Here is a 144179-nt window from a genome sequence, read left to right on the forward strand (position 1 = left end):
AACAGACACATTCAATACATCATTTAGTATTAAATTCCATTTACTTACAGCAAAGAGTGCCATATATTTTAGAAGAGAATGATAATGATTCACTTTAGAGAATATCATTATTTTGCTAAGTGAAGCTGGAAGAGTGAAAACACTTCAGCAGAAGCAATCTGCTGAGAATTCAAGTGGTACTAAATAAAAAAAAAACCTACCAATACCATATTTAAAATATTGATAAAACAAGATTCACTACACTAGACTAGGCCTCTGTTTTCCGATGATAACAGAGAGCTAATGATACGTCCTCACTTTTATAAACGTATCTACTTAAATATAAAATCTAACTTCATCTTGTTTCCCAGTGCTCTACTAGAGACTGATTCACTGATTGTTCCAGCATTTCGTAGGGCTGAGGCCTATTTCATCCATTTGCTCTTGTGTCAGCATTAATCCTGAGCTCAAAACAACATTGTCCTTCCTCTAGCATGTCCCTCCTCCCTACATCAGCATAGGAATATTCTCTAAAATTATCTCTAGTATTCTCTAAAATCTTTATGTTGACTCACTCTTTAAAGTATGGAAAACACTAAGGTAAATATACATTGCCTTTTATTAGGAGCAAAAAAAAATGCTTTTACAAAGTCAGTTGTTATGATTCAACTTTGTAAAACCTCTGTAAAACACTATATTTTAGTCTAGGTGCTAAGAAATCAGTAGTTCTCCCCTTCTCCTGAGTAATGAGTTAAATCAGACAGAATCTGTGTAGAGGCATAAAGGGAAAAGAACACATCCATCAGAAAAAAAAAATGCACACACCCACACGCAAAACAATACACACAGGTATGAGACCATTCCCTTACAGCCTTGACTTTCCTTCTCCAGGTGTAAGCTACTGGTGAAATAAATAACCACTACTACTTTCCACCACCCACCGGGAAGTTTCTCAGTGGGAATTTATTGCCCATCTTCTGAAAGCTCAGGTCTTGGGGAGCACATTCAAATTGGTTTATCCTTGGAGGCAGTATAGTTTCCAGAGATTTAATGTCAGGCTGAGGAGAACTGACCTGTTGCTCCAAAGGAAGGTTTGTGCAGGAGCATTTGCTCTTGGTGGCCCCTCTGGATCTTGCCATGTGTTATGATCTTTCTGCTGACTATCTCTTATGGCTGGTTATCGCTACAAAATCCTTTTTTTGTTGTTGTTGTTGTTCTATAAACAACAAAACAAACCAAAACAAAAAAAAAGTCAATAGCATCCAGAAAAATTCTGAAAACTTTTACCAGAGGGGAAAATGTACTTCTGAATGAAGTCTCTTTAATTCCTCATGTTGTCTTGGACAATTCCTTGTCTCAGGCACAGTAAATGCCATTTGCTTGTCTGAATATTTCAAGGCCAGATACAAGCTGATATATGGATTTATAAATGAGTTGCAAATGTGGGCCAGACCAACCTATGCCTTGATTTCCAAGAAATGACAGAATGGCAGTCTGTCCATCTATTATTTTTATGTCAAAAACAGGTGAAATTAAGGTAACCTTACAGCAGGTCAGTCTTTAACTTATGAAGTTAATAAGCCGTCTAGAGGATTCAGCACATAAGTTAGCCCTGAAAAGAGCATTCATGTTCCTCTTTCCCCTTCAGTTAGAATCTTTTAATAACTAACAAGGTGAAATTCATGGAGTTCTGTTGTTAGCACACCATCTGGTCTTCTCTTCTGACCAGGATAGGAAGCCACTTGCACATATTATTAATAAGCTCTATAACTTGTACTATGCCTCATTTGTTTTTTTCTACTACTCCTACATTAAATGCTGATGGCAAATGATCACACATTTTTTTCCTTACACATTAGTCCAGTCTAAAAATATGGAGGCATTCATTCTATCGCACAAATAATATATATATATATTTAAATTTCTCATATTATTGTTTGGACAGAAATGCTTTCTGATTCTAGAAGTCCATTGCTTTCTAGGAATGGGAAGCCATTGCATATCTCCTCATGAAAGATATTTTCTGTTTTAAGGAATAAGAAATCCTCTCTTTCCAAAAAGAGAAATCATCTCTTACCCAAGGAAAGACAGACATTCAAGCATTTGGCTTCCTCCGTCTTGCATATATTTTCTCTGTAGGAGATGTTGGCAGTCCACAGCTGTACAAGAGAAGAAATTTGCAAAATATGCAAATATCAAAATCTTGAGCAGCCCTGAGACTGGCAGATGGAACATCAAACAGCAGATCATACTCACCTACACAGAACCACCACATCAATTTACTAATGTATTCACCATATTTTCACATAATATACTTTTATTATTATCACTCCTATTTGCAGGGTGCCCTGAGAAGCTGATTTTAATTTATTAAGAGTAGGGGTTTTTTTTGGTTTTGTTTTTGATGTTTTTTTTTTTTTCCTCTCTCTTCCTGAAAGTAATAAATATAGGAAAGAGACCAAAGAGAAAGCTAAAACAGCTGGTCTAAGTGATGACACATCATCATAGTTACTGACTGTCAGACGAAAAGAAACCGAAAACAGCTCTTGACTCTGGAAAAATATTTCTCTATTCCTTTTTACCTTTCCTCTCCCTAAAGCCTTGTTCTTTACCCCACGTGAAAGTAATAGGAAGTAAAAATAAAATGACAACAGCAAAAAATATAAACTATCTGTATTGTCCTTTAGTTTAATTCACACTTCAAAATCCTGTAGCCTAAAGTGATGCAGTTTAAATGAAATTAGATTGGCTCCTAAACACTGAATCATTTATGAGCATGTTATATAAATATATTTACATTTTGTGCTACATTTTGAGCATTTGGGCTAAAATTTAGCACTAGAGTTTGCCTTTTTACATTATCTGTTATTGAAATCAAGCCCTTAGGATAGTTATTTTTTGCATAAAAAGAAAAACAGCTCTTCAGCCCTTCAAACTAGTTTCTAGATGTAACTTTTTAAATGGTTTTGCTATTTTGTTGTGAAATACATCGTGAAAATATGTGTCAAAGGGCAACATTTATGTTTTATTTTACCTTTTTTTTCTCTCTCCATGCAAACTTGATTAAATACCTGCAGATAGATATAATCCTCTAAATACAAACAAATATGCTTTCATACTGGGACACTTGAAGGGACATGAACAAAACATGATAGTAGCTATCCTCTTATCACTTATGGCTTTTAAAATGGAGCTTAAATTTCTTGTCTTTGACCAGGTTCAGCAGCGATCCAAAGAACAATCTCCCTTTCAAGTGGTTCCACCTGACCCTGGCTTTAAAGAATATCATGTAATTATGAATAAAGGAGAAAAAGTCCAAATATTATTTCTATTCTGGCCATCTTTCTACTAAGTGGTACCATTTATACCAAAAAGGCATCAGAAATAATAATTCAAATAACAAATCATGGGCAATTCATATTTGTCTTACTGTGCTAAATTCAGATAGAACCATTAACTCCTTTTCCTTGAGCACCACGGGAATTTCATTGACACTGGAAGATGGCATGTTTTTCATTATGTAATTCCATCCAAAACTGATCTGACAGTCACTTGAAATCAGTTCGTAGCTGATATACAGATATTTCAAACACTCTTGTTAGGTGAGAAATCACAGATGACCCACTTAAAATCACTTTCACAGCCTCCAAAAGATCTTCATGAGGAATATTTCCCACTGCAGTCAGAAGATCACGTGTGGAGATTCCCTCAGGTGTTTCCAGTGGCTCCCCTATCTCAAAGACCCTGAAATCTAACCCTGCAATTAACAGAGAATCATAGAATGCTTAAGGTTGGAAGGGACCTGTAGAAGTCAGCTAGTCCAACACCCCTGCACATGCAGGGTCACCTAGAGCACATGGCACAGGACTGTATCCAAGCAGGTTTTGAAGATCTCCAGAGAAGGAGACTCCACAACCTCTCTGGGCAGCCTGTTCCAGTGCTCTGTCAACCTCACTGGTAAGAAATTTTCCCTTAACTTCCTGTGGAACTTTTGATGCTTCAGTTTCTGTCCATTTCCTCTAGTTCTGTTGGCGGCCACCACTGAAAAGAGGCCAGCACCATCCTCTTCACTCCCTCCCTTGAGGTACTTATAGACACTGATCGGATCCCCTCTCAGCCTTCTCTTCTCCAGCTCTTTCAGTCTCTCCTCATAGGGCACATGTTCCAGGTCCCTGATCATCCTTGTGGCCTTGTGCTGGACTCTCTCCAGCAGTTCCACATCCCTCTTGTACTGTGGAGCCCAGAACTGGACATAATACTCCAGATATGGCCTCACCAGGGCTGAACAGAGGGGCAGGATCACCTCCCTCTACCTGCTGGAGAGGCTCTTAATGCACCTCCATTAGGACCCACTCGCCTTCTTGGCCACGAGGGCACACTACTGCCTCATGGTCAACTTGTCATCCACCATGACACCCAGGTCCCTCTCTGCAGAGCTGCTCTCCAGAAGGTCAGTCCCCAGCCTTTACTGGTGTCTGGGGTTATTCCTCCCCAGGTGCAGGACCTTGCACTTGGCCTTGTTGAATTTCATGAGGTTTTTCACCGCCCAGTTGTCCAGTCTGTCCAGGTCCCTCTGGATCCCATCAGGGCCCATGGATTTGTGGATATCTAGTTTATTTAGGTGCTCTCTGAGTAAATCTTCCTCTACCCAGGGCAAGCCTTCCTCTCTCCAGGCTTCTTCTCTTGTCCCTAGGGCCTGGGACTGCCCTTGGTAAACACCAAAGCAAAGAAGGCATTCAGTAACATTGCTTTTTCTCTGTTATTCATAACCAGGGTACCCACCCTGCTCACCAGCCGACCCACATTTTCGCTGATCTTCCTTTTGCTGTTAATATATTTGAAGAAGTTTTTCTTGTTATTTTTAACATCCCTTGCCAGATTGCGTTCCAAACACCTTCACGTGACATGAAGATGGGACTAGGCAACATTTCTCTGACACATTTTTAACAGTCTAAGCAAACGTACATCATACCAGAGAAAATAAAGCAGGGTAAAGAACACACTATTCCCATGTGTAGTAGCAGCAGCCTGAAATGGATAAAAAATAATCACCATTTGTGATGGCAAAGATGCAAGATTTCCAGAAGGAAACCTACACCTACTAAACATGAAGATCCAGGAAAGGCAGCTCTCTAACTACCTTTGCAGATCTGGGTTTCTGTAGTTTTTATGAAGATTTTCCAGGCACGTGAGCCCCAGTTCTGGTAGCGATTTTTAAGAAATTCAGGGAAGAATCACGTTGCAAGCCCAGCAGGGTCTGCAGCCTAAGCAGTGCAGTGAATGCTGATATATTCCTCCTGAGAACAACTGACTCCTTGACTTCCTCACTAATGGACACTTACACTTCTTTAAAGAGACATAACAGTTAACATCTCCTCAGATAGGGGCAATTCATTTCTAATGTATTTCTTCTCTCTGGTCAGCTCAGAACAGAGCCATGGGCACACCTGACACCGTTCCTCAAGCTGGGAGGCAGAGAGGAATAGAGTACAAACACATTCAGTACACAAGCTCCTTTCTATCATCGTTTTGACCTAAATTTAACCAGGAACTGCAGAATAAGACCAACTTTAAGCCTGCAAGAAGTCCTACCAGAGTGAAAATAGGACTAACTTCATGGCTAAAATAGCAACATCTTAGATGCTTCCCTGTGACTTGACTGTGAACATCTTTTCCTGCTGTGTTCTGATTATAATCAAAACTCCTCACCAACAGTCCTAACAGCTATGCATGAGATTCCCTACTTCTCAAAGGCATACTTATTTACCTGCAGCTCCTCTTAGCCTTTAAAAAAACTAAATCACCAGACAATTAATTGATTTATTAATGCTGTCCGGGAAGAAACTTAATTGCTGGAAAGTGGAAAAGATATCAATAACATTAGCTTGGGTCAGACAGTGGTTTGGCATGAGATGCAGCTGGGTACATAAAATAATTCATGCACATATAGGTAAAATAGAAAAGAATCTTACTGTAAAAATAATTACTAAGTTCCTTAAAAACAGGGCATGAAAAAGTCTGGGTTTCCTCACCTCACTTCTCTTCTTGCCATATTCTCCTCTCACTTTTTTTTTTTTTAATTATTATTTCCCTTGGGAAAATAACCTCTTAGAGAAAAACTGTAAAATAATCTTCTTATTTATTATTCTTCCCCTAAAGCTTTCTCCTTTAGAGAATTCATCAAGAGTCCTGACTATAGAACTAAATGATATCTTGCAAATCCCAGGATATTTTCCGAATCCTGCAGCTCTCTCTTTCAATCCAGATTTCAACCTGAAACAGCCCCTTCTCCCCTCAGTCTTTCCTCTAGTCTTCCCTTCATCTTGATATTCAAGTGACACTTTTCTCTCTAATCCCTAACAAAAAAGAAAAACAACATATTCTTCACTGTGCTTGTGATATTTGGCAGCTCATGTTCTATCTTACTTAAAAAAACAAATACAATCCACATGAAGGCAGAGATTGCTTTAATCATCTATGCTGAGTTATTTTAAAAGATTACTCTCACTTGAAAATTCTCCTAAATCATACTAATTTCTTCCCCTTCCTTCCAAACAATTCCCTCCCAAACCTGGGGGGCACCCACCCTCTCACTATGCTTCCTACCTAACAGCTGCTCAAGGATGCACAGAAGCACTATGGCCATTTGCAAACAGAACATCCACAGAAGGACCGGGAAACAGCAGAAGAGGCAGAAGGGCAGCAAAAAAACAAGGCCCTCACCAGGAAGGAAACCTATGCCACCACAGCCCTTTAAATGCCACCCCTGAGGAAAGCAGCTGATGCAAAGCTGACCAAAATAACAGCATATCTCACAGCTAAAACACCATGCAGAAAGTTTGCTGCCAGCTCTGAAAGGAGAGTGCTCCTAACACGTCCCTGCTTCCTCCCAGCTTGTTAATCACCCCTTCACCTGCTGCTCTTCTCAGCTGTGGCACATCATGTGTGCTGAGCGCTTTAAAACAGCTTTTGCAGGCAGTCATTTGAACCAAACAGCTGGTGCTTTCTCTGCAGTCAGACTCAGAAATTCTGGTGGTGCTGCCCTTGATCCAGGGCTGGATGCTCTGTGCCTGACTTTCCAGCGAGGGCCCAGGCCCTTGCTCCTTACAAGTGTCGTCTGCAGGCTTTGCGTGGGTGGCACAGTTCCCCCGCCAAGATCTCCTCCACGAGCAGGCCCCTGCAGTCATCTGCTCTCTGAGCAGTGCTGAGATGCTGCTTAGGAAAGCAACTGGCACCCTCTGGTGGTCTGCTGGTCCCATTGCTTGGGAGCTCTTCTCCCGAATGCTGTCCTACTCAGTGCCAAAAGTAAGGTACCAGTTTTTGTCGTGGTGAAAAAACCACCTCAGAGTCCTAGGGAAAAATGCCAGAGAGCTCTCAGATATGGGACTGTACTCTGACAGACTGAGCTTTGTAGCTTTCAACATTATTTCAAAACATTATTTCTGTTCTCAATAAAAAAAGTCACCACCTAAATTTTTACCTTCGCTTTGCTTTGGGCTTCAGACGCTGAAATTTTACAACAACACCATAGGCAACAAATGTAAAATCAAGCAGGAAGATAACAGAACTGTGAAATTTGCAGTCGTTCTCTTACTGGTACATCTCTTACTGCGGGAAAAGTTATGGTAGAATTTAGATCTATATTTATTTTTCTTTTCAATTTTACAACTGAAAAGCATAATTTCTGTGACGGGGGTAATCTAATTCATATTTCCTTTTGATTTGATTGACATGTAAGAGCAAGGAGGCCTGCTTCACTGGTGCCTACCCGCTCATGCAGAAGGTTATGTAAGCTTCCCCAAAGCGCTTGTTCGTAGAAAGGGCAGCACACAAAAGCAGTGCACATCACAAGCCATGTTTTAAAGGGCAGAAGGGCAAATATTATCAGACCTACGGCCGCATGTGCCCTCATTCTTTTCGTATTGTCAATGGAGCGTTATTACTGACAATATTGAGTATGTCATGGCCATTACTCTGACAGCACAAGAACTGGAGGGGCAGAGATGACTGAGTTTGCAAAATCACATCATTTACAGCCAGGACTTCACATCTATGAAGAACATGTGAGAGCTACATAGCTTATTCAGTGCTGCCCCAAAAGCCATGTCAGCTGCTTGGTAGTAATTGTTGTGATATATTGAAAAGTTTGATAAAAAAACATAATGTCCATGTATACAATATAATTTAGAGGCCAAGTTCAATGATTTGTCTCAATTATATTTTTTCCTATAAGATAAATATTGTTTCCCTTAGCATCTGTAATACACCAGTGTAAGGCACCAGGCCTAGTGTTAGAATTAACACTAGAAGGAAAAAGAGTTAGTATGTAGATAGATAATCTTACTTCCCTTCAGATGCTGGTAATCCCAAACTGTGCAGCCTTGAATGGACCTCTGGTAGGGCATGGCATGGTACAGCACAGCATGAGGTGCATCCTGTCAATGGAGATGTTCCCCACCATCTTGATCTTCAGAGCTCTTAAGGGATTTTCTTAGAAGAAAATAAGCCTGTTCATTGTATCTACTGCCAGACAAAAGGTTGCTTACATGGAAATCTGATGTTTCACTTGAATGTAAGGACGAGGACATGCAGGTGGTGTGGTCACCTGTGCCAAGTGGATTCTTCTCTTCTGTTACAGTTAGCCCTCTAGGTTGATCTTGCAGTCATGAGTTTTATGCAGTGCAGCACAGGTCTGAAGATCAGGCTACATGTGCAGTACAGCACAGCAGAGCATGGTACAGGCCTGTGTCCACTCAGGATACCTGTTACCTGGATCACCAACTCCCTTCATGTGTACCATTGACACCCAGACGTCTAGATGTGAGCCCTTTTATCAAGGGCAACCTCATCAGGAGATAGAGCATCAAGAGAAAGAGCTATGCTATTTTATCCGAGCTAGACTATCCGCTACAGTACTAGGCAGCCTCTCTTCCCCAGCACTCTGCGTGTCATGATCGTCAACGTATCTAACCCACAGCTTTGAATTCACACATTTCTTGGCTAACCCCTTCCATAAATCCAGCCCCCAGAATGGCTTCCTGTGTATAGACCAGCTGTCCACTAGCCATTTTCTTACCTGTATGAATCATACATTGTCTGGGAATTTGTACATACGTCCCATTCCGGTCTCAGGCTCTCCTCTGATATCATGAATATAAGCCATTAGTATGACTTGTACACTAACCACTACTGACATTGCCTTGCTTAACAGGATTGAAACCTGCAGCCTTCCACTACCTCTGCCCCTACAGATATATTGTTGGTCCATCTGTGAACCAGGCACACCGTCTCCACTCGGCAGTGGGATTTTCATACAGTGGGACTTCCAAAGGCCAGGCAGGAAGTGAAGCACCCAATTAAGTTGAGCTACGTTTATTTGTCTTATTTGTCCTTTTTGACTTTTCTTTCAAGACACTGATGGGAGAGACCTAGCTACACTGGGTAGGAATACAGCACTGCCAATTTACAGTGACTGTTTATTGTTCTTTTCCAAATCTGTAGTTGGTACCATTAGATTAAAAAAAAAAAAAGACACATATAATATAGCCTTGCCCACAATTAGGGCAATATTATCTCCCCAGTCAATTGTTCAGCTTCTTCCAAAGCCCAATATGCAGCCAGCAATTGTTTTTTGAAGGGCAGATTGTGGGGAGGATGGGAGATAGTGTGACAGAGTAGGACTCACCTTTGTTCGTCTTTCTGCCACAAACTCCAGTACGCGATAGTGTCTGAAACTAGATCTTCCTGCTCAAAACATTTATGAAGCCAGCTGGGACCTAACGAAACTACATGGCAGACAGCATGTTTAGATTGTTCAAAAGCTGTTTTTCATCTTTACCCCCATACCAAAGAATTCTTCTTTCTTGTTTATAGAGAGGTCTTAAAATCTATGCCAAGTGTGGGATAAACTGGCAGCAGTATCTCAGAAATCCTACAAAGTACTGCATGTCAGCTTTATTTTGGGGGTCAGCTATATGAAGTATCATCTGTTGGGCAGCTCCAGGCATAATCCAGTCAGGTTCTTGCCAGATGATGCCTAAAAGCTTTATTTCGGCTGCTGGCCTTTGTACCATCTGCGGATTAATTTCTCAGCCAAGCTCTCTCATAGTGTCCAGGACACTGCTCTGTCTCCCAAGCACTCTGTTTGGCGGGTCCAGCCAGCAGAGCACCATTAATGTGGGAGAACATCTAACACTTTGGTAACAGATCGCACCTTTTCAGGCGCCAAGTCGCAGTGCCAGGACAAATCATGGGACTGTGCAGGCACCCTTGGGGCAGCACCATAATCAGATGCTGCTGGCCTTCCTGGGAAAAGGCAAGCTGTTCCTTCAGTCCTTTAAAAGTAGGGAAGATGAAGAAGGCATTTGCCAAGATGATAACAGTGTGTCTGGTGTGCACTTCAGCTTCTAACTGCTCTCACTGGGAGGCAATATTGGGAGCAAGCAAATTTGTCAGAAACATCACTTTCTCAGAAACCTTTCTCTTTGGCCCTTGCACTTCAGCAGGCCGATAAGCGCCAAGCTGCAGTGACAGAATAGCACCCCTAGCCTCTAGCTCTTCCCAATGCAGCTCTTACCTAACAGTTACTGGTCCTTTTAAAGCAAGCTGTGTACCCACTACTGTACAGTGTTTTGCAGGACAGCACCCAAACACTTTAAATTTTGAGGATTCAAATGGATGCTGTCTCCTCCAAGGTCCCATGCTAGCCTTTCTCCCAGCTTTTGCCTGTGTGTTCTGCCAAATCTTGCAACTCAAGACTGTATGTAATTGTGCACTAAGACAGTATGCTGGGTCATGTGTTTTCTTTCTGATATCCCTTGTTTTTGAAGATATATTCCACCAGGATGGGACATTCAGATAATTCTTCCTCATTTTCCCAGTTCACCGGGGGTTTGTCGGTGCTAAAATCTGTGTGCCCATCTCCTATGGTGTGTGTGGTCAGCCAGGCACCCATTCTGCCTGTTCTTTTCTCGTAGAGAAAAGAAAAACAAAACAAAACAAACAAACAGACAAAAAAAACCTAAATTAACTAAATTTCTTCAAGGCTTTATGGCTTCCAGTTCTGACACCCAGTCAGGCACATAGTGGGATGAATGTGAAAGTTCCACCAAACCAGCAGCTACCAAGGCAGCACAGAATTACTAGTCCTGGAAAATTTTGATGAGATCACATCACTTCTTCTATAGCAAGCGCATTTGATTGATAAACACATCATCAAGCATCAAACACAAAAAAGGGAAAGAATATTCTCTTGTTAACATGATTACAGAATATTAATATCATCTTTTCTGCTGAGTTCTCTCTCTCTCTTCAGCTAAGCTCACCGACATTTATGTATAAAAATTACATGTTAACTCTCCTGATTGCCAGAAGCATAGAATTTATGGCTGACATAAATTGAAACTTGTCACCTTTTATGTCAGAAGATGGAGGAACCATAAAACAACCTATCAACCTTTGGTTATCAAGGTGATAATATAGCTTTTGTTTACAACAGTTCTGGTCTTCACTCAAATAAGTAAAATTTCAATTATAGAAAAAAAAATCAATGCTCCAAAGATTTCACACATTCAGTACTTGTATAGCAATGAATTGTCCTAGAAATTTTGTTTTCATTGCTGTTTACAAAGCATATGATGTGTAGATTCAACTAATTCTGGGTTGGGGTTCTAAAAATTTTTGCTATGACTTCCAATTTAGATAATGCTGTTTGCTAATGGCACTTGTCTTTGGGGCTCTCTTTCTTTTTTCTTTTCATTTTAATGAAAAAGCATGTTTATATTGCTTGAACTAAGTTTAATGTAGTGATCATCATGTTTATTTTTATTTTCTATTTCACACTTTTTTCATGGATAAATATACATGCTGTTTATGTTGATACTGCTCTGGGCTGTAGCTAGCAGAGCTATTTAATAATGAAGCTCTGTTTCGCCATATTACTTACTACATAATTAATTTAGATATAAGCATACAAAAGTTAAGGATCACCAATTATCACAGTCCACACATACAAGTCATACAAGAGAAAATATGAAATCTTGTTTATATTCATAAATCTTGTCATTCATTGTCACAGATAAAGTAACCTTTAATCCAGTTTACAGCTCTAGAACAAAATGAATGCTAATGCAGATATTTAACATAAGACATATAACTTTTCATGACACTTAGTCAATCTCTTTTGCCTCTGGGTCTCTGATGTTGGAAGTTGTTTTGCATATTTACTTTTTTACGTGTATGTGTTTTTAAGGAACAGAGACTAGAAAGTGATTTCTGAGGTACTATTTGCAATTGCTCTTCTGGAAGGTCTTCAGTAATTCAAGTCATTCAAACTATTTTGCTTTCTCCTCAGAACCTAGCAAAAATGCTCATTTTAGCTCATTGGGAAGACACAATAATTCCGATCTGGACCAATATTTACCCAAGTGTGATATCTAGAGAAAAAGTTCTAGGGTCAATCATCAAGACTATGCCTCAGACCTTTGCTAAGTCTCTCTTTTAGGGATAGAAGTTAGATTCAGATCAAAAGGACACAATAAACTAAAGTTATGTTTGAGGCCAGAAGGAGGCTTTGTTTGTTGTTAGTCTGGCACTTGCCTAGACTTACTAAATCTAGAATTAGGTCTATGATAAGCAGAGATCACCAAAAGAGATTTGTGGAAGCAGGACAAATTAAATAAGGGTATGTTTGCATTCTTTAAAGGCCATTATTATAGTACTAATGCATATGTCTGCAGAAAGGACTTGCTTTGCATTTCTCTTAAACTGTCAAGACTCACAGGTCTAATTAAAGCTAAGTTTAGGATGGGGAGCATTGTTCAGGCTAGCAAAGGCCTATAAATTAAGTTAATGGCTGTTTCTAAAGAGACCATTAGTTAATGCTGGAACAAGCAAGTGTCGGAGAACCTGGTCCAGTGGTGATCTCCGGGTCTAGCAAAGGCAGCTGGCTTTGAATAAACACTTGGAGTTGTTACCTTGCTGGATTTCCTCTGGGTCCACCAAGGATGCTCAGCTGTTCACACTGGCTGAGCCTGGTAAGCCCCAGCCTTTGCTGATGCCTCTAGGAAATCTGGTAGCATAGAAATAAAACAAGCCATATGGGACAATCTGTTTTTTTTTTTTTTTTTTTTTTTTTTTTTTTTTTAATCCTGGAACTGGCACAGGGTACAGAAGACGGCTCAAGACAGCTGATAACGCTGTGGCTGATTGTAGTGTTTGAACTAGAATAAATTTAACACAAGCATCTGCAGGGCTAGCCAGTCTAGTGGTGGTCTCAGATGGCAAGGTGCTACAGGGTTATGATTAAGAATATACTTAAAAGTCAACAGATGCCTAATCACCTTCAGGCCTGAAGGGTCACTGAATCTGAAACCAAGACAATTTTAAGATGTGTGCAGGCAGGATTAACTGTTCAAATTTTTAGTTGAATTGCCTCTTAGCACGAGTCTTGGTATACGATAGTATCTTATCGTATCTTATAATATAATATATAAATATAAAGATATAATAATAATAATATCTTATGGCCCTTGATGCCCATTTGTCTGAATCAGACTTCAAATTGGTGATTACAAACTAGAGACTCAAAAAACTCCTTGTAAGGAGGAGAAACATGTAGGACTCCAGTATCCTCACATGTGGGAAAAGCTCCATCTCAGAAGCGGCACAGAACTTTAGGCAGGGACCGTTTTGTTTATTGATACATATTTTGTAAGAGAGGCGAGAAAAGCACAGCCCTCTGTTTTAGTTGTTCCTGTTCAGATACATATTTTTCACTAGTAAATTTCAAGATACAAGGATTATGACATAGAAAAATGCTATTATGTTCGCTATACTAAGCTTCTCTATATTTATAAATACACTTTTAGTGAAGCTTTTACCTTTTTCAGTACTCAAGAAACTATTTCCAGAAAGCTGTATTTGCTGATACTGAAATTTAAAAGGAGGTAAAAAAGGCACTAACATGACATAGAGTGTTTTTATAAAAATGTAATACAGACATTAGAATAGATGAGGGAAACGATGAAAAAAAATCTAGGATGTATTCAGGGAGAAAGGGCCTAATTTTTAATTTCTATATCTAATTTTTATGTATTTTTGTAGGTCACATTTTAGTGACTTTTACCCCTGACTGAGAGGGAAGAAAGGGGAGATGGGATCCTTTACTTTTCCTCAAACTTCCCTCCACTCTGTTTTTGTGTAGAAAAAAAAATAGAAAAACATATCCAGATAACAATGAACTTTTGTTTAACTAGAAGATTGTCTATAGAAAGATAAAATATGAAAAAATAATTTTGAAGCTTTTCAGATGGAGCAATATTTTAAACACTTTTTAAAATGAGTCTTAAAATCGTTCATTTTTTCAAGCTGGTCTAGTAGGAATGAAGTCAGTAGTATGTTACAGCAAGTAATCTGAAAACAAAGAAACCAGGAGAAAATTCTAGCATAGCTATACAGTTTTGTGGATACCTTTAAATACTTTGTACCTGGAGTTGGCACTTTCACTTCAGGCTGTATCATAACCCTGCAAGCCAGCCTAATTAAATAACAGCCAGATAAGTGACATCAACATAAGTCCCACTTTTTCCTTGCTCCTGGCATGAATAATTTGCAATAATCTTTCTGCTAATTGCTATCCATTTGTTCTAGTTTATGCTGCAGCATGAAGAAGACCTCGCACTTTCCCTTGTTTCTTGGTTCTTTATTAGGAGAAACAGCAGGAGCCAACCATGTGTTTTTCATCCTTTGTGAAACTCAGTATCTTAAACATCTTGAAGACTGTCCTTGAACTTCTTTGTCTTACAAAGTGTAAGCTCAACATGCTTTATAGAAGTGCTTAAGAAAATCTATGGGACTTTTATAAAAGGTGTAGATTATTAATATTTGCCCCATTCCGTTTTATTTGTTTTACCCAGAAACCTCATTAATTCAACATTTCACTGCCATGAATCACTATGATTTAAGTGATTTGGAAGGGAGCTATTCCAAATGCACAGATGGTGGGTAAGAGGGAATGGAGTATCTTTTTTTACCTCCTTTTTCACCACAGCTGAGTATTTTAGTGCCAGATCTAAAGAAAAATAATATATTTATTGATATCCATTTTCTTTTTTGCCAGAAAATAGCATCCCCCAGGAATAAGTCATCTCAGAAAGCAGGAATGTTCCCTTGGGCCCTGTAACGGGTGTGTAGCTCATTCATATTCAACAAATTACCTAAGAGCAAACAAAATATTGCCCAGAAGAAGCCTATAGGAAAGAACAACCAAATAAACATCTTCAAAAAGCTTGAGTGAATGGTTCACAGAGCAAAAAGAGTTTTTCACTTCAGAGATTGCAGACTCAATTTTCATTTCACCCACCACTCAGTGTTTCCTTTCCATTTGGGTACATTGGAATGCAAGGTTCACTGCTTCTGTATCATGGTAAAAGAGATAAATGAGGCAGGACTGAATAAGCCATCAAATACATCAGTTCTGTTTTTGAAATAACTGTTTGAGTATCCTTCCATACATGGTGACTATCTTGCACACTTTGGCTGCATCCAGAAGACAACCAGTATGGTTTCTACTCACAGCACAGGTGGCCATGGGAAGATATAAAGGCAACTGGGATGAATTACAGGAATGAATGTCCCATTACTTCAATTCCCAATTGAAGTAATCTTAAGGATCTTCCTTCTGAGACACAACTCATCTGTGATTTGCTTCTCACCCTTAAGAATCAGTAACATGTCACTAGGCAGTTTCAGCATGGCCAACAGAATTAAAATTTGAAGTGCTGATAAAACAGCTTGGATTATGGGCTTCTATTTTGCATTATAACTAAAATGCTATGCTTGGTTTCGCTGATGGCATAAAGGAAATGTTTTGTTTTGATTTAGAGACTCATTTTATTGTCTATTCATGTCTGCTGCTAAAGTATAGATCAACGTTTAACAAACGGCACTGAGAAGAATTTTGGGTGCTCTCTCTTTCTGGCCTGTTATTTGAACCCGACATACCTGTTGGTTTTGATCTTGGCCTACTGCTGTTAAAGTTGTGTAATGTGTCATGCAGGCATTCGGCATAGATTTAAAGAGCTATTAGGATCAGGAAGAGTCTTATTTTGATTTCCGTATCCACTGCAGTTTAAGAAAAAAATGCAGAGGATAGAAGTGATTTCCTGTCAACTGTATGAATTCCTTAAAAAAAAAAAAAAAAAAAAAAAGCTACTCCCTCATTTTCCTAACTCTTTGGGATTATATCACAGAATTTTGTTCAGATGAAATTGAAATTGAAATGTTCTTGCAGGACTACATTTTGAGTAATCTGTCTCTTTGAAATGATAAAAAAAAAAGGAAAAAAAAAGAAAAGGAAAATACAAAATACCATATCAAGATAAGCCATTACATTAGCCAGAAATGTGCGATCGTGGCAAAGAAGGTCAACTGCATCTTCAGCTGCTTTAGGTAGCGTGTTGCCAGCAGGTTGAGGGAGATGATCCCCCACTCTGAAGAGGCCACATCTGGAATACTGTGTCCATGGCTGGGGTCCCCAGTACTCGAGAGAGTACGGAGGTGACTAAGGAGAACCATCCCATGAGGAAAGGCTGAGCGAGCTGGGACTGTTCAGCCTGGGGAAGAGAAGACTGAGCAGGGGTCTTAGTGTGATTAAATCTGCTGTCAGGGAATAAAAACAACTAAACTCAGTGGTGCCCCATGACGGAAGAAGAGACAATAGGCACAAATTAAAACAGAGAAAACTCCTCTGAACACTTTTTCATTGCGAAGGTGCTTGAACACTAGAAAAGGTTGCCAAGAGGGGCTATGGAGTCTCCATTCCCATTGAACACAGATCTGAATAGCCTGCTTTAGCTGACCCTGCTTGAGCAGGAGAGTTGGACCAGATGATCTTTACAGGGCCTTTCTAACCTGTAGTTATTTCTGTGATTCTCTGAAAATTATACGATAAAATACTCCAGTACTTCTATTCATAATAACATGTCAAAATAAATACCAAAAGAGACTTTTCAATCAGAAAGAAGCAGTATTCTTTTCTGCAGAAAGTTGTTTTCACCCTGTAAATGTTACAGTTCTAGCAACAAATCTTCTGAAGATGTGTACAGACTGAATGTGTGGATGCTTTGACATGAAATATTTCTGAGCCATTCCAACCACTCTTTTATCCAGTTTTGCCATTGATCTGATCACATTGACATTTACGAATTTATACAGATGAGAAGAAAGGAATTTGAAAATTAGAGTTAATTATTTAGAGGGGGGAACTTTGAACTGAAGTAACAGTTGGTTAACAACTATGACTAAATATTGACCATATGTATATACACATATCCTTTTGCATCCCCGTGTCCATAATGGATGAACACACACACACACACACACACACAGAAATCCTTTGAAGTATATTGCATGTTACCTCTAATTTTCCTGAAATTAATCTTTGTTCAGTTCCCTATCTTTGCCATTAGATGTCTCTGTCATCCTTTGTAAAATACCAACAGTACCTAGTTATTCACCGTTTCCAAAATTCTGCTTGGAGGATTCTACTTATTCCTCCTTATTTCTGCTGGGTGGAAGACAAATATACTAACAATTTAAAAGAAGATATTATTAGAGTGCATCTCTCCCTATAACTTTCCTATGTAAACTAAAGTTTATCTAGGAAACTTACTCAGCAACAAATTGCAAAAAGGATTGTATACCAGCACTGAGAAAAGATTTTCTTAAAACTGCTTTTGGAGACCAAATGAAAACAAAAGCATAAATAAAAAGGCATCTGAAAATTTTCCCAGCAGTTTTCTAGCTGTCTTACTTCCCACATACCTCTTCACAGGGAGAACAAAACTGATCCTTCTTTTATTTACAATAAGGCATCAATTATTTCTGGCATCTCCATGTCTTTACTGCTTCTGTAATTAAATTATAGCTTGGCCTTCTAATCAGAATGTAACAACTTTTCATTTTCTCCATTGGAGAGAAATTGCTAAATTCTTCTAGAATGCAAAATATTCAGCTGAATGATCTAGATCCCTCCTTCATATTACCATCCATGTTACTAGAAAAAAAAAAAAAAGAAAAAAAAAGAAAAAAAAAAAGAAAAGCAGTGAGGGCTTTAATTAAACAATTAAACATCTCATCATCTCCTGCCACCTTACATTGAGAGCTACATCAAAGCGGCACATCTGAAAGAGAAACCTTAGAGCATAACCCTGACTCAGGCAGCAAAAGAAGACTGGAGAATCCCATAAAAGTCTGTTATCTGGGCAGGGAATCCTCACCTGTCAGATGTTCTGATGGCAAATGAGTAGCCTAAGTACTAGAAACCACCTAAGCCATCACGACTGGCCCCAAGGTGTCCTGCGGGGTGCCAGGCAACACCACAGTAATCCAGCTGTGGGCCAGGATGTATGTTGTTAAGCCAATAGAAACACTTCAAGATAGTCTTTAAGAAAAGGATTAATTACATTTAGTCTTATGTATTTTTATTTTAGTTCTCATTGTTTGATGAGACCAGTACAGGTCCGGAAACTCACATGACATGAGCAAAAATAACTGTCTAAATTCCTATTGCAAAGTCTTTTTCCTTCTGCATTGCTGAAGTCCAGCTTTATTTTCAATACCATTTGAACTTGCAAGCGAATAAAAAGACCAGTTTCTAACTTATAAATAAAAGAAATGATTTGAAGCAAGAACCATGAAGAAGCAATGCGTTTTACAAAAAGTACTTTTCAGAGCAGAACCACATTTTAATGTCAACTGAGTGCATGTTTCATGTTGAAGGAAAAACAGCTTAGTGTACCATCTGTTACTTTTAATAACAAGCAAACACCATGAGTTGTAGTTAATACTGTTGATATAAAATATAAGAGGGATGTTATAAAACTGTTCACTGACAGATATAAACATGCTTTGAAATATGAATGAGCTTGAGCAATTCAATGTGCAACTTTTAATGGCCAGCTGTTCTCAAAAGATAAGGCAACATCAAAATTTTAACAACTCCTGTGAAAGGCAGATCCAGGCTCACTTCAATGACCCATGAGCTTATGAGAGAGGCATATCCCAAGTAAGGCACACATAGGGTGGCAGATTCATTTCATTAAGACCCTACAATCTGGGGGGAAAGTATTAATGTCTGTCTTGTACAGAATAGTCACACATCTCACAACCTGACAGATGTTAGGAAAATGTCATCATGGGCATATATACCTTTACAAGAGACTCTTATGACAAATTAAGGATTTTTCTCAGAGATATCTAGAAAAATCAAAATAGTATTTCTTCATTATTTGCTTGACATATAATGATACAATGACATTACTTATAACATATGTCTTGGTACTATAAATACCCACATACTAGGACATGGCACATGGATGGTACCCAGCCCATCTATATTAAATCTTTCTGACAAGCGTGGTATTGAACTAAAAAGGAGTGGACCTATATTACTTCTTCATTTTAAAATGTAATATTATAGGTCCTCCAAATTTAATGCATTTAAATACATTTAATCTTTGGATGATCAGGATTATGATTTAGAGGACTTCCTTTGCTTATTGTCATTAATAATTGCCTAGATTCTGTTCTTCTAGCTGCCATTTCATTGCTTTTTTTTTTCCTATGAAATCTTCTTTCACATCCCGAAGAATTTTTAAAAAAGGTATTGTTCTTGATAGAGAACAAATTGCCAAAATCTTTTATTAATAATGCCTATTAATCTTTGGCCTTTTGCATGAGGAACTGTTCCTAGGTTTGTTGGTCTGCTGAAACATTTAGAATAAAAGTTAGAACCTTTTTATCTTCACAGATTTGAAATATAAAACAAAGAAAAGAACTTTTATGAAGCCCGGTTGTTTTTAAAAGCATATTGGAAGTATGCATGGTATGAATCAACACAGGCTATAATTCAGTGTCCTATTGCATCTAACATTTATGATGAATTTTACTCCAGCCTCTGATTCAGTTACTTCTTTGTACTTACACTGAACATAAGCCAATAATAGGTGTAAAATGTATGTTCAGATCAACATAGATTAGAATTGCTATTGAAATTCTTATTAAAAAAAATCATCTCACAGCTATTCAGCCGATTCAAAGTTAATTGTTTAGTCTAACCTGATCACTTAGATTCCTCAGTAATCTTTGTCTTGGTTTGTTCTTTTGTTTTAACTTGGATATAAACTCATAAACTGAATAAATGGCGATAACTCTGGATTCAAGCGTGACATTTGAATTTGTTCATCTGTGGATAGGCTGTGAACAGGTTTATGAGAGTCTAATTGCGTATAAGATGGTCCAACTTAGACAATCTTACACATTCCTTGTATTTGGCCTCCCAAATCTAAATTAAATTTACATACATGAAAAACTATACCTATTACATTTACTGCTTATAACAGCTGACCTTAGTCCTGCTCTGCCTTATTTTCAGAGCATTCTGAGCTCTGTAAATATAGATCAATAGACTAACAACAGGAAAGTAATTTGGTATATCATTATACATCTTGCCCTCAGTAGTGCCGCTGACCATATTCCATTAACTCTTAGCAGCTTTTAATTACTATAGAACAAACATACCATATGAAAAAGAAAACAAGGTCAATCTTCAAAACAAATCCCCCAAAAGAAATCAATTTGACTAGAATTCTACTAATATTATCTGGATTCTATGTTTGTTTACAAGTCGTGTATGTGGATCTCTTTGAAGAATTAGCTTTTGATGCTAAAAAATTACTTACAATATTTCAGATTTAAGATCGTTTCTTTAATCAATAAACCTTTATGATTTAATAGACTTAAAAAAAAACTTTTATATGGATACATTTTCTTGGGATAAGTGAATTAGGACTAAAAATTTTGGTGTGCTCATTATATTAAACAAGATTTTAAAAATTATAGCCAAATAACTCATATATTTGCAGATATCAAATATAAATCATGCACAGGCTTTTCTTGTCCTTTTATTCTAGACCACAAAGCTGTACCAAAGACATATATCTCACTAATGCTGTAACTCTGACAGAGCAACAGAGAAATTATCCAACTATGCTGGCTCAAATATGTAACATATATATATATACATATTAAATTATGCTGGAAAGTGACTATTTAAAGCAAGTGAAATAATCCTTCAGTTTTGAAAGCAGCTTTAGATTTAGTGATCAATGCTATAAAGCAAAAAGTTTTGTTCTTTTAATTATACCAGAGAGTGGTAATTGTCTTTGATGCAAAACAAGTCAAGAAGTAAATAGCGCTTGAATGAATAAATAGCTTAGCCTTTGGTCTACTTGTTGGTTAATTTACACTCTAGCTATAACCCTTTTTGCTTTATATAGGGAAACAATTATTTCTTAATTAGAGAAAAATGTTATATTGTTCCATCAGTTAGAAGAAAATATCAAAACACAGAAAGTATCAACTCATGAAGAGGGAAATGGTAATGAAGAAAAACAGATTCAGGAGTCCTGACATGGTAAAAATGAAATTAGTAGATGCAGTCAATAACATTGCTCAGCTAGCTTGATTTAAAAATAGCAAAATACTTTTGGCAGTTACATTTCTCTCTTCTTTTTTTTTCTTGAATAATGACAGTCATTTTAACAATGAGATGTAGAAGACTGACACACTGTGCAAGTACATTTAACTTCAAAAAAAAATCTATTTTCTAGAGAAAATGCATAGCCATTTAGTAAATTTATCGAGAACACCTTTTTGAATCTGTATACTCAGAAGCTCCTTGTTTACTCTCACAATTTACCCTTGCTTCTTTCTAGAAAAAAAAGGTGGCACCGAAACCAGTTTTGCTGCACCAAAAGTGAGGGGCTAGCTTAAAAGAGGCAGAAGAAAGAGTCAGAGTGAGAAAAGCACTAGAAAATGGAGCTTGCTACTTAAAGAGTATGGGCCAAGAGCCAAAATCTCCTGCTAACCCAGCCCTCATGGTGGTTATTCAGCTCCTTTTACTTCTCTCTTCCTTCTTCAGTAAAGCAAAAGCAGTAGCATTTGGTTTTCCTGTAATGAGCTCTTTCCCAGGTGGCAGAGTCACATCCCAGATAATCCCTTACTTTGCTCACAGATAGTAGTCTTGCATCAAGCACATATTTTTTCCCCTATTGGCTTCAATTCCTATTATTCATGTCTCTTTCTCTCTGGAAAATCATTGACTGTTTTTATCATGCTTTTGTTATTAGGTATCACAGGATTTACTCTGTTTCCTTCTTTATATATGGTATTCTTCCTTGCTGGACATCAACACTATCTTTGTTTTTGGAGCTACTTACTGGTCTTTTCTGTGTACAGTGACCAAAATATGAGCATTGCAAAAAAAAAACCCTGTTTGATTAGCTTAAATTTTGGCCAGTTTGATAATTTTCATAGAAAATGTGCCATTTTGTTCATAGTCATATTCAGGAGCACCAGTGGCACTATACACCTCTTTCAATATAACATCAGTGCCAAGCTATGGAGTCCTTTTTTACCCATATTTTGAACTGAAAGTCCAACTTAGCCAATTAGTTTATGTGGATTTTCAGATCTTTACCCTTTATGTTGTGGCTCACAGGCAAAATATTACCTTAAGGATGTATAAATCTGGGTCTGTTAGAGTCATATTATATCAAGATCCTTTGATATTTCAAAAAATATTTAGTATTATTGGATTTGTTTCACCAGAATCTACAGTAATATGCCACAATTTTCTCATGGGAGATGAATTCACCTGAAGGTTTCTGATATAGGCTTTTACAGATCATAATGAGGAATATATAAGCTTTCCCTTTTGTTTTACCTGTTCTTATCAAAGTTGAGATAATGGTCATTCTTTTCTATCAATTTGTAATTTTTTAAGCCCTAAGGACAAAACTGCTTTACAGACTTCTTGGTAATTCCTTGGAAGTTCTGTTAACATTTAGGGCATTGTTGTTAGACATTTCCTGATAATTCTTTAAACTCTCTAAAGCTGTAATGAACAAATGGTACAAGAAAAAGCAAAACAAAAACAAATAAACTTGTAATTTTCTATTTCTATCTGTGCAATTTAAGCTTAAGAAGTTCAAGAGTTAATGTTGGTGATTTTTTTTTCAGGAAAAGTATTTGTTCCTAGAATTGCTTCATAACTTTTAAAATTTGAAGCATACATTCCCCTTAGGGGATTTGACTTTTGGACTCTTAATAGTTTCAGATAAATTCCATTTGGCATGAAGTGTCCACTAATTTGTTAATATATTAATTATTAAATATCTTGATTAATGAGTGTTGTTTGGTCTAAAAGTATACAAGCTGATTTTCTACTCCAGATTTTCCCATAGTATCTCCACTAGCAAGTCTAATCTGCCAATCTGCCTTTCATTTTACTATATATTTTCTCTCCCTTACTTTTTCAGCAGAGGAACCCAGTGAATTTTGTTATTCACTGAAGGCTACGAGGAAACGGGCTATTGGGCTCCCCAGAATGCTTTCAAAGCAACCAGCCTTGCTGAGGTTGCAGATGAATATCATATTACTAAGTTTGTATTGCTGGACAGAGATGCTTTGACAATGTGGGACCTAGATCTACGATTTACAGTTCTATTCTCTATTTGCCTACCACAATATATTTAATACTTACCACCTAGTCTTCTCCTTTCCCTGCACAAGGGGCATCACAACAGTGGCAGCACCAGGTACTGGATGTGGTCTTTCCAGATTCTGACAGTTTTTATTCAAGTGAAGATCAAATTTAAAATATTTTCTATTGCAGTGACACTACAGATGTATAGTTCCCTTATGAAAATCACCATGTCACTGATTTGAAAATCACTTTTTATTAGAATCGAGTCAATCATATGAACTTGCTGGGTAAAAAAAAAAAAAAAAAACATGTTTTAAGATAGATTCTTATGTCTTTTCCCTTTCCAGATAGCAGGGAAGAATCATGCCTGCTTTTACAATCCTCCAGCAAAACTGCACATGTATTGGCAATTCCCCAGTATAGCAGGCAGATACTAATGGAGTTTGGACCACGACTTTCCACAGTTCCCTTTCAGATGACTGCCTTTAAAAATACTGCTGGAAAAGACACAGTTTGTACCTTAGGAAGCACCTTACATGGGAGACAAGACTTAACAGGGAAAACAGTTTTTATCTTTCCTTCCTTCTTAGCTTGAGACCTCTGAACATAATTTGACTGTGGATCTTGAAACACACTTAAGACTTCTAATTTTTGCCTGTTATATTTAGTCATGTCAAGATTATCAACATAGTATTTGAAATATCACATTTAGAAGATTCATTAGAGACCTGGATATTCAACTTGCCAATATTAGTCATGTTTTCTTTCCCCTCAGAGGGGATGGAAGGAATTAATTCAAGTAATCATCTTCTACACACTTCTTCACACTTGCCTTCCGTTGAAATGAATCACTCTTTAAAGAGGCCTATGCTCTTTCACTATCTGTAAAGGTGTAAAGGAATAGGATGAGGAAGAATGTCAAGGAGATAGGCGATAAGGACTGGCCAGACTGTTCTGGGGCACGCTGACCTAACTGTACTATACTCCATGCTCGCCTTATGGCCACGCCATGTACACCACGCTCACAGACACAGGTGTTCAGCAGTGCCTGGAATACCCCCATAATGCTCTTCCTCTCCCTGAGAAACTGAGGAGCCCCTGTGCAGAAGCAGAGGAAATAAAAGCCTCAGTTTGACCACTGTGTGCCTTGTGCTTGTGTGCCTGCTCCTGATGGACATCTGGGTGACCGCCCTGTCCCTTACAGAAGGGAACCTAGGAAAACAAGATTTAGATAAACTATAAACATGGCCAATGCTTTATTCAAAAAGTCAGAGAGAAAAATCCCATTGCTGTCAGCTGTAACAAGCTTCCTTCCTTCACTGTGTGAAATGACAGCTGTAGGACTCAAGCCCCCAAGTATATGCCAGTAACGTCCATCAGCAAATTGTGTAAATACTTCATTTAAAACTGAAAGTGCTGGAAATTCTAGCAGTTGCTTTACCTGATTCATACCATGATTCATGCCTATTCTTCCATAAAAGCAATGCCATCCTTATCACCTGTGTTCATACTTAGCTAATTCCATGCCCCCAAAAATGATCTGAGCAATACAGAAGAGCTGTCAATGCAGCAAATGATTTGTAGGTTCATAGGTATTGAAGGTAGGTGAAATTCCAAAATTCATATTGCTCTAATCTTAATCTGAATATCTGATAACTAACTGATAACCTACACAGATTGCAGTGAGTTTTAACCCGACCACAGGAGAGCCCTGGAGCCATAAAAGTATATTCCAAATTTTACTTGACTGAACTATAAACTTTTTTAAAAAATGTGCTTTTCTTCTCCTGTTATTTTGTGTGGCTGCTGGGGAAAAACAGGAGAGAGCCTACTGACAGGCTGATCTGACTGGCGGCATCTGCTGCAGGCAGAGCCGCGGTAGCCGTCGGCAGCACTGGAGGTTGCCCGTGGGTCTTCCTTGAGGGCATGGGGCTGAGCTTATCCACACCCAGAAATGCGTTCGAGGAGTATTGCCATAGGAGGAGTGTTGCCAGCAGGTCAAGGGAGGGGATCCTGCCCCTCTACTCAGCTCTGGTGAGGCCGCACCTGGAGCACTGGGTGCAGTTCTGGGCTCCCCAGTACAAGATGGACGTGGAGCTTCTAGAGAGGGTCCAGAGTAGAGCCACGAAGGTGATTAAAGGACTGGAGCAGCTATTGTATGTGGAAAGACTAAGTGAGCTGGGCCTGTTTAGTCTGGAGAAGAGAAGGCTGAGAGGAGATCTCATCAACATGTACAAATACCTGAAGGAAGAATGTAGGGAGGATGGGGCCAAACTCTTCTTGGCGGTAGCCAGTGAAAGGACAAGGGGTAATGGGTACAAGTTGAAACACAGGAAGTTCTATCTCCATGTGAGGAAGCACTTCTTTCCTGTGAGGGTGACAGAGTCCTGGAACAGGCTGCCCAGAGAGGTTGTGGAGTCTCCTTCTCTGGAGATCTTCCAAACCTGCCTGGATGCCACCCTGTGCCACGTGCTCTAGGTGTCCCTGCTGGAGCAAAGGGGTTGGACTAGATGATCTCTAGAGGTCCCTTCCAGCCTCAACCATTCTGTGATTCTGTGTGATTCTGTGATGTTCAGATGACAGTGAACATAAGTACCAGAAAAATAGGCCTGAATTGTTGAGGTCTGTGAACCTTTTAACATTGACTTTGGTAGGACCAAGATTTTACCTTAAAAAAAAAAAAAAATCCTATCCCTTGTGGGCAAAATCCAAAACCATAAAAAATGCAAAAAGAGCAAAATGCTTTTGTTTCAAACAATTAACTGCCCATTTCACTATTCCACTAAAGTCAGCACAGACTCACCTAACTTGACCGTTGACAAAAACTGGTCTTAAATATACGGGTTTCAGTTAGGTTCAAGCTAGGTATAGTATATTTTTGCTGAGATTGCAGCTCTTCTATAGCAGCAATACATAAATGTGCTCTAGCGAACCAGACGCACTGGGCTATTAGTCAAATGAAAATTTAAATGAAAAGTCTTGCAGAAATTAATAGATGTTGTTAGCTGAGGAAAAGAAAGTAGGTAACTGTTTTCCTCATCTTTATGAACTCTAGTGATAAGCTTAAATATTTTTTGAAATCTTGTGATAAATTTGTAAACAAATGAATCTGCTTTACATGGAGGAAAGTTGAGGATTCCCTATGAATACATATGATGGAGACTTGTTCACCTAATCTCTTAATAGCTATGCTATGACTTTCATTAAAGAATAATCATAAGAATATCTCAGGTGATTTGTTCTTAGAACAGGAAATTCTGGAATCTTTGAAACCACACACAAAACAACCAAGTGTTTCTTAAACTTTTAAATGTACATCTTTTTATATTATACATTTTCTCCCAGCAAATTTTGTCACCACAAATTCAAAAGTCGCATCGCAGAATTTGCCTTGGAGCAAAATTCAGCCTTGTTTAAGACGCAATTCTATGAAGTTAATCTGTGGCAAAGAGTATTTATTTTGCCTCTGAAGTTCTGTCAACTTTTCAATGAAATGCAATAATCATTCCTTCTTGGCAGTGCTACAGTGAAAACTTACATAAACAGATGAAGAGCTGTTTATTCTTCCCTCAAGTGGAAGGAAGAATTTTATGCTCTGTACCTGTAGGACTTACTTAAAAGTCATTTACATCATTAGGGAAAACCATGTAAACCCTGGGAAAATTATCCTGCAGAGATGTAAGAGGTTTCCAGATAAATGTTTTACATTAAAGATAGATGTCTACTTTTGGGGAATCAGGTGAGGAGCCTTGTTTTAAAGAATGAAGTTGAGGTAACTAGTCATTGCATTAGACCCACAAATATTTACCTCAATCAGAAATGTTCATTTTCTAGAGAGCTAGCAGACCAGTAGCTACTTTAGCATTTCTACTAAACAGAATTAGAGTGCAGAATTGTGGCCGTGTTGTGATGCTATTAGGTACCTCTGAGAGCCATTTAAATGCAAATAGGATTTGAGCTGTTTGTCAGTGACTAAAAACAGTCTTCCAGGCAACTGCCTTAGTAATTAGAAACCATCTGGTATCATGAAAGAATATGGTACTTTTAATATATCCACAAGCCAAAAGGATGCACTTTATTTCCTGCAACAATAAAAACACCTATGCTTGTGTGCTAGAGCTCTGACAATTAATATGCAAAATCAGCTCCATCTTGCTATTTTTCCTCTGGGTCTCTGCTGGAAAAGAAATAAATAAAAAGCATGGAAGAGAAAGTGCCAAAAACTACAAAAAGATATTTTGAGAACAATAGACGCTCACGGATGAGTACCTGACAAAATGAAAGAGTCTTGCAAAAACCCTTTCTTTCTTTATACTCAAGACTATGAAAGAAAAACAAAAAGATAAGTTTCACTGTTTACCCATCAAATCTCCTAACAAGATTATGTTCTGTATTTTCAGGGTGCAGTATGTAGACATGGATTCAATGTAGAGCAATTTTTCTAGGCTTCTCTCTTTGGCTCTAAGAACTTCAGATTTTAGGATTTTGATACTACAGAGATTGAAATGAAAATACTCTAAATCTGAACTATCCCTCACCTTCTTTTTTTGCCATGCTAATATATCCTGGAGAATAGGTGGACATACCATACTTTATTAAAAAAGCAGAGCCCTTTTTTGTTAGGCAAATTAAATGAGAGACTAAATGATTGCTTAACTACTGATACCAGATAATTAGAGAAAGTTAAACTGATAGTAGCAGTAGTTCTCTTCTTTGTATCTCATCACCTTCCATATAATATTCACTTTACATTTACAATTTTCAGCTCATTTTGGCAGTCTGTAGCAGCTGGTCACAATACCGAAATTTCAACTGTTGTGGGTGAGTGAGTTCCACTGTAGTTACTCAAAGCATGTGGCTCCTATGCACAGTGAAACTGTTGAAACATTAAAATTTGTGCAACTATTCATCCATACAAAGGTACAATGGTAGATCAATAATAGGTGTGATTACTTTTCATGGAAACAAGATCTAACAGGAAAAAAAATTACAGGCTATCAAACTAAATATGCATCTTCTGCAGTCCATGATGCAGCCTCTATCTCCCTGGGAACGGATGTACCAAACTGTGTTTCTGGGACAATATATTACAGAAAGTGAAGCTCTTCCCACATGTGATTCCAACATTTCTCAAAACCACATCTCTCTTTCTCGTTCATATACTCCACAAGAGAGTTGCCATCATCTTTCAAAAATAGAAAACAACAGAAATACTGAAATGGAGTAATCAAAACAGTGAATAGCAAATATATCAAGTGTGTGTGTGACCACCTCCACAGTTCAGTCAGTTAAAGAATAGTATTTTTTCCTTTTATATTTAGATGAATGCTGAAACAGAAATCTCCTTTCAAGTCCTCAACACTCGGGTTTTTCCACCTCCTAGTGCTTTGGGACAAACTAGCTCTTAACAAAGAAATTAATTTACATGATGATAAATTCATTATCTGAGGCATAAAACTACCTGAAGCCATCAACTTGGAATCATAATGTTTCTTCTGTTTGTTGGGTGTAAGGTTCCCAGCTAAGATGTCTTGTCTCTGTTCTGCTGTGCATCCCTTCTATACAGAATCAACTCTGTTACTGTTTAGCACTCAAAAAAGATGGCTGTCTAATGTTAATGTTTCCTCTGACACCTTATTTCAATCAATACATGGCAATATAAAGGAATCAATATTACTTGCCCAACTGTGTTTAATTCAATATTCTTGTCCGTAATAACTATTCAAGTGATTAATTTCTGTATCAGCAGCTATTTATTCTCCTTTAGCATATGATGATTGAATTGCTTTACTCTGTACTTTTGAGTTCTATCCTACATACACCTTAATAAAGAGAGAGCAAAACTATATAGCCATTGAATTCCAAATAATTTTTGGTTAATTTTCTTTGCAGACTTGCTCTTCGTAAGGGCAAGTTCAACCATTCTACCTCCATTCCCAGCTAATGCACATACATTAATTTGATAAGAAAAACTAGCAAAATATATTATTGATTATTTAAACAGTGAAAAATTTGTAGATACCACTAGAAACAACATCACTTAAAAGTTTCTTAAAATTTTTAAGACAACTTTTAAATGGTCTCCATGGAGATTTCATTGCATTTCTAGAGATACCTAGTCAAGTTTCTGCAGAACACATCCACTGAGCTGGGATGATATGTAATTTACAATGCAACCAAAGGCACACTTAAATTAATCCTAACATTCTTTTATATTTCTCTATTATGTCATAAATAGATAAATAAATATGTGATTTGTTTTAGGCAAATACAAAAAAAAAAGGGAAGTTTATTGACATCCCTGTAATTCGGCCACTTCAATTTATCATATTCTTTAAAACGTTAGTGTATTTTGCTTTGCCAAAGTAAAGACATAAATCTTCATCCATAGAACTAATTACAGCCATTGGTTCATAACGTCACTCATTCACATGACTGAGTTTGCAGATCAATCTCACTTATACAAGTGGTTTCCTTGCGTGACTTTTCTTGCCAAAGTTGATGAAAGGCTTATAGTCCATGTCCGTCATAATTTGCTAATTTGGCTTTGCAAAATTAAAATTAAATAATAAGGATGGCATAATTTACATGGCATAAAGGAAAACAATGTCAACATTTTTAGAAATGTGATCCTACTATTTTTTTAACAATATGAAGTTGCATACTACCAACATTCTCTTGCAAGTTAGGAAAACAGAATCATTACAGCAGGCACTATATTAGCAGTTTTGGTTAATGTTCTTTCAGGAACTAGTACTAAGAAAAAGATAAACCAAACTATGTTAAATAAAAATAAAAAATAGAATAAATGTAACATTTATTAGTAAGCTACAATAACAACCATCAAAAACAGTAACCCAAAGTCAAACCGAAGTTTTGGTGCATCATTATCTACAGCCATGCAAATCTTTGAAACTTTCAAACTTTCAAAAGCCTACTGGTACATCATTCCAATGATTAAACACCTACACAAGACTGTGTCTGTACAAATGAAAGCAAGGAAATAGGGAGGACCACATCAAACAAGGAATACAAAAAATATCACAAGGGGCACTTAATAAGAAGTGTATCTTTTTGTTCAGAAAACAAATTAGCAGGCACAGCTATCTATCAAGAAAAAAATGACGATTTTTGATTGAATTTCCAAAGGTACCAGAAAATACTTGTTTCAGGTTTTTGTTCAGAAATCAAAGACACGAGCATACTCATGTCAAAGGACAAAAAAGGGAAGGAGATATCAGGAGTGCATGGGCTTTTGGCCAGCAGTCTACATTCTTGGACTGTTTCTGAACATCTGGCTCCCTCTTCCAGGTTCCTTCCGTCTCTCTTCACCAGTCACTTGTTTTAGAGACATAGAAACTGTGATCCACAGGGTCTAAACTCTCTCAGTTTTGCAGTAAAGACCAGAAATCCAGAGGTTTTCTTGGCCACTTGGCTCTTGAACCTCTTGGTAACAAGGTTTTAAGGTTCTCAGTTCAGGCACCTCAACAGAGGAGAGAGAAAGAAGCAAATCATATGAACAAATATAAACATTTACATGTGAGTGAGTTGCACTTATTCCCTTCATAATCAGTGGGGAGATATATTTACTTAGTGGGCACAGTTCATCAGATTAAATAACAGTATGAACATTAAAAGACTTCTGTTACACAAGTGCCTATACTACCTGTGTCTTGGGTGACTACACCCAAGTAAAAATATGCCCTACAGATATTTGAAGTCAGGTATCATGTAATTAATCAATAATCAGAAGCCAAAAGCCTGAATCCATTGCTCATTATGTGTTCCCAGGTATTTAGGACTTCATACCTTTATATGACTTGAAACAGAATTCTTCTCTTGGAAAGTGACTAATTGAATTCACGAGGTAGGGGGGAGGATTTAAATTTTATATTTTCTTAAATTTGAGAAATTCATTTAAATTTCACAGAATCACAGAATGGTTAAGGTTGGAAGGGACCTCTAGAGATCATCTAGTCCAACCACCCTGCTCAAGTAGGGACACCTAGAGCACATGGCACAGGGTCATATCCAGGTGGGTTTTGAAGATGTCCAGAGAAGGAGACTTCACAAATTTATTGGGGAAAAAACAATAACTTTCCACTCTCTGCCATTTCTTCTAAAATAAAAAGCTTTAGTTTGCAGCAACTTTGCAATGTCTGGATCGCTGTTACAGAAATAGAAGTTTCAAAACTTATTCTTCTTCAACAGGCACATAAAAGTCTATGGTTTTATGTTGGCACTGCTAGTTCTCTTTACAGTACCTGTGAAGGGGAAGTGAAGTCTCTAGTGACACTGGATATTGTTTCTGCATGTCAAGGATTCACAAACTAGAGTTTGACACATTTTAAAGTTAAATTCTCCCCTTTTCCCTCTGGAACTTAAAAATAACTAGAAATTAATCTGCTTCATTCCTCATCATCTATCAATGTATTATATGGAGATAAATTCCTGCTTTCTAGAGCAAGTATTCCAAAGCTGACCAGCAATTCATGGGCTTTCAGGTTCACCATGAGCAGTGAGCTATACATATAGCCGTCTTCACAAGCAAGTTACAACTATTATGTCTCCAGCATCTTCTGAGGTCTCAGGAAAGGAGGCCACTTGCTTACAGCAGGCTTCTGCAGGAAGTCTATTCATTTTAGGAAGTAAAGGCCTGATCCAAACCCCGCTGAAGTCAATGGAAAAAGACTCCCATTGACTACAATGGGCTCTGGATCATGCCCTAAATCCAATCTCTTCATTAATGCAGGATTAATAATAAGATGTCTTCCCAGGAGCCTGGAAGTACTTAAGGTCCTGGCAATTTCAGCAGAACAAAATTCACTTATGGCTGCTGCAGTCCACTGGAATGTGAAAGGTGAAGCCGATGTCTTTTTCAGTGGCAAGAAAACCTTATTTGGGAGCATTTTTTATTCCTAAATATATTTACTCCCTCTATTTCAGTCAGGTTCCTTAGGCATCCTAATAAGAAAACAGAACAAATGAAGCCAACGAAACACACGCTGTCCAAACCACACTTCACAAATACAGCATAGGCCACGATTTAACCACTGATGTTTTGGGAGAGATCAGGGTAGAGCCTGACTATACAGCACAAACTACAGGATTGTAGCACGGGTAACTATATAAAGGTTTTTTATTATTATTATTCTTTTTAAATTAACAGATGGATCAAGATATAAAGTTTGTCAAAGACTATTCTCAGTTTGCACAACAAAACAGAATCAGTTTGTAAATGATGAAAAGTGACAGAAAGATATTACTGTTGAAAATTGTAATAACACTCAAGTATTCTGAACTTGCAGATGTGAATAGTGAAATAATCTTATATTAGTTCAAGTTTTGACAGATAGTAAATGAGTAGAATTACTGCATTGTTATTAAATCTGATATAAAATATATCTATATTATGATCAGTTTTATAAAAAATAAAAATATCAAACAAACAAATTCTGTGCTTTTCCATATAAAACTTCTATTTCTGATAAATCATTGGACAGATGAGCCATTTCATAATATCTCTTGCTTTACCCATTGTTTGCATTTCATTACAGTGTCATTAGCAGTACTTGTTATTCAACCTTAGCTATGCATACTGACGACAAGAACAGTTATAAATTGAACCTTTTTTTTTTGTAATCAATTTCTCATTGTTCCAGTACAAAATAATATCCAAACTCTCATTCCCTTGTTCCTTGAAACTCTTCTTGAAACCCTTGAAAAATATTTTCATTAATATCTCATTTTCCCAGAGTAACAGGATTATTTAGCATAAGTACCACCTTGCTTATGCAAGGACTCTCACAGAGTCACAGATAAACCTCAGGTTAGGATTGCTGGTATGAATCAGCTCAGACTAATATGTGTCTCTCCCAGAGACCTGAATGTATAATAAAACTGAGTTTTCTTTTATCCTTAATTAAAAACAAACAAACAAAAACCTCAGAAGTGTTGATTTTGCTTATCCAATTTTAAAATCTTGAAAGTTTCTGGTACAGGGAAATTTACCTTGCTCTAGAGTATACCTGCAATCACATCTAAAACTCACATAGACATGAATAATTTCAAAGACCAGATCTGAGATAAATATTTGCAATATTTGTATTACCTTTTCATCTTCCTCTGACAGGTTCTGGTCAGAGATACTGCTTTAATTGAGAACTCAATATTTAGCAACACAAAAGCTAACCAAATTTGCAAACCTGTTAAAGAAATTAATACATAATCAATCATGCAGTTTGCACAACATTGGCTGAATCTGATATAGGCCAAAAAAGTTTTGAATATGTTTGTTTAAATAAAAGCCATTGATTTGCTTTGATGTGTTTTTCAGTTTACCCAAGAGTTAACATTTATCAGTTTCCAGATTAAAGATACAGCAATAATTGGCGAGATCAATAGATATCAAACCTCTTGGAGCAGGGTTTAACAGTCGCTTGCCTGAAGCATGCATAGCTTGGCTGCTGAAATTAGCTTGGGTCATTGGATTATCCATGACACCTTGATCTATGGCTCCCATTTCATTTAACTGAACAAACATTCAAAACTTGCCCATAGAACCTAGCAGTGACACTGGCCAAAATTCAAACCCTGGAAATTTGTTCAAGCTATGCAGTAGATAGAAAATTTCCCCCATTCATTTTTAGACAGAAAGAGAAAGCATTAGACAAGGTAAAACATCTTTGCTGGGGAGGATCTCACAGTACAATGATGTTTTGAGAAAAAGTCTTCCTTATCCTTACTGTATCTACCACAAGGAACTTTAAATATGCAGGGGCACACATTCCTCAGAGGGACATGTTAATAGTGTAAAGATATCATATACATTTTTAAGTTATTTTTTAAATTGGCAATTAGACAAGGGCATCTATATATTAAATAAGTTGTTCTCGGCAATTCTGTCTTTCGATACACATCTCAGACAACAGTTTTCAGTTCTTAGTGCTCCCTAGAGAACTAGAGAAATCAATAAACAAGGCCAAAACAAATTCACAAGACAGTTTGTCATTAAAAACCTTACAAGTAGCCAACAGTTTAATTCTTACCATGAGTGAGAGTGGCTTTCACGCATCTAACACCACAGAACACATTATTCAAGGTTTCAGAACAAAAAAACACACTAGATTTAATTACGTTGCACACCCTTAGAAGTCACTTGCTACTTTTGGCAAGTCAGTAAGTTGGATGAGATTTTATTTTCTCCCCCTCCTCCTCTCTATTCCCCTGCAGTTATTACATCAAAGAAAATAATTTTGATTTCCACGAATATCAGATGCTTACCAAAGTCTTCAGCTATCATCTTGCATGTACTGATACACAGTACATACTTGCACGGAAGAGAGACAAGCGCTGGCCTTTTTGGCCTTGCTTCACAAGGCCTAAGTCAGTAACTACAGTGTATAATCATGTAGAACAAAATTATAGCTTTCAGATGTGCAACTGAAAGGACAGTAGAGCGAATCTGGATGAATATCACGAAAAATGATTTCTTTTTTTCCCCTCTTTCCTTCCCTCTCTCCGCCACTCAGATAAATACCACTCTCCTTCATGCCAGAATATCCTAGCATTCAAGTATTTTTCCAGAAGCATTTTTTGACTTGCATCTCCTTAGTTTTATCAGCTTCTCTAGTCCCTGATATTTTGCCTTTTTTTCCTCTACTGTCAGTCATAGCAACCGATGCCACAAACTGTATCAAAAAACATTAGTCTTATTTGGCACTGATGCAAAGTGATAAGCATTGATCTCATGGGTTTGCAAAGAAGATTGTGAATGGACAAAAATGTAATGAAGCTTCAATAGTAAAACTGAATATCAATAATATCAATCTTGTTTTCAAGATGGACATTCCATGACAGAGAAAGGAGGTTTATTTTCTTCGGAGAGAGAGAGAGTCTTTTTGAGAAACAGGATTCTTTTACAGCCCAGTATGCTAAACAAAACATCAGGCTCTACCTTTAACAGGTAAAACCAACATTAATTTTGCTATTGTTACTATTAAAAGAGGAGAGAGAGTGTATGCATACCTCCACTAGAAAAAAATTGTTCTCATAATTGTGTTTTTCTAGTTGTAGAAAACTGTCAGAACTGAAGCATTTTGAAAATAAACAACCCCTCTCCACCTATACACAAAGGAACTCTTAATTGAAACTAATGAAAGATAGAAGAAAAAGCAATAACAAAATTTCAGAGGGAGGCATAATATCCTGAGATATTTAATATTTTAATTGGTTATCTGGAAGAAATGCGAAACTATATGTTATGAGTTTTATCCTAGCCTTATTAAAGTCTGTGGCAAAAAGCCCAGTGAGTTCAGTAGGGCCAAGATTAAATCCTAATTGAATTAAGAAGTGACTTCAGATAGAATAAGTTACCTCTTTTCCCATGCTTGGAGAAAGAAATAACAAAGATTTATTGAAAATTGTCACAGAGGCAGGTAATTGAGTTAGTTCTGACCTGGATCAAAAGAAATATATACTCATGAGGAAAGTAACTTTGGGTGTGAATGCATTGAATCAGCAGTGACCTATTAAAGAGTTTAAAACCTGCCCTAGAGTAAAACACACTGAGTTCTATCTAAATACAATAAATGATGAACCCCTCTCTGAAGAAAGAGGCAGAATTAGCTGCATATTCCCCTGTGAATGCAGCCTCCGCTGCCAAGCAGCTACTCGCAGTAAGTTCACAAATGAAGGAGCCACCCAAAGAAATCTTTCCTCCCCCGGATACTAAAGGCAAAGGAGCTACCAGTTAAAGGCCTTCTTTCCCCTTTCCCAACAGAAGGGTAGCAGCACGTTGGATCTCCTGCCAGCTGTCACCTCCCCGACCTTGTTCAGCTGCAAGACCGAGTTGAGGGGAAAACAGAGGCTATGCTCTACAAGGGCATGCTAGGTAGCAGCCCCTCTCAGCTGTGTTCAGTAAGGGCTTCCTTCCAGGGCTCAGAAGCAGGAGATTCCAACTTCTATAGGAATAGCAGAAAATCATGAAAAAAAAAAAAAAAGATACAATACCAGAGTCCTCCTAGCCCTGGGACACTTCTGGTATTGTTATCAAAAATTGGAAGTTCAAGCAATTTTTTTGTTGAATTATTCTAAATTATTCTAAACTAATCTACTATTTAACTAGCTATTCTTGCATAACTCTTTGCTAAATTGCTCTCAGGGGAGCTATCTCTCTGTTTAAGAACAACTATTCACTAAAATGACTGTGAAAGTGAAGGGAAGTAAGGAAGAGCATGACTCCTGGCCCAGGCAATTTCTGTCATATGGGAGACTAAGGATGAAACCTCCCAGATCAGATGCAGAAAGAGAGACCAACTCTACTTCATGAAAATGAATGCTGCCAGATGCTAATAAAGCAGAGTAATGTAAAAGAGAGAGCTTGAATCTGGACATCTCATGTTCCGTTGGTGTGAACAAGAGAAGTCTTCTTATAGAAGACCTTTACAGTGAGTTGGCCTCTGATATGGAGTAGGATTAAAGAGGAGAGTAAACCTACTTCGAGAAGTGTTTCAGACAAGGCCGTGTCCCACACTACTCTATCCAAAGAGTAAATGCCCACTAGTCCCTTTGGCTTCAGCTGTGTTTATTCTATTGAAAGTCCAACTCATCCAAGATCTTTCTGCAGCAGAATTCAGCTTCAAGACATGCACTCTGACTAGTAGCTTTTAACATTCATTAAGAGAGATTAAAAGCCATAAAAACAATAACAAAACACAAATAAAGCAAGTGCCGAGTGTCTTTAGTCATGATTTGGTAGAACAGATGTTTTTTAAGTATTATGACATTTAACTGCATAATTTTTCCCCAGAATGCTACTAGCATCCTCAGCAAGCAGACTGATAAATCTTTAAACTTTAGGTTCATCATCAAAGAAGCTGAAATACATTTTGTAATGCCAAGCATAAAATGTTCTGGGAACGGATGAAAGCCTTCCTTTGTATTTCTCAGTCCAGCTTCTGTGGGCAATATCTGTCCAAATTCTTGCAGCATTAGCTTGAGAACATTTGCAGTTTTCAGCAATTTGATGACAGCTTATTGCTATCTGGGGACACATAAGCCCTTGTGTTCATGCTGAAGTATCCATGTACCTGGGAGGTACGCATACCAAATGGTAGGAAGCATGCCATATTATAAAATGGATTGCACAGGCATCACATTTTTACAAATTAGTCCACGTTAAAACTCTGCTATGTGCATGATTTAGAGAGATATTCATTACTTTTGTTCAAACTTGATCTTTTGGCAAATATTTAGTCCAGAATTTACCTCCTGCTGAAAACGGCAAAGCAAAAATGTTGAAATACTCACATTGCACATTAATTGGACTTTTGAACTTTATGAAGCTAATATACTAAAATACAACAAAGAAGCTTGTATAGACATCAAGATGGTCTTGATTGAAAGCAGGAATCAATGCAGAATTCTTCCCAAACAATCCATCATCCAAACAGTAGCTGTCGAGATAAGCATGAAAGAAAACATCTTGATTCTGCTTTTGTTCTCCCTTTTACCTTGGCAATGTCTGTTATCAGTTTAGACATCAGCATATGAAAAAAAAAAACAAGACAAATTCAGCTCTTCAGAAGTAATCTACACTGATTTTTCACTTAAGGTTACTTTCTAGGGTTTTGTGGGTTGGCTCTTTGAATGTGGCCTTGAATTACGTCACTACATTTTTCTCCTTCAAACAACTTATTATGATTACAGTACTGGCTAAATGCCAAATCTGTGCATAAGGACATTTTGCTAGGAGGTACAGGAAATCTATAGCACGGTTCCTGTTTCTAGCAGATTTATAAAATGTATATGGCAAAGGAGAGTGTCTGACTAATTTTCTAACTGCTTTCAAGAGTATTTAGGAATTTAGACAGGCCATAATTTGTATAACTACATGAAACAAACTTAATTAAAAAGTTAGTAGCCAAAGCCTGATCCAAGTCTAAAAACAAATTCAAGAAATTCATTAGACGATTTACAAATTCTCAGACAGGAACAGAAGTGACTCTTTTCCATGCTATGCTGTACCTTAAGTGTATGCAATGGCGTACAACATTTTTCTACTTACCACTGTTGGATTTGGGATTTTTTTTTTCTTAGTAGACTTCTCTGTTTGCCATTTCCTCTTGCTTTTATTCTGAAACTGAGGGAAGTTAGAACTGTTTTCAAATAAAGGAAGCAGATCTACATCATAAACCTAGCAGGTAGAAACAATAGGATTTTTTTTTTCTTCCCTAATATGAATGGATTCATTTAGCTGTCGTACTCATAGCTTGGTCTTCACATTGGAAAAATATTTAGTATTCTTGAGATATTATGTTTTTATTTCTCTCTTCTGACCGAGATGGTGCTTATCACTCACAAAAGTCAGCTGCAAATTCAATAAGGGCACCTGAAAGCTGGAAGAGTCTTAAAATATTGATAAACCTCAGGAAAAACTAATTCTAGATCTTCAGGACTTCATGCTCAAGATAAATTTTATGGCGTTCAGCAAGAAGTCTTTAAGATGGGTGTTTATCCATAAAAAATGCTAAACAAAAATCCACATAAGGTAGTAAGATATATTTTAGAATAAATCAGCTATCCTGATATTTCAACTTCAACTCTTGAAATGCAGAACAATTATAGATAATATAGTTAATATAGACACAATTATGGTTACAGCTAACTAGACCCATTTTTCCATTGCTTACTGCCTTCTACTATTATCTTTACAGCAGAATATAGAATTTGCAGTGCTGTTAAAAATGGCAGTAGGACCAGCTGAAACATCAAGATCATCTCCTTTGGATCATCCAACTTTAGTGTCAGCAGCAATGAAGGATGAAGCCCACTCTGACAGACTGGATGATAAGATATTGATTCAGGTAACATCCAAAAAAGCCTCCATAAGAAAAGAGTTCTCCTAGTGACTTTAGCGAATACTACTCCTTTAATAAGTAGCAGTTGAAAATATATATGCACTATAGGAAAATAAAGGGAGATGATAAGTTTGGCAGTATTTCATGGTAGTATTTACTTGATACTGAATCACATGATGTACGTTTTAGCAGTTTCACATATCATGCCCTACATCTCTTGCTTCTTTTATTGTATTTGATAATTTTTCAAAGGTTTTCTTCAGTATGATGTACAAATTATAAAGAAGCATGTGCAAAGTCTGTTCTGAGAGATACAAGAATCATCAGTTTTCTCAAACCATTTAAAAAGTTTCTGAATGTTTCTCTTTTCCTCCTTTTCCTCTTTTCACTCCAAACAGATGTGTGTTTAAAGCACTATGCTATATAAAATTTAAGATCCTGTTGAGATTTCCATTAAAGTTTATGCCTGTTGAGATTCCTGTCTTTTAATCAACACCAGCTGAATAATAAAATCTGAGAGAACTAAAATCATGCAGAGCTTCCAGTGTACACTTCTACTTTTTTAATGCATCTTGAATTTAATCATTTTCCAGCAGCACATTCAGTTAAACTCTAATGATACCTAATGGCACCCAATCGCATATTTTGAATGTCATGTATTATTGATACCACAACCAATAATTTTCCTCTTGAGCTCCCACCAACTGCAAAAGGTATCTTCACCCAACAGACACATTTGCAGTATAATATTTGTATAAAAAAGAGGAGGGGTAAAATTAAGAGTTTTGGCTAACAAAGAGTCTTGGCTAAGTTATTACTAGCTAACTCACACTGTTTCATATTTGCCGAGGTTAGTTTAGGCAGTCTACTAACACAATAAAACTTAACAGGATCCTGAAGCTATCCTCAAATTACAGTACAAGTCTTTGAGCCTGCATCATTGCCACCAAACTTAGATCACTGCTGTAGAAACTCCTCCTGCAGGCAAAGCTGTAATGTACTGTTACTAAATAGGTGCCAGATATGCTCAGAATATCAAGCAAAAACACCCCATGGATGTTTTCTGTGAGAATTTAAGTGGCACACCAAAACAGTCTGTGGAATGTGGGAGTGAAAAAGCTGGAAATCAATTAAAAATTTCTTCCATTGGCAAGAAAAATAAAGAACACAGAAAATGACTCTGAAAAAAAGAGGACAATAAGTCTCTGTTGCCAGCAAAATCAGTTGTATTTGAATTATCTGCCCTAAAATAGAGTATATCAGCTCTTTGTTACCAAGTGTTAGGTTAAATTAAACATTTACTATGTAAATATAAAATTGTTGTCTTCTTTTGCTGAGGTTCATTTTATGATAATGTGAAAAAGATGGGGGTTAGGGCTGGTAACTTATGCTGCTATCCTTATAATTGTTAAACATATTATTGGTGCATTTTTCACTGTAAAAATGCGCTTTTCTACACTATAAAAATACACTTTTTTAAAGGAGAGAGGTTCATGTCTCTCCTTTATTGTTTTATGTCCTTCTCTATCCTAAAGGGGTTAGTTAAGCACAGAGCATTTCAGTGTGCTTTGTTGGTTTGGTGTTGGTTGGTTTTTCAAGAAAAGGCGAAGAGCTGCTCCCTGTATCTTCTGAAAGACCTTTCAAAGTCCTTCAATATTAAGGAGGGACTTAGCACCTTTCTTCAGTGTAAATTTTAGTCTGTGCTTCATTAGGGTAGCTAATACTGCCAAGCAAATACTGCCATTCACTTCCAAGGAAGTGATTATTTACTAGCAATAATTTTCACTGAACTGAGAAAAGTAGTGGAATCTAAATGGATGATGGAAATAAGAGATTGAATCAAGGTCTACCATTTCCTCATAACAACTTCAGATGGAAAGAGTCTGATGCAGGTGGACAGTTGGTTTAACCAGATTCCTGCTTCTGGGATCAGTGAAAAAAAAAACAATTTTTTTTTTTTGTTTACAATAGTTTCAACAAGAACCGCTGTTACCTTTCATATCCCTCTACAATTAAATAAACATCATGTAATCTTTTTCTTTTGAAATCACTATTTTTGTAGTTACTTGTACTTATAGCTCTCACCTGAGCCGAGCAGGATGTACTAAGACTAGTAAATTTACCAGAACTCGTCTAGGTAGACAAGGCCAGTGGGGCAGCCCCACCTTGCACTTTAGCCCTAGGGAAATTCTTGCCTGCCTACATTTATGCTGACAGCTGTTAAATCATGTCTGTAGCTGGCATATGGTCAATACTTATGGCTGTGATATCCTGCCCCTAGGATAAAGCAGGATCACACTCCAGCCTTCCTTGAGGGGGAAAAGGCAGGGATGGAAGGCAGGTTGGTGCTTTTAGGCAGGCCCACTCCCTCGGTAGTGAAATCTGAGCAGTCTCAAGCTTTTTTTTTTTTTTTTTTTTTTTTTTACCATAAGCTGCTGAATGGTCATGATACCCCCTAGTAACAGTTTGTTGTTTAAAGGGGAAGGTAATTCCCATTCTGCCTATGGTGGCGCAGAGAGTTTGGGCATGAGCAAGGTTCCTCTTTCTGGGAAAGAAAAAGAAGGGAAAGCAGCTGCTTCTGCTTCCCTGGGAGGCTGCTGCTCTCACCTTGCCCAGGACAGCTGCGCTGGGCCATGGCAGGTGTTTGACGAACTATCCAGCACCGATGCTTACGAAGAGGGGTCAGGGAAGACAAGAAAGGGATTTACATCATGTGGAAGGAGCTACCGACATAAGTACCGCAGAGGAGGAAACACAAAAGTGCTTGAAGTAAAACTTGGTTTAATGATGATGTAGATATCACAGGGGAAGGAAGGCAGTGAACATGGATTTCTCTTTGCAGTGCCTTGAGGTATGACTGTAGTAGAGGCGAGCCAGAGGTAGATGGCACAGGCAACCCTGATGCACTGTAATTAAGATACAAACCCAATCTTCCTAATAAGTTTGTACTACACTCCCTGCCAAAACATTTCCAAGGTTTTGCTGTACTATATAGGTTATTTAAGATAACTGATAGATAAATGTGCTGCTATCACATATTTGGAGTCTGTGATTTATAGACTAGGTAAGGTTAAGTTGCTCTGAAGTGATCTATGAGGAAGAGCAGGGGAATGCAAAAAGAAGAAATGGGAGAGTAAGTCCAATGAGCAGATCAGATTTCAACATTTTCAATTAATTTAGGGGAGGGAGAGGAACAGGGGAAAAAATCACTGTGAACAGAAATGAAAGATGGTGGAAAGAAAGGTGAAGAATGATCACCAGAAGGTAGAGGTGGCCCTAAAGTATTGATGGGAAGAGCCATGGGTCCAGGACTTCGCATACAGTGCTTAGTCAGAAGCGAGGAAAGAAGAGGCTCCAGGATCAGATGCAATGCTCAGTGTTAAAGAAGCTCAAAACTGTGCAGTTTTCTCCCTTTACATCATTGCACTCTGAAATGATGGAATATTCCTACCTGGTAGCAGGGATTTTTCACATAAAGAAAGCAGGGAACAAGCAAATAGAGATACCCAGTTTCATATTTGCTAGACAGAGTTCCTGTACAGCAGAGGAAATATAATTCTCTCTTGCAGCTAGACATGGGCAGGGCATTTTTATCTGGTGGCTGAAAAATGTGTTGCCCCAAATATGTCAGCAAATTTATGAATGGATATGAGAAACCATCTTCTCGTTTTAATTGGCATACCTCGCTCTGTTTCTCTTCTTTGTAAAGACAAATTTGGTGTTAATAATTTCTTCTATTTTCTCTTATTTCCTCCTGCTGACACAGCAGCGAGCTCTGAAATAGTTATTTTACTGTGCTACATCCTTACCAGGTTTGAGAGTTAGTATCTCTGGCAGAAAAACAGAGAAAATAGAAGGATGAAGTATTAGCATTTCTTAAAGCCATTTCTTTTCTTCAGAATGTTTTCAGGGTTGGGGAATTATTGAAAGGTTTAGACAGGGGTGGATTAGAAATGGACTTCATCGGATTTTCAAATGATGCTGCAGACAACACTTCACAAGCTGAAAAGGCCATAATCCCCAGAGGGGAGAAAGGTGGGTAGGACCATTTGCTCACACTGGCATCTAAAAAGAAAAGTAAATAGATAACTTTACACCTGTGGGAGAAAGGGATATAAGGCAGGGAAAGAAAATAAAGCAAAACTCTGAACAATAAAGCAATGCATTGAGATAATAAGACCCCATCTTTAAAAAATATACTTGTATAAAAATGAAGCATACTGAGAACATGGCTATACGTCACAACATTACACCAATCAAACAAAAATGCTCCTGTAAATACCATTCTCAGCCTTACCTTAAGACAAAAATGAGGTAAAATGCATAAAGCTAACAGTTGCAGCTCAACTAATCCACACTTATTCACTCATATAAGAAATACATGTTAACTCAGTAAGCCACAGCTCTTTTCCATAAAATGGAAACTGCTTAATATGATAAGGAAAATTTCACTTGTACATTGTATACAAGTACAGCTAATTGAAAAACTTGCTTGAATGGTTTTCTGTTTTTTTTTTTTTTTTTTTTTTTTTTATGGGGTTTCATAATAATGAAAATTGCTCATAGCCAAGTCAAAACATTTACTTTCAGCAAGAGTTCAACTCCTTTCTATAAATATTTTGAGTTTTATAGATCATGTTAAGATACCTTATAATTTTGTGATATGACAAGCAAGTTGTATTTACTGTTTGAAAAATTCTGGACGAGGTTATTATTTGCACTGACTACATACAGTTTATAGCTTCTTTAAATTAAAACTTTCAATTATAATATTTTAACTACTTTTGAATCCATTTTTTTTTAACAGATAATTTTGTCATTTTATCATATTATTCCAGAACAGAGATATTTTGTTGTTTATAATGGTATTTTTATTTAAGGGCATACCTAGCTATTAGAAAACATTTTTATCAAGGAGTTTTCAAGCTATGCTAAACAAGTAAGCATTGTTATTCTCTGCTGGCAAAGGTTTTTATACATCTCACTTGCTTGAACATGAAAATTATTCTGTGTTTAAGAAAGCAAGGTTGTGAAAGCAACCCATATTTATACCCATGTTTACTGCAGTTTAGTTATTTTAGTTAATGAATGCCTCAGTGGAAAAATCATAAAATAGGTTTCAGTGGGCATGTCTAGGAGGAAGTAACAACCTCTACATTTTAGTAGTATTTAGGCACTTAAATATACAGCAGCTTTGAAATTCAAGGTTTCAGCATTTTATCAATATAAATCTCTCAAAGATAAATTCCCACATTTAGATTTCACATTATATATTTATAAATACATATGGGTGTCTGTGTGGGCATGAATACAATTTTTTTCAACATGCCTTTCATTCTCCCTTATTTGGTTTTATAAGAAAAGCACTCCAGAGTGATCATGGCAAAAATATTATCATATTGAGCTTAAAAATTGATCTTAAAATAGGACTAGTAATAAAGTAACTGAACTTGGAAACAAACTGATTTAGAAATGACCTATTTGCACATGCTGAAAATCCATGGAATTGAGCATTCTCAGTAACTTCAGAGGAGACAGGCTTGGGTCTCACAGATAATCAGTGAAAATAAAAGAATTATTATGTGGCTAGTGAACCAGAATTATTCCTAAATAATATCTGCAGATATTGATATTGTTTTGTAGGAAGCAAATTTCCTGTAGTTATATAAATTTTGTACCTTATGTTTAAAGAGTATATATAAATGACCATGTTTTTGCTGTCTACCTTTCAGATTTTCTCTTTTTTTAACGGTCTATTTAAACTTTGGGAAGATCCATGGAATTCTTCCCACTTTTTTAATAATAGAAGTAATGCAAAAAGAGTATTAAAAACCCAGGAATGACAGAATTTGTTTAAGATGGACTTGACATTTGTTTTGAGACAGAATTTAGAAGATAGCACTCTAAACTGACATTCAAACTATGATTTTATCTAAGATTTTATGCATAGTTATTGAAGTCTTAGACAGATTTTTCTTTAAGTAAGCCTGTGATACTACAACTTACAGTATTTTCTTCATAAACTAACGTCCTAAGGTTTGATTTAAGTGTTGGTTACTAATATGTATGACTGCATCTTTTCTTGCAAGGCAGAGAAGATTGTGCCTCTGAGCTTGTGTTTAGGCACAACCTTTTTGTACTTGATAACCATCTAATTATATGCTATACTGCAATAAAGCTCCCAAATACTGCCGTAAAAATAAATTAGTTAAGGGTGCAGAACTAACATGAAGGTTATCATGTATCTTTTAAAATCAATTTTATTGAAATTAGGTGAATCATCCTTATGTATTATAAACTCATTTAAATCTTAAGAAATTTATGTATTTTGTTATAAGGGAGAGATGGAAGAACTGATTCTCAGGAATCTGAAGTATCTGGGGTTTAAGCTCTTAAAATCTAAACTTTGAGTTTAAAATTGTGAATGTTTTGTATATTCAGTGAAAGAAAACATTGCCATTAAACTCAAGGTAAGAAATTATTATACATTGTTTTATGTATCTTTATATAAAAAGTTACAAGTAGCAAGCATATGACACAGAAATGGAACAGTAACAGCAATAATTGTGAATGCATGCTTTTTACAATGTGTCTAATCAAGGGATTTTTGCCAACTCAAATATTCAGTAACATACATGCAGATTATTTTCTCAATGTCAAGTTCAGTCATATTGCTAGATGCTTATCCAACAAACATTTCTATTGAAGTGATTATGGATGGCTAAATACCTGATTTCAATAAATTGTTCCTGAAATTGGGAATTTTATTTTCAACCAAAAGAAGAAAGAGAGGAAGAAAAATAATAATTAAAATAATAATTAAAAGAAAAAAAAAAAAAAGAGAGAGAAAGAGAGAGAAAGAGAGGAAGAGAAATGACCGGTAAGTATAATAACCAAAGTCTTATTGCCTTCTAGTAATTTTACTCAACACTGTTTGCTGAATTTTGTCATGATATGAGAATAGCTGGTCAGAGAGTCCAAAAAACCTCTAGCTGGTGTTTCCAAGGTCGATAGTTTCCCATTTCTTTGTAGCATGTTCAAAATCACTCAGGAGCGCACTATTCTCAAGCAGTCTATATAATGGAAACAATGTACATATAACAAAAGTTCAATGCAAATCTTCTTTCACATATCGCACAACATACAAGTAGCTAACAAAGACATAAAACATACCAACTGATATGAAACTAAGATAACAACATCAACCACAACAACAAAAAGCTGGGACAGTCTCAGTCAGGAATTAATTTCTTCTTCAAGTTTCCAGCAAATCTCAAAACATGTTTAAAAACTAAGGAGCACTTGGTGGCCAGCAACCAAATTACAAAAGAAATATCTTATTGTGCAATGGGAATATCTTGTTGAGGAAGTAAAAAAAAAAGTCTCTAATTCTTAGGTTTGAATAAAGGCAGTGGAATGAATTTAGAAACATGTCCACACTCTCTTTCAGACAGCTGAAATAGTTCGCTATAGTTTTTTTTTTTTCCATTCACAGTTCCCATGATTGTATACATAGTTCCTCTCTGAAAGCAAAACAAAATTAAAATGTTTTTCCTATAGAGAAAAATATAGACAGATATTTATCTAAACTACCTAGAAACAATAAAAGCATCTACATATTTTCTCCCAGTAATTTTTTTTAAATATATATACACATATAAACTTTATGTACATATATAAACGTGTATATATACATATCTATGTTGAAATTGATATAGAAATAATTTGTCAGACTCGGCTATCTGTAACTGTATTAACTAATTATGAAAATATGGAGGTTATATATACATGGATTATTTTTTGTTGATTATTTTACACAAATTATGCAAAAATAAAGACACTAGGAAAAGATTCAATGAAAATGAAGTGTAATTTGCAAATAGCAACATTAGTACTATGGAGTCTAAGTTAACAGTACTCCCACGCACCCTTCCCCAGCACTTCACAATGCTGAACGAGTAAAATGAACTGAGAGCAGATAGTTGTACATCTTTAAAACTTGGGCTAGATTTCCAAGTTTTATATATATTTTCACATGCTGGGGCTCTAAATTTTAATCCCATAAATAAACAATAAATGAAACACCAGAGCCATGCAAAGCATCTGTCTTTATAATGTATTTAGAATGGAGATTATATGTAGCTATGGGATGATTACTGTCAAAAAAAGAGGCATTTTGCTTAGTTTCTAAGGTTAAAGTGATCATCTGTAAACAAATCCACTTCTCCCCATGCAAAGACTTATACAAGGTAGCATATAACTGGAGAACTAACAAACATTTTAACAATATAACAGATAATATGGAATATGGCTCATTTGTTGTTTAGGTATCATTACTTACCTCAGGTTTGTCTCTTAGACCCTAGTTGTGTTGTACTCAGACTCATGTTTGCTTAGAGACCCAATGAGGCAGAACCTGGAATGTTATGGCTATTTCATTCAAAATAATAATGTTTGCATAGAAAAAAAGAAATTTATGCATATAGATACTCAATAAATAGTACACCTTGATCAGTATTCATGAAGTAATTCACATCAGCATGCAATTGGCTTAAAATCATCAAATAACTACTTTTTAAAGAGACAGTAATGCCTTAGTGTGCAAAGAAAATATGGAGGTCATGTAAACAGCCACAAGAAATGCATAAATAATGCATGCAAGAGAAAACAGAAATATATATATATATAAAGATCTGAGTAGTCTTTTTCAAATAAATGGTTCATATTTGTTTCTGATTTTCTTTTTCTTTTACTTGCAAACTTTTAATCGTTCTTATTTACAGGCATTTAAAGTGCAATATACAGTAGAAATAGCTCTTGTATTAAAAATATCATGGTAGTCTTTACTTTTTCATTGATTAGAAACATTCTTTTTAACTGCATTCACGTATGTAAATGTGTGATTATTCTCTATTCACTGTGATTTCTCACAGTTTGTGATACATATATATTTATATATATGTATATGCATGTTAATATGACAAGCTGAGATATTGTGTTAATAATAGAACAATACAGTAAAGTTTTGCAAATATTGCCATTCATTACGTAGAAAACAGTGCTTCATTGGAAAAGGAGTTTGCTTATTTAAGGATAAAATTTCTTATTACTGTGGCACGCATCAAAATGGGTAAACACATTTTTTATTGATGTATTGACCTGGATATGTCAGATCAATAGTGGATGGTACTCAAGGCCACCTCTTAGTTACAATGAAACCATGTGCACATAGCTCTTTCAAAAACTATATTTGAACAAAATCTTCTATGATTTTTAACATTTTTACCTGATCTCTGCTGACCCGTGTGTGCACATGCAGGGGTATGTGTATAAATTAGTAAAAGAAAAAGAAAGATAAAAGTAGAAAGGTAAAAACTGAGATACAGAAGTGTTTTAGGGAACTAGGGTAGAGATGGGAGAAAAAGACAAAGGAAGAGAGAAATAATATAATGGTATGTGCTATCGGGAAATAGAAACTTAAATCATAAACAAAGAAGGAAGAGAATATGTCTTTACTGAATAAAGAGTGAATATGTTTGAACAATCAAGTCCTTACACATTAGTCTTCATCAAAAATCTATTGATACTGACCGCTGGACAGCTTTATCATGTCTCGACAGCCTGTGACTCGTGGTTGGTACCTCTTCAATTTCATCTATCTCACACGCATCTGCAGCATCTTGTGAGTAGCTATGCTTCATGACAAGGATATTTCTCCTGTTCATGGGTTGAATGAGGGGTTTTACAGGCTGGGGTTGTATTTCTGTCAAGACAGAAGCATCTCTTGTGCTGAGGTTACTACGGCTGCCCTTAGTGCTAGACAGTTGTGATCCACAGTGATGGTCATGAATGCATTTTGAAGATGATCTCCGCAGTTTATGATAATTTTCAAAGTCATCTGCAACATCAGCAAGGTCAGCAGTAGGCCCTGTCCCTCTAAGGGTGCATAACTCATAATGAGGAGGCTCAAAAACCTCCTGGAACACTGTTTGATCAAAGTCTGTTTTCCTTTGGACAAATTTTTTACGAGGCTGCTTGATCTGTACTATGACAGAGATAACAATGAGGATGATCACAATGCAAGAGGTCACCCCAATTATAGTCCCACTGGTATTGGTAAGTTGGTCCAATAGATTAGCTTTTCTTTTTTCTGTGTGACAGGAAAAAAAAAGCAGAGCATTAATTGCCGATTCAAGAATGAACACAACCATCATGGGTTCACAGCTTAATGCAAATTCATGGCTAGTCTATGCTTGAGTTCACTTAATCAGTCTCACTGGGGAAAAAAACAGGTAGTCAAGAAAACCAAATAAACAACACATAATTGCCCCAGACTCTCCTCTTGGAAGAATCACTTGATTTATTCAAGATGTACTATAAGCTTAATTAGATGAAAGGATTATTTAGGTTCTTTAGAAAAAGCAATTGCCATAACAAACAGATGGCTTTAATGCCATCTCTCAACTCCATTTGCCTGCTAAAGCCCCCAAGACTGCACAAGTTTTCTTCTTTACTTTCTGCTTCTTCCTGTACATACATGCAGCTAAGAAAATATGGTCAATGAAAGAGGAAGAGTTTACTGGGTTTTGAAGGAAATTATTTGCATTGGGAACTCCTCTGAATTCCTTATATTAACTGACTGGGGCCATTGGCAATATTCAATTAAAAAACGCTAAATCAGGAGAAAACAGAAAAGTTGTTCTAATTGAGAATTTGCAAAAGAAAATAAATTGTGTGCAATTTGGATGAAGACCTATTAATTTCCAGAACATTTCAAAACACCCATTATCAAAATCCAAAAGCTGATCTTATGCACAGTTCTTTACTCAAGGACTGGTAGGAAGCTAGTCAACAAATTCTGTTTTGAGAAAGAAGAAAAAAATAAAATATGCAGTAAAATGCTACAAAGGGAATGCCATTTCTGCATAATTCTCCACGATTTGCCTTCAAGTGGCTGCAGATACATGAGATGGTAATTGAGCCTTGTAGAAAACCAAGCTGAAAGCACTGGCATCAGTCAAGACTGGCATCTGTGATTAAATTTAAACTTCCATTTTAGCATATTTTTTTCTGGCAACCTAAAACATACCAAAAAACTTAATAAAAAGCCTGTGTAGTGAAATTTATTTGCACCAAAACAGTGACATCTGTCTCCCTGTAATCAACCAGACACCAAAATTGTTTGAATACTTTAGAGTACTCCTCCTTGACTACACTGGTAGATTAGTTGGGGGTTTCTGTAACTGCCCGGCAAAGACTCTGGGGGAGTATCTGATTTAGAAAAGGCAGCAGAGCAGCAAACAGCCTTTTTGTGGGAACCAGCAAGCCTGAAATTAAAGAAGAGAAATTTAAGCACAGGACCCAGTAGGAAAGATGCTTGGCAATGAAATGTGGAAATTAAAGAGAAAGGAAGGGTTTCTGATTTCCTCTCTGATGAAGAAGTAGAAATTAGGTAATTCTTTCCCAAATGTATCTTAGCTTTTCAAGGAATATTATTCCATGATACAGCTTTGTTTTGTTCTTTTGAAGTATGATTTAATTTACATTATACTCTATCAATGCTTGTCAGGATTTTACAGGCTTCAGCAGACTTATGGGCTGACTACTAATCCACCTCATTCTGAATTTTTTCTTGATTGGTTCCTAAATTTGGCATATCCCATGTTTCCAGGAACAAATCTGCAGTAGCAGGCTGAGGGAAACAAAAAAAAAAAAAAAAGAAAAGAAAAAAAAAGAAAAAGGGAAAAAAAGAAAGAAGAAAAAAAAAAGAAAAGAAAAAAGCAGAGAGTCTCCCTAGCCTAGTAATGCAAGTTAGTTAAGCTGCTTTTCTCTGAAGGCAACACAGATGATGATTTTTTAATTCAAAAACACAGAGTAATTTTGGAAACCACTGCCAACACCTGGGTAGAAACATCAATGCCTACCTATGAAATGGACATTATGCCTTATTTCCTGCACTTATTTTTTTGCACTTCAGCTTCACTGGAGGATTATAGGTGGATTTGACTGCTTTTTATAGTGTCACTTCACCTGTGTTTTTTAGTGGTGCTATTATGGGCATGGCATTCAGCTAAAACACACCTGTTACCCACATGCTATTCCACATGAAGTTAATATGACAAGGGAGCCAAAAGATGATTTTTAATCACATTTTAGATTGTAGATGAAACAGAGACCAAGTGATCATAAAACCTGCCAGAACCAGAAGCATATAACGAAATCAAATTAACACCAAGCAAAATAAATGCAAACTTTGAAAGCAAAATCCGGCTTGACATATGCTGCCCCAGATTTGCTCTTTCTTAGCTTTAACCCATCTGGCATGTATTTAACAAGATACTAAGAGTAATGGTTCTGTGTCCCATGCAGCCTGATAGCTTGACAATTGCAAATCTGCACATTACCTTTGCAGTGATTTTCATCCCAAGGATACACACAATTCTGGAGTCCATTGCAGACCAAAGTATTATTAATACACATATTACTGTGGCAAAAGAATGTGTTGGCTTCACAAGGGGCTAAAAACAAGAGAGAAGGCTGATATTAAGCAGTAAATCATTCATCTCACCCAGCAAACATTACTAGAAATGATCTTACAATCTGTAAGAGGAGAAAGATATTCAACAGAGAGTCCTTCAGTGTATTTATTATTTGACATGCCGCATTAATGACACTCAAATTACACGCTGTTTATTACTCTGTGGCATAGGTTTTTCAGGTATAGGTATCTATACTCATAGGTACTCATAGGTATCTAAGCTGGATGGACTTCCTTCCAGTAGTTTGATTCTAATTGCAAAGAGCTCGTGTTAAAGTTTATTGCTATTGTTGATATTCCAGTTTTATTTGACTACTTGTCACATCCTGACTGGATGAAGATGTGCTATATCCAGAAAAAATAAAATTGTTAAAAACAATGTTCATAAGTGGGCAAAGAATTTGATTACAGGACTAGAGATTTTAAAAAGGGTAACATTTTCATCAGTGGAAGATCAGTAAAAATTAATCAGTTAATGCCATTACCTACCTCAACAAACCTTTACTATAATTATTTTTTTAAAATGGAATTTAAAAATAGCAGAACAACTTTAACTAATCTGAAAGCAGTTATGATGCTCACTTTATTAATTTTTGTACACTTCTCCAGCTATGTAACCATCCAATTAGATACACTAGTTTGTAAATATTATATATTTGAAAAGTTTGTATAATAGTACATATGTTCAAATACCATATATGTTGAAAATTACTCACATATCACTACTGGTGTCTTCAACAGAAGCCTAATATTGTAAAGGGCCCCACCTGTTAAGTTCTGTTAGCTAAATTACACACTTATAAAACTGCAAATACTTACTTGTGATCATGAAATGGTATTTTCTGAGATAGCCGTACTGGCTTTACATGCATGTGTTTGTGTGTATGTGTGTGTGTGTGAACTATAACTCACATTACTTTTTAAAGGTAAGACACCATCATGAAAATTTACACAAATACTTCAAAACATATCTTTGTGACAATAGCTAGAGTCCAAGTGTAGATATTCTATGCTTACATTTGGAGTTTCACAGGCTCCTTCTGCCTGGGTCCCTGAGTGAGCTTTGCAGTCACATGGAGAGAGGACTCCAGATGCATCCATCTCCTATCAGCGACCCTTAGTAGCCACCCATTGAAAATACTTGGTAACGAGTAGGAATTACACAAGAAAAGAAGACTCAAATGACAAAATGACAAATGGAGAAAGCTTAAAGAATGACAGAGAAAGAGGAAAAAAAAACACGCTGGTAAAGGTATAAAGAAATAAAAAATGTACAGAGTGGTATGAAAGATCTTAAAAGTGAAGTGGTGGGGACAAAGTGCTTTCTCTGAGCATGCAGAACCTTTTAGATGTCTATGACTTGCCCTTGTCATTTCAAATTCTGTCTGATCTAATCCTGAATGTGACAGCAGAAAAGGATTAATAGTCCCCCAAATCCCCAAAAGAACAGAGAACAATTTCAGGGAAGAACGGATCATTATGTGAGTCATAAAAATAGAGATTTTAAAATATATAAAGGTGGTAAATAGAAAAGGAGAAACTGGAATAAAGTAGTAAAGGAAGTGAAAGAAAGAGAAATAAAAAAAGAACTGTGCCAAACAGAGAAATAGATGACACTCAAGGCATTCAGCACTAAAAGGAATGACAGGGATTTTATACAAAGTGAAAAACACCAGGAAAAAAGGACAAGAATAAGAGGTAAAAAGTAAGAGCAGTAAAAAATACTCTTTTTTTTTCAGATTTTAGAAGACAGGATAATTATGCAAAGTGGTGGCAGGGAGATCTGTAAACAGAATTCAAAAGAAAGGAATAAGAAAGATAATTCCCATTTCCCTAAATTCACAATATTGAACTACAGAGGAAAGAGATGCTATATGAAGAATAAATATTAAGACTAGATGAACAGAGAACCAGAGCAATTTCTGAGTAAAAGAACAGCAAATTTAATATGAGAGAAGGCCATGAACAACTTCTAACCCTAAATAGCAAACAGCCTCCTCTCCTTTATGTTTTAAAAATTCAATATAGTCTAGTCCTGTCTGTGATCCATTGAACTCTTGAGTGATTAAGCTGGACAAGAGATCAATTTATATTTTCCCTACTAACTAGAGGTTTTTGTCAGAATGAATGAAAGCATCAAAGAAACCTGAAAGCTTGTCAGTCTCTATGTGCAATAGGGACTGACAGTAGGTCTATGTGGAATTAGCTTTTTTTTGCCCTTGAAGAGGCAAAACAAAGAAGTCTTGGGACTCTCTGTCCTTAGGACAAGGACATTCGAGTAATATCAGAAAGATAAATGAACTGACAGTAAATGGGCTTTTTTGCAGCAGGAGAGAGCTGGACCTAATCATCTCCTGAAGATGTTACAAATGCAGGAAGAGAATGGAAACTGGCAGACAAAGTCCAGGGATGCAACACTTGATAAGTTAACCTCAACCTTCAATATATAGGATAGCAATGACTGAACACATAAAAGTTTAAACCTGAGGAAAGATTTTGAACATTATTTTTTGATAAAGAAGCCAGTGTTATGACTAACTTCAACTAGAGAAATTAGCACAGACTTAGAGGAGACAACTCTTGAAAATCAACCGGCTCTCCTCAATCTCTTATTTTTCCAGAATCATCTCCCATGGGAAAAATAAACACAGATTCCCAGCAGAAGTCCTGCTACATCAGCCTGCAGTCTTCACCATGACTAACTGACCTTTATACGAGAGAGCAGTGGGAATGCATGGAGTTCAGCCAAGATTGAAGAATGAGCCAGCTAAGAGTTTATGGGTCAGGATTAGCAGGCAAACCAACCTGGGCGATGTTGCTGTGGGTGTCTGCTGACTGCCTGATCAGGGAGAAGAAGTAGATAAGGCTTTCTTCAGACAACTGGGAGAAACGGCATGTTCACGGTCTCTAATCCTCGCAGATACTTTAACCAGACCATTATATGTTGGAGGGACAACACAGCACAGCACAAGTCTTTCGGAGAATGGTTCAAGAACGATCCATCCTAACATGCAGGAAGTTAGGCAAAGGCGGCAGGAGGGCACATGGATGTGCGAGGATCTCCTGAATAAACTTGAACAGAAAAAGGAAGCACAGAAGTGGTGGAAGCAGGGTCAGATGATGCATCATGAATATAGACACACTGTCCAGTTGTATAGGAATGGGATTAGGGAGCTAAAGCCCACCTGGAGTTGAATCTGTTGAAGGATGTGAAAGGCAACAAGAAGAGCTTCTACCGGTCTATCAGCTGTGAGAGGAAACAGCTGGGGGTCCTGGTGGACAAACTGAACATGAGCCAGCAGTGTGCTCACATGGCAAAGGTGGCCAACTGCATCCGGAGCTTCATTAAGACTATTGGCATCAAATGAAGGGGAGTGATCCTCTGTTTAACACCGGTGAGACCACACCTGGAATGCTGGGTCATGCCCTGGGATCCCCTGGAGAATATCTCATACAAGGAGAATATAGGGAACAAGGACTGTTCAGCCTTGAGCAAAAAAGGCTTGAGAAAACCTGACCAGAAAGCAAGAGTAAAGAAAAGGAAGCCAGACTCTTCTCAGAAGGGACAGTGACAGGACAAGAGGCAGTGTTTAGTTTCACAAACTAAAACGTGTGAATTTTCACTTGTGTTTGGCAAGAAAAAATTTTTTCACTGTGAGGGTTGTAAAATGCTAGAACACGTTGCCCAGAGAGCTTATTCAGAAAATATTCAAAATCCAATTGAACATAGTCCTGGACAACCTGCTCTAGCTGACCCTACATGACCAGGGGTTTGATTTAGGCAATATCCAGAAGTCCGTGCCAACTTCAATGATTCTAAGGTTTTGTGAAAAGGTGACTTCACAATTTGACTAAAAGTTGCATTTGGGATCATATGGTAATACTGTTTCTTCTGTGCAGCTTGAATTAAGAGCTGCCAAGGTATTAAGTGGTCTATATATTAATGAGATAACATGTTCAGTGCAATGAACAATTTCTAAGGATTATAGCACTAAGGAGCACTTTATAATTATTCATATAATTCTACCTGATATTTTGATAATAGTCTTCCTTAAATTATTGGATTTTTATGGCATGAAAATACAGCTCAAAAATGAAATTTATATTAAAGCACCAATTAAAGAAAAAAATTATATATACCAAAAATTATATATACCAAAAGGCATATATTGAGTTTGTATATGAACCATGTAAAATTTCCATAGAAAACTCTAGTATGTATAACAGTTATTTACAAAAAGAATAAGACCGATTTAAAACAATTCCCTTTTATATTATTTCTAAATACAGTATTTACTTTTATAAAATGTATTTGGTATGTGTAGGGATAATTTGTATGTTAATATACACATGGATTTTATACTTATTGAACTAATTATATATGTAATGTCTTCTACTTTGTAACAGTTATGAGTATTGAACACAAGATGGAGCACTTACACTTATCCCAGAGGATATATAAGCAAATATGTGAACAGAAATAGAGTTGGTAACTCACTTGTTTTTTTCCTTTTTTTTTTTTTTTTAAGGCTTAATAAAATTATACTTTTAAATGCCCTACTTCTTCTGACTGACTTGTAAATATATTTTTATTTCTGGTGGGGACAAGCTAGGTGATTGCTATAATGACCATATTTCCTGAAGGTATTATTCCCGTATTCAGAAAGTTCAGGTTTAGCATTTAAAGGTTACTATTTTCAAAAGCTATAAAAATTGAGCCAAAAGTTGTCTGTATCTTCTTCCTAGTAGAAGGCTCTCTGGCAATTAGTATGGAAACAATAGCCTATATTTTTGCATTTATTAATGAGGAGTGATCATAAATGCTTTTAATCCTGAAAAAAATCTAAGACAGAGGAACTAAAAGAGCATGAATAGTTCTTCGATATACCATATTTACAAAATAAAACCAAATAGAAGAAGTCATATTTTATATTTTTTTTCAAAAAAGACATCATTGAGACAGTAAAATAAATGACCCTCTACAAAAATAACACATGTAGATGTATTTTATAGTATAAAATAACATTATCATATTTATACTCTATGTTATAACAACTAAACAGTGTGCATTGTTAGTAGCTCCTATGTTATTGCAGTGTTATGATGTTAGTAATATAGTACGTTTCTTTGTGTGTGTAGAGCATAGTTTTGCAGGGTTATATGCTATGTATATGCATAAAATTCAAGCATGGCCAGGTCAAAATATTTTTATATGGAAAAGTCAAAAGCTGACTTTTGATGTGTCGTTTGGATAAGCTTGGTGGTTCTGCTTCAAGGCAGAACTCTTTTTCAGTGTTTTTATACTGTTCCTCAGCACTATGTAAAGTTAACATAGCTCCATCGCTGCTGGGATATGAGCTAGTTCTAAGCAATCTAGTTGGGCTGTCTGTGTAATATGCTTAATTCAAGGTTGTAGAATTACCCTTGGAGCCCGTTTCAAGATAGGTATTTACATCTGAGTCTCACTAATCCTAGATTACTGCCCTGCTCTAATCTCTATTTTCAGGTTTCTCTCTCTTTCCTCCCTTTTATTCTTGCCGTATTTTTGAGAGGTCTTGGTTTGTACTTAGGGTGATTGGGCAAAAATCTGAAATCTTAATAACTCCTAAATGTGAGAAACATTTTCTATTAAACACATTACATATTTCATACAGATTTCTTATGTACTCAGTAGGTCTGCATGTGCTCTGCACATTACTATGTTAAGTAGAAAGCACCTGGAATTTTGCACTGCTCCTTACTGAAAAACATAGCTTTCCTTTTTTTTTCCATAGCTTTTCTGCAAAAGAAATAAAAATGAAATTCCTCTGGTATTCTTCACATCATCCTTGAAACACAAAGAAGTTTTCTCTTGGCCCCCCTATGGAAAAGTCCATCAGTCACGCTGACAGACTGTTTCACTTAAAATTATAAAATTATTAAAACAGAAAACAGTTCAGCTCTCAGAAGCTTGGTAAAAAAATCCTTAATATGGAATTTTCTTTCTCCGCCACATTCAGACAACTCTGTTCAATATGAAAGTAATTTTCACTGACAGTTAATATGAGATACACATTAAAAGTCTAATCTTACAAAAAGTACATATAGGTAGTTTGATAATTTTATAAAATATGAACTCAACAGAGAATGGCTTCTTAGGAGCAAATGTTTGAGGCACATGTTCAAAGCTCCATGCTGGGTTGAGTATACGCACTCTAAGCAGCACAGGCAGTTATTTTGTTCAGGGATGAAATGGCACTGGGATCTTTAGATTGTCAGGATTTTTCTACTATAGACAGCCTTAAACAGAACCAAGGGGCAGAAAATCACAGATTAGTGCTGACTTACTTGTCAGCAATATCAATGGTTTCTTTTTTTTACATTTATATTGAGGGGAAGTAGAGAGCAAAGAGAGCAAGACCTTCATCTGCATAGACAACTGAGCCCTTTCAGGTGGAAACTCTCTTACTTTGCCTGTGTGATGCTTAGCATGGCACTGTTCCCTTGCTCCCTTTAAATTAGCACTGTAAACATAGTTATTAATGCTTAATACTTCTCTCCATTAAAGACTTGCCCTCACTTTTGGATGATTATCATCAGGGAAGCTGATTGTAAGGACTTTGCTGTCACTTTATAAGACTACACATTGGTCCACTAAAGATGTCCCTACACTTCCACTGGAAATGTGAGTTTGGGTTTATAAAAAGGAAAGGGGAATGGCAGGACTGGTGCTCCTTTAAGAACAAGTGCTTCTGTGTGTGACAGGGCTTTGCAAACCATCTTGGAGCTCAAAATGGCAATGAAATAAGGGGTGAAGGAATGAGATTTACTAATGTGGGTTGGCTGGGCAGGATTCCCTTGCCGTGGGGAATGTCTGGAGGGTGCAGGATTAGATAGAGAGGGCAGCAGTAGCTGCTGGGTCTTCAGAGGAGGTTTCTTCATCCCCTATGCGGAGGTTCAGTGAGTCTGCCTCTAGGTTAAAGCGTAGGTGGGTCTACTCAGAGGCAGTGCTTTGAAGAAGCTGTAGGTGTAGCATGTCTGTCATTAATCAGGCTGGAAATCATTGCCAGAACCATGGAAAATGAAATGAACTGTGAGGTGGTGGGCGAAAGAGCATTCATTTTTCACGACTTCTTATCAGATGAAAAAACACCTTTTTATGTTATCTTTTCCCCTCCCCATCTTTTTGTTTCTTAAATCGATTCATTAGATATTAAAATCTGTCATAAATGGTGACTACGATGCACAAAAATATAAAGTAGATCTATGTGCCTAGGGAACATATTAAACACCGAAAAAGTAAGGGCTTAAACAGACAAAACGCACAATGACATTTGGAATAACTGATAATGCTGGTCACAAAATACCCATAAATTATCAGCTATTAAGAATTTATTGATTATTAAATGCTACTTAGCTCTACATCTATTTTGATCATGTGAGAACTATCCCTGATTTTCTGGAACAGTAAATTTAGCGACTTTCTGTGTTTTCTTTCTTCAAACATATTTAGAGCCCTGCTGTTCTGTGAAGTATTGCTACTGGAGGTCTGGAAACTTGTAAGATTACTCTTAAAGGCAAAAAAGTCATAAATGGCCATATTTCACATGTAATTTGTTTCTTTTTATATGTATACAGCAGTGTTGGAACACACTGATCAAACCATATAAAAAGAAGCATAATAATAAATATTTTTAGATTTTCTCTGTTCTATGCAAACGTCCAATTCCAAGATAACAGATGTGTTGCAAGAATTAACATTGAAAAGACTTATACAGAAGGAAAACATTTTTCATGCTAACTAACCCATTTCTACAAAAAGAAAAAAGAAAGAAAAAAAACCACTTCTGATTCATAGCAGCTTGCCTGATGAAAGAATAAAGGTATCAAGAACTTAATTCTAATGACTATGGTGACCCATGAAGGAAAGAAAGCTGAGAAGCTTCACCAAATGGTACCTCTTGATCATTCTTCCTTCAGTAACAGAAAATAAAAGCACTCTTTTTTTTTTTTTTTTTTTTTTCACAGCTCCAAGTCAACAAAGTAGCTTTTTATCTTTCTTTGCTCCTGAGTCAAGATGCAGGTGCCCATTCCCTGATGCCTGTCTCTCTGAACGAAGTCTAACCAGGAAGACTCACATCCCTTCCTTTCCATGCAGATGAGTTAATTATTCTCATGCACTACCTATGGACTTCACAATTTACATTTTGCATGCTGGGCGCACGTTCGAGATCTGCTCCCTCTGACTCCTGACAGACAGTGCCAGTTTTCAGCACTTGGAGATAATTGACAGTGCAACCAGCATCACCTTAAAATTTTTGAAGCCAAGTTCCAGCTTTAAAAACACAGCTACATCTTCCACTAAAATTTATGAACAGGTTGTGTATGCATGTCTAAAAGCACCACTTAGTCCTTAATAAATTTTCATCCTTTAGCATGCAATAACCATTCAGCAGAAATTTACAGAAAACACATCACATCAAGATTTTCAACCTCCCAGTGAACATGCTGCGTAATATAAACTATCGGCTGTTTACAAGAACAGAGCTGCTCGTCAGTTATAGTATGTCAGGTATTAACGTGGAGAATAACATGGAAGAAAAATAGTAACCATTATTTCTCCTTGCTTTCCTTTCAAATATGAAAGCCTTGCAAACATGCACTTATTCAAACACTCATTTCAAGTTAGTCATCATAGCGCTTCACTCGCCAGCTCTTTATATGCTGTGAACCTCCAGTGTCTGTGCAGTTGTTTCTAAGGTAACAGATTGGGATGCCTTGTGAAAAAAAAAAAAAAAAATCAGATCTTGAATATTCAAAACATCTCAAGTTTCAGAAATGAGAAAAGGGCACTATCATCTCAACTGAGGGGTCTCACTACCTGCTAGACCCCGGCTTGATTTATAGTCAAGAAATAATAAAAGGCATGCTAAGGCTACAGTCAGGATAATAGTGGCATATACAGTTTCAGGAGCGCAGACAGTCAGAAATTTTTAATCAAAACTATAATTAAGGAATAACAGTGTCTCATTGCCTCCTGGCAGGGTACATGCAGAATACAGATGAAGAAGATGTTTGTGGGATTGTCCCTTTGCTCCAAACACTGACAGCCACACAGAAACCTGCCTGACAGACGTGTGATGCACAAACAAAGGAATGTATTAAAAATGAATGGGAATCAGCATGTGTAAATAAATGCAGATGCTTCTTCCTTAAGGGACCATACATGTATTATTTCCATTAAGAGAAATACACTGATGTGTTTCACAGCTGATTAACTGAATCAATCATTTTCAGCAGATGGGATTATTGTTTTTTAATATGTCTGTCAATGACTACTTTTGTTTCTTTTAAATGCTAATTTGTCTATTATCTTAGCCCAGGAAATATGTAAACACATGAAGGCCAGCAAAATGCATAGTGTGAATGTCAAGTTTGCAAACCAAAATGCTATGTAGAGTTTTCAGATAACTTCTATTATTACAAAAAAAAAAAAAAAAAAAAAAACCTCTAAAAAAATTCTTAAGATCTGACATATATATTTACAGATGTAAGCATTTTAGAACATGCACAAACACATCCATCATCTATGATAAAATGCTCATAAGAGACTTTTTAATTGTCTATCAAACTAAGATCTCAAAAAAGAAAAGAATTCGCAGTAAAGGATTAGTTTTGAATTAGATTTGTTAAAAAAGAAACTTCTAAGTTGCATTGTCTTCCACATTTTGTAAGGAAAAACTGAGACACAGAGTGGTCCCAAAGCTTGGGTATCAGCTAAAAGTCCAGGTCATTGTGCTTACTGATACTCCATTTTCCTGCCTCTGAATCCTGTGTCTGAATCCTGAATCTACTGCATTACAAATTATTGCAGACTACAAAAATGCATGGAATAAAAAATGCTTTGATGATTTACATAGCTTGCTCAGGAACATCCTTCTGTGCTTGCTCTGCATGAGAAAAACATTAACAGTTTATGGGACTTGTATCATTTAACAAACTGAAAGGTGGATACAGTGCTTAGTCTTACGTTCTTGGAAAGACGTGAAGAGCATCTGGAATCGGCTGCTTCGACTACCTTCATCTGCCCACATGCGGATCACGCCGAGACCTGTCCGCAGCATCACGTCATTAGCAACAGTGCTGCAAAACTTCGCTTTCAAATCCTCCACTGAGCTACTTCCGTCATAGACAGCCACAAAATTCCTTTTGCATTCATTGGAATTTTGCATCTCGTAGTCCAAGAATCGTAAATATATCTATGAAACAAACAGGCAAAAGACATTTGAGAATGACTAAATAAACCTCAAGCAGTATGGCTCTGTCTTATGGGAGAGGGAGTATTCTGTGACCCTATCCAAATATTTGGCTCTAGCTGATGATCCACAGTCCAATGACAGGCATTAATACAGAAAGTGAACATTGTTCATACATTCTCATATTTTCTCTCATTTCAAAGCTCAATACAGTAGAATATCTAGACATTTTTTCACTCTTTGCAATAAGGTCCTAATTTCCAGACATATACCCATCATAAGAAGCATGCAAACAGTCCTTCCAGCTGAAGGGTAGAAAAGCTAAAAATTTCTTCTTTGGCTTCTTCTTTGGAAAATAATACAGCAAATAATTGCTGCCAACTCCGCAGAGTCAATATGTGACATTTTTGCATTATATTTTAGCCACCCTGATTCAGGAAGTGAGAATCCGCAGGCCAGGCAAAACTCAGTCGTTCATCTTTTTATATTTCTCAAGCAATTTGGCCATCATCTCTGCTTTTCTAAACAAAACCCTTATGGCATGTCTTCACAGCTTAACAGGAATGAAATGGAAACTGCTAGACACCTAGAAAGTTCCTTAGAAAATGACACTTGCATGGATACTAAGTTTCCTAGTCAAGGCATTCGATGTCTGGCCCCTTGCAAAGAACAGCTTAAGCACACCCCAAAAAAAGAGGATAAAAAGCTATGACTTGCTACTTAACTCTATACAGACCTTATTAAGGAAACATTCATTTTCAAAGCAACATCAAATATTCTAGAAACAGAGAAAGTAAGTGGCACTTTCAGAAGACACACAGTACATAACCAAACTGCTAAGCATATCCAAGAGACTTCAGGGGAATAATACAGAAAGCCAAAGTAGGGCAGAAATAACATTAAAAAGCCAGTGAACACACACAGCATCCAGCTGCATGCATCTTTACTTGAAACAATAAGCATAAAGAAACTCCCGCTGTATTAGACATCAGATATACTTCTGTGCAAACAATCTTATTAACTTCAAATAGTTCTTTACACACAGAGAACAATTGCTTAAAGGATTTTTCTAGAATAAAGTACTCAAACACAACACATCCTAGCAGCATAGAGGACAGAGAACTTCACCTCACTGATATATTAAAATGCTTATGGTTTGAGAATTGTGGTATTATTAAGCAGTTTGATTAGAAATACCTTAGATTTTTAAATGAGCTTTTTTAAGATATTGCAATATAGTACATTTTCATTTCTTGCTATGCTGTGCAACTAGTCTCTCTGAGGAGAATATTTGTAAGAGAACTTTTACTCATAAAGAAAGGTGGTGCATTAGGTTTAATTTTGCTTTCCTGACCTTTTTCATATATGAAATTTATTACAGCATATTTTACTTATTAGGCATGTTATTTTCATAGTCATTTTGATTCCCAGTTCCAAACACATTTCAAGCATTATTAATGGGGCTTTTTAGCATGTTTGCATGTAAATTTATCTTTCTTAAATTAAAAAAAAAAAAAAGTGAACACAGGACAAAACTGGTAGAGTAACTATGTCAATATTGATAACTCTTCCTAGCTTATTATCATCAGCTGCATTTCTATCACAGTGTTCCCATCCCAAAGAAGAACCAGAAGGGATATATTTCAGTCATATTGTTGCTAAATTAATTCTGCTGTCACCATCTGCTTTAAAAATGCTATAATATATACTTATTTACAATATACAAGAAAATGAGTTGTTCTGATCTCTAAAAATGGAATATTTCACATTAGTACACAAAGGAAATTTAAGATCACTAGATTTTATATCATGGAATAGTTTTTATAGTTTTTTTTTTTTTCATATACCACTTGCTCTACCCATGATGTAGAGTGAAAAAATACCAGAGTTATCTAGTATCTTTAACTGAAATTTTCTCTCAGAATCCACTATTTTTTTAAACATGCGTTGTCTTGACAGTCACTTCCTCTTCAATTCAGGCACATGTAACTTACACTTCTGCCAAAATAGAGCATCTACATCTTTGGAAAAGTCACATTTAGAATCTTCTCTGAACTCTGAATCTCTACTAAATGCAGAAAAACATATTTCTAACATTCTCTTGAACTGCCTGTATTCCATTAGAAGTGTTTCTTTCATTTGCTGACCCTTGTTTCTCTGGCCAGTCTCTGATCTTTACCAGGTGCTCAAACATCTCATCTTATCTTCTTCTTGTGCCCCAAATCCTTGTTCTCATTGTTGTCTTGCTACTCAGAGCATTTCTGCCTTCCTGATGCCTCACTATGGCCCCTCAGGTAATCCTGGCTTTCAACACAGCTCCTGCTCTTTCCCATTTATATGGCATCAGTCTCTTCCATAGCCATCAGGAGGTCGGCTGAGCTCTGCTTCTAATTACTTCCTTGAAACTGTTAGATCTCCTATAGGAAGTACATGAAAAATTAGAGAAGCAGACCAAAAAAAAAAAAAAAAAAGAGGGAAAAGCAAAAGGCTAGTGAGGGAGCTGCAGACAAGAATTTCATATCAGTGAGAGTCTGAAATGGTCTCAAATGTAGCCATGCAGAATTGGGCAATCTGAGATGGACTCCAACCCCTCGCTCCCACATGTTTTGATGATGTCTCCTCGTGCCAGAGGTGCCTAGGTTACAGCTAGTGCAGGCAGGCCATCATTCTGCCGCAGCAAGATTTTGAGGGAGGAAGGGATATGTGGTAAGAGGCAGAGCCAAGATATTCATGCCCAGAAACTGGCCATATTTGCGACACTGGAGAGCTGTTTCCCCTGCCCTAGGGATCCCTCATGCCCTAAAGAAGATTATAACAGATTTGTGAAACCCCCACTCACAGTCTCCTTTGTGAAGCTTCCTGCAAAAGTCCATCTCTGCATAATGTTTCACTTAAAAGAGGGAGTTAAATGTGCATATTACTTTTCTTTCCTCCACTAGCAGAAATAACTTGCCATAGATGGGCACTTCAGTGTTTCCCCACTTTGCAATAGAAATCTTCTGCAGGTGATTACATGCCATATACACATAACTTTTTCAAGAAAAAAAGAAAGTCTACACAATTAACCTTAGAGCAACATACCTTATAGGAAAGCTACAAATCCTATAGGAAAGCACATAAGGCTTCCAACATATCGTTGTCATGAATAACTACATTTAAGCCATGTATGTCTGCCATATGTATGTCATTTTTTTAATACATAAGCTATACTATATATTTATTATACCATATTTATTCCTAATTTTTATCTTATTCCACTATTCATGAAAACTCTCCTCTACTTCGGAAAAAGATACCTTCGGCCAACTGCACTAAACAGCAAAACTATCATTCACCAAAAAGGAAGAAGGTCTGATATTTGCTCACCAATTCTTTCTTATTTTCTTATATATAAAAAATGTATATGTGTGTGTATGCATATATATAAACATAAATATTAGCACACTGTATTCCCTCTCAGCAAGAAACATGAGCTAATTCTTACTATGACTATAAAATACCAGCTCTCACAGCAATCTCCAATATTCATCAGTTATTCCTGCTCTGTTAAATATAACACATCACCATAAATTTATTTGTAAAATCTAGTCATTTCACATTCTCGAGTTTCTTGTGGCACACTAGCCTAACAAAAAAGTAAAATATTTCTTGGAGTAAGCAGTTATATATGCTAAGAAGGAACGAAGAGGATAATAACTTAGTGTTTCACTTTTATTCTTTCAGCTGAGAAGTCAGTACTTTAACTTCTCCCCAGCTCTGAAATCTGCTGTCAGTCACACCAATTCACCTCTCTATGTGTGGTAAGTTCAACTAAGATCAAAAATTGCTACAGAAAATAATACAGATTTGATAAGTTCCAGGACTATCAGAAAGAAATATTTGGCTTCAAAATCTATGTCAATCCTTTGGAAGGAAGATGGAAGCTTCTCCATTGTCATGAAGTTTCGTAAATTAGATATAACAAATTCCTGATATTGTGAGGTGACCCGGAATTTCATTCTCATAATCTCCCTTGGAGCTGACTATGCCCAGAACTTTATATAAAGTAATGAAGACTTGATCCAAAGCTCACTGAAATAAATGGGTAACTTTCCATTAACTTAAGTTGATTTGGATCAGACCCATGGATTACAACTAGAGTGATTTAGCACATTTTAAAAAAATGGATACAGATTACACAAACTGACAACCTGATATAGAATCAGATTTTGTTTTAAAGAGCTGAAAGTAATTTAATTGCATCTGCATGCCTCTGCCAATTTTTATGGTTTTATTACACTTGCCAGTTTTTATAGTTTTATTACACTGTTTTTGCCATTGTTCCTGTCATTGAGTGTAAGACTCACACTAGCAGAGAAAAATGACTAATAAATTGAGTTCCCTATTGAAAAAAATAAAACTGATTATATGACAAACATTTAGCTAGTGACAAAGTTATCCAATGCACAATGTTCCTGACACATGATTTTCTGAAATCAGTGGCAATATTCTGATTACTTTTACTAGTGTAAGGATTGTGCCAAAAGAAATTAAGTAGAAAGCCTGAGAAAAAAATTCAGTATTTCCAACAACTTAATTTAGTTTGATTATAGTCATTACCAGGAATAGATAAGAAATTTTGGTCCCCAACAAACAACAAATAATAATAATAATAATAACAAAAGATTATTTAAGGTCAGTGGCCATCTCCTTCACTAATCTAAGAATTTTGCCATTGATTCCAATAGAAGTGCTGGGAGTAATCATATTTCTGTGGGGTCTGGCACATTATACTATGAGCCTAATCACAACTGGCTCAGAGAGCATCTTACTTGAAAGAAGAAGCACAACTGCTGCATCTTTGTTCAGATTCCTGTTGTAAAGGTTTAAGAACCTTTCTCCAAATCATCAGTTCAACATTACTTTGAGAAAAAGAACAGACTGCTGATGCAGGTATCAGCTTGTACTCAGATTTGAGAGGTAACCACAAATAGTTCATTGCAGCTGTGACGTATATATTTTACACTCAGTCACATTTTAGTTTAAATAATTGCCTTGTCATGTTTAAGGATTGTATTGTTGCCATAATAATAGAAAAGGAAGCGCTGTCTAAGTTTTAGTATTTTTTATTTACATTTGAAAACAACAGAAACCCCTGACAGCTTGTATTAGAAAAGAATGGGTGCAAACTATGAATAATAAATCACTTCACTAAAACGTTCAGATTATAATCTCTTCATAGTGAATCATTTTTGATGAGTTCTACTTTTTAATCAATCACTGAAGGCTAGAGCTGACAACAAGATTGATCAGGCCAGTCATGAAAAGCTTCAAGCCATATCCCAGCGTATCAGACTTAATATATGTGCACAGACATTCCGTCTCTTATAATACATCAAAACAAAACAAAAAAATAAACCACAGTAAAAAAGTGCTAATTCAACTGCCAAAAATAATTTGGATATGGGACGAAAACCTCCTCTTCATCAGGTCCTAACTCCTGCATTTTGCGCATTCAGCTTCTAGTGTCAGCTGATTGTCCTGTAAGTGTGGGATTTATGGTCCTCTGCCATTCTCCATCGATCTGTGACCGGGTATGATCCTTGCTTTATTCTGCATCTCGTCCAGCCGTGTCTAATCAACATTAGACCTTTAAAATAGCACTGTATGATGGTCTACCAGTATTTTAATCCAAGAAGTCCAGTTCTTAAAAGTGGATTATGCTACATAAACAAGACAAGACCAATATATATACATCATAGAAATACACCAGCCTAAAAATCCAACTTACTAACAATATTGTAACTTATTATCAATTCTCTATAAAGCTATTGCTTGGACCCTAATGCTTTCCAAGGAAAATCAGTACTACTTCAGCTGGGAAGAGTTACGGTACGTGATTGAGGAGGTGGAGGGAGGAAGTTAAAATTTTTGGGTTCGGTATGCCTCAGATCTGCTCTTTCCTGTTGGAGACCATGTCCTGCAAACAGAGAACTCCGTACTACTAATTTTCCTCTCTACTGAGGCTTAGAGGATATTGTTTAAGGTGCTGACCTTATGTGGCACTTTTAAAACCTAAACAGTGATCAGAACCAGCTTTAGATACCAAAAAAAGGCCTTTTTCTTGATCAGATGAAACTCTTTATACCTTTCTGCTTTGTCCTCGCTATTTCTTTAGACTTGTGTGAGCCCCCAGCAACTGAAAATATTCTAACCACTGGGACACTCATTTTTTTCTTGAACGGTGGCAAATTGCTGGTAAGTGACAACCTTTACAGCTCTTAGGTGCTATCTTAGGTGCATACTCATCCCATTCTGAGTCTGCCATTCTCTTTGGCAGATTTTTACCACTTTTGTAAGTAGCTTTTTTACTGCATTTCTTAACAACTGATTGATCTGATGATGCTGAGACTGGTTTACTTTTCAGTCTGAATGACATAGCTTCACACTACCTTAACACTGGTTTGTTGTCAGTGTTACTCTGTCAAGTATATTAGCTTCTGCTAGAAGAGATTCTACATAGACAATAGCATGATTTGCAGTTTCATTTTACAAAACTATTTCCAAGTGATTTTTACAGCCTAACAGAGCTAAAACAATATTTCCTGCCTCTTTAAAAAATTTCTCCAGCCTATTCCCAAGAGCCAATATTATGCTATATATATATTTTTAAAAAATCATATTATTTACATTAAGAACAAACTTCAAATGCATCTTTAAATATAGAGTTCATTTGAAGCCAGTGCAAAATGTCTCCGGTTTTTATGTGCTTCTGTCTCTAAATTGCTCCTATTTCCCTGTAACATTTCAGGAATCACCATCTAAATGCCTCTCATTACATTTTAGTACACTACTTAAAGCTTCTCTTCTGCATCTGGTTAAAAAGCTTCCAAAAACTATGCTAGTCTTCTAGTACTGACAGCTTAAACTCTTTTTCTCGTAGGTATCGTTCCAGAACATGAAGCTTCACTTTCCACATGAGAACAAAAGATGTTTTACTTTAATCAGATTGACTTGTACACAATGATAGCTGTGGAATTTGCTTCACTGTATATATATTTTTTTCAATAACAGTCTAGGAAATGCATGTGCAACCACCAAATCTCCCTCAAGATTACATTCAATCTGCAAATCAGGTGTTTGTAATAGAAAACATCACCTCTATATTTGGTTGGTAATAGGATGTAGGGCCTGTTTTGAGACTGGTGATAAGTGATTGAAAGCCTCAAGCAACTATTTGTAGCCTCAAGCATTTGTAAATAAATACTTAAGTGTCTTTGTCACACCTTCTTTCTCTTCTTCAGGACTAATCAGTCTTCAGTCTTCTGAGGACTTCAGCTACTTGTTCTCAAACTTGGCTCTCATGCAGAGCAGCAGTGCATTCTTGGCTCAAACTGCTGAGAAAACAGCTCAGGTATGAGAAAAGGTTATGAGGAGTCCTGGCTGGAGAATTTCATCTTGGGTTCATGGACGGTCATGGCCCACATGCTGCTGAGGGGCCACCTGCCTTAGCCTGGTACCTCACTGCTTCTGTCCTACTCGTATTGAGTTGCCTTCATGGTTTGACTTCATCCCTGCACACTTGCTTGGTGACAAGTGTACTCTTGACCTCTGTTTGCTGTCACTTATCCTGTCTTGCTCTTCCTGGTGTGCTACAAAGCTGTACCGCTCACCAGCAAGCTCTCTGTCCTGTCTGCCCTTAAAGATACAACAGAATTAGGACTTTGTTAATTAATCTTTCTGTTTCTTAAACTTTTTATTAAGTCTTGCATCCTACAATCAAGAGATTTCATTGCCTATTGGTAGGCTTAGATGACAGTATTAGTCATGACTTTACCTACTTAGTTTACAACTTTATTTTATTTCATATGGTAGACAAAACTGAGAATGGCCTCAGCATTTGCCCAGTCTAAATACTTTTTTGCTTATTCCACCTGAATAGATGACTTCCACTGGACAGAATTCAAAATACTACTTGTCCATCTGTAATCTGGCAGCTCTTTCTTTTTCTCAGGCTGCCCAAAACTTCTGATTATAAGCTCTTCTTATATTTCTCCAACATCAGAACATCATCTCTTGTTTTATTCTTTGTACTGTCAAATTCTGATGTATTTTTTTTTTCTGTTGAACTTCTCGGTGGCCACACACAGTATGATGATGGCCAGTGATAGGACAAGGAGTAATGGGTACAAACTGAAACACAGAAGGTTCCATCTCCATGTGAGGAAGAATAACTTTCCTGTGAGGGTGACAGAGTCCTGGAACAGTCTGCCCATAGAGGTTGTGGAGTCTCCTTCTCTGGAGGTCTTCAAAACCCGCCTGGATGCCACCCTTTGCCACGTGCTCTAAGTGTGTCCTCCTGGAGCAGGGAGGTTGGACTAGACATCCCTAGATGTCTAGAAGTCCCTTCCAGTCTTAACCATTCTGTGATTCTGTGATTCTGTGTGCAGCTTGCTGGAATAATTTTCTATTAAATGAGTACAAACATGTATCCTGTTTTCCTAAGGTCCTTGTCAGAACTCTGTTGACACATCCAAAATAGAATAATGCTTGTTGTTGTTTCATTCTTCTAGAAGACTTCACCCTCCTTTGACAGGAGAACACACCAATGCTCTTTTTAATTTATTTCTGTCTATCCACAGATGAAGGATTCTTTCTTCTTCCACTAAAGTAGCCAAGATATCTGGGAAGTTATTCAGGTCCCATTATTCAGGTCCCAGTACAATAAGCTTATCCAATGATATCTCTGAAATTATTCAAGGAATTGACTTGGAACAATTAAATGAGTCACATATATACCTCACAAAGAGTCACGGTCAAAGATAAGGTTCCAGGGTTGCATATAGAGTGTTTAAGCAGTAATTCTTAAACTGCCTTCCGTTGTCTCCTGCACTTCAGAAAGTTTCGGTTCTCCCTGCAATTTCAGCACTTCCTGTGTATACAGTGGTCAGTGATGACTCAATATTTAAAGCATGTACAGGGAATTTTCCCTTCTCTGTCCCATTCCAACTTGCTGAGCTTAGCAGCAATGTTACACCCAGACTGTCAGGTTGAAGCTCAGGCTTACAGCTCTCAAATTCAGGCTCTTTGACTGATCTCATTGCTTATACATTGAGCTCAGACTTGGCTTGAATCTGCAATTGCAAAGCATTGAGGGGACTTGCTTCTGCAGAAGTTTAGATTGGATGAGTTAAAGCCAAATGAAATTGCACAGTCTAATTAAGAAACTAAAGATGTGAAGATTCAACCCAAACTCTGTCTGAGAAACTCAGGTCTTTTAGGCATAGTTCCCAGTAACAAATTGTGCAGCCCAAAGCACAGGAACATGTGGAGAAAGACTGCTGTTGAGTTCTTACTGTTCTTAGCTGGGGAGTAGCCTGTTCTCATAGGTGCAAACTGCCATAAATTAGAATGAGGTCATGGAATTATTACAATGAATATGCCAGCAGTTCAAGGTTAGATAGATACAAAAGAAGACAGCTATGAAATAGGGACTCTAAAATTCAATGCAATAGAATTAGATCCATAAACATTCTCTCTGTAGCTTCTGCTTCATAGAAGGTTTCTTTAAGTTTTATTCACTGATTTTTTTTCCTTAAAATCTGAAAACTTTTTAAATTTTCATAGTATGACAACATATATATTTATATATATGTATACTATGTATATATGCTGTATATATATAGAATATATATGAAAATCACACTATGAACATTCAAGTGTATAAATTTAAACTGGACGTTTAAGCTGAATCATAGATTTCCTCACTTGTGGGTTTTCCCTGACATGTTAGGAAGCACTGATTTATAAGCCTTTGTAATGCCCTGTTTCTCTGTCCAAGGAATTATGTAACATGGGAGCAGCAACAGTACATGACACGGTCCACTTGCCTGTCTACAAGTAGGATCACTTTCATTTCTCTCATTCTTCATAGCTATTTGTCAAACCTGCTCTTAAAGACTATTAGCAATATTGACTGAAGAAACTTCCTTTACCAGTCATTTACAGTGATTTCCTTGCTGTTTAAAGGAACAAACTTAGTATATAACCTGAATCTTCCTGTTGCAATGCAGGACCATAACTTTTCCTGTAGAAATGGACATCTGAACATTCCTTTCTAAGAAGCTTTTATTATATTATGTCTGACAACAAGCTTCTTCTCAATATTTTCAACATCACATTAAATAATTGTGAGGCTTTTATCATGTTTTCCAGAATGGTCCCATTGTGCTCTTTGCTAGATGCTCTTCAGTTGGTCCATACTTTTTTGAAATGAAATATAGTTAAGTCCAGATATAGAAGCTCATCAGGAACTGAAAGTTCTTTAATCCTCTATTGACAGTGACAGTGTGCTTTTGCAACGTGCTATGGTTATGGTCATACGGCTGCACAATTTGTATTTTTACATCATGACTAAAGTCTGGATAAATCCTGTGGAAAGCAAATACGGGATTTCTATCAGGACTTTGAGTCATGTAGAACTTCAGAATTAGATCAAATAGGAACATCACAATGACATTTTCTGACAAACTGACTATGAACGAAATTAAGACTATAAGGCAACTCTATTAACTTTTTTAGTTGTGCTGATAGTAAGATTTTATGTGTTTATCTGTTTTCTCACCTACTAACCTTCCTCATCTGAGCACTTACACTGAATATTGCAATAATCATTCATGAGTTCAACTATATCCCATTTATAACTACTAACTCTAGCCTAAGGGAAACCTATTTAATGGAAAACTTCTATGAATATTGCATGTATTCAAGAGTAAAATAAAAGAGAGATTAAAGTATATTCTGAAAATATTTTTGCATTTATATTCTTTATGAGACAGGTATTCATACAGTTATACTTCGCTCCTTAATTTTCACAACAGAAAAGTGCTGAAACAAATTAAAAAACTATTTTTTTTTTCTGGAAGCTCTTCAAGTAGCAGTCAGATGTGTTCAATACAGTATGTTAGTCCCGGTTTGCAAAACCTTTCTTTTCAAATAGAAGACAGCTAGTAAGATTACGCTCTGGGTTGCCTTTAGTAGAATGAATGAAAGCAGATGGGAGGCACAAAGCTGTTCCAAATGCAAAGGAGGAGAAACGGTAGAGCAGCTAACTACAATTAATCCAAGCACTGCCTGATAAACTGTGGGGAACTCAAGGGGAACTCAAACAGAATCCAAGAAAAGAATCATTAGATTCGCTGGAGCCCTCTTTTCCTTCTGCTTGTTACAGAGACATGGCTTGCTGACTACTGTGGGAGAAAAACAAAAGCACTGCTGCTTTTTGTCAGTGCCTCTGAAATAAAGGAACTCAAGGCCTTGTGCAAAGGAACTAGAATTTACCTTGGTTTCATTTTTGCACTTCGCAAATGGGAAACAAAGATGACCTCAGGGAAGCAGAAATGTTTCTTAAACAGTCTCTCTGTTAGATATATGAGATGTACTGAAAAATAAAGTGATAAGCTTACCTCTCAGGTAACACACTGATTCTTTTAAAGTATGAGTAAATTTAAAGATGAGTTCCAGCAAATTACTTATGGCACAAAACCACATTAATGCTGCCCACAACATTATTTATACAGAAAGAAGGTTATTTTGGCTGAGGTGACAAATTACCCTTCAACAGCAAAGGAAAAAGTGGTTTACAGGTTCAAGTTGTAAAGTTATTAAGCAAGATCTGTCTGTACTAAGAAATGCACACCACATTAGAAAAGTCAATTTCTTAAATTAAGTGGCAAATCAGCAAGTGGATGAAAGACTGACCTTGGATCGGGGTGGTGCTCGGATGTACCATTTACAGTCTACTGCTTCAGTTTCAGAAGCTTTTCCTTCTTTGACAATTTGCACAGATTCCACAATTCCTTCAGGTCCTCCCATTTCAAACTCACAAACTGAATAACAAAATACCAGAAAAATGAAACCTGAACAGCAAACAAAACTATTTTCTACAGCAGAGTGCAAAGGCCTCCAAATTTTCTGGAAAAAAAACAACATACCAACCTGGCAATGGTTTCAAAACTCCAAGGTCCTTAAAATCTGGATCTTAAAAATTGAGAAAGAAAAAATTAGTTTATTTCAATATCCTGATGCTACATCACCATATCAATATCAGCATACTGCAATTTGACAATGCACTTCAATGATACAAATGCACAGGTATATGGGAGGAAAGGCCCTTGTGTTTAAAACATGTTTAAAAACTATGGCAAAATGCATTATTAAAGCAGAAAGTATTATCATACAAAGCCCTCTATATTTTCCATTTAAAAAACCTCCTTTGGTCATAATTCTCTCTGTCTCATTCTTTTTTTCAGAAGGGTGGGTTCAAAAATATTCCTGTATATGCCAGAGGGCAGGAAGGTTACACAGCTAGCCATTTCATATTTTAATATATCTTTTTAATAAAGCAGGGTATATTTACAGATCCATCCAGGATCACTTTGCCTATTTTACATTTCCCATTATAACACTCGACTTAACTAGAAACTTCATTCTGAGCTTATGAATACTCTACCATCCCCCACTAACTATGAGAAGCCACTTTCTCTGTCAGAAACATCCATTTGTTCTTCTATAAATACCATAAGAATTTACCGTTCAGCTCATTAGGTTAATAATGGCACTAAGTGCAATACATATTTTTGATCAGATAAATGTGATTACTTTCACCATCTTAAGATGCTTTGTGTCATATTTTTATAGCCAGGTTCACCACTTTCATAAAGAGAGTTTGGTCTTAGATCTATGCCCTAATAGAAAAATATCCACAGACAAATCAGCATCTAACAAAATTTGGAGCAGTTTGTTGATACAGCCTAAAAGTGGGAATGCGAAAGAGGCTAAATTGTTCAAAAAGGAGATGATCTCTTCAAAATAGAATAGTCTAGTTATGGTGCATTTGATTCTAAAAATGCCATTCTACTTAGCGTGCATACACTGGACTTTCATCTTCAGGAGAAAGAAAACAGGAAATAAAATTGCTGCCCTCTATATTTTTTTTGTGGAAATTTTGAAGGATTTGGTCTTTTAAAATCATTGAAAAATAACATGCATTAAGCTTCTTTTGGGCTACCTTCTGCTCAAGTCTCAAAAGGATTGCACAAGAAGAAAACCAGGGAAGAGTTCGAGCCCTGCAGTCTGCTCATGGAATTGATTTCATTACTCCTGGATTTGGTTGGCGTATCAAAAGTTGTAAATAAAACAATGAACCATAATTTTGGGATTAAGCAGTATATAAAATGAAGAAAAAAAAAGTCTGCTGTGCCCTTATTGCCTCAGTCTATTCTGTACAGTAAGAATCATAACCAAATAACACCACGAAAAGCAGAAAGTTTAGTGCTGTATGAGGAAGATCAACCATTTCAACTCAAAAAGTGAGAATATACTGGCTTCAAAATTGGAAATGTAAAAACATCCTTTTCAAGTACCTCTCTATAGTCAGGCAGCCTTTGTTCTTCCCAGCTATCTTTTATGATGGTACAGTAAAAAACTTAAGCAAATACTCCTGAACTTAGTTACTGCAAATACAACTGAGCAGCCTTTAGAGTTAATTGTTCACAGTTAATTAAAATAGAGTTCATTGTTAAGCAGTTTTATAGATTGAAAGATAGATACAATAACCAACATGTGATGTAATTAAATATTTCATTTAATGTTGTCAGATTTAGTGGATAGCTACTACTGAAAGCAACATACTTAAAGGAAATCTACTTTAACCACTACTTCAAATAGTTCTGATTAACATCCAAATCATATACAATGTGATCCCAGTGTTTTTTCTAATGCCTGGCCTAGAGTTTGTATAGGATGGTTCTGATCTACTGGAAATACCATGTCAGCACAGCACAGAGAAAGAGGGAAAGAGGAAAAGAAAGACACTGGTAGGATTTCTCCTACATGAAGTTTTCACATGAGGTAGTGTTGTTAGCAAGATGCCTTACTGCTTGAGCTGACCTTACTATTCAGGAAATATGGAGTAGCTGGGAAAGGGAGAGAAGCTTTGTGTCTGAAAGGGAAGGTGAATGGCTTTCTTCTTTGAAATTTCTGAGTCTGAGCCTACCCTCTGATGAGCACACATCAGCTCAGCACTGAAGTGTGCAGGCTCCCAGAAATCTGGGGTTTGGAGACAAACCTGGTTGGCTGTGCAGTGGTTGGTCTGGAGTCCAGGAGCACTTGTGATTTTTGCATCCCTACGCATTGGGATGCTTTGTGCTACGAGTGGCAACAGCATCCCTCTATTTTGCATTTGATAAAGTGAGTTTGGAAGCCTATTCTGTATTATCTACACAAGAGTTTCATTCACATGTTTAATATTAACATTTTGGCCACTGGAGGCAATGTAAACCATTGCAAATGGTTTGAGACAGTGTTCATATCTGTCATCTATCCTTGTGAAGTGCTTGTGTGTGCTGTAGCTTCATGGCTTGGGGAAGTCTCTGGCAAGCTCCCACGTCACAGGAAAGCAAAGACCAGGAAAGCAGTGGTGACCTTTCACCATAATAACATATAGAGTGAAAGAACAGAAAATTCACTGAGTTGAACCTGAGAAAGAGGTCTCAGTGAGTGTCTGACAGAAGCAGAATGGGAAGCATACTTCTCTGTAAATAAAGCCCATTAATCCTGGTAAGGATATAAAATATGATTTTTTTTTTTTAAACTTACATTAAACTGGAGGAAAGTAGCATTGGTTCAATTCTATTAAAAAAAAAAAAAAAAAAAAAAAAAAAAAAAAAAAAAACCTTTGCTTTCTACCTGATATTTCACTATATATTGTGTATTTGCAAAATGTCTTCCCTAAGAGAACTTAATAAGGATGAAGTATAATCCAGGTCACATAATTTGACACACAAAAAGCCAAAAGTATGTTCTTATTTGTTAACAACACAAGCCTAACAAAACCATATACAAGTGCAAAACCCGTTAAAGCCCTAAAAATATGATGGATTACCTTGGCCACGTAAGTGCTCAGTTTTGAAAAATTATTCTTTTGCATCTCTTCAGCATAATGAGAGTAATAGTTAAATAAAATGTATGATACTTGAGGTACCCAGGTGTTGATGCAATGCATTTCACTAAACATTAACAATATACTAATATTATTATAACAAAAACAACAATCTGGAAGTAAAGCATTATCAAAAATGATGAAATTTCAACCATTTTTAAGCATACTAACCCACCAAATGTATGTTTTTTAAATAACATACTATAAAAAGATTGTACTTTAGTGGCTCTTCAGTACGTAATTCAATTAAATACTTATTGTCAGTCTGAGTCAGAACCCTTTAAAGATATACAAATGCTGACTGGATACATCTTCTAATAGACAGATAGCCCTTTGTCTCGCAGCTGATGAAAACCAAGGGAAAAAATAGGGAAACCCTGATAATTTGATCAGCATTAATGAGAGAGAAAAATAGGAGACATATGGGACTGCATCACATGAAGATTTTTTTAAGGGGAGTAGGTAGGTTCTCCCAAATGGGGAAGTAAAATTTGTAAAGAGGAAATGGAAAATTTCAATAAGAAATCTGAAAATGTGCAAAGATATGTAAACAGAATATCTTTCGGTCAAAGTAAGCTCTATGGCTCTTTGCTTCAGCATGGAATATCTCTGGAAAAAATGAAGGCATGTCAAAATCTTCATTTCACACATGATATATTTCTGAAATATTATGTTAACGTTTCCTCTACAGTTCCTCTAAGCACAGAATTATATTTGAAGCTTCTTATGAAACACAAAAATCTGTGCCAGGTTATTTAGAGTTATTGGAAAACAAATAAAACAAAGAAATTCTGAGTTGGAGAAAAGGAGAAAATAGTGATAATCTAGATTTCCTTAACCAGTAAAAAATAAACAAGTACTGGAATTGCCTGATAGTAAAAGTGCTATTCAAAAAAGTACCTAAGATAATTGCAGAGGTTAGACAAATTTCTATCAGAATGCAGATCTGGTTTAATGGATTTTTCTGTGGGACATAGACATATACATGTCCAAAATGCCAAAATCTGTTGTATTTAGGACTAGTTTCAAATGAATCCACTAAGTCTTCATGAAGGCTTCTGGAGACATTTTGCATGCAGACTGTGAGATCTCTTCCACACCCAGCTCATGGAAGTCTTTATTTTTACAGTTCAAGCCAGTCTGCTTTTCCTAAGATGTGGGAAATCATGTAATTAAATGCAAGGAAAGTTATAAACCAAGAAGATAATTGTCATGAGTTTGGAGGCCTGAAATATGAAATACTAAGTAGGAAACTAGTAAAGTACAAAGGAATTGTAGATTGACTGGATTAACTCTTCCAAAAGTGTATAAATAACCTTGTTTTTCAATAAACTGCACCCTCTTATACGGCTGCCCATCTCTAGTATACCCACACAGAGACATATTTACCCACCTTTGCATGTATTTATGCACACAGTCTCTTACTCTGCTCCACTGAAATGGACTCCAGACTGACCGGCTACCTGGACTCCCTGTCTAACATTTTATTCTATTCTCCTAAAAATAATACCTGGTTCACTGTTCTCTTTCATGACAACAAAAATCAAAGGTAAATTCTCAGTGAACGTTGATTGTCCTTATCAGTCTCATACTTCAGTAAACTCCAAGTAAATATACAACTGTCAAGCATGCAATACAAGTCAACAAATAGTTAGGTTTCATTTCGGTAAACAGTTTATGTGTCATGATATAAGCAGAGAAATTATGGCAGAAAACACTGTTAATTACATGTTTTTTTAATTCACACATGGCAATAAATTGAACAAAACCACAACTACCACACTTTAAAAACATTAATACAACAAAAATTCTGTAATGTGCACTAAATTACTTCTTGTCTCTGTTCGTCGCCAGCATGATGCTGCAGACTTGAAAAATGAATTGGTCAAAATATACCTAGTGCATATTCTTCAGTGGACATGCAAACACAGATACCTTTCTCTATCACACTTACTATGAGTCATACAATGAACAGGCTATGTCACAGGAGATGGTGAATATCACAATATTGAGTGCCAATTTAAACAGCAAATTTATATCACTATAGAGCACAGGATTCATAAACATCCAAAACTCAACCCAACATTTTACTCTATTCCAGAACTTGTGCTACTCCACAAGGAATTCATTTCACCCAGTATCAGAGGTTCAGTCCAAGATAGCTGCCTATGTTCCCTGTACATTCAATAGTCATAACAGATGGATACTTTTGGAAAACAATATATTCCAACTTCAGATAGTTGTTCAAACCAGGATGGACTGCTCTCTTGTTCCATTTACTACAGAAGTCAGTATAGATTCATTTGAATAAATGCCTACATGCTAGAATTAGTTATGAAAAATCCTACTGTACATGTTTGGGGATTTTTTTTTGAGTTTTTGTGATTTTTGAGTGTTTTTTTCTGCACCTAATAGTGCCACCTGCTTCATAAAATTTGAGAATAAGTGTTATATTGTTTATTTTTACATTCTTATCAAAAAGGAAGATATATCTAACTCTCTAAATAGTTCAAAAAATAAAATACAAGTAAAAATAGTTATCTGAAAAAAAATCAGGTCTGTAATTGTAAATTACATGTTTAATACAGAATTATTATCTTAGGAAATAAGAGCCAGTTCATTTTTCTTAATATATAGCCAGAAGTAAAGGAAAATTCTTTACAGTTATGCTACTTCAGTGATGTCAATAAGACACAGGTAGACATTGTCTGATAGAAAAAGGACAAAAAGCATGAAGTTCAAACTAACTATTTGCAGCAAGAAGTTATGTTGGAAAGCCTTAATATAGAACTATTTAAAAGGCAGACCAAATTTTGAAATTATTCAACCTGTAATCAAATACAGATTCTGCAGGGCATTTAAAGTAATCATAAGTCATACAGAAAAAAATCTGGTAAATCCTTTCTTACATAAATAAAGACAAATCTGTGAGCAAACCTCTCATTTTATTAATCCGTCTCTTTTCAAACTACATGCATACGCAATTTTTCTTACATTGCCAATGTTAAACCTGTTACATGTACTCATATCAAAGAAAAAATTATAATTGGAAGTCAAATCGTTTAATTCAATAACCGTCTCAATATCGCTTTCTAAATATGGAATACTAACCTGGAAATCATCTTACCAAGCCAACAATCTAGCCAATTGCAAAAAAGCTGTTTATATCTGAAGAATGTACAGCCAAAAAGATGAACAACTATTGTGTGGTGGTCATAAGTCAAGATGAAATAAAAACGTATGCCATAAAATCCAAGTACAGACATGCTCTAGTTGACCTTGCGTGTGCAGGGTGGGGTTTGACTAGATGACATCTAGAGGTCCCTTCCAACCTTAAGCATTCTATGATTCTATGAGAACTGATTTGCAAATAACTTGCGAAACACTTTGCTTTCTCTTGTTCTGTAAAATTAAAAAAAAAAAAAAAAGGGTAAAGGGTCAATGTTTGAAATATAAAGAAGTTTTGGGTTGGTCTGAATGTTCATGAATATCAAAAAAAATAAAGAGTTTCTTTCCAATTTTTTAAAGGATACATACACAAAATAGTCATAGTATGTAGAAACCATATGTTGCTAACGTTGATTAGGGAGAACATACAGTATTACTCATTGAACAGAGAGATAAAGTTATAGCTTTTCATTTTGCTGTCTTTGTATGATTAGGAATAAGCATTCAAGCTTCAACCAGTGTATACATATATTTCTCTGTCACAAAAACTCTCAGAGACCTGTTTTTATATGCAAATGTACACGGGAACATTCTGTAAACAGAAATGTAATATTCAGAGAGCCACTGCTTGTTTTCAAGTTTATGAAATCAGATATCCTTTGCAATGATTTCTAGGAGCCTAAAGCAGTGCTTCATTCTTGAGTGTTTTACCATCATTCTGCTCTACAAAAGAAGAGCTTGCAGAACTCAGCACAGAATAGCAAGATTATTCTAACATATTTTACACGGTTGTCTCTTAATAATGATGATATAGTGAAAATATTGGAAGATAATGAGTGAAAGATTTTAAAACACAAATAAAAATATGCTCAAGCATCACAAAGTAAAATATAAGTTTCTATAAGCATATATTCTTAGTAAAGTTTACAAAAAAGAGAACTTAGCTATTCTGCTGAAGAGAATCAGGAAAAAGCGCTAATTAAAAATACTAAGATAAATGGATATATAAAAATATACACAAGTTATTGTCTTGCTAGCTAAATAGGAAGTTTGCTTTGATTAATCTTTTAACTCCATAACCATTCTTAAAAAAAATGAAGAAATATGTTTTTGTAAAACAACAACAACAAAAAGCAAAGTTTTGCTAGAAAGCCTGAAAAAAGGTTAGCAATATTGTTTTCTGTGTATTGTCTTTTAAGAACAATACTCTGAACAATTGCAGTCATTCTGGAGACTAAATATAATCTAAAGTAATCTTTAGATTACTTCTCAAACTGTTCATTAGCAATGGCAGGAAAGAATTCAGAGGTAGTAAATACAAATGCAAAAGTGACTCTTTGAACTTTTAATTTCTCTCTGATTTTTACACAGAATCACAGAACGGTTAAGGTTGGAACGAACCTTTAGAGAACATCTAGTCTAACCCTCCCTGCTCCAACAGGGACACCTAGAGCACGTGGCACAGGGTGGCATCCAGGCGGGTTTGGAAGATCTCCAGAGAAGGAGACTCCACAGCCTCTCTGGGCAGCCTGTTCCAGGGCTCTGTCACCCTCACAGGAAAGTTCTTCCTCATTTGCAAATGGAACTCCTGTGTTTCAATTTTTACTCATTACCCCTTGTCCTGCCACTAGCCACCACCAAGAAGAGTTTGGCCCCATTCTCCCTACACTCTCTCCTCAGGTGCTTATACATATTGATGAGATCTCCTCTGAGCCTTCTTTTCTCCAGACTAAACAGGCCCAGAACACTTTTAGTCTTTCCTCATAAGATAGATGCTTCAATCCCTTAATCATGTTTGTTGCTCTAAAGAGCCTTAGACCATTGAGAAGCCACATGAAGACAAATAAGACTTTTTTTTTAATATATACTGGAGAAGTTTGAGAAATATCAGCTTGGAAGAGGCAGCTCTCTAAGGAGATTCTAGTTTGTCTTGCTTTTCTTGTTGTGACTCAATAAAACATCACCATTGCTATTTTTATTAGGAAGAAATTTGATAAACGAATGCTGTAAGTATAAAGGGAAGCCAAACTGTTAGTCACAGAAAAAATGCAATGAACATATGTTAGTTATTTTAGTCAGATTTCTTCCTATTTGTTACAATAGCACAAACTATCTCCCAGAAGCATGATTTCTAAAACCATTTTTTTATTTTTTCTTATGTCATGTTTACTAATCTCAGCTTATTTTTCCCATCAAAGTTTCCCAGTACTATAGTTAATTATACCACATAAGTGTGGGTATGCATATATTCACAGGGTATATTATAATACTATTATAGTACTAGTTCCCTTTTTTCCCTGATTTATAAACTTCACAGCTGTGATAGCCTCCATAGAATGTCACACATTTCAAATATTAGCATTTATGTACCAAGAGTTAGTTTTTTTTTCTTTGATATTATTTTGGGAATGAAAAAGCTATATCACTAGAAAAAAAAATCTTTTTTTTTTTTATATCTTTAACTAGTTTTTATCTCTATTTAGTATAAATTAAAAAAAAAAAAAAAAAAAAAAAAACTGTGCAATAGGTAGACTTTATCCGAACCCATTACAAAGACTGGTCAAGAGTAGGCAAGAAGTGACTGGGACAAAGCACTTGTATACAGATGTTGCATGGATTTCATGGAATCATGAAATTGTTAAGGTTGGAAGGGACCTCTAGAGGTCATCTTGTTTTCAAGCACACAATGGCATGCTTTGAGATCTCAGTCTGCTTCACTCCCTTATCTATTGTGCCACATATTCAACAGAGGCTATTTCTCCATGCAAATTTTGTATAGGCAGGAAACACATCAGAAAGTAAAAGGACTCATGCTACTCTGGGTTTCATCCTCATATAGGACATATTTGAGATGAGCACCTACAACCCTAAGTGCTTCTTGGTATTGCATTAGAGAGAAAAGCAAGAATTGGCAACAATGTCATTCTATAAGACTTCTAAGTGAAAAAAATAAAAATAAAAAAGAAATCTGTGAGCCTTCTGGATTAAGGTGGGATTATTTGGCAGGCAATTTTTGGTGCATCAAATATTTATACTAGCAACTGGATGTCCAAAGTATGAATCAGATTACCCCCTCTTTTGCAGTACATTGTGTGTGTATGTGTACAAACACAGGAAAAAAATGATCCTTTCTCTGACAAATAACTCAGGGGCTGCATATGCCTCCATCCACCAGTCACCTGGGGGAGTGTGAGCCTGGACTCATCGCACTCACAGTCCCAGCAAGACCGCACTCACAGCACCCACAAGATCACCCCTTTTGAGCTCTCCAGCCGCGAACCTCCGCTAGGACAGTGCAGCTGACCTGACCACCGGGGGTTAACTGCCTGTTCATCATCATGGGCAATAACTTTTACGTATTTTCTCAAGACAAGATACTGGCAGCTTCTTGTGATTGACTGATAGTCCCTGAACATGACTAAGAAGAAAGATGTGTAACATAAGAGCACTATGGAGCTTTTCCCTGAATGATGTTGAATACTAAGCAGGGCCTAGTTATGCAATTTCAGCATCTTACTCCTCATTTGTCTCATTGATTTGTTAGAGATGCTCCCAGCCCAGACTAGGGAAGTAATACTTCTGCTTCACTGCAGGAATAGTGAGAAAAATGATTCAGAGTGTTTAGCCACAACTGCTTGCTAGGCATTACTTCTCGAGATTGAATCAATTTATATATGGTTTATGCTTGCTACCACTGGGTGATATCTCTGCATATCCCCTCAGAAGGGCTGTTCATGCAATATCTATCAGTATATAGGAAGGATTTGCTAGGAGAGAGGGAAGTTACTGGAAATAACTTGGCAACATAAAGTAACCTTTGTTACTTTATGATCGGGGAGAGGTTTTATCCTAGTTGTATATCAGAAGCTAGGATTTAGCCTTTTTTTTTTTTTCAAACAAAGAAGCAAAAAACATACAACAGAAGAACACACAGCAAACAGCAAACACACAGAGTATATTACCAGTGCCACTTCAGCTAGTACTAAGTAATCTGTAGCTGACCCACACTAAGATATACTGTCAAGACAGAAACATCATACTCTTTGCCCCAGCTAGCCATGCCAGCTATGGCAGGTAGGCTATGACATCTTTTTGAAGATAACACATGAAACATTAAAATATTTCAACTAGTTCACTCCCTTGAAGTAACCATATCTGGCTTTTAAAGAGAAACTTCATATTTTGCCTCCAAGTATTTTTCTTTATTGTCTATCAAAGCACCAGGTGGAGGCTGGCTTATCAGATAACACCAAAAGGGATCCAAGCCGTGCTTGAAAAATAACAACAACAACCAAACAAAAATACTTATTTCTTAATTATCTGACCCTATAAGAATCCAGAAAGAGATAAATGCAGACATAATACTACTGAAAACAGGATCCTTATTCCAGAAAATTAAAGCTATAGAAAAAAGCCATTCACTAGTTTACTGTGCAATTGGAATTTTTTTTAAGTTATTGCATGAATTGTATCGTAGAGTTCTCTTATAGCAAGGTCATCTTATGCTTCTAAAGCCAATGTCACAGGATGTAGAAATTCATTTGATATCTGGAATAGAAATCTGTAGATGTTTGGCACCAATTCAGGACTTTCACCCCACTCCATTGGAGCCTGACAGCTCTGTTCCTACAGCTCTATTCCTAAAGAAAAATAAAGTCAGAGGAAGGAGGCATTCATTATGTTTAGATTCTTCAACTCTAATTGCTATTGTGTTTCCCTACCACAGATAACACAATAGACCTTAAAGCAACAGTTGCAGTGAGCAAGAAGAGAAACTCTAAAGGCCAATGTAGCCCAATTAATTGCTGAGGGAGGTATGTTAATGTTAAAATGACATATCTGCCGGAAAAAATAAATATTCTGTCCTTTTAGCACACGGAGTAGTATATCTTTCAGAGAAAACACTTTTGTCACCTTTTCTGCCACCTTTTAAAGGACTTCTTTTTTTCCTGAAAATGTTGTTTCAGAGTGCACATGTCCTCTGACTCCAGCAAGTTTCCCAAAACTACAAAGCTCTGCCTACAGGTTAAGAACACTGGCTTTCATTAGCTTTATCTGCAGAGGACATGCCTTGGAGACAGATATTTTTACTTGTACTTTCTTTTGCTTCTCCCTCTTTTCAGCAGCACAGGATAACAATTTCCTCTAGAGAGGGTTTCAATATAGCCCAGTTCTCAGGAAAACGTATCCCTTTTAAATGCTGTATAAACTATGAACTCTTACTCAAATTGTCCCATTACTTATTAATTTTATACTTAATAATGATTTCAGATATTTAAAAGCTGCAAATATTGCATGGGAAGGGAGCTAAAACTCTTCCATGCTTTTCAGTATTACATGATTCAATTTTTCCTGAGACTTTGGAGGAAAACCTAATTCTTTAGGTCTTTGGCTGTTGTTGACTACAACTTCATGGGAATGATCTCTTTCATTCAAACAGATCATTTTGCTTCAACTTCAAGCAATTAAACATGTCAGAGAACAGTACAAACCAGGTTTAATTGCTAGTACTGATACAGAAGAGATATAGCCTGTTAGAGATATAACACTAGTTCTGCCAGGACTTTTATCATTCTGATGAGGAAAGCCCTACTATATGCTTTGGAGTGTATTTGATTAAAAAACATACAATTTATACCAACCTTAGCCTCAAATTTAAGGCCATTTAAGTATGAAAAAATAAAATTTATAACACATCAGTAGAAGAAATATTTTGCTGTAGGCCCACATTAAAAAAAAAATCAACAGGATGGTAAACTTTAAACAGAGCCTTCAACCTCTTTAACAGTTTTGGTTTTGTTTGTTTGCTTGCTTTTTAACAACAAAATTCTGTAATGGATCCTCACTCCTCTCTGCCACACACATACTCTAAATGATTATCAAAGTGTTTTGTTCTCAGCAAAAATGGACCAATGAAGCACCTGGGATCTCTGATTTGGAGTTTGAATAATTTAAGATTATGCCTAACAAAAATTCAATTACCACACCTCAGAAAACCCACTCCCAGTTAGCTCTAAAACAATAATTATATCACAGAATCACAGAATGGTTGATGTTGAAAGGAACATCCAGTATATCTTATCTATATTTCAAATTCTATTGTCATAATGTGGGAGTTTAGGGTTCCTAGGGAATTTAATACATCTGTAGTTTTTCCACTCTATTCAGGAGCTACTACTGTAAGATGCCAATGCAATTTCTAGTGGATTTACTGGCAGTTTTGGTATTGATTCTAACAGAGACAAGTTTAGGCCTATGATATGATCAGAATCTGCCACTGATAGAGTGCTACACTGATTGAGTGGCTCAGCCTCATCTGAAAAATAAAAACTCGCCTTTCACATCCCATTCACCGTGAAATGGCCATTTTCATCCAAAGGGTCACACTTTAGAAAAGTATTGCTGAAGAGAAGCCTGGGCACTGATTAGGCATTGTTCAATTCTTCTGTTCATGTGACAATATGTAGAAGGCAATATGGTTCTAGGTAGTTTTGACTTTCAGCAGCATGTCAAGCAGGGAAGGCAAGTAAGTACTTGGGATTTTTAAGTACAGGTCAGCAGCTTATCCAACAGGCAGATGATAATTAAATTTCATTTGACCAGATCAAGTTTTTGGCTGCCAAACAACAGGATTTTTCCTAGCTTGATTTGAAAGAGTCTTTTAAAGCTCTAGTGACAAAAAACCCTCATCTATAAATAAAACCTTTCATTTAAAAGCATTTGGTAAATCACTGACATGTATATATGCATTTTAATATCACAGAAATGCAATATTCTAGAAAACACATGGAAAAAATAATAATGCTAAGAATGATCATTGTGGGGACAGAACATACAAATACAATGATTCAAATGAACCAAATCTGATTTCTAAGCAACTAAGCCAATATATGCTCTATACAAAAAATAAATAACATTATTTTACTTAATTTCGTTTGGACTTCATAGTTGGAAGCAGTTAATAACAGAGTATCTAATCCACATAATGAAATCAGCATTATAGAATAAATTATTTTTGAGATATTTGCTATATTCTCTTTTAAAATTAATTTCCACATATGGGGGAGAAATGAACTACAGGAAAGAAAGGAGAGGAAAAAAATCAAGAGCAAACAAGAAACGGTATAATACAATCTTTTATTAACCCACATACTGCAGCCAGCAGATTTGATAACATTGTCTCTTGAGCTTTGACTATCAGATAACATCTGGCAAATGATGTTTGTAAGTCCTGTTACACAACATCTTCTGGCTTCTCAGTGTCATTTAGGGGACTGCTATGTGACTAGAATAACACATTTTTGACTGTCTGTTTCTGTCATGCTAGTACAGATTTTCAATAATGGGTACGTCACAGAGATCAGTTTATTTGAATTCGACTGTTCGAAAAATATTTGGCAATTTTGTTCTCATAATCTTGCTTGTGACTGAAACAATCTTTCTTGGCACAAATCTTCATGGGGTATTCAATGTAGTCTTTTGGCAACAGAGTATTCTAAAAACCTTTATATATCTTTAATATGTAACCATATCTGAAGCAGTATTTTTTAAGTGTTGGTCAGAAGCATTTACTTACTTATATCTATAGTTTTGCAATGACTTTCCTTCCTTCCAGATGAGCCATTTGGTATCTTTTATTATCCAAAACTTTTTTAAAAAAACTTTTAATCAAGAGCTCATTTCAGCCTGTGTAGCACAGACCAAAACATTTTGTCTCTCTGAAGTTAAGTTCTCCTCTACAAATCTATTTGAGGAAACACTAATGTCAGACACTCATTTACCCAGTGAGATGAAGGGTACACTGTGATCACGCAAACAACGTGCATTTTGCATAATTGAGCAGAGACTTCAGAGCAAGAATAATATGAGGGCCTTGGGTCTCTTGATTTAAAAAGGTAGCAAATATTTGTGGTATTTATTATGCCATGAATTTTTAACGCAAAACTGAAAATGTCTGTCTCAACAATTGCTCTCCAAGGGCAGATGGAGTTTTGCTGACAGTAATGTTACATGATTTGATTATGAATGACTAGCACATTTTTAATGAAAGGTCCTGAATTAGAATGTGCGTCCACATCGCTGCACAGAGCTCTTAAGTCAGATTGGAAATACCAAGGCAGATCAGAGAACAAGGGCAAATCTAACTGATTGTGTACCCAACTTCATTGATGTCAAAAGAGTTGCATCTTTAAACCGGAGAAAAATATGCTCGTGTAGCTGAAATACACTCTTTTCTGTATTGTAGAAGACTGAAGATACTGCTTTTATGCATTGGATTATAGTTATTGAATAAAAAACTGGAATTCAGTAAAACTATTTTGGTTTAAAAAAAAAAAAAAAAAAGACTTTAGAAGACAAAAGGGGTTAAGGATGCCTGTAGTCTTCACTCAGTAATCCCAAAAGCCATTTTTAGAGTAGTTTTAATTATCTTCTTATTTGCTTAAATTTAAAATAGGACATTTTTGAATATAACATACAATTGCTAGAAAATAATTAAATGTTGTTCTGATCTTTAATCAAAGGAAAAGACATCAGTCAAATAATACAAATATATATAAAAAATATAATTGATTGATAATGAACAGCCAGTCTTACAGGGAAACTGAACTTCTTAAATCCTCTTCTTCCTAAATCCTGTTCTTCTGCTTAAATTATTTACTTGAATCAGTGTCTCATCACCTAAATGTCCTTATGCTTGTTCCTAAATTAATTGAGAAAATAAATGAAATGAGAACATAGATAGTTTCAGTTTTCTGCAGATTGCTGAATATATGGATGAGGTTACTGAAGAGTAAATAAATTAGTGATAAATACCCATAGCTGCCAATGACTCACAGAATGGATAAAGGCACATTCCTTGAAAGATATGCAACTAAGCTAACTCATGGAGCCCTGAGCTTCTCCTTTTGGGAAAGGCACGATACAGTTAGCTACTTCTGAATCCTGGCTTATACTGAATTCAAAACTCAGCTGGTCTGGGAGGAGAGATTTTGCAGAGCAGGAGATACTAAAGATTTTTGTAACTTTTCCTAAGTACTTTCATTTGGGGAGTTTCACCTGGGAGCTTAACTTTCAATCTGAGGGGAAAAAAAAAAAAAAAAAAAAAAAAAAAAAAGTTCAATACTAAGAAAAAAAGGGTCCCTTTTTCTCTTAATAAAAGAAAATTCTACTCAAAAAGTGGTTCTCAAGTTCGTTTTCACTTTAAGAAGCTCAATTGTATGCAATACCATAACTTTAAGTAGCATAAATAGAAACAGTATCAATTTCACAAGTAGCAAACCTGATCAACACACTGAATTAGACTGAAAAAAAATATCTGAATGAATTTAGTTACAACAGAGGTGAAGAAAATCATTCGTATTTCCTGCAGAGAATACATTCATTTGAGAAAATTGTGAGGTGTTTTTGGGGGACAGGCATAGCTACAGGAGTAGCACAAGAGGACAGACAAACTGCTAATTACTATGTCCTAACTCCAAACAAAAATATCAATTTACTGTAGCAAAATACTAACGTAGGGGAAACAGGAAGCTAATGAATGAGCTGAGCCTTGTAAAGTCTGTATCAAATTTGATTGAATAGACAAGCATAAAAATGCTATATATTATAGAATGACAAAAATAGTTGGGGTTTAGAGAGGACCTTTGGAGATCATGTAATGCATCTACCCTGCTCAAGCAGGGTCTGCTAGATCAGATTCCCCAGGACCATGCTCAGCCATTTTTTGAACATCTCCAAGGATGGAGACTCCACAACCTCTCTGAGCAACCTGCTCCAGGGTTCAACCATGCTCACCATGCGAAAAAGTGTTTTCTTATTTACCTTTCTATATCTTTATTTCTTCTGCATTGACCATATAATTTGAATAAATTTATAAAACTAACTTTTAGTTAGTGAAAGCAATTGAAAAAAATGGTAGTTCAGTCCTTCAAAATAAATGAATATTTCTGTTTGACTGAATTCAGTAGATGGCAAGTGGAGGACAGTATTTGAACATGCATTCTCTCAAATAAGCTTAGAGTCTAAAGATTTCAGATATTTAGACACATGCTTTAAGGTAGTCTTGTCCTTAAATTCTCTGCCAAATTAGGACTAGTTTTGGTGGCTTTTCTGTGTGTACTGCAAGCTTAAGCAAATGTTCTTTGGAATTATCCTTACGCATATTAGAATGTAGTTTCAGATATTTTTGATAGATTCACAGTGTTAATTTATAGTAGCTGTTATTCTTCTTTGGCCTGAGAGCCAAACAAATGAAATCAATGCTGAATCAATAAAACAAAACCTTTCTGCAGAGGAAAAAAAAAAAAAAGAGACAGCCAACATTTGAACTTGTAACAATAAAAAATATGTGCAAATTAAAGATATCTACATACTGAATATAAATTGAACAAAGATGACTTACTGACTTTCTGCCCCACAAAAAAGCAATGGTTGAAATAATGGCATTCTGTAATTGAAGATTATTTCAAAGATTTACAAGACAGAAAATTATCTGACTTTTATTAGATAGCTTGGAGAGAAAAAAAAAAAAAAAAAAAGACCTGTAAGATGCAGTGGAAAGTACATTGTTTGACATTTTAGAAATAGACCACATGGGGCTGGCAGTTTCTGGAACTTTACACAAAGATATTGATCTCTTATGACATTCCATACTTGATGAATGAGCTTTTGTCAACCCTCCCTTGTTGGCCTGAAAAAACTGCTAGTTATGACATTCTAGGGGCTTATCTTCTCCATAAAGTTAATAAACATTAGAATGAAAAAAATCTTTAACCTACCTTGGGTTCACAAAATTAAACAGCACTCATAATAATAGTATATATGGTATACCTGTCAATAACTTGAAATAGAATAAAATTATACACAGAAAGACAGGAAAAAATGCAGATAGGGATAACCAGACTGGATGGTACAGAATTCTTCTGTAGCTGTACACACATTGCCTAGAATTAGGAGTACAGATAGGATCTTCCTCTTTGAAATCTTTCTATCACTGTTTCTTATATGGAAAGAAAATATGAATGGTAGTATTTCTCTATCCTACAAGAGTGGTAGTATACCACATATATTAAAGATTGTATGTACTTGGATATCACAATAGAAAGAGAGAGAAAGAATGAGAGAGATGAAATATGTAAAAATACTAATTGGGCAGTTGAAGGTTTGATGGAAAATAATATAGGGCAAATATCTGTCAAAGCTGAGGTAAGCCTGAATCTCAAATGTGATACTGAAGATGAAAGAATTACCCAGTCTACACTTCTCAACAATCAATAAACAAATCAATATTGATCATATCCATTAATATCACAAAAGATAAGGTGGCAACATACACTCACTAGAATTACAAATATACAGCAAGATTTTTCAATAATGGTCACCAAGTATTGGTAAGCAGAAGACACTCTTTGAAATGACCCCTTGACAAAACATTGATAAGTAATACCCTATGGAAACAGAACAATGCTGAGCCGCTATTAAGTGTACACACTGAAAGATGAGGGACCATATATTTGATTTTAATACACATAAGAAACTATTGCACATTACCAAATACTAAAATCTTGACATAGAAAAATGCCTGACTTCCTGAAAGACTACAAGGTGAAGAATGGAATATCCTAGTTTTTGGGCCACAAACTCTTTCTCTTAGTAACAAAGCTCTGGGAGCTTCCAAACAAGGATCTGCATGCATCTCCTTAAAGGGAACTAGGGACCAAAAAGAGCTTCTCATAGAGAAAAAGAAAATGTAAAGGAAAACTAATTAAATAAGTCAATAGGGAGCCATACTTATTGCTGGCAGACTTCAATAAAAAATAATGATATCAGAAAAACCAACACAGTCACTCAAACTTATGCAACTGTCAAATTAACAAATAGGGATGAACAAAACCAAAAATGTGTATCTAACAAAAATACCATTTCCTGTGGGGTCATCCAATGAATCAGGCCACTTGCAGTTCTGCACCAGAATAGAAAATAGTTTCTATGCCTAACAGAAGGGCCACAGTCATGCTGATTAGACAAAAGCACTGAGGTGATTGTCAAGATTTATTGTCCACACTTGTAACACCTCAGAAACCTGTAGATACAGTGCATAAAGAGGAAAACTCATCTGCTTAAGGAATGGATAAGGACAGAAAGAGAATTGCTTCAGTGTCAGCAGAATCTCTGTAAACATCCGTATAGCCAAGGTCACTGGAGGAAATTACTGTAGAAAACAGTGTTGTCAGGAGGAGGCCACACACAGTCATCCAAAAGGGAATCAAATGAACTACATAACCAACTGAAATAACTATGAGAAGTATTCAAAACCTCCTCATTCATTTCATATAAGGAAAAAGTTTTTCACTTTTTCCCAGAAGAAGTATATGTTGAAATATTTTGGAATTTCTGTTCATTTGGAAGAAAAATACCAAGAGAGGTATGTAAGTTTTGGATGCATTCTTCAGAAAACATATATTGATAGTGAAAAAGATCATGAAGAACCAATTTGTTTTCAAGAAGGCATGGAAGCAGTGTACCCAGGCTTTCTGTTCAGTACATGTTCCATGTTATCTTCCCTGCTCTGCCATTTCCAAGAGCTTCACAGACATTACACACAAATCAAGAATTAAGAGGGGGAAACAGCATAGTCCAGGTCTTACCAGTCATTTCCACATTTAACAGCAGTGCTTAAGCTAAGAACAATCACTCCAGATCAGACCTGAAGCTCACCTAACTCAGGATCATGTCTATGCAAAGCCAAAAAGGGAAAGAGAATAAGAGAAGCACCATATGGTAGGAATGCCCTACCCTTCTACTAAGGTTAAGTTTTCCTTATTCTGTAGCAAGTAATACATACAAAATAGTAAATTGTTTTGAAAATAATGGGAAATGTGTTGTAAAAATACAGCCTGGTCTAAAAAAAAATTTCCTTTTCTAATATTATTTTTAAATACACATCTAAGTTTGTTAAAGGCATCTTCCAGCTGCTACTGAAGAGCCAGACTCTGTCAGAGGCACGTGGGTCCTCTTGTAAAGAATACTTAGTCATGCAACTCCAATAAAAAAAAAAAAATCACCTATACTGTGTGTCAAGAGAAGTGTTTCTGTGAAGGTAGGAAAGAATCACTCGTGTCTGCACTGCTGTTCAACAGCCTAGTGATATCTCATCTGGAAATCTGTTTTCACCTTGTCATCTGGAAGCCTGTGCTCAACTTGTTCTAGGAGCGCATACTGAAACAGGAATGGATACAGAAAAGGCATCTGGTGGGGAGGGGAGTACTGATGACACAAGGGAAAAACAGCTTATGACACTAAACAACAGTAGAAGACCTTGGTTTGCCTAGTCAAGCAAACTGAAATCTCAAAACTGCTATGACTGCCATCTCTAAGCCCATGTTGCAGTGCCGTGTACTCCTGGTGAGTAAGAGAGTTATCAAAGTTAACAAGTAGCACTGATACAAGAACAAAGGCATAAGAGGGCACCCAATGAAGAGTAATTTTAGGTAAGGAATCAGGAGAATGCTCCTACTAGTTACAGCACTGAGTCCTGGGAATGGCTTTCCATGGGAATGGTTGAAGCAAAAATAACTTCAATGACAACAACAAATGGAAATTCTTTGAACATCTGTCAACAAAGGGATATGAATTAGATATTTATGAGGGGAGTTAGAATGCTGTCTGCAGTCCCAGAGTAAGGCAGAACTAGGTGACTTAGAAAATCCCTTCTTTCCTACATTTATATACAGTAAACACAATTACACCACTAATGATGCTAATTAGTGTATCTCTTATCAAACTACGGGAGAGGGATTTTTTTCTTCTAATTTTAGAATATTGAATCCTATCTTTTAGTCATGTTTAACGATATCTTTTATTTCTACTTTTGTAGTACTTATAATGAAGCTCATTACAGTATCTTTTTAGCTTTTATGCTTCTTTGATAAGAAATATGACATTCCAGCATTCAGGGATTTCTAAAATGGGAATTTCTGTAGTTGTCTTTTGAGTAATATATAAATAAAAATGTAACTATGTAATTACGTGCATAAAAAGGGGAAACATGGAAAAAATCCTGTGAGATCTTTTAGATACTAGTTTGCTCTGTACATGAAATTCTTTTACAGTTAAAATTTAAAATAAACATACTATCCTATCAACTTCCCATATCTATTTTACTGACATATCCTGCACATAGTCTTGCAGATCATATAAGTTCATGAAACTTATGGAACTGCACAATAAATGCCAAACAAATTCCCTTGAAAAGACAATATTTATGTAGCTGATCATGATTTTCATTGCAACACATAAATGCATCATCCTAGATATTACAATGAAATCATTCTTGTTCATAAGACCAGAAGGCTTAATACATTGTAAATGACAACACAGTGGTGCCAGACTATTGCACACTTGTATGAACACAATAAAAATTCACAGCCCAAGGAAACTGCTTATAACAATTTGAGTTACTGATGACTAGAATGCTCAATAATCAAATAAAACAAATTCACACTTTTCTAAATACATCAGGGCTACTTTGCTAATTCAAATGTTTAAAGGAAGGGTTATAATGAGTCATTTCTCACAATTTCAAACACGCTGTGAAAAGAGCCCACAAAGCAAAAGATCGATTGAGTCACAGTCACATGGCCCTGAGATGGTTTATTCTTTCTTGAGAAGCTTAATTGCAACTACAAGTCAGTAAAAAATGAAAAATATTGTCACTGATGTTAACTTAGAAACAATGAGACCAAGGGAACAAGAAAATAAGTAAAGCAAGACAGTTCCCAGAAGTATTTTTCAGGTGTCCCAAGAGCTGCGAAACTTCATCTTGCCAAATACAAAAGAGATGAGATGGACATTCAATATCAAAATGTATGTCAAAAATATATTAGACAATATCTTATTTCACTTGTTAGAACTGGCAGTGTAGAGTCACGAATTTTTTTTTTTCTGGAATCCTAAAGTTTGAAACTTCTTGGTCTGAATTGGCTGGATTTTGGATTTTTTTTTTTAATCAAGATAGCTGACATCATTTTACTATTATCCTTATTTTCTATAGCTGTTTGTGCCAATGAAATGTGGATGTGAAACTACCATTAATTTGATTAGATAATGTTTTATATCCCACTTTTCAGAGTATAAGTGTATAAAACCTTTTATGTTTCCACTATCAAACAGCTGAACAAAAACATTATAGACTGACCATTATATTAATGAGGCTAAATAAAAACAAAGATGGTTTCTACTAAGTGATGGAACTGAAAGTAATGATGTGCTATCTTAAGCCACTGCCCTGAAAAATCAGAGACCAGGATAAACAGAAATCTGATTATTCTAGCTGAATAAAAAAGCTCAAATAAACACATTGTCTTTGTCTGAATCCTTGTCTACACTGAAAAATTGACTCATTTTAAAGGCTGGTTGTCAGGAACAAGACCCTTGAAATAATGCTTAAAACACACAGATTCGACTAGCCAAAAAATGACTCAAGATCATCTCAGAAAAGGCTTTTGAGACATAACTTTTTAGGAGAAGTGAGGATATTTGATCTGTTGATCAAGTAGGAGGAACCAGCAATGTGAAATGAAATTTATGGACTACTGTCCAGAGCATTACAAAACAAGAGTATGAAAGAAATGGCATGTCATTTGTCCAATGTGTCCTTCCCCAGCCAATTTAATTTGCATTCGGAATGAACCAAAGAGCAACCTGAAAATATTTTAGAATCTGAGATGTTATCTATTTTATATATAAGAAGCTTATATTCATTTGTGAATTAAGTTCATAAATTCAGAAAATAACTAAAATGCTTATCAATTAAAAATAATAATTAAAAAAAAGTAAGGAGTAAATTGGTTCTATGTTGTTTTTTTTAACTTTCATTTATACAAAATGGCTGACACACTCTTTTACATCTAAATTGTATCCTGTTATTACTAGTATTTATCTATAATAATATAAACAAAAAGAATAACTGCTTCTTCTCTTAGCCTGGAATTTTGATATTTCAAATATTTGAGCATTATAGGATATATGCAGCTTCATTAAACCACATGCTGCTTAACCACATAATTTATAAGATCCCAGAATTAACAAGGAATTATTTCCAAAATTTTCAGCAGTGCTAGCACTTATTAGAATTAGACAGGCCTAGTTGTGTTTCTGTTATTTGTGCATGTATCTCAGGATTTTTTTTGCCACAAAAGTTATTTATTCTATTAGAGTTCAGGTTTTATAGTACTAGAAAGAAAAACAGTTCTATCCAAACCAAATGGGATGTATGGCAAAGGAGTCATACCTGCTTCAAGCTGCCCAAAACCCCAATCTGCTAAAGACAGAAACACCTAGAATGAGTTGTGAAATTCCACTGGCATTTTGCATGGACATGGAGAATGAACTCCAACCATTAATACAACTCCATAACTCTGGGAGTCAAACAAACTGGAATATAGAAAAAGTCTAGTAACCAAAAAATATTACCATATTCCTTAGCCAGGACTGTTCCATGTTTTTTTTTTAAGGCCTTAATCCAAAATACTTTTAAAACATCTCAGGTGACAGAACTCTTTCCATAATAGAGCTTCTTTGGAACATTTTTCCAGATAGTCTTATTGATTTTTTTTCTTTTAAACTCATCCAGTTATCTACTTTTATACCTGCTATTTTGTATCTGTTAGCTATTTTGCCCTGAAGACATGACAAATAATTTCTTTCCCTCCTTCTTCATTCAAATAATTATAACTGTCTACAATTTCAACTTAGCCAAGTTCAGTTACTTAATTCTTTAAGACTTGCCTCACACATCTTCTACCATGCTACTTGTCCTCACCATCAGATAGGGGTTGTGGTTCAGCAGAGCCTGCTGCCAGGCAGAGGCAACAAAACCCATCTTCCCTGGGTGTTCAGCTGCTCCAGATTTAAAAGCTCTAATTGTGATCACATCCTGGTGATTCTTTCTCACATCCTGGTGATTCTTCAAAATGAGATTAGCTGAGAATTTTCTTCTGATGTCTGCTTTGTAAACAGTGTAATTTCAGGTGTAGCTACTACCTAAAATATGGCTAAAATGGCTCAGGTGATAATTTCTGGAGGAAACTGAATTCTTCTATATGTTACTGCTTTGTGTGTTCTTGAAAGTTCTCATCTTTTTTAGTGAGCTGACAGTCACTCCTTCCACTGCAGACATTTGGACAAGAGATTAATCCATGCCTGCTTAATAAAGGACCGGTGAAGTAATTCAGTCAGAATGAAAACTGTATCCTGTTATTGGCGATCAGGGAGGCAGCCATGCTATTTTGCACTTGTCAGATTAATCATATTCTCATTTTGGCCAATATTTCCAGAAACGCTTTTATCATTTGCAGAGTTTCATTTTGAAAGCTATGAAAAGAGAAGAGATGCTATTCCACCTGAATTCTGGAATAATTTATGCTGCTATAGCAATTTACCAGCATTGATCTTTGTGTAGAAATCCACCTTACATTAGTACAAGAGGAATGAGGGTAAAAAGTGATTCCTGAAATTGTTTTTCACTTGAGGTTTTTTTTGATAGAATAAGTTGAGCAGAGCTGCTATGAGCAATCCTTTCAACTGTTATACATATCCCTTTGAAGCAAGAACGACAGAAAATCTAAAGCAAAGGACTTTGGAGAGAGATGGAAAGGAAAATGGTAGAAGCCCAAAGAGCTTTGATAACAGCTTTGATATAAATTTAACTCACTTTTCAGAGACAAGTATATATGGACACAGGAAAATTTCACCTATAGTCTTTGCATTTACAACAGGTACATATGTCTGGCTATCTGATTAATGGCTTGTTCTCTACAGAAATTCTGTTGCTGGTTGAATCTTAAAACATTCTTTCCCTCTGGAAAATAGTATATTTGACTTAAAAACATACAGACAAACAAAAACTACTTAGGCTAATTTTGTAACTGTTTTCCCTGCATCAGAAAAATAAAGTTGCATAAAGGAACACTCAAGCAGTCTTGATATCATCTATGATACCATTGGAATAATTAAAAAAGCAGAATTTGAATATTGTTTCACCTAACACAACAATTTAACTGAAACAATAGGTGCATAATTGGCAAAATTACATAATAATTAAAGTGCTTCAGAGTGAATTATATTAAGGTATGACTCATCACTCAATACATTATAAGGCACAGAACTACGTCAAATCCAGCAGTGCAGGGCAGGGTAGTACAGGGCAGTGTAGCTGTTGCCAAAAATTAAGTTTAAGATCAGCAATCTCTTGCTGGGAAGAGGAAGAGGAAAATAGCTAGAAGCATGGCTATGAATTTTGTTTTCTTCAAATTAAATCAAAAATTTGTCAATAATAGTAGGAATAATAGTATTATTGCAAGCAGATGTTACATCTTTTTTTTTCAGAGATATTTAATACATGTTGCTATTTGAATCTTACAGTTCCTCTGGCAATATATGGGATAGTTGCCCTCCTCAATGGGGCAAATAACTGGTGAAGTGAAAAAGTAATGATGGACTTTTCTGAGATAATTATATTTTTTATTAGAATACTTTACCAACGATCATTTTGAAAGAAAAGCTGTGTAGCAATCAAGCACAAACCACATACCTTCCCATGCAATATTTTGAATGATTTTCTATACTAAAATTCTACTGAAAACAACTCCTTTAAAAATGGCACACTGAGTATATGCATCCTAGACAAAAATGTACTGAAAATGTCTCCCCTGAAAGAGCCTGATTCATTATGCAAATGATATAAACCATATATTCTTTTCTTATCTCTTAATAGTTTCTTTAATATCAAACATAGTCCCTATTATAAGTATTATTCAGTAGCACAATTATACATCATTAGTTACTATGCTAAGCTTTTTCTTCCACAAAGTGTAGCATTTTGTACTCACCGGGTGTAAAATTATATCGAGCAGAAAAACCCATAGATTCCAGCTCACCATCAGCAAAAAACTTAATCCACAGGAATCTGCCACTGGATTTTATCATAGGTGGATTTTGCTGTCCACAGAAACGTCCAATGATTGGGGAAAAGCCAAAAGGTCCATCACGTACTTCAATATGGTCAAATTTACATTCCCAAGAAGGCTCTATGGAATATTTTTCATCAAAGTGCAGTTCAATGCATTGTCTAGGAGCAGCTAGAAGTGAAAACAAGATGATCTTATTATTTTCTAAACCAAGACCCTTCTAACTTGAAATAAAATTAAATCAAAAATAAATATCAAAAGTTAAACAGAATCAAATATTCAATTTTTCTATTTTTCCTTTAAAATAGTACTTTCTATGTTTGAAATAGAGACATCTGTGCCTTTATAGATTATTTCTTATCTCTATATACTTCTCCTTTAAATAAGTGTTTATAATACCAGTTCTTAGAGAAACTGGAAGAGTTATCTAAAATATAAAGCAAAAACATATGTTAGGAACCATTACTTCAAAAGAAAAAAAAAATAGGAATCTTATTTAATTGGAAAAAGAGTCTTTTTAGATATAGGGGTTAGCGGTGGGGAGAGGAGTTAATCAGAATTTTTTTTACCTTGTATACACAAAGATGAAGAACTATGATCAGGGCTGTAATATAACCTTAGGGTCAAATTCCATCCCTATAGTACTGAAGTCAATAACAGGCATGAACAAAAGTTACAAATGTTACAGCAGAATTATTTATCATTTCGTTTGAAATATAAGAAAAGTGCATAGGATTGTCATGTAAAAAAATAAATATGGATGAAGGAAAATTAATTATCTAACTAAGAATAAAATAGTATTCTATTGAAAACCTTGAAGAATACCCGAAGTGATCACTTAATAAGACATAAAAAAGTCTTTATTCATAGATATAAAGACTAGTGGGGATCATAATGGTCTCTTATAAAACGAAACAGGCATTTTGCCCTGGCATCCCCTGTGCAAACAGAAATAAATCATTGGTAGAAATACAGGATGCTGTTAAACAGGAAAGCAAAAAACACCAAATTTTTGTCTACAGATTTTAAAACATGAAACATTCCTGGGATGTGCTGCCCCCATCCTTAATCCCTCCCATTGCTAAAAATGTGTGCCTTTAGCATCCCGGTAGGATACATATTTTTCCTGATAGACTCATCTGCTAAGGCAAGAGTTTCCTGCACCATCATTGCATTTGCCGCTTCTCATGTAACCATATCCTTAGCTTTGCACATATTAAAAGAGGTTGGCATTACTGTCAGCTTTTGCCTGAATTCTTTTCACATTAAAACATGCAAGACCAAACTCCAAGCCTAATGCATGAGCTTAATGTAGCAACTACTGCCACTCAAGTAGTCAATATCCTTTCATTTCTCTCATTGGGAATAATGCAGTATTGCTGTGCAGCCAAAACCTAGATCACACGTACATTCAGAAATGCCTCAAACGGAAAACTTTGGGAATAAACTCATTACTTACTTAAGAAGGCAGAGTAATTAGATTGAGCTAAATAAGTAGACATTAGGTATAGCTTGCAGTCTTTACATAAGAGGAATACTATTTACAGATACACCATATAAACAAATGTGATATCATTTTATGAGAGTCATAGGAGAAATGAATTAACAGTATACTCAGGTTAGCTCAGAAGAAAGATCCATTTTACTAGCTTTATTTTTATTTCAGTATATGTAGGTGACATTTACTTAAAGTAACAAAGAAACTTTAGCTACTGCTATCAATTTGAATAAATTTACTGTTAGAAGACTACATACTATTAACTCTGTTATTTACAGAAAAAAATGGGAAATTGAGATATGTATATATCTCCACAGTGCTTTCACTCCGAGATCTTTGTGCCCATACAAATTCAAGAGCAAAATCAAAACCTACAACTTTACATAGAAATGCATAAAATATTCAGCTCCTAAAAATGAAAAAAAAATGGTGAAAAAAGCTAAATTAAAGTGAGACAGCAAAGTTTGTAAAGAAGATCTTATCAACGCTACATTGGGTGAGGTTTGAAGACCAAAGTGGATGTTTTAGATTACAATGATGGATTGAATCACTGGAAGACACCATTGATTAATTTTGTTCAGAAGTTTCTACCCTTAACCTCACATATTTATAAAAAACATTGATTGAAAACTTAACTAGTAATGCTAGAGGAGCCGAGAGTACCTGTCAACCTTGGACCATATATTCCATGCTGTTATTCCTTTTAAGATCTTGAGAACTACTCACTCATCATTCACCTCAGGACTGCAGAGTCAGGTGTCAGAAACTCTAAGATGGCAAGTTTTACTCTTAAGGTAAATGCTTATGAAGTTATTGGCATCTTAAGTATCCATTGTTCAAATACAATGTTATCAGCCTACCCAAAACTTTATTTTAGTATTACTAACTAAACATAAAGACAAATTCTGATAGCATTGTTAGTGTTGAATAGCATCTTATCACAGTGTATACCACAAATCTATATACCACAGAGTAGCTAGTGTATAGTTACTCTGCTTTCCATGGCAATAAAAAGATATCTTCTTCAAAAAAAAAGACCTTTCCCACTGTTTTTATATACATGCCATTAACTTAACATGTTTGTTCTTACTAAACTTCCTATATTAGGAATTCACTCTTCCACTTCATACTAAGAGAAGGCCTATGAGCACTGGTCTGAAGTCAAATGCTTAACAGACCTTCCTTGAATCTGAGATTTATGTTGAAAATGGGCATAAGACCCTCATCTGAGTTACAGCAAGTTCATTTGTTATGATTTTAATGTTGAAAGGAAGTCTTAAAGTCTATTATAGATCAGTGTCATTGCAGGTAAATCAGGCCCGCAGACCCAGACGTAAAGATATTCTGAATCAGTGGAAGCATCGCTTGAAAAAGGCTGCACAACTTTCACGTCCTTCTTACAGCACTCTGAATCTTACATTGACAGCTAGTTTTAGGATCACGGCTTTGGTTTGCTTGCTTCTGCTTTTATTTATTTTTCAACAAAGTCAAGATGGGGCTTTTCCTAGTGAAGCTCAGTGCTTGGTAAAGGATCAGAGAGAATCGCATCAGCTTGAGGAGCACTCAAGGAAGTTTCTACTTTTCCCCAAGCAGAAGCTGCTCCACTTAAAGGATGGAGCATTGATTATTCATCAGGGCTGGCAGTGCTAGTCCTTGATACTCCTTGGTCATTAAAATGACCTTCTGGCATTATTTTGGCCCATGCCTGTAAGACATTTAGCTGTACACATGCAATCATGCCATTCGGCCTCCAGGCCAGAGAATGATTCCTGACTCATTTTAGATATTAGCATAGACAAAGCCTGTGCTCCCAACTTCTATGCACATTAAGGGACTGTTTTTGTTTGTTTGGTTGGCTGTTCTTCTCAAGTCTCCAAAGGAATGCAATACTGTGTTTCTGGAACTGTGGAGATCGCCATGGGCTGGGTAAGGAAGGAAGGGATCCCATGCAATGTCTGTGCACCTTTGAAGTGTGGTGCATTTCATGATGTGCTTTTAAATGCATCTCCTTTCTTCATTGAAAATGTTTAAAGCTAAAGCACCATTGCACTATTCAGAGCTAAAAGTTATTCGTTTTGGTTGCAACCTAAAAAAACAAAAGATTCAACTCTTTCTGAAATGACTGCAGGAGAAGAAAACATACTATTTAAAAATCCTCCTTTAAGGTTTTTTTTTTTTTTTGGCAAAGAAGTTATAGTCTGACTTTAGCATGGAGTTTCTTTGCTAAAAGTAATCTAAGAAAGTATTATATAAATATATTTCTTGTGAACATGCAACTTGCTCTTCCGCAACAAAACGTCTGCAATTGCAATCACAGTGAAAATTGTGGAAATACGGGAAAAACAAGACCAGAATGATAACTAATAATTGTATAATATAAATATATATATAAATATTAGAAGAAGAAATGCACATTTTTCCAGCTGAGCATGTAATCCAAAACGGATAGATAGAGCTATCATTTCTTTTATCCCCATTCACAGGTAAATTCCACTCACATCTTTCAACTTTTCTGTGGCTACAATGTCAGGATGTCAGGAAAATAGCTGTAAAGTCCAAATGAAATACACTGAAGCTTTCTCATAAATGGCTTTTACTTCAAATCTTAAAAATCTTCCACATTTAGCTTCCAACAATCTTTCTTCAAAGATGTTTAATGCCATAGAAAGACTACTTAATGCTTGCATATCTTGTCATCTTTTTCATTTAATTATCTTACACAAGAGCTGTCTGGAGATTTTACATTCACCGGGGAAAAAAAAGGCACCAGGTTCCAGCTCGCAACAGAGGAACAGTTGCAGCAAAAGCACGCAATTAAGGTTTTAATTCTGTTCAGTCTCTAAGTCTGTATAACTGAGAGCTAAAGTTAAGCAAAAAGTCTGTTTGAATTTGCCAGACTTTCTGAAAATGATACAGTAAACTAAATGTCTACCCCCACCTATCCAAGTTTCAGTATTTCAAGGTGCTCAGCTATTGTGGATAGGGACTCCCTTTACAATAGGATTCTTTGTTTTGATAAGCCTTTTGAAGTCCCAAATTTCCAAGAAATACATAAGACAAATGGCCTTCAAGCAGACACTTTTTTAGTTCTGTAATCCATGACCACTTGCTAAGACCTGTAGCATTCTGGAGGCAAGATGAGCGTAATGACGCTCAGAAGAATGCAGAAGACCTTCAAGACAATTTACAACATATAAAAGGGGAGATTTATTTCATACCTCCATAAAGCAATCCCAGCCTATATTTTTTTTCTTTCAATAAGTATTCAGTTATATGAAAGTAATATTACTTTCCTGCATTTTTATTTCTCAATTGTTGATATGTATTGTCAAGTGCATTCCAATCCAAAACCACAAGCAAAAGGTTTTGTTCCTATGAATTCTCCTATACAAATTTCCTTTTGGAGTACACATGCCATATTTTCTGCAACCTGGCAAAGGCTAATGCTTCTGCAGCTGTGGTTGTTTCTGGCAGCGGTGAATCTTCCTAGGTGAGAGACACGCATATGTGAACCAAGAGTAAAAACTGGACCCAACAAGGGAATGTGATGTGTACACTCAGCTATTCCCCACATTTTCTATATGCCCAATAAGGTTAAATATAAGAGCTTTACAATGCATTTTAAAAGGCAGATGGGACTCAACAGAAGCTCCTCTATAGCACAATTATTTTTGTACTGACTCCATGACTTCTGGATGACCTAAAGCATTTCTTTTAGAAAGGCATGCAATCTGGACTTCAAAAATTTTAGTTGTTCCAATAGTTAGTGGTTATTTCTACCAAAATAGAAAGACAAGAAGAGAAAAAGAAAAGTAAAGGAAACTTCTAGATGTATGATCAGCTTATGACTGTGACTGCCTGGATAGAATCCTCTGCAATTGGAAAACCTCTTCTCAAGTAGAGACTCACACTGTATGACCATAGCAACTTTTGCCAGTTCTTTTATTTCACCTAAGAAATTTTGAAATGATAAAAGATTGCATACATTTAAGATGAGCTACAATATAGAAAAAAAAAACATGAGATGAAAGTCAATTTTATTACAACAAACTACATACCAGAGCCCTCACTCAAGGCCATTAAAGTCAATAGGAATCGTTTTTGAGGGAAGACATCATAATTCAGCCTATATTATGTTTGATAGTAAAAAATGAAGGAAATAAAGCAAGCAGGCAGAAAAGAACCTGGTGATTCAAATGCATATTTAAACTCACATTACACAGCTGTCACATGGTCCTAGTATGCAGAACTCTAAAAATATGAACAGTAGAGAGCAACATATGAATTATATTTTGGATCACATTGATAGCTCCCCTGGTCTGGTACTTAATATTCAAGAGTAGTTAGAAGTTATTGCAAGGGTGTTATAATCTTAATAATAAATATAGCAAATAAGATGCATATAAAGATGTTTCTGGCTTACTCTAGAATTCAATGGATGTTACGCATCTACTATACTAAATTAGCAAGGATTATCCATTTTATAGATGTTTACCCCAAAATATTATTCAGACATCTAATTAATCCTCTATTTAATTTGGAGGCATTTTTCAGGAATTCCTGATTCTTTTTTAGAAGGTATAAACAGACAGAGTGAGATCAGAGCTGAAAATTTTGCACAGCATGCATTATTCTAATCCAATTATTTACTGATATAACTGTTATCATGGTAGATTTTTAATATCCATGCACGAGCCAATGTTTTTTCACTGTGGCTGGACAAGAAGCAGAAAACCTCAGGGTAGTAAAAAATCTGAAGCTATTTTTCAACTGATTGTCTTTTACCTTTTTTAAAAAATATAACAGGATTGTCTGTGGAATTCAGATTATTTTTTGTACTACCCATTATTCTGCACTTTTCAATATGGCATATCATCTTCATCATATAACCAGTTTCTTATAATCTTATAATATAACCTTATAATATAACCAGAATCTTATAATTCTTAAATTCTTTAATTGTTTCTAAGATTTTCTGCTTTGAGCTAAATCAGTCTTTTCTAAATCAATCTTTCAGTATTTCAAAATCAATATTTTGACACATTTCACTTAATAGCTATCTTTTTATAAGTAGTTAATTAATATGATAAAGACAAATATCTTTACAATACAGCTCTTTCAGGCACCTTCTTACTAAGAGAAGGATCAACTTATGACTTAAGATACTGAATTAGGGTTTACAGAAAGAGTCACATTTCATTTCTTCCATACCCTTGTTCTTCAATGATAAAGCATATCTCTCTACCTCAGTGTCTTTAACATAAAATAGCCCATAGAATAAAATATTTCATCCAAGCCTCACAGAAATATTAGAAAAATAATTTGATTAATTACCAAGAGGACCTGAGTCTAGGACTATAAATATAATAAAAATGGATCACTAACTAGTACATATTGAACCAATATATTTAATATTTATTTTGGTTTTATTTTGCTTTAAACAAATTCCTAAACTATGAAAGAACTTAAAGGTTTATAATATAGCTACTTAAATTCCAGTCTCAAGTAGGAAGAGTTTTATAAGACTAGACAAGCATAAATTTTCCTTAAAAGACTTGTTTGGTTTATTTTTTTGAATCACATCTTTACTTGTAATTTCATCCAGTTTCCCTAGCTCTAAAGAAGAATTCAGAGATCTTTAATTAATTACCTCAGACATTTTTCTGTGTTTATGTGTGTTTTTTTTTTTTTCTCCTAAGGAAAAAAAATGTATTTACTACTCATCATTTCCCTGGAAGATTATTATAAAATAATATATTTCTATCAGTATTTTGGTGCTATACTTGGAAAATCAGAGAAGTTTCTAAAAATACCTAGTGGAGTTTTCCAAAACTGCTAGTTCCATTTGTATTAGCTATGCACTTTCGAAGATCTTTCTCAGAACTACCTGTATCTTTAATAAAGTGAGTATTTCTATAATCCCCTCTTTCCCTCATGTATAACTAATAATTCCATCCGAATAAGTATGGAGAATGCAATCATTGATGTTATATTGGCACATTCATAATTTATGCAGGATTGTTTTTGGTCTCGGTGACTTCCTGTTCTGTTTCTGCATCTCTTCTGTTACTAAGCTCTAACAGGATCTAATCTTTTTTACCTCTCACTGGTTCATTTTTACAGGTATCTCTTCTATATCCACTATGATAAGACTCATGAAAGGAAACCATGCAACTTGCTTGTAATATACCTCTGGCCTTTTATAAGTTACCTCCATACTGCAATTTTCTGTTCTTTAAAAACTGTGTCTTACAGTTGATTGGTATTAATATTTGCTCTTTCCTGTTTGCTTCTTTTGCTTTCATTTCTCATGAACTATTGGGCTGAAAATAATTTTTATCCTTACTATACAGTTGTTTTCTATATGACCTTCTTTATTGTACTTTGTCTAGATACATTGTCTTCCTTGACTCAGTTGTGATAAATTTAAAAACCTATATGGGAAATCAAAATTATTTCCTGCATTTATTCTTTTTACTGATTTTCAAACATTCTTTCTTTGAAAGCATCATGCTACAGCATTTTCGGTTCTAGTAATTTTCCAGATACACTGAAATTAATTCTACTGTGTTTATTAGTGACTGACCCATCCGTATTTACCATCTAAACTGATTTATGAATGTACATTCATACAGTTTTTTTTTTCCAAAAGATGATAATTTAAGTATAGTGATATAGCTTCCCTAAATCTTGCTTCGTAGAAATATTTATCATGACCCTATATGTTTGATCCCCTGTTCACATACAGGAAATGAAGCAATTGTTGAAAAAGTATTGAGATTCTTTTGTTGGTCACCTTCTATAATGTAGACACACTCTCTGTCAGGAGGATACTTGTTCGGATAATTGGGAGAAGTGAAGATGCCTCCTTCTGCATATTTTGTCCAGGTTCCACACTGCACTGGTTTCTGTCCTTCGGAAGTAGTTTGCTTTTCTGTAAAATGATGACATTAAACATTACTTAATTAGCTTATAAATTATTATGTCTCTCTGACACTGAGAACTCTCTTACAAGTTAAAACAGTCCCTTTTGCAAATCTAAGTTTTTTTTTTTTTTCTGTTAAGACAGACAGTATCATCACTAACTTGGGAAAAATGAAGCTGTCCTTTAGGAGTATAAATATCTAGATCTTACTCAAAATACCTTTTTATTCACAAGTGATCTCAGAGGAGAGAAGAGGTTTAGATGTCTAGGGGAAGACACTTTTATATAGCTTTTAAAATTATATTCTTGGAGGGAAAGCACCTGCTCAAGAAATGGGAGACACCACTTTCATACTCCTGTCTCGAAAGACCGGAGCCCTCTCAGTAAGTTACATTGCTTAACTTGCCTTTAACATATAGACCATGTAACCTGCTGATCAGCAAGTCACATGCCGTGGGCAGGAAAATATTGGAGTCCTGGAATCAGGGAGAAAACATGTGGATTCAGATAGAATAGAAGAATTGTTTCTAATCCACAGCAGATTGATTCTACAACCACCTGACAGGGATGAATAGAGGGAATTCCTGGATTCTGTTTCTAACATTATTTTTAACCTGCTCCTTGCTGGGAAAAAAAAAAAAAAAAAAAAAAAAAAAAGTATAAATAGCTCTAGGGCCAGAAACCGGAGTCCAGAAATTCCCTTCTCCTAAACAAATTATTTTAGAGCAGAGTCAGTCCCTCTTGTTTGCTTTCTTCCTAGCCCCAAGTCTCTTGCCTGCCTTCCTGCACACTGGCATGCAGCCTGGAGCTAAAGGCTGAAGAAAGGAAAAAAAATCACTTCTGGACATCATGCTTTAGCAGGTAGTCTATAATAAGATAGATGCTGCTATAATCTGAACAATTTTGGGGAGAGAAAAAAAATAGGCAGGTATTACAAAGAACGATTCCAGGTTCCAGACCTCACACAGGTGCCTCCGCAATACTGGAAGCTCAGAATCTGTCTATGTCTAAGAAGAACTGTTCCACCTAAATTAAACTACTGATGTTTCACACCAGATCATTAAGGTCCCTTCAATCTATCAATGGGGGAAGACAGGCACCTTCCAATGGTGATTTTAACTACCTGCTATGAGACCCTGCAAGTATTTCTCTTTCTTTTTTGGCTGTATCCAAGCCAAGGATAACTCCTCAGGAGTTATCTCCTGAAATGAATTCATACCCAAATTCAGGCAGCCCCTTGGCTCAGTATCTCTCACTGCTTGGCACACATCACGCTTAGCACCCAGGTTTAAGAATCCTCTTCTATCCTCACTCTGCACAAGCAGCCAGGATGCCTAGTTCCAGATTTTCTGCTTTGAATTCTGATTCAACAAGGAAAGGCATCTAAAAGGCTATTTCACTTCCCATTATATTTGTACCTGCAGCTTTAATTAGCAGACAAAACTAAGGATTAGACTGGTATTGGATTTTTATCAATTCACAGGCACACTAATGCTAAAGATAATGGAACAAAAGAAAGGACCTGCTATTAAAAACCGACAATTCAAATCTGCACTTTAAATTTCAATGTAATGTTTTAAATGTCTGAAGTCTACATACCTGATCCTTTTTTGGTTGCCCCAGACAAATGTAGGATGATTAGACTTGCTACAACTGAAAGAGAAAAATAAATTGGCTATCACAGTGTGCTAGTGTCTGCAATCAAACAATTGTAAACATCTATCCCAAAAGAACACAGCTTTAATAGAATTACTGCACAGAAACAATCTGTTTCATGTTTACTTGCATCTTGAAATTACATTTCTTGTGTAAAAACATCTCTTTGTGACCTGCCCCTGGAAGTATTTTCCTTTGTAAATGTTTCAAAATAAAGAGATCTTAGTTAAAATTTAAAAAAAAAAAATCCATCCTTTTTCTTTCTAATATTTAGAGCAAATTATTTAACTAGTATTTATAATAATAATACAATAATAAAATAACAAAATAGTGGTTGTTTCTAAATGAGGGAAACAAAGCCTCAGTGCTAGTAATCTCTCTTAATATGGCATACTAAAATCTGAAAATGGCTATTGTGACTATAAAAGAAATGAGGGGTTGGATTCTTCACATCCATCAAGGCATTTGCAAATTCCTGATGAAATAAATTATTGCATGTGCTTAACAGTTCCATTAATCTAGTTTGTGTGACTCTCAGTACACGTAGCTTTACGCTGCAATGAATCTGCAGCCCGTTATACAAATAAAACTTGCCTATGTCCAATCATGCCTCCTGGGAACAAATGTGATCTTTCTTATCATGGTGTCAAGCTCTCCAGCTTCTTGCAGCTTCTCCTGAGTTCATGGGAAATACAGAATATGAAATTTCAACTGGAATAAAAGATTAAGAAGGAAATGCTCAGGCCAGTGGTAGAGAGTCTGCTTTGGAAGAGCAAAGCAAAAACCTCCTTGGTCACTAGCTAGCTACCTGATGAAGAAATCACCCACTGAGAGTAGTGCTTTCTTTGCATTACCTATATCTTGCTTACTGTTGGAGAAAGCAGGCTAGCAAGAACAGAAGAGAACAGATCCATGTGTTTATGGACTGCCAATGGATTTTGACCCCAGCTATTTTGGCATTCTGCCTGGACATAGTGATCAGACCTCACTAAAGCTAAAGTGCAGATGAACGTGCATGTTTATCCTCATTACTTCAGATTGATGAGTTGCCATTTGTAGCATTGAATGTGGAATTAATAGACTTGTCATTTTTAACAAATACAATTGAATGACATACTTTCTTCTTCTTACCCACAAGAGACACCAAAGACATCATGGGCTAGTAACCAGCTGCCCAAATAGTCCCTTCTTAGATGGTGCTGCATCATTTCCCAATTTTATGCTGCAAATTGTATGCAATTTAACCGTGTTGGAGGCCGGTTTCTCTATATCTCCAGTATTCTAATAGCATTGGGATCTCTATTTCGATGTCTTTGACCCCTCCCATGTGATAGTTTCATACAAGGAGCATGGCTACCTTATTAAACAGGGAAAGGTTGAAAGGCTGGGAAAATGAAGACTTGGCAGCATATTCACTGTTTCTTGGTCAGGCTCACCACTCCTGTGCCTTTTGAATTCCCAGCTAACAGAGACGGATGTTGGCAGAGCTGGTAGTTAAAAACTCTTCTGTGTCATCTGCATTCAGCGAGAACATTACATCTTCTACTCAGATCTGGATGATACCCAACCATTCATGCCCTCCCTCTCCTCAGAGATGGAGTCTGGAAATACGTGCTAGCTGAGACTCTACCCTTCAGCTATGGCAGAATCTGAAGGCAATGAAGGATTTACCGAGTTGCTCATTTACTTTGCTGTGTTTCCTGCAGTGAACATTTTGCATCTACGCCTGTAATCCTCACCAGCCAAACTCTTAATTTCTCAATAGTGCAAGGTGTTAGGCTATGGAGCCAGCTGCAGGAATTCCTTCTTGCCATAAATTAATGGGAGCTAGAATAGGAGATGCAGCAGCTAAGTAAACTTATGGTTAAGTCAAAGACATTTCTTATTAGGCAGGTAATAGCATCTCATATCTTATTCTTACGCATTCCTTTCAAACACCTTTCAAGTATTATCATCGCACCCCTCTTTTTCTATATAGAAAAACTGAATTTCAGAGAAGTAAAGTAAGTTGTCCAAGCCAGTAAAATACCACCACAAAGATAATAGTTAAAAAACAAACAAGCAAACAAACAAAAAAAACCCAGATAATTTCATTTTGAGCCACAGCCACCAGAAAGAATGTTTCCCAGTCACAGAGACATGTTGCTGTCCTTACTAATAAGGAGCTGAAGGGTTTTTTTGAAAATAAAAGACAATAGAAAAGAAGAAAATAAAATACTCTGAGCATTTTCTAGACAAATAGATACACGGAGTGAGATACTTTGGCATATCAAAAGAAAAAAAGGAAAATGTGAGAGCAATGCTTGGTTTAATGTTATGAAAACCAACATTATCAAAATATGTATATTGCCAGAAAGTAATTAAAATTATGGGCTTTGGGGGAAAAGATGACACAATGCGTTTCATTCAAGCAGTCAAGACAATCCTGTTTATTCTATGATCTCTCTCCTTTTTCAATTCAAACCACAGAAAAAGGTAAAAAAGACCCCCAGGAGCCCAGTCATGTTGTCTTTACTCAAGAGCTGTCACTCAGGAAGCTCTGACGATGGGGTAACAATATTGGCGTTATCTGAGCTGAGAAATTATGGGAAATAAAAGTAGTTTCCATCAAATTTCTTGTTGCACACTCCTTCTTCCTCCTTTCTGCTTCTCTGCTAATCCTCAATCTAATTATAATCACGCTTTCTAGTACCTCTCTTATGACACATCTTTGGGGGTCTTTGCATTTTCCCATTACAAGCTATACATTAAAAAGTCTCTCTCTTGGCCAGGCAGCACCTGGAGCTATGGGTTGGCACGGATGTCTCTTAGCCTGGTGAAGAGTTGTTGGAAGAGCGTTACCACCACAGAGCTGCTGTTTTGCAGTTGCAGGCATGGAAAGAGGAGCTGAGGGGAACTGTGCCCACTCGAGCTGCTTCGGGGAAGGGTGGGTGCTGCGCAAAATTGGGGCGGGGGGCAGGTAGTTGCGTGCCGGTTACTGGGGATCGCCGTCGAATAATTCGTATTATATTTTGGTACCTCTTTGCAGTTCCTGGGGGATTTTCCCCAAGGGAGCCGCTCGCGGGAGCCCCCCCCACCCCGGGCCGCCCGTCGTGCTCGGCGCAGCCCTGCGCCCCCGGCCCACGCCGCGAAGCCGCCAGTTCGAGTCCCGCCTGCGGCTACATGGCACCGCGGCGAAGAGCCGGAGTCTCCAGCCCTCTCTCACTCACTCATACACACACACACACCCACCCCCGCTTGCCCATCACTTCGAAAAACACTAGACACACAGCACCCAGGTGAAAAGCTCCAGCTTGCACGAACACGGACATCCCTCCCTCTGTCCCCCGCCATATCCGCGTGCAAACTCCAGCCACCCTCTGCTGCACCGCGTTGTGGTGGGGGTGGAGAGCAGGGGAGAAAGTTTACCCCAAAGACAAGAGGGTCTGCGCGGCCCGTTATCCTAGTTGCGGAGACAGCACAAGGCGGCCCACTCCCCCAAACACACACACACTGCGCCGGGAGGGATGGCAAGAGGGGAGATACTCACTGTGAAAGAAGCTGCGTCCATGGGTCATGTCTGTTCCTTACACAAGGGGCTTCAGTCTCCACTAATTCCATTTAGATAGGGGAGGACTTCCAGTGGCGGGGAGCGGACAGAAGTAGGAAGAGAAAAAAAAAAAAAAAAAGAAAGAAAGAAAAAAAAAAAAAAGGAAAAAAGATCCTAAAGCCCACACAGAGCAGAGCGTTTCCTCCCTCTTGCTCTCCCTCGCTGCCTTCAAGGAGTCACCGCCGACTCGAGCTCCTCACACCCGGGCTCCCATCCTCAGCACCGCGAGCGTCGCATCGCGGCGGCGGCGACCCGTGCATCCAGGTGCCGGCGGCGGCGGCGGCGAGGCGAGCCCCTAGTCCCCAGTTTCATACAAAACCAAGAGCAGATCGAAGCATTTCCTGCAGGACTCCGAGCCCAGCGACTTCCAGCCCTTCGGCTTCTTTTGATGCATTGAAGAAGGGATTAATGGGTCCGTCATCAGCTCCCTGTGCTTGCTCCTCTGAAGGGGTGGGCGGGAGGGAACCCAAAGAGGAGGGGTGGGGGGAGAAAGATTTACCAAATAGGGGATTTAGTCATATTTGTGTGCAATGCGATCCTTATTAGAGAAGAAATCCTTTAAAATCGAACAAATCCATTTTGCAAAACCCTCTCTCTGCGTGTTGCATAGTGTCAGGCGGCAGCATCGGCAAGAGGCTGCAAACACATTGCACCGTCTCAAATCCTCTCGGGAGCGGATGGAGCGAGCCAGAGATGGCTGAGGGCAGAGAGCTGCCCCCTCACTGCTCCAGCCTTGGCGACTCTTCCGTTCACTCAGTGCCGGGGAAGGACGGCGGTGCTGGGGCAGGAGTGATTTCAAAACTGGGAAAGGCAGAGTAAGAGGAGAGGGATTTTTTCCCCTCCCCCGCTCAGTTTAGGGGCCAGACAAAATGCTCGTGTCTTCCCCCTTGAACTGCACCTGCCAAAAAGAATCAGAGACGAGTCCCCCTTGGAGCGGCGCACCCGCGCACACGGCCGCGCACGCAAAAGGGAGCAATAAAAGTTTAGCTGCTAATCCCCGCGGCCGCGGATACAAGGATTGCCTCTTCCAATCAGCCTGCAGACAGCGGCAAAATCTCCCCCGTTCCCTCCCCGCCCCCTCTCTTATTCCCGGTTTATCTTCCCCCCACCGCCTCCCCCGCGCTACCTCTCACCCAGACACCCATCCTCTGAGGAGCCTGCGGACGGGGTGGGTGGAGAAGGAGGAAGAGTGTGCGTGTGCGGGGGGAGGGGGAATAATAAGCACAGTGAGAGGAGCTGAAATGAGCTCAGCAAGTCCCCTCCTCGCCTCCCCTCTCTCCTGCGGGAGCTGCCGGTGGGGGGAAACGGCCACTGGAGAGGAGGGCGAGAGGCGGGGGAGCCCCCCACCCAGGGGACCGGGGGTCCCTACCCCCGGCACGGGCTGCGGGACAGCAGCGGGGGCAGACGCGCTCCCCAGCCCTTGCTCGGCGGCCGCCCGGCTCTACCCCGCCGCTCCGGCCGTCTGTGAAGAGTAAAGCGCAGGGGGAGGAGGGAAAGGTTGAAAAGAAAATAATAACAATAATAATAATAAAACACGAAATGCAATCCCGGATCCACCTGTAAGGAGCAAAGGTAACGGGAGCGCGGGAGAGACCTGCTCGGCAGACCTGTTGTCTGCAGGGCAGCGCTTTAGCGGGGCAGGTTCCTCGGCTCCCCTCGGGCAGCAGGGCTTTGTGTACCTGCCAATCCAGAGGGTGAGAGGTGAGAAGAGCCGCGATCCTTTTTTTCTTTTCTTTTCTTTTCTTTTCTTTTCTTTTCTTTTCTTTTCTTTTCTTTTCTTTTCTTTTCTTTTCTTTTCTTTTCTTTTCTTTTCTTTTCTTTTCTTTTCTTTTCTTTTCTTTTCTTTTCTTTTCTTTTCTTTTCATCTGTTTAACCTGCGGACTGCCTGTCGTCTGCTCTGCACTCTGAAATCAAGGCAGTACCTGCCATTGATACTTAGGAATGCAGACAGTCATCATCAATGACACACACATTCAGATAAATCTGAGGTGATGTTGGCTAGCTGAATTCCTGCATCCTGTCATCAGTCCATCCATCCATCCACCCATCCATCCATCCATCTATCCATCAGTTCAGTTAGCCTGTCTTGGAACATTTAAAAAAAACCCTGCTGGGTGACAAGGGCACAAGAGCTCTGCAGTAAACTCTTTCTAATAAGGGATATAGAGGAAACAAGGCCCCATGAAATGGTTCATCTATGTTTTGTGCCATCTATCTTGCCATTAGCAGCATGAGGGCTACAGCTGTTAATCTTAATAAACTGTCCCAGCTCTGCTTTCCAAACCTCTCAGCACTTCCTCTGACCTTCCTTACTCCTTCCCACCACTGGTAAAGAACCTTATTTGTGCAGTAATTGAAAGTCGCCTGATTTATCCATAGGATCAACTTCTTTAATACAGATGTGCATATCCTCCTGTTTTCAAGCGAGAGAAGAGCAACTGAAAAAGGATAAGTGGGGGAAACAGTCATAGGCGTATTTCTAGACTGTCAGATGTTTCTTCTGCAAGAGGATGCAGACATCTATATGGCTAAGTTTCAAGTTATAGTTACTTTAAAAAGGTTATAGAACAAGTAGGCATAAAACAGCTGATTTTGCTGTTCTGTGGAAATTTGCTGTGTCACATCATATAACAGTTTCCTCATTTTTCCTCCTCTGAAAGTGTTTGTTGTTTGTTTGTTGTTTTGTTTTTGTTGTTTGTTTTCTTTTTTGTAAAATGTCTTAATTCTGTTTTGATTGGCGCTGCTTATATTAAAGACACGACTGCAATGGTATTGGTAAATAGGATGTGTAGCAAAATATAATTGAAATATGCCAAAATGTAATTGTACAGTCTCAAAATGGAGTAAGGTATCCACAAAACACCCGAGGAGCAGCCACAGCGACCATTACCTGTTTTGATAATGAGACCTTCAGGGGATATCTTGGGATCTATGTAGCTGGATGCTAAAAGCAGCAAGTTTGTTCAAAGAGGGTTACAAGCAAGCAGACAGTGCTTGTCAGGTAGAGATTGGTCCAAAAGAGTTTCTACCTCAATAGACCTTCTCTAGAGAGTCAGAAATTTTGAACCTCAACACAACTACTACAGGTTTCTTTTTTTTTCTCTCTCTCTTTGGGAGAAGGAAGTGTTCTATGTCTCATTTTGATGCCAAGCCTATGTTTGTTTGTTTATTTATTTATTTATTCTTGCAAATACTCCTTCTAAAAAGGTAGTAACTCACCAGTCAGCAAGTATATTTCACAATACAGGTTTTATGTTGGTGAATGTTTATGCACTTAGTATGTGGTTTTATATCTTTAATAAGCCAATAACCATACCCTTGCCTCTCTACTAGGCATCAGAGTGAAAAAGGGAGAAAGAGATTCAGTTAGTATAAAATGTTTAAAAAGAAGGATTTTTAACTGGAAGAGACCATACACAATTTTCTTAAAGGACAACTAGATATTGTTTGGAAACAGTACCCAGTCTTTTAGATGGTGTTAAAGTTTGTGTGTTTCTTTTTTCTTTCTTTCATTTTTTTTTTCTTAAGGTTTGCATTTTTTTAGAGTAAGTACTTTTCATTATATGAAACTACAGCTACATTTTTGGGCTAGACATGCACTTTTCATCTTATTGGTGCTTTACTGGATATATATATATATATATATATGTATATATATTTAATGAGCAAAACAACACCCAAAAACACCATGTTTTTGATATCTCAGTTTTGATGTCACATATCTCCATATAATTCTTTGTAGTTTTAACTGATTGTTACCTAGTATTGCCTTTGTAGAGTACCTTTTGTCAGCCTCTCTCTTTCACTTTGGCAGTCAGGCTTTCTCTTGATTTTAGTGGGAGCTTGTCTGAAGCCCAAAGCTTCTCAACAAGACATGGAGCACTTTGTAATGACTCTAAGCTGATGTTAGATGTCTAAGAGAAGCCTGAGGATGGTTAGTACGGCAGAGGGTGACCAAGCGGTTGAAGACCAATTTAAGCACTTTCAAGTTGAGATTTACAGAATGAAAAAAAGACAAACAACTATGAAAATAGTTCTGACAGTTTTGTAGGAACAGTTTCTCATCAAGAAATAAGTGAAAGACTTGACACGTTTCTTAAAAGTACAGAGAAAAGCTTTTGCTTCCTAAACTGTGTTAAACCAATATTGTAGGCCCTGGTCAAAAATTAAAATAAAATAAAATAAAATAAAATAAAATAAAATAAAATAAAATAAAATAAAATAAAATAAAATAAAATAAAATGTCTTGTTTTCCCCCATTCTAGTGGTGATTTTTTATGTTTACCAAAATAAATAAGTAAATACTAGGGGAGGAAAGAGAGGGAAGGGGAAGGGATTCCTCTTCTTTCTTTTATTTCTTTTTTTTTTTTAAAGGAGGAAAAAAAATCTTAAGAAAGTCAGGATAGAATTGGTTGCTTTGATTTGTAACCTACAGTAGAATTAGACAATATGATGAACAGTTTTATTTCAGAGATTGTATTCTAGAGGGATTCCTAGTTGGCATTACAATGTAAGAGAAGCCTTAAGATACAATGGTACTTTCTCCTTCTTGAATCAGAGCACATCTTTAGAAAAGTGGTACTCTCTCAATTAGAAACAAAATCTCCATATGGAAAAATCCTTGGTAAAATATCTCACTATTTACTTTCTTTATTAAACTCTCTGATTTCTAGTCAGAACTTGTCCTGCATACTTTGGCTTGGCCTTCCAGATAGTCTTGTATTAGTGACCCATTGAATATTGCTCTATCTATGCCCCTTAATAGCTAAGCTTAACCCCTCTGTTCTCTCATTCTGATTTCTTTTTGTTGTTGTTGTTGTTGACAGAACGTAACAAATCTAAACTACAGGCCCAAAATAAACCCAGCTATAAACAGTGTAACATTTAGAAACACTAAAAGGCATCAGCAAGCCAGTCATCTCATCTGCGCTAGTATTTTGGCTTAGATCAGGAGTGTCTTTCTGAAGTGAATCCTTCAATCGTCCCCACTTATTGGGAACTCGAGCAGTACTGGAAGTGCATGAGCTGGATTGCTTTTGGATGAAACTAAATTGGAAGATGTGCTCCAGAGGCAGAGTTATGTTTTCCAGCTTCTAGAGAGCATGCAGTTCACAGGACTTGACTAAAGCCAATACTAAGCAAATCCTTCCAAAATACATATAGCAAATCCTTCCAAAATACATATAGAGGTGTGGCAATCTCAGTACCAATCATTTTGCATCCAGACAAGCTCCTTTTGCACTGACTTACTTATTAACATGGACGCATCCAATATTTATTTCATCTGAACTAGAAGTCGAAACAATGAACACTGAAATAACTTCTCCTGGCTAAGTATCTCCAGCACAAGGATAGAACAACTCTTTCCACAACTTTTCTTTGAAATTGCGGTTTGTTGCCCTCCTACAGGCTGGTCTAGGTGATAACATTTAAATATCAGAATAAAGTGATTTATTTTAAAGAAAGAAACTAAAAAGAAAAAAAATCTGTTTTTTTTTTTTTAATCTGCAGAATTGCTCATAATTAGTCTAGTATTTGCTAACACCTAGCCGGATATACCTAATAATCAATGACTTCAATTAGATAATAGGCTTCTATTCCTATATTTCTACAGGAATCTCAGTCTATTTTTTTCCTACCATCTGCTTTATTCTTACTCTGATGAATTAAAATTTATTTGCTTTAAGAGAAGCATATTAAGAAGGATACTTCTCATACTCAGTCTTCTTTGTTTTATCTAGAAACTCCCTGGCAGCTAACCTCTCTGGAGCAAATGATACTTACCAATTTTGAGTCTGAGTTTGAGCCTGCCAATTCTGGCAGTTTAAGAAAAGATTCAAGAACTTTTTCATTTTACCATTTAAAAAATAAGGGATAATATTAAGAGAATTTTATAGTGAAGAATACCTTTTTTTTTTTTTTAAGTAGCTCATATGTTGGTGAATTGGTTTATGGATGAAAAATAGGCATACATTTCTATGTGGGGTAATTCCGTGCTTGAAATTCCATGCTTATTATTGGCAAAGCCTGGAATCAAGTTGTTAACATAAATACTGAAAAGTTCTCCTTTCCAATTCATCTAGTAGGAATTCTGTGATTGGTAGCCCAGCCAAAAACAAAACAAAACAAAACAAAAACCCCTAATATTAAAAGGGAATGAAAACAAGAAAGAATGAGAAATAATCGTTTTTCAAAGTGCGAGTGCATTACTGTCACCGTAGTCCCTTACCAAGATTGTATTCTTAATCAGGAACTACGGTCTAAGATTTTGAAAACAACTGTGCAAGATAAACGTTGGAGTTATATTTAACTGAAAATTGAAAATTTAAATGGCACAAGCGAGAATCAAATTTAAAATATATCTGTTCCTCTTCATAAAACCTCTTTAGCTTCATAAAACCTCTTTAACTCTTTAACTTAACCTCTCATTAAGTCGCAAAATCTTAATACAACTCTATTTTGTGTATTTCCATTGGAATGTTTTGTTGGGCAAATGCCTTAAATATTAAAGCCTTCTGATATTTATTATTAAGTAATAAATTATAAATACACTATTAAACATTAATGGTAAATATTCTTAGAGTCTTTCTGTAATTACTTTATTATTAAAGCTGCTAATTATTATCAGGAAAGATTATGTTAGTTTCAAGAATAGTAGTTAGTTTCAAATCATTTAGAATGACTAAAAACACTTTCATAACTACATATTTTCCAATTTAAGGGATTATTTTCAGGATTTAAAAATAAGTTCCCCTATGATTCATATTTACATAAGCAAAAGTTTATGAGTTTTCCAGAGTTTTAGAATCTGTAGGACATCTTTCATTTATATATAATTCTAAGCCATCCAACAATCAAATGTTACATGTGTGCATAAACATACCAATGTGCATATGCAAAATTTTGAAATTAATGTTATTCATTAATACAGTACTGCTTCAGGTTGTGAAATGAAGATCAGAAATAAGTCAACTTCAAATTTTCTAACTTCATCTTCTTTGAACAATGCCAATTCAAGTAAGAAAATCTATACAAAACTGAAGATGCTGGAAAAGTTTAATGCAAAACAAAAGCATCTAATAAAATCATCAGCATTTCATCAGCAAGAGCCTGTGACTGCACACTCCTTAGGGAGATGAAAGTGTCCATAGGCAGCCTACACAATATGCTGATGAACTTTCTGCTAGTGCAAGTGCAACAGTTCTGCACCTTGTGCCTTCTGCAGGGCAACATTTCCTTAAGGCACAGGGACAAAGAAAAATTCTCTTATACCATCTTTAACTAATTATGTGCAAACACTGTACCAGAACATTAATTTATCTACTGGTCGGCCATGCTGAATGGAAGATTTCTGAAAAAAAAGGCAGATAACTACCATGGTAATGAATTACAGCTTAACGACTGATGCCATTGAGACCCTGGCACAATATACAGAGTGGTCTATTCACCACTGCATATCCAAGTTTCAGGATTTTTTTAGCTATGAGATGATTCATTACTGCTTCTCTCTGAGCCATCTCATTCTAGCTTTGTCTGCAAACTTCTTGCTATAGCTGTATTTATGGCAAATGTATCCAAATACCAATTGGGACTCCCACCTGAAAAATAATGTGATATACCTAGTAACTGTGAAAATCTATAATAAAGTACTTGTTCTTCATCATATCTAATGGCACAGTTTAGCTTAGTTATGAAGATACCTACTTTTTTTTTTTTCTTTCCTGAAGTCCATTAACTATTCTCTTTGCCATTGACAAAGAAATTATCTCTTTATTAGGAAAAAGCAGCACTCTTTCATCTACCCAATAGTATAACATCTTAAAAGTAATTAATTGGATAGTTCAACTAATTCTTCTTTCATCGGTGTTCTAGCGGATCACTGTAGTTAAAGACATATTTCCAGGGGATTGTTAATAAGACTTAATTTACAGTTAAAGACAAATACTCGTTTTCATACTAGAGAGACAGGTTAGATTTAGGATTATTTAAAATCTAATGTTTGTAATGTCATAGAGTGGAAAGAGGAGCATGAATCTTGCTGTCTTGTCAAACTTTTCATCCTTGCAAAAAGTAAAAGAGACTGTGGCAGGTCACACATCTTAGAGTCAAATTAATTATTGTTAGATGCCATGAAAATACTCGTTGCTGAACACAGTAGTTTAGACCTGGTTCAACAAGGACATCAATTTATAATCTCTAAGAATTTGAGTGTTGTTAACTTCTGAGTGCTATTTGTGAAGTCAGCATCTTTGATATATCTGCTACATTAGTTATATATGTGACGCATACAGCAAAGATACAAGCAAATAAATGGCGTCCTGATAACCAGAGTGAGATGACAGGAAAAGAGGCAGAGTTTTTTTGGAACACTGAATAGATGCAGAAACCTAACTTGGTTAGCAGATGTAAATCAAAAAAAGTTGACTGGAGCTGTTGGATGCACACTTATCATGATCAGATCAAGTTCTGTTTAACTACTAGTTTCTAGATTAACATGTACCTTAGACTCGTGCTGTTTTATTCTGCTTTAATATAAAGGTGTTCATTGCTAGGCCATGGCAATGTTCACTTAGCATCACACCATAAGATTTACACCCTACAGCAGCTTCTTGAGTTTTAAACACTGTGAGCATGAGTGGAAACAGAATCACATCAAGGTTCTCAGCATTGCAAGAAAAAACATGCGGCTTTTCAAAACAAAGAAAAATAATTCACCTAGGAAGGAGCTGGAAAGTGCTCCAAAGAGTTATTACCTGACCAGGACCTATACAAGTCGGACTGGCAGCTGCTGCTTTCGCGTCCCAGATGCCAGGAGAAGACAAGTCCTTCCATATCACGTGTGGTTCCCTGGCCAGGCCCTGCCAGTGTGCAGTGGCATGGGGACACACTGCTGCTCAGGATGTCCCTACTTGAGCCATTTTGCTGCTTTCACAAATCAGTTGCCTTATGATACTGTTTTCACTGATGTTTCACGGGTCAGCTCAGAAAAGGTTGACTATATTTGGGTTGCTACAAAGAAATCTTAACAGAAAACTTCATACAGCATTCCTCTCCATTCCTGGCATCTCTGTTTCTACTCTACTTCAACAACATAAAATTAGTTAATGCTTACTTTGGCTTAAGCAACTCCAAAGACATACTGGTTACTTTGGTTTTGCATTCATGAAAACAACCTCATCCAAGCTAGAGAACTTCCTGAAAGAAATGAGGGAAGTAGGGAAATTCATAGGCAGATCAGATACAAGCCACTAACGAGAGTGCTGATGGTCATTTTTTTCCCTTGCAAGTTTTAGCCTGAATCTGCTACTGAGCTCTACACATCGAAAAGATTTTTCAAGCAGCAACCTAGAAAACAAGCATCTTAATCGAAACAGATTTTTTTTATTTTTGTTTGTAAAGATTATTCTCTTAGGAGACCAACATCAAAATGTTCCAAATGGAATAAAACATTATTAGAGATGGGTTTTTTTTTTCAGTCCAAGAGACTAACTATATATACTGAGTCTGTCTGTGACTGTTGTTTACATTAGGAAGTTGTTACTAGGTGAAAACTTTTCTGAATTTCTAGATTAAAATGCTTGCCTTCTGGTATAATCTTTATACCATATCTCTATGTTAAAAAATCAACATCTGCATTACACATTTCCTGTAAAATGCAAGCTGTTTTTTTCCAAGAGCTAGGCTGCAGGAAAGATAACTACAATTATTTAAAATCCTTGCTGGAGCAAGGTATTATATCCTTATATGAATAATGTTAAAATTAGCTTTGATTTCCATCTTTTGAATGGCCTTTCATTCACAGTTCACATATGCAAAATTTCATAGAGGTCTTCTTGTTTAAATGAATAATATGTACTTGCACACGGCAGTTATTTAAATTACAGTTCACCTTAGTTAATACATTCTGCATCAGCTTTCTAAAAATGAGTAGCTTCCAGTTTAGCTATTCTATTTTAAAACTATCAAACATTATTAGTGAAACAGAGAATCAGTTCAAAAAGTAATTAATTCTAGGGCTTATTGTAAACTGTTATTTTAATTAAAAGAGCACTAATGTCCTGCTTCTTTTTAATTAGAACATGAAAAAAGGTCTAAATAAGTTACATTTTTAATCCATTTTAAACATAAGATGAAATGTATTAAAGACATATGCCCTATTTATAAATTGACTCAAAAGAAATATTGAAAGTTAGAAAAATTATATACTACATTTCTTGGTTATACTGTACCATTTCACTTATTAACTCCCTTCTGACTAGCATTGGCTGGTGAAATCAACTGGTACATAGCATATCCTTTTGATATATTCATTTTATATTTTATTTATATTTTTATTATTTAAATATTATATCATTATTATATTTAATGTAATTATATTATTCCATGTTATTATAAACATATTATTTTCATTGTTTATTTATATTATATTTATTATTATTAATTTCATCAGATCTCAGTTGGGTGGTTACGACAATCGCCTCTTACAGGCCCACACCAGATGGGATCCATAACACTTTTCATTTGAAGATGTGAAGTAGTACTTTCTATGCTTTGTAAATGAGCATCTTCTTCAGGTTGTCCAAACTTTAGGCTGTGCTGCACTGTGTCACCTCAGGAGTCAGATAGAATCAGCTGCAGGATTAGAGACAGACAGAAACTGAATTTAAGGGACAAATATCCATAGCATACACGTTTTTTGATTTGGCACCTGAATTTACCTTTTCAGAAAAGAGTTCCAGAAAGGGATATTTAATCACTCACTCTGTACTCAGAGAATAAATTTAACCATTCCTTGATTTAACCGCTCATTGATCTGGGATCACTGCAAGATTTTGCATTTGATATACTGCACGTACTTATTATAGTAACTATTCTTTGCCTACAGATAAAATTTTATAAAGTCACTCCTTATTTTCTGGGATAAAATGTTTTCAGAGTTGTTGTGGTGTCATATAAAATACAAACATTTACATACTACACAATTGCACTGTAGCTTGTTAATAATTAGCTGGTGTTACTAGTAGGAGATTCTCCTCGATGGCATATCAATGCTGATCTAAAGTTTTTAATCATTTTCCATTTTAAGATCCATTCTTGCTTTCTTGTATCTCTTCTAAGTATCACTCATTTGCATAGAATTGTTCTGTCAACAATGAGCTTCTATCTCCATACCTCAGAAAAAAGGTCAAGAATCACAGAATTACAGAATCACAGAATACTTAAGGTTGGAATGGACCTCTAGAGATCATCTCTAGCAGGGAAACCTAGGCGACGTGGCACAGGGTCGCATTCAAGTGGGTTTTGAAGATCTCCAGAGAAGGAGACTTCACAACCTCTCTGGGCAGCCTGTCCCAGGGCTCTGTCAGCCTCACAGGAAAGAAGTGCTTCCTTATAAGGAGTTTAAACTTCCTATGTTTCAACATATACACGTTACCCCTCGGCCTGTCACCAGCCACCATGGACAAGAGCCTGGCCCTATCCTCCCTACAATCACCCCTGAGGTACTTGAACACATTAGTCAAATCTCCTCTCACCATTCTTTTCTCCAGATTACACAGGCCAGCTCGCTTAGTCTTTCCTCATACAACAAATACTCCAGTCCCTTAATCATCTTTGTGGCTCTCCGCTGGACCCTCTCTAGAAGCAAAATGTCCTGCTTGTACTGGGGAGCCCAGAACTGCACCCAATACTCCAAGTACAGCCTCATCAGAGCTGAGTAGAGGGTGAGGATTCCCTCCCTCGACCTGCTGGCAACGCTCCTCCTGATGCAGATCAGGATCCCAGGGGCCTTGTTGGCCACGAGTGCACTTCTATTGAATATTTCAAGCATTTCACAGTCTGATATAAAGAAAACAATATGCTGCTTATTACTTCTTTATTACAATTATTTCACTGAAAAGTTTTGAAGATATATTGCTTCACATAGAAAGAACATGATTTTCAATTAAATTTCTAATGCCTTGCAAAAATCAATAAAACCCACATTTTGATCTACCCAAATTTAATGAGAATCTACAGAAACAAGTTAGAGCTCTCCTCCACTCAGTAGGAAGGGCAAAGGAAAAAGATGGGTAGGAAGAGATAGACCTCAATTGTAACACATAACTGAAAGCATATTCCTTCTAGATGGTGCTATTGCTTAGCCCTTGTGGAGAAAAACATCTTTTTAGAAAAAAAAGAAACAGACTGTGATCATTTAATTAGGGTTTATATTGTTCTTATACAATAAAGGGATTGTATTAAGGTGCCAGAAAATCTTATATATAGTATCACCTAACTTCTAAATGTGCATCATAATTACATTTTCAGGTATTTTAAGGTCTTTTCCAATTTTATACAAATTGACATAACTAAATTAAATTGCAGTAATTAATACTATTGATTGGGTTTGGTCTTTAGAATTAATACTAAAATTAGTCTATTAGCACAGAAAGACCTGCCTTTTCCTCTACAAAATTTAAAGTCTTGAAAGCCACAAAGATTGATACAGCCTTTGAAATCTGCATGTACATATAAGTAATCAGATGTCCTGCACAGACAGCAGGGTCCCCACAGGTCAAAGAGGAACTGGATCAAATCACAGAAATGTCCTCCCTAGAGGAATTTACATTTATTAGAATTTATAGCACACTAATCAATTTCTAACCATCAGAATGTGTTCCCTTCTGTTCTGATGCCTATTTTATTTATATGGATTGAAGAATAAAGGCTTCACTGGAAATATACTACTGAGTCTCTCAATTTAAGTATTCAAAAGCAGTGGTTCAAAACCATTTACCTGGCAAAAGTCCCAGAAAGACAGCACTGGGGTCATCTATCCAAAATATTATATGGCTCCATTGCTGCAGTCTGTGAGCATCTCAAAGTTTTTATTATATTTAATTTCACATCTTCATAGAATCATTGGGAAATAAAGCTGAGAGGCACTTTTAAGAGGTCATCGAGTTCCCTGGCACAAGGCAGGATCAACTGTATCTTTGTCATTCCCAATATGTGTTTTTCTAACCAGTTCTTAAAAATCTCTAGTGAAGGAGACAATACAGAATCCCCAGGCAATTTCTTTCCATGCTTCAGTAATCCTATTATTACAAACACTTATGCTAATATCTAACCTGAAACTTTCTTGATGCAAGTCCACTGTGTATTGGTAAAGTGCAACAATCATGCAGAGTATCTCTAAGCATGGCTGGAACATGAGCCCACACTCATGTGCCAGCCGTGGAGGTGTCCAGCTGAAGCTCACACCCCCATTGGGTGACCTCGATTTTCCACTTATATCTTATGAATCGTTGGCTCAAGCAAGTTACAAAAATTGCAGAGGAAGGATGTTGTAAAAAGCTCTCACGAAGTATAAACTAAGGGCTCAACATTCATAGTCTCTCCCTCCAAACTATCTGCAGCAAAGTTCTTTGCCAAACTTACACTACCCTTGTAAGTTTATATATAGGACACTCCAAGTGATTACTCAGTGATTGATGGAAAGCATTGCTGTTTTATTTCAGTTACACGATTTAAGCACAGTTTGCAGTCAGGAATAGAACATGACACCATCAGCCTGAAACATTAAGCCTGAAACATTTGGGGTGCCAAATATTCCTTCCTCATTTCCCTGCTGAGTGCCGCATACTTAACAGTGACCCTCACTACTGGTTGCTACTGCAAGAAGCAATCACTTAGGTTGATGTTTCTATTCAGGATTGGCTTCTCAGAGCCCATTTTTGCTTGAAAATTTAATGAGCTAGGAAAGTAAGCACAAAGGTCTCTACACTTTATTCATAGCACATAATGTGAAGTTACAGTCAGCTCAGGGCCTTGTGATCAGAACATGCTTCCTAGATTCTGAAGTAATTCCTAGATAATTCCTAAATTTTCTAATAAATCTCAAGAACAGACAGTGGCTTGGATCTGTGAAAATAATAAAGCAATAGTCCTCATAAATCATACCACTACACTTTCAAAGTATTCAGAAACTCAGCTGCCACAAAGTGAGAAATTACAGGTGATAGCATTTATGAGACCATTCAGAAGTTAATTCAAACATTCTTGAAGAGTTATAGTGTGCTCATCCTCTTGTATGATGACTTAGCTGCATGACCTACAAAAGCTATACCATCTGTTACTTCTCTTTGGAAGATACTTTAAATGTTGGACCCACATTCATCACTAAGTTATCTATACCCTTAAAAATAACAGTTTTCAATGAAAAAATAAATCACCTACTGATTAGATATAAGGGGTGGAGTTTTGCTAAAAAAGTCCACTACATCATTTTCACATTCAGAGTTATAGAATCACAATATTCATAGGAATAGCATTCAACTTCACACTACTATTCAGACTCAGAAATGCATACTATAGCAAAAAAAAAAAAAAAAGAGAGAGAGAGAACGTGTTCATTTGTTTTCTATCTCTTTATAGACCTATGAAAACCTGACAAGGTATATATAAAAAGCAGATATATATACAAGGAATATGTAAGGAAGCTAACATTTTATATGGATTGTATTTACTTACGATGCATGAAAGGGCTCTTGAAGTTTCTGTGGGTAACTCTTTCAAAGTATCAGATGCAATTTTCAGGAGGCAAAAGGCAAAATGAATGTTTGTAACAATTAGGAATGGAATGAAAGACAAAATAAACAACTTGGTTATGAGCTCACATTCTTACATGCCCTCTACATTTTTGTTCTTCTTATCTCAAAAATGCATTAAAATAAAAAAAAAAAAAGGTGGGGAGCAAAGATTGGAAGCAGAGAGATTTTTCTGGAGTAGGTTCTACAGGATAAGACAGTTTGCAGAGAGACTGTTGACAGCAAGTGTGGTAGGAACCCACTAAATTATGTGTGATATGGAGAGAGTGAATTGGGAAAGCTTGGAGATAAATACTTACCTTAATTCCTGTTTTTCTTAACCATCTGATGCTGTTGCAGAATTGTTGAAATATTCTTTTTGGTGTCTGTTTTTAAAATATGCATGTCTACCATTTGCATGCGGTCTGTACAAAAAGTCTAGAAAGCAGGAAATGTTTACCTCAGGTTGGACTTCTGTTGGATGATCTTGGTTAATTCCAAGCCAGATTTTCCAGTTAGGTACCTAGTTAAAACTTCCAAAAAAAGAGACCTGCAAGATGCTTGCCTTTGTTGCTGGCAGCCTCATAGTAAGTCAGGAAGGCTGAAGGATATTTAGATTTTCTAGCTCCGAGGGACACAAGCCAAGTGGCTGTCCTCTTATTTGGTGACTCTTAACATATTCTAGGTACCTTGAGGTACCTGGAAGCCACAAGGGCTCTTGAGCTCTCTTAGTTTCCTATAATGAGACTAAAATCTGAAAAATCCTGCTCCATGTGGAATGGTAAGTAGGTCCTCTCATGCCTGAGTCAAAGCTTGGAGATTTGGGTCCTGGTGTAGCTGATTTAACATTGATTCTGGAGGTCAGCTTCCTGGCTTGCTATCACTACACCAGGGATGTCTCATAGACATTATGGTTATTCTGCATTTTGGGCTAAAATCTGTGTCTTTTTACCCAGTTTTGGTGCTTGAAATGTATATTCACTTACTTGATCTGATGCAGTTACACTCCCAGAAGCAAATATCTCAGCCTAAACTTAATCAGCATCTAATTGTTACTTCTGCAGCTCAGGTCTGCTACAGACTGCTGTGAAGGGTGCAGAGAAATACTACCCTGCAAACAAGAAAACCACAACAAATAAGCACTCATTTTTTCAGAGACTTAAAGATAAGTTAACAGTTTGATTATAATAAAAGCTGCATTTTGAGTCAAGTCTTCTTTTATCTGTTTCCCAATCCTAATCAAAATTGAGTTTATTTTTTGTCTCATGCCACATAATGCCACATAAAAATGTCATTTTTTAAAACAGTAAGAATGAAATTCAGTTCCATTTTTATGACTCAATGTACAAATGAAATGAAATTCACTCAAAAGTCTTGCTGTTACTTAGTCTGCCATGTGTACTGCATTTACAAGTGTTTTCAATGCACTGAATGAATGACATCCCTGAAAACGTGCAGCATTCAGAGTATACAATGAGGTACTCCTGCCTAAATATTAGAAAAAGAACTTTTTAAAGTCTCAGTTTCAAAGCTAGTCTCGCATGCCTAATTTAAGTCTGAATTTTATATCTCTTCTTGATTTAACACAGACATGCAATTGATGTTTGTTTCCCCCCCCCCCGCCGTGATTAATTACAAGCTTAATGGATAAGAATATTTTAAATTACTTTAGGTTTGGACACACAGTTTGGACGGAAGCAAATGTTCTATTTATGTGACCGATTAAAGGAACGGAGAACAAAATTTGCAGAAAAAATGAGCCTATTTTAAAGAGACTATGCACCTTCTTACTGCTGCTGTAGATAAATACAGAAGTGCAGGGAAAGGATTTTTTAAATTATTAAAGTGCAAAACTTTTACTCAAGTGATAGCTGTGGCTAGATAAGTACTGAATGGTGCAAAATGTGGCTATAACAGTGTGCCTTAAAGAAAATAATAATTATGATGAGGAAAAAATCTTCTTCTGGAAGAAATTGTAAATGGCTATGAAAGAACAGACATCACACAGTGCATGTATGGTGTACAGAATGGTGAAGAACTTCTTTTCAATACTGATGTAGCACTATGCTATTTCAAAGATATCATAAGAGGAGAACTTGAATGAGATAGACAATCATTTTACCATTATGGACATTAAACACACAAGAGCACAAGATGGTTTTAGCACTCAGAGTTGCAAAATCCTGACAAATATCAAAAAAGATCCAAAGCACGTGACATTGCTTGTGAAGATTCATGGACTTAGATGTCAGGATCTCCACTTATTAAAATACAGCCTGAGATAACAGCATGATCAACAGACTGAAGAAAAATAAGTGATTATCCACAGACTTGATGGTGATCAAAGCACTTTGTAAAAATAGAACTTGAATACCATACGCGAGTCTTTTCTTCATGGCTGCCCATACTGTGGATACAGGAGAAAAAGAAAATTATCTGGAGAGTGATGTTTTGACCATAGGAAAGCATAGATGATTGCTTTGTACCAGCTACAAAAAGTCTGCTCCCCTGACCTTGAGGCAGCGAATGGTGACTAATAATTCTTCTCTTCTTTGGTACCTACTGTTCACTAGTCTTTGGGCAAGCAATGTTTGCAATTGATCTTTGCATTCTTTACTACCTTGAAATACAGGATGGTAAAACATTGGTAGATTTGTAACTAGTGTTGATGTGGTTGCAGGAGTACCTTGCATTGTCAGGCGTATTAGCATAATGTTAGAGCTTCAAAACCATCGGGGTATTCCATAATGGAAAAACACTCTGCAGCAAATGCTGCAGCCTTGCTGTCTGCAGAGCACCCTCAAGCACTATATTCTACCATTGCTACAGGAAAACCATTCAGAAAAGAGAATGTAGTTCTTCCAAGAGGTAATGAAAAGTCAGACTAGATTTCATTTAGCAATTACACCTGCAGACATTCATTTTGAAATCTTTTACATGGTATCAAATGATGTAGGTGTCAAGAATAATAAGACACTTCCAAATATATTGAGAAAGGTCAAGCAGTAGAACACACACTGCTGACGCTACAATCACATATCTGGGGATACGAAAGTTGGGATAGTGATGCCTTTTTGAGGGAGGCATGTACTATACAAGCTACAAGCTATTCAAGCTATTTTGAGGGTAAATATGACTTAAGGTTAGAAAGGCAGCCTAATGAGGCTGACTGTATTGATAGGGTGATGTTAATGGCAAGTATTTGGGACTTTGTTTTGGGTTTCACATTAAAAATAAGGAACCATTTTGAATTTCTGGTGTTTTATGAACTATCAAATTACTCCTATAATACTCTGCAAAGTTGATATAGATTATTGCCTTAAACTGCATGGTCTGTGAGAAGAACACATCAGAAAATTATAATTGCATTCTTCCTACAATTTGGTTCCACTTTTCAATTTGAAATAAGATGAAACCCTTTGGATGCTTTAAGGATGGCATGTGTCTTTTAAGTGTAAAGGATGACAGGATTCAAAAAAAAGTTTTCAGTCTACACTGAAAAATCTCTCTCAAAATCTTTCTTATCTGTAGGTCAGGACCTTGAACAATTGGTCTGAGATAGCATTTTTACCAGCACAGAACAGCAAAGCAACAAAAAATTTCCTGACATAAGATGAGGTCACAACTACTTCTTTCTGAGGACATTTTGGGGTCTCTTTTCTGATATAATTCAATCAAGACAACCTCTAAAAGTTACAACTAATATATGTTTCCTGGCAAGAACTCCTTTCTTTCAAATGCAGTAAAGCAAGAGTTCCTTAATACATGAATTGGTAGTCCAGGCAGAAAGAAGTCCAAACATATTTATTGTCAATAAGGAATTATACTTCAATGCATTTTAACGTTAGTCAAATAATCAGGACTCTGAATTGTGAAGTACATAATGTAATTTTTTAGGAGACAAGAAATAGAGCTACGTGATGTTCATTCTGTGTTTTCAGATGTTTTCTGAAACACTTGTGATCATATATGCTTATGATTAGAAAAGTATCCTGCATCTGCAGATAATGGCATGGTAAATTTAACCTTAAAAGATTTCCTCATGAGTTCAAGTTACAATTTCAACACACCCAGCTTCCTTTGCTCCATGCACTGTGACTTGTATTTCATTCATATCTAAATGATTACCTGCAGATGGAGTCCTATCCTGAAGCACATCAAATAACCACAGGGGAAAATACTAAGCTCTTTCCCTTCATTTTACAAAGCAGCTACCTGTTTCAGTCTCAAAACTTAGTTTGGATGAATCTCCGTTTAAATTCAAGCTGAAAAATAAGTAAAGAGACCATTCTGTGTTTGCCAGATGGATAATTGCAGTTTTAAGGCAAAATTAGCATTAAATCAATGTAGAGGAAGATGTAACATCATATTAAAGAAAAGAATCTGTAGATGTGGTTTGAAACGCTATGGCAGTTCTTACTAGTTTCAGATGGGGACAAGGATTCTGCAGAATCTCACAGTAAGGTACTAATACAAAATATTGAGATTCTACATTCTACATCTATTCTAATGTTATTCCATAGTCCAAATCAGCTCAAGGACTTTCAGGGAGAATGAATGGGGATTATCGACAAGACATCACCCAGCAATATTTCAGTGATAATGTAAGCAACTTTAAGAATTTACCAACATGAACCTATACCCATGAGAATTTATGAACAAATGAACTGCTCGCACTGAACCAAAAATATACAAAGAAAAAGGTAATAAAAAAGTCTTATCTTCACCTCAATATCTTAATCTTTTAAAGCACATGTGTTTTAAGAATCTTAAGCTTTTCCTCAAAATGTATGGTCTTCCTGTTTCCCAGTGAGGGATTACTAGCATAGTTCTGGATGGTACATAGATGCAGTATCCTCACATTAATAAATCTCTGTCAATTGGCCACCCAAAGAACAAGTCACTAACCAGCAGAATGTTTTTCTGTATTTGATGTTCCCTGCAAGCATTATGCAAAGCATAAGTCATAACTTAAGATTCTTCAGTGAACACATTTAAATAGACACGTCAGACAAGTCAGTTCCATGAAATAGGAGTAGGTTGATAGAATCTTCTTGAATAAAAAGAGCAAATGAGAAAACATGTCTATTTTTCTCTGAGATAGAAGTTTCAATAGTGAGAGAAATCATCTGCAATGCACATTCAATGTTCAATTACCCAAATATACATTGAATCTGTTACTTAGTTTTACCACATTTGCAATGCATTTAGTTTCATCAGATTTTTGGTTACTAAAAACTCAGTACCCTATTTCCAGTTGAATTGCAGTAATTACAAAAATAATTTCATTATGTTGCAAGGGGTTAGATGAAATACACCAGAGTTCCTTTAACTTCTGCTATCTACATATTGTACTATGTATTATAATTTGCTATTTAAATGTCTTTTTTCTATGACTAACGTAGTGACTGAATTCACAGTGAGTGAGTGAGCTCAGTCTTAAAGAATTTACATCTAGTGGGTTTTACATTATTAGCCTTTCTTCAATGTAGAATTGCAGCCTCTTGCTGAAGAGACCTCACTGCTATAAGACTGCCTGCCATAATCCGTTTTCAGGAAAAGGATTTATCAAACCAGTCAAATATAAATCTGACAAAGAGACATACTGGCACACAGCATTACTGCTGTTGTCGATCCTATTTCTCTTTATGTCATTGGCAAGCCACATCAACTTACTGTAGCGTTGCTGGGTCTTGATATGAAAAGCAAATGAACTATAATCTGCTTTTTTTTAAATCCTTTTTTATATTTATCTTTTTTTTTTTTTCCCCAAGAATATTTCCTAATTCAATAGGCAGATTGTTGCATATCCCAAAGTAAATATGATTTTTTTTTCTTTTTTGGTAGTATCAAATAATATACAATGTGAATTCTCCACAACACTGGACAATAAAGTGCTCTTTTTCTCACTAAGTATTTTTTCTTACTTTGTATTTTCTGCTCTGAGGTAAACTACAATAGCATTTTCCTAGAGGTACAACAGATATATATATTATGGAATTATTTATATTATGAGATATTTGCTTTTTCCAATCAGATACAAAAGAAATTTTAGAAAAAGACAGCATAAATATAAAAAAAAAAAAAAGGAATGGGAAAGTATTTGGAAATATAATCAGTTTCTTTTTAAAGATTGCTACAACATTAATAAAGAATACATTCTGTATCATAACGTTGCATATTACCTATAAATATATAGGAAACACTTCTCTATGTTGAGGCTTACAGTAGACAGTTGCCGTGACAAGTAAAATAATGAATCTGCCTGGCCTTCATTAAAAATTTGATTTTACTAATAGAAATAGGAATAATAGGAAAATTGCAATTTCCCTTATTGTCTTCATTCCAAACAAGTATTGTAAAACCTATGTTGAAAGTGAATTGTTCAGTGTCATGTAAATCATGCTCTTTCATAACTGATGATTAATTCATAACTATTCTTTCAATCTAGGATTTATATTTAATGTCCATTGTTGAATATATATATATATATATGTCAATATCCAAATATTATATATATAGATAACTATACAGATATCTTTATATATGATTATGTGTATTTATAAATACACAGAGTTAATCATTGTAATCAGAATTTCAGGTTTTCTATAGCACAGGCAAGCTTAGAGTGTAACTGCTTGCAGCCACAATTAGGCACCAGTCACTGCCAAGAAGAAAAATTACTAACTGTAAGCGATTTTCTTTGACTAGCATTACCTTTCCATGTCCATATGCACATCCTCTATGGCAAATGTCTTCAGGTCTTGTGAGCTGTTGGTAAACAACATTTTCCCTCAACTATAGGTCATTAGGAAAGAAAGCATGTCAAGCAAGAAAAACAGATATTGAATCAATCCTACTCTTGCTGAGATTTTGAAAGCCAAAAAACTCTTGGCTTGGCTATGACAAGATAGGTTTAAAGATGTCATTTATTTCTGTTAACTAGACATGTTTTAGATGAGATTGAAATTATAGAGTAGATGAAAAGAGACATTAGTTGGTTAAACTTCAAAAGGTTTTCATGATGGCCAAATTGTATGTCTGTTCTTGTTTCACATAAAGATACACTATTGTTGATGCTATATTTAATGTGCCTTTTGCTAAATACATATAAAAGCAATTCCTTGTTTTCTTCTCAGGGACGCTCTGGTTGGATCCTGGGGTGTGGTAATGAAAGGAGGGAAGGAGAAAGGGCTGCCTATTTTGTTTGTCAAAATACACAATAGATGTAATATTTATGCAATGTAAGAGCTACTATTGACGTCGTAAATAACATAAATTCTAACTCAAACATGTTAGCATACTAGTCACAAAAACTATGTCATAATTCAGCAAATAAAGTAACAAGATGGATATCTGCAACAAGTGTCATCATTTCCCTATTTCAGAATAGCAAGAGGAAAAAACAAATTACAACATCTCAGTGAAAATCCACAGTTCTTCAGGATATAAAGAGTTAATTAAATATGAACCATAATGTAACTTAGTGATGTCCTTCAGAGTGAAAGAAAATACAAAGAGGATTTTGTAAAATGATTGTTTTGACAAAGTTATGTGAACAGATGAGCAATTCTTCACCTGAAGAATAACCATGGAAGAAAGAATTATCTAAAAGACAATATTGACAGTGTCTAAATCAAGTTTGTTTCTATAGTTCATTCTCAGAGAGAAATATTTATTAACATGAATATTTGTAATTTAAAGGTTAATGTTTGGCTAGCTTACTGAAAGATGCATTTCTGTAAGAATAAACATGCTAAATACAACATCTCATTACATGTATATTAGCTTTCATCAAAGCTGTGAGCTTTTCGCCTCTGTCTATGATCGTTTCAGCTTTCAAAGTTTTTAATGCAATATAATAGATGTGGTTTCACAGTAGTCAAGCAGAAGTGCAAGGCAGAAAAAGGACCTATATTTGTATCCTCTGCTAACACCCTACAGAGAAGTAATTCACAGTTTAAAGAAACTACCTTAGATCATTCAACTCTGGCTGTACTTGGCAATAATAAATGCAGTTGTTGGTTTATCCTATCACAAGCTAATCCTATGGTAGTTGCGTATAAAGATATCATGGTACTGAAACAAATTGGCTTTCATTCCAAAACTAAAATACATGCCTTCTCTTTTTCTTTAGTCACTGTGCATTGAAAGTTCTAGACAGGAATTCAGTTCAAGTTTTTATATAAAGGCGCATGCAAAAATTAAAGACTGTGCCATAAGTACTCATGAAATAGTTGCACTAACAAAAATTCTGAGCAGTTCTTTAAAAGAAAGATAAACATTTGAAGAGGCTGTGGTTGATTAGTTGCTTTCTTAAAAATGTACAATATGAGAGATGTTTTAAGAAAACAACAATTAAAATTTCTATTGTCTACCTACATGTTCCACTGTACCAATGACCTGTTCCTCATGCCCTACCCTGTTCATCTTCTGCATTGGCACCAAACCACAGTTTTATTGTGATAAGGGACCTCTAATCCCATGGGTCACAGGCTGTTCTAAACTGGAACTGTTTCTGAACTGGAAGAAGTGTGCAATACCTGCATTTAGATATCTCAGGGACCAGCTAAGATTTAGGTCCTCATATGAGCTAGTAAGACCTTAGAGTTTTACTATGTTCTCTAATAAAAGAACCAAAGTCTAAGTAAAAAAAAAAAAAAAAAAAAAAAAAGAGAGAGAGAGAGAGAGAGAAAGATGGGTAGTTTGAGTTTTGTGCAGACGTTTTTAACAAGTCTAGGGTCTTGCTGTGCTCCAAAATGAAAAAGTGCAACATACAGTGCAAAGTCTAGTATGGTAAGAAAAAAATACAGCTTTTTGATATCAGCCCAACAAAAATGGCCATAAATTAATTTTAAACCTTCTTTGAAAGTTGCGTAATAAGAATTTAGAAAACAGAAATGATTATAAGGAAAGGAAAATGAGGGGAGGGAAAGAGAGAGATGAGAGTGGAAGGGAAGAAGAAAGGAGGGCAGGAAAAGGGACAAGAAGACAGGACAATATTTGCACCTCTCATATTCCAGGTGAGTTCTCCAGGTGAATTTCAGGATGTAAGAAAAGCATGTATCCTCTTGAATGTTCAGTTGATGCAGGATAGAGAGGTAATGAATCAGAAAACATGTTAAAATGATCAAGCTGTGGTTGCACTAGACTTTCAGCATAACTAAACATATTATGGTGACCTAATTTAGTTTGAACCAACTCCATTTGAGAAACATTGATTTATAACATTGGTTTATAAGACTCTTTCTTTCTTTTCTTTCTTTCCTTTTTTTTTTTTTTTGGCAGAAACTTTGATGTTCGGGAAATTTTGAAACCTGTGCAGAGGTGAATCTATGAAGAGATTTTAAGAATGTAAACTTTGGATTTAGACACATAAAATTGCAGGCATCAGTGAAAACTTTGACTTGGTAGTCTTATCTCTGCCTTGCTTAAAGGGATCAAAAACAGTTAAAGAAAGATAAATAAATTCCAGAACTCTCCTTTAGGGTGATGTGATCTTTGAAAATTTGTTTACATATTCATTTGAATTGATTTCACCATCTGTTCAGATATGAGTTGCTGAGAAATGATAATCTGCATAATGACACTAAAGTTTGCTTCACGTGTTAGCAGCTTTCCTGTAAAGCCTTCTTTGGCTGCTGCCCTGCAGAGTGGTAGAGTCATTCTTTGAGAGAGACACAAAAAAATCTTTTTAAACTACTTTTGTAAGGCAGTATTGTCTTGTGAAAAAACTGAATACCTATCACAGTTAATCAAGCCCTTGTTGTACTGGATGCATGTGTGTCCAAGGTAGTCAAATGCAAACTTAAATGAGAAGATATCCTTTCCATAATTTGAAATAAAAGTTCACGACTACATCGTTAATAAAGTGGAGCATTTTAAGAAACATTAAAAAGATATTTATATCTAGGTTATACACATGTATAAAGAATATTTGGAGATCCCAGACCAACCTGAAAAACTATACTGACCCTAGGCATTCCACCCTGTATTTATCAACCAAGAGATACAAGAGAGAAGATTCTGGACTATTTTTCTGAGTAAATAATAAAACTTACCTTTTTCTTTCACTATGGGCTTAGAAAATATTACTTACCTCAGTAAGTAAGTATTTTTACCTCAGTAAGTAAGTATTTTTCTTTACTTATTTTAAGATGAAGCATCTAAAAGATGATTTATGTAATAATTTGTAAAATACGCTCAATAACTCTTTCATGTGGTTTGATCAAGAGTTTGGACTGAGAAGGCATTTTTCAGAAAACGCAATTTTAGATTCCTTCTAATTATTCCCAAATATTGGCCTCAAAACTGTAAAAAAAAAAGAAAAAAAAAGAAAGAAGAGAAAAAAAAGAAAGAAAAAAAAGAAAGAAAAAAAAAAGAAAGAAGGGGAAGCAAGAGTTAGAATACTTAATTAACTCAAGGTGTGAATTTAAAGTAGATTAGTTAACCACATCTACTGCTCATATGAACATGTTCATTTGTAATTTAAATAGCATAACCTGATTTAGTGTAAATCACTTCAAAAATACATTAAACAAAACTGAACCAAGGCCAAGCTTCACCAGACAGTTTAATATGATTTAATTAATCCATCTGAAAACAGTAATCTATCATAATTTTGGAAAGTTTTGGATGCCCTTTGTGAAGAGACTGGATGGCTCAGGAAGTAACAACTGTTTACTGTCATTTTCAAGCTCTTGTTTCAAACTAAAAGTTTTCTGGTGAAAATCACATTCAGCAACAGTGACTGTACTTCTTATCTACCTAGAGGTTAAATCGAGGCTGAAAAAATTATTACCATAGTTAATGTAAAGAAAGTATCTTTTGAGCTCAATTAGCAAAGGTCAACGATGTAGCTATCAGGATAATAAATTGTTCTTTCAGGTACTTCTCAGACACAGAAAAGGGCAGCTGACAAGGCAAGACTGAGAAGTTTGCTCATTCATTAAGCTGAATACATTTGACCAGGAGAGGGTCTCTTGCCCTTTTGTTAGGACTAACTATTTACACTAATGAACCAGAATAGACCAAAATCTTAGCCCACTCGCAGACACTTGCAAGAGCAAATTAGAAGTTCGACCTGCAGGTGGAATGGAACTTGAGCATGAGCACTCCCCAATGGATCTCTATATCCTTCTTTGATTAAAAAAAAAAAAACTATCTTTTTTATGTTTTTGCAGGTGGAGGGCGGCTAACCCCATATCTTCCTGAAATCTTAGAAACAACCATTTCCCTCTAACTCATCCCCATGTATCTGGTTATGTGCTGTGTCTAGCGAGATTCCCCTCATCAGTATAGTTGGTCAGATCCCTCAATAACCAGTGGCTAAATTCAGCAAGAAAACATGCCCTCTACTTTATGTGTACATGTGTGTATGTGTATTTTACACTTTTAGATATCTCACTGAATCAGTGGAAGTGAAATGAATGAAATTATTTAATCACTGGAACTCAGTAGAGAGCTGTGATCCACACTTTTATACTGCTTTAATTGCAGTTCAGTTTGCTGAAAAGGATCTGAGTCAGAACTCTGGAAATCAAGGTCATTTATCTGAATCTGTATCTGTAAAAAAAACCTAGCAGCACCAACCTTCCCATACAGCAACTGATTTCTGGTTGTATTCAAAGCTCAGGTTAAGTACTTACACTTCTCTGATCTTAGCCTAAAGACAGCTTCTTAATGATCAAATTCAGTTCTGTACATAGATTTAAATTGTAATGATACAGCAGGATGAATCAACTTCTCTCTTATTTCCTTACTAAAAATAAATAAAAAAATAAAATAAAATAAAATAAACTGAGGCTTGTTATTTACTATAGATCCAGAGCTTTAAGTACCCAAAAGCTTTGAAATAAGGATCCAGACATTTGGTTCAGCATAATGCTGACTATATCTGTATTTAGTTAGATTTTAGGCCATCAAGAGAGGAGAGGAAGAGGAAGAGGGAGAGGGAGAGGGAGAGGGAGAGGGAGAGGGAGAGGGAGAGGGAGAGAACACCCTGAAATAGAAATGTTCCAATGGTTTTACTCAAGATCATTCCCAAAATTTAATATAAGTAGACAGATGGTGCAGCAGGAAAGGTTTACATAGGATATTGTAATTCAGCGCTGTCAGTGAGCATGAATCTTTGCACAAACAGGAGTGTAAGCAATCTGAATCTTATTTTGAATTTACATTAACATAGGTTTTTGCTTTTAATTCTGTAAAACTTCCTTGGTGATTTCTGCTGCTAAGTGAAGTCTGAAGGCAGATGTCTGGTCTCAGAATCTGTCAGTACATACCCTACGGATTTCCTATAAAAATATTTCACAAAAATAATTTACAGAAATCAGTTGTTTGAATGAATAAGACAAGATATCATATTCTACCATATTGACATTTTGGAAAGATAGCATTCACACACATTAAAGATAAGAAATGCGTAATTTTAGGGGAGAGGAGGGACTGAAAAAGAAAATAAATCTGTGGTGACAAGGTCGATAAGGTTATAAATGCACTTAAGAATTAAGAACATAAGGATTTTAGGAATTCTTGAAAAAAAGGAATTTGTCCAATTATCCTTGCTTGTGTTGCCTGACTGAAACTGTTTGGCCAGAAGCAAAAATAAAATGACATTTGCAATTAAGATTTTCATTTCTATACTTAATGAGGCTTCAAGGAAGCCCTCTAGATGTAGTATGAAACTATATGAAGAGCACCCTCTTTACTTTTTCATGATACTCTACTATCAGGAATAGTTTCATTAGATGACCTGGTTTTACTCTATTTCATTTCAACAGTAGTCTTTCTGGCACTAAAACTTGTGTATATTTGTAAAGAACATGGGATATTCTTACTGCCTAGTACCTTAAATAGATGGGGAATACAGAAAAAATGTATATCAACAGAAGCCAGATAGATCCTTCAGTTATTAGGAAACTCATCTATAAATGTAACAACCAGTAACTACCTCCAGAAAAAAGAAAAAAAAAAAGGGCAAAACAACCTCCCTTCAACTTTTCCTTTAAAGCCTACATAAAAATTAAGAAAACATTGATCTAGAGTTAAGGGCTCTCCAGAGACCATTTGAGAGAAAAATTGTCTTCAGTTTCTGTTTAACCTCAGAGTGATTCAGCTTTTAGGATCAGATAAACCAATAAACCACATGATGGACAGCTGTGTTTAAAAGTCTTGAGGAAGAACAGCCTCTTTTTTTTTTGGATTTGTATTGAACAAAGCTTTCAAAGAAACAACAAAAAAGCATGGCTTGATGCATTCTCACCACAAGATATCAAGACATTTATTTTGTGGCCCATTAAGATATAATCCTAAGTGGTTCATTCTAAGGTACTACTTTCCTATTAGGGGATTATTATCTGGGGGAGGTTTCCGCCAAAACCAGGTCTCATTTCTTTTAGGAAACTGAAAAATCAAAGAATGTTATTCAATTTTACATCAGACTGATTAGAAAAAAGGGTGTCCAAAAATCTGTGCTATTTTTAGACAGAAAGAGAGAAAGCAGTTCTTTTTATAAGAGAAGCAAAATAAGGGAGAAACTTCATTAAATTTGGCCTATGCTTTACCCATAAGGGTGGATATATTGGAGTGCTTTGAACAAAGTTGTGCTCTGTAAAAATTTAATATGAAGGCATCTACACAACATAGAGTTTGTTTGTGCTTTGTTGAGCACTTACTTTGTTAATTTTCTTAGCTTTTGTCCTTGACTGAGCAGGCTGATAAATAAAGGAATGAGAAAAATAATTAGCAGGAAGACATGGATTGCTCTGAAGGAAAAAGAAAAAAAAAAAGAAAGGAAAAAAATTTGCTTTTACAAATTCACAAGGAACAAGATTCTTCTACCATCACTTATCATGATTTAAACTTTGAAAAGGCGAGGCACATGCTCAAATTTCTCCAGGGATAACAACCCTGTACATCAGCTGAACTCTGCTAGAATTACCCCTTCTTGGTCAGCAAAATCAGTGAAGCTGAACAAAATCCATCTAAATGTCTATTCGGTTGATGTGATTTTCTAAGTGATATTATGTGAGAAATAAAATGAAGTATACACATACATCTTATAAAATTCAGGTTCAGAAATAAATAATCATGCTAACTAGCACAGGAGGTTTTTCAGACTGCCACAGACACACGCTATCTCTATTTCAAGTGTTACTGGCTAGTGTCCTCACTAGTGAATCATACTTCTCCACCTAGACTGCAAATTGTATCCTAGTGAAAAGCAGGAGCAGATCTGATAAGACAAAAATTAAAAAAAAAAATTACAGACTGACAAATACTTCAAGAAATACATGCACGCTTCACTGCAAGCACATGGCAGTACCCTTTCACAGTTTGTGCTCTTTGCTTCAATTCTAGCACCAAGTTACTCATTCTAGAGATGACAGGTGAGAGGGAAAACAAGCAATTATTTGTACCACTGATTTAAAAGCACCAGCTCCTACAAGCCCCTATCTCTGGCTTACAAGTTGAGCAGGAAAGTTCAGTGCCAGCCTGTCAGTGAATGTACTTCCAGTTGAGAGAGACTTCACCCTCAGGGATGATATCCTTTGCCTGCTTGCTGTGTTTCCCCCAATGTGGACATGTTCAAAGACATGTCAAATTACAGTCATGCAGCCCACATGCAGCTCACTGCCTTTTATGTCCTTTGAACAAGAAATGAGATAAACGTAGACTACACAGCACCAAAGGAAGGGGCTTTTTGCTTTGTCTCTGCTTCAAAACTATCCTATGGTCAAGACACTGAGCTGCAAGTTGAAGGTGTGTAAAGCCTCTGAGGTGAGATGATAGGTGTCTTGTAGATTCACAAATCCCCAAAGACAAATAAGCACTGAAATACTGTCTCTCTCCTGGGCTTACTATTCCAAATGCTTTCCCAAGGAAATAGGTAAGCCAGAGCAGGCTGATGCCTTCCCTAACTTGCCTGACAGTACCTGGTGTGTCCTGACTAGCTTGTAACACCTGGGCTTGCTCCCGAGGTCTCAGAGGCTTAGAAGAAAGCTCCTCAGTTAATGGGAAAAGCAATCTGGTCATGTAGTGAGGTTCTGTTAAGAGAAGAGGAGGGTTGTATATCACCAGACAATTTATTTGAAATACAGATAGGCACTGGCTTTTAAGTAAGGACCAAGGTGGGACAGCTATAAGCAAATCAACATCCTATATCAGTGATGCCCCTTCTTTATATTAACTTTGTTTGAAGAATTAATTTGTGGATGAGAAAGCATTAAACTAGAGATTGGTTAAACAAAACGGGACATTTCATGCACTTTCTGTAAAAATATACAAAATTGCAAGGTAAGTATGCACCATGTAGACAAGGCTAGCTTGACTAAAAATACCTAGATCTTTGCAAGAGTTGTTAGTGCAGTCTCCTTACCTCCTGCTGTGGCTCTTGTGGTGTACATTAGTAGCTGTGTTTTTCATTCAGCCATGATTGCAATGATACATTAATTCAATTTCCTAAAAAAAAGTGCACAAGAAAAAATGTTTAAGGCAAACTTAAACTGAAAAAAAAACTTTGAAAGAGCTGGCAAGTCTGATGGGAAATTATGCAGATCCAGTTGCGCACTGAAAATACACTGGAAATTGAGTATTTCTGCTGTGTTTCTCTAATCAAAGCCAGCCTGACAGGCCAAGAAAAACAGTTGCTTCTTCTGTGCAGTATTAATACTCATTAGCAACTGTTGCATCGCAGATTGCATCATATCTGTCATTACTTGAAGGTTGTGGTTTAACACCAAAGCACCTGCAGCATACTTAATGCATCTCGAACAGTAACAGTGTTTTGTCCAGTACAGCTGGATGCTCTATGAGTAAATTGCGTCAAACAGTCGGAATTATCTAGTCTTCTGTCTCTATCTTGTCTTACATAACTTGCATTAGTCTTGTGAGTTGGGAAAGTCACATTGGCAGCTTGCCAAGCCTAAAGAATTCATCGGTATTTTAAAGCTTCTAATGATCTTAGCAGATATCATTGCCAAATATTTTTACAACTGACTTTGGTTTGTTGCTCTTCAAATGAAAAGATAAGCAGAAGAGAGTCTCCTAAGCTTTTTTTTTTTTTTTAAGTGCTATTTCCTAAAATTAACTGGCAAGTGCAATTATTTTACTCTTTTAAACCATTATTACTCAAGGAGAACATATAGAAGTCATAAAAAATCTGATCTAATATCTGCAAATCTGTGGAAATAGGGGAAGTTCTTATCCTTGTTTCAACCTTCATATATTGAGCATTACCTGGGAGAACAGCAGTTCTCCAGACATCTGTACATAGTGCTAAAGGCAGCTAGCTTAATCCACTGTTTCATAGCAGCAATACATGAAAGGCATTTCTTACTAAACAGACTATTTTATCCCTAGCACATCAGCAGAGGTATATAATGGCAACAATTCAAAGGCCAAATGAAAGATATTAGGCTGCAATTGTCTAATCTGAAGATTAGAGTCCAAGAGATATACACTCTTTGTTTTTTCAAAATAAAAAAAATAAAGAAAACTTAATTAGTACTCTAATCAAATTACAGATGAGGTTGTTAATACTTGCCTGTATAATATATGATGAGTCTGATACACTGAAATAATACAGCTGTAGTACTTTGCATATCTGAATTAATTGTCTTGTTTCATTTTGAGGAGATAGTTCATCGTTACAGAGGTGAAGGC

The 144179-nt window shown here is 36.3% G+C and overlaps 1 protein-coding gene across 4 annotated transcripts; it reads right to left on the reverse strand.

Annotated features, from left to right (window-relative positions):
* Window positions 1-46344: 46344 nt before the first annotated feature.
* NETO1 (neuropilin and tolloid like 1) lies at window positions 46345-113037 on the reverse strand. Of its 4 annotated transcripts, none has more exons than XR_015913963.1 (11): window positions 112885-113037; window positions 109299-109352; window positions 107571-107708; window positions 99199-99447; window positions 74137-74178; window positions 73900-74057; window positions 61935-62163; window positions 51792-51905; window positions 48979-49537; window positions 47729-47817; window positions 46345-46460 (listed from the first exon to the last, which is right to left on the reverse strand). XR_015913963.1 is itself a non-coding variant. In XM_010217500.2 (11 exons), exons 1-10 carry the CDS (start codon window positions 112910-112912, stop codon window positions 47743-47745), a joined length of 1602 nt encoding a protein of 533 aa, XP_010215802.1. In that variant the 5' UTR covers window positions 112913-113037; the 3' UTR covers window positions 46345-46910; window positions 47729-47742. The 4 variants fall into 4 exon arrangements, 3 of the variants coding, with proteins under 3 accessions (XP_010215802.1, XP_088391769.1, XP_088391768.1); XM_010217500.2 differs by having other exon boundaries at window positions 46345-46910; window positions 47729-47803; window positions 73900-74027; XM_088535643.1 differs by having other exon boundaries at window positions 47729-47803.
* Window positions 113038-144179: the final 31142 nt, after the last annotated feature.

This window comes from Tinamus guttatus, unplaced genomic scaffold (assembly GCF_059628265.1).
Source record: "Tinamus guttatus ecotype Peru unplaced genomic scaffold, ASM5962826v1 Tinamus_guttatus_pri_ptg000639l, whole genome shotgun sequence".
Lineage (NCBI taxonomy): Eukaryota > Metazoa > Chordata > Aves > Tinamiformes > Tinamidae > Tinamus > Tinamus guttatus.

What these genes read in the sequence shown, in the direction of transcription:
- NETO1 (XM_088535643.1), bottom strand. Translation starts at nt 112,912, where the DNA reads ATGACCCATGGACGCAGCTTCTTTCACA. An exon ending in TGGACGCAGCTTCTTTCACA is followed by an intron (nt 109,353 to 112,884) that starts GTGAGTATCTCC and finishes TTTCTCTTTCAG; the next exon opens with TTGTAGCAAGTCTAATCATC. An exon ending in GGATGAAAATCACTGCAAAG is followed by an intron (nt 49,538 to 51,791) that starts GTAATGTGCAGA and finishes CCTGTCACACAG; the next exon opens with AAAAAAGAAAAGCTAATCTA.